This window comes from Lepus europaeus, chromosome 17 (assembly GCF_033115175.1).
Source record: "Lepus europaeus isolate LE1 chromosome 17, mLepTim1.pri, whole genome shotgun sequence".
NCBI lineage: Eukaryota > Metazoa > Chordata > Mammalia > Lagomorpha > Leporidae > Lepus > Lepus europaeus.
Window position 1 is genome coordinate 67,008,514 of NC_084843.1, and position 140,750 is coordinate 67,149,263.

General features: G+C 51.9%; 2 protein-coding genes across 4 annotated transcripts; one reads left to right on the forward strand and one right to left on the reverse strand.

Moving 5' to 3' along the window:
- Window positions 1–231: 231 nt before the first annotated feature.
- Window positions 232–53,827, reverse strand: POLR3A (RNA polymerase III subunit A). Its single transcript, XM_062213858.1, has 31 exons — window positions 53,629–53,827; window positions 51,471–51,606; window positions 51,189–51,326; window positions 49,263–49,434; window positions 48,933–49,087; window positions 45,144–45,383; window positions 44,886–45,048; window positions 44,455–44,591; window positions 41,403–41,506; window positions 39,932–40,073; window positions 38,068–38,208; window positions 34,921–34,990; window positions 34,347–34,474; window positions 34,051–34,189; window positions 31,753–31,917; window positions 30,157–30,329; window positions 28,408–28,519; window positions 27,262–27,380; window positions 26,469–26,606; window positions 24,273–24,443; window positions 22,300–22,413; window positions 14,662–14,748; window positions 14,493–14,575; window positions 13,762–13,932; window positions 12,341–12,434; window positions 12,054–12,146; window positions 10,313–10,477; window positions 9,507–9,671; window positions 9,122–9,253; window positions 7,979–8,111; window positions 232–5,432 (listed from the first exon to the last, which is right to left on the reverse strand). Exons 1-31 carry the CDS (start codon window positions 53,670–53,672, stop codon window positions 5,284–5,286), a joined length of 4,173 nt encoding a protein of 1,390 aa, XP_062069842.1. The 5' UTR covers window positions 53,673–53,827; the 3' UTR covers window positions 232–5,283.
- Window positions 53,828–55,523: 1,696 nt separating this feature from the next.
- RPS24 (ribosomal protein S24) lies at window positions 55,524–61,153 on the forward strand. 3 transcript variants are annotated; one of them, XM_062214357.1, is made up of 6 exons: window positions 56,603–56,695; window positions 57,247–57,312; window positions 57,411–57,620; window positions 58,282–58,392; window positions 60,693–60,713; window positions 61,069–61,153. In XM_062214357.1, exons 1-5 carry the CDS (start codon window positions 56,618–56,620, stop codon window positions 60,693–60,695), a joined length of 468 nt encoding a protein of 155 aa, XP_062070341.1. In that variant the 5' UTR covers window positions 56,603–56,617; the 3' UTR covers window positions 60,696–60,713; window positions 61,069–61,153. The 3 variants fall into 3 exon arrangements, with proteins under 3 accessions (XP_062070342.1, XP_062070341.1, XP_062070340.1); XM_062214358.1 differs by lacking the exons at window positions 56,603–56,695; window positions 60,693–60,713 and adding an exon at window positions 55,524–55,587; XM_062214356.1 differs by lacking the exon at window positions 60,693–60,713.
- Window positions 61,154–140,750: the final 79,597 nt, after the last annotated feature.

The window sequence follows — 140,750 nt, forward strand, 5'->3', positions numbered from 1 at the left end:
TCCAAGGTGCTGTGACTTTCTTACCACTGTCAGGGACTGAGCTAAAAAAAAAAAAAAAAAAAAAAAAAAAAAAAAAAAAAAAGACCTCAGAAGGTACAAAATCAGGTGCAACAGAGTGAAAAGTACGCCACTTCCTCTCTCTTTAAGTCACCCTGGGTCGGTCTGTCCCCAGAGGCAACCATCTTAATTGGCTTTTTTTTTTTTTAAATATTTATTTTATTTACTTGAAAGTCAGAGTTACACAGAGAGAGGAGATAAGAGAGAGACAGAGAGAGGTCTTCCATCCACTGGTTCACTCCCCAGATGGCCGCATCAGCCGGAGCTGCGCCGATCCAAAGCCAGGAGCCAGGAGCTTCAGCCGGGCCTCCCACATGGGTGCAGGGGCCCAAGGACTTGGGCCATCTTCTACTGCTTTTCCAGGCCATAGCAGAGAGCTGGATCGGAAGTGGAACAGCCGAGTCTTGAACCAGCGACCATCTGGGATGCCTGAACTGCAGGCGGCGGCTTTAACCGCTGCACCACAGCGCCAGCCCCTTAACCAGCTTCTTAAGAGAAAGTCAAGCTCCCCTTTCTGGGAAATCCTCTTACATGACAGAGCTGAACAGATGACCGAGTCAACTCCCACGTCTCCCTCTGAAAAACCTGTCTATGAATTGTCCTGGTCTTAACCACTCATGAACCAGATGCTATCCACGTCAAGTTCCCAATTCACCTATTCTAGCCTCTAGCAATTCACCTGCCAGTGTCACAGCCGTCCTCCTCCCAGTGGCAAACACTCCCAAGGATCTACCGATCGAGCAGATGGCAAGACAGGCGCCACGTCCAGGGAGGCTGGACTCCCAGGGCCACAAAGATGGCCCAGAATGGATGAATTAAAAAGGGCCAGAGCTGGAGCCCGGCCAGTGAGGGCATCTGGAGAGTGAACCAGAGCATGAGGTCACCCAACTTCTCCAATTAAAACAAGGAGAGCAGAGTACTGGTCTCCCGTTCACAGAGCATGTTCTTCAGCAGAAACACTAACATTCACTGCAACTGCAAACATTTGACACAGAGGCAGGCATCGCGGTGCACAGGTTAAAGTGCTGCCGGGGAAACCCGCATCCCATACGGGAGTGCCAGTTTGAGTCTCAGCTGCTCTGCTTCTGAACCAGCTCTCTGCTAATGCACCTGCAGGCAGCAGCAGATGACCAAGTTCATGGGCCCCTGCCACCCACGTAGGGGCTCTGGACACAGTTCCTGGCTCCTGGCTTGGGCTCACACCAGCACTGGCTGTTGTGGCCATCTGGGGAATAAACCAGCAGGTGGAAGATCTCTCTTTTCCTCTTTCAAATAAATTTTTCTTTAGACTTTTTTTTTTTTTTTTGGGGGGGGGAGGCGGAGTTACTGAGAGGAGAGAGAATCTCTTCCATCTGCTGGTTCAGTCCCCAAATGGCCACAGCAGCCAGGGCTGGGCTAGGCTGAAGCCAGGAGCTTCTTCCGGGTCTCCCACATGGGTGCAGGGGCCCAAGCACTTGGGCCATCTTGTACTGCTTTCCCAGGCTCATCAGCAGGGACCTGGATTGGAAGCGGACCACCCGGGACTCAAACAGGTGCTCATGTGGTAATCTGGCACTGCGTGTAGTGGCTTAACTTGCTAGACCACACTGGCCCCTCAAGTAAATCTTTCCATTCAAATTATCTTAAAAAACATTCAGTGTGGACAGTGTGCCAAACACTGTACTAAAACCTTGATCTGCAATATCACCATTAAACTTCACTGACCCCGACCGAGGTAGACATACTCAAGTTTTCTTAGAAACCAGCAAAGTGAGGGCAGGAGGGGTTGCCATGGGTTCCAAGTCCCCAGAGAAGGGAACTGCTTGAATCCTGGTACTTTGACAGCAGAGTCCAGGCTTTTACAGAAGACACTGACCAGATGGTGAGCTCCAGTCCCCAGGCGCCCAGCGCAGCTGGGCACAGAGCAGAAGTGATTCGCACCCCAACCCTTGCAGGAGGCTGGGGTGGGGATGGCAGGCAGCATCCTTTCCCAGTGACTGCAGGCTGTGGCCTCGGCTCAGGACACACCCTCAAGAACCCAAACCTAAGAGGAGGAGGCCAAATTAGGGGCATGAAAGCCTTGCGGGGGCAGATGGGACCAGAGGGCTGCAGCACACGGGGGCCTTTTCCTGTGTGGCGCAGCCTGAGGCTCTGACCCAAGTGTACAGGTCCTCTTCGCTCCACCCCATCTGCTGGGTCTTCGCAGCTGGATTAATACCTGAGGCACCTATTGTGTTTACTGCTGCACTCCCAACACTTGAAACGCCTTGGCTAGAGCAGGCGCTTTGTCTCTGTGGAATTAAGGGATGGTTACATGAGGTGCCTCACCCTGGTCAGGTGGCACCTCCTGCTGGAGCTGAATCCCCCACATCACAGGGGCGCCCTTGCTTCCCAGCTTCTAAGTGGTGCTGGTGGGGGGCAATGTTTCTTATCCGAGTCAGAGCTAAGTCTGTGTGGAGCCCAACTGCCTTGCTTCCTTCATAACCCACAGGGATGACTCTCCCAGTTTCATAGGCAGCAAGATTTTCCTTTTGAGTTTTGGTAGAAAAATAAAGTGGTCTGCCAAGGCACAGTAAGAATTCAAGGGAAGCAACCACTGTTCAGTGTCAAGTTCAGACACGACTCCGTGAGTCCGCATGGCGCTACCCTGAAACTGGAACCTGGCTCCATGACAACTGACAGACGCCGAGATGCCAGAACGCAACCCTGCCCACAAAGGATCGGGCAACGCGGGGGCTAGCTTAGTTCCCTTTGTACAAAAGATGTAAAAAGGGCAGAGTGCATGGATGGTTGGTCAGAAACAAGGACATTTTCGAGGGTGAGACAGAACTTAAATGTTTTTCTCTTCAGTGTTCCCAGTAAGTGAGAACAAAGCCTCAGCCCTCCACTGAGCTCTTAGGATGGCACTGCTACCTGGTCACTGTGCTCTGTGCTGGCATGGAGCCCCGTGCCCCGGCAGAGGCCTGGAGTTTCAACACCCAGCATGGGATGCAGGAGGGGCACAGAATGGGGCACTGCTCAGTGTGGCCTGTGTCAGAGGTCACAGCAGGGCTGGCAGGACCAGGGCACCTGGGAGACGTGCTCCTCTGTAACGGCCCACCCCGAGGCCAGCTGGTTCTGGAGTGCAGACATGCACCCACCAGCCACACCTGTCTCATGGGCCCAAGCAGGAGGCCGCGGTGCCGTCTTTAGAGCTCCTCCCTAAGGTGTCAGCAGAGGCCAGCAGCCTGTGCTCCTCCACACCCACTGCGTGCACCCCACTGCCTCTGGATCTCATCAGGCCCATGGCGTCTTTCCCAGGCTGGCAGCTGCGGGGGGTGGGGGCCCTCTGTGGCTCTTCCCTGGGTTGCGTGAGAGCAGCAGTGCCCTCGGCGGCCAGCTCCAGTGGAAACACCGAGTCAGCACTTGTTAACAGCTCCATCCTTTGTCATGAACCAGGCTGGCTCAGTTCCAAGATACAGAGGGCCAAACATCAGGCACCACGGATGGCGTTTTCCTATCACTGTGGGCACAGGGAGAACTCAGGGTCCAACCACCTGTCCTGATGCGAGATTTCACCTGAGCAATGGCTGAAGGTCGGGACTTCTAATTCAGAACCCCACAGCATGGGGGAAAACGCTCATTCTACCACCCGCCACGAACCTCAGCAGCGTTACCTTGAACTCAGGAACATCCAAAGAATGGGAGTCCATAGAATATTACTCAAGTTCATGCACCTCCCCTATTTTTTCTCTTATTGTACCCATCTCTTTAATCCATACCGATTGTTTCACTTCCACAATCAATTCCCGTCTCATAGGTATGGGCCGCTGTTTCTTGGCCGTGTCATTTCACAAAAGAAACTGCCCCAGTGCACGGGGCCACACAGCAGGGTCAAGTCCTTGCCAAGGGGCCATGGCTATGGAGGGGCCCCTTGGGAAGGAAGGAAGGGCCAGAAGACGTGCCAGCACTGGGAAGGGACGCTGTTCTTCCCAAGGAGGGTTCTACAGCCCTCTCCACTGCTCTCGCTGGCCCCCAGCCAACGCCACGGAGCAAGTTCAGGACAGGACAAAGAACACACTGTCTGAAGACAAGCTGCTTACGTTTCCTTCCTGTGGAGCATGAAAGCCCCTCAGCTGCCTTAACCTCCCCCAGCAACGCTGCAGTGAGCAGCAGAGCCTGAGCAGGTGGCGACCACGCGTCTTCCAGGAGTCCCTGCCTTCTGTTGTCACAGGAGGTGGACACCGCCCAAGAAGCCCACAGTGGCCAATCGGTGCATGACCTCAGCTCCAGCTGATGCCCAACCCTCCTGCCCTTCTGTCTCCATGACCCTTTTATTCCTTACAGCTGGTGTCTTCCCGGACCTAGGCTAGTCCCTCTCCCATCAGCACCTCTGGGGCACTGCATAGCCACCAGTTCTGCACCAAACGTGCAGATGGTGTGGACGCCAGCACAAGGAGGTGCAGTGGCCCAGACCAACCTTCCCCCAAAGCTCCAAGCCATCCCATGTCCACCTCGGCAGGCCCTCTGTGGTCATGAAGGATGGGTTTGTTTTGTCACAAGAGAGAGCCCTGCCCCGAAGGGGTCAGAGGTCGACGAACACAACAGGACAGTCAGAGGCGTCCATAAAGACGTTTCAGTGCAGCTCGGGCCTCCCCACAGGCTCAGCCCAGTTGTGAATCCTAGACGGTTCCATCTGCTTGACCAGTTTTTCCGTGGCACTTCTGTGCTGATTTTCTCAGTTTCTGTAGCTTCTTGGGTTCAAAAGTAAAAAGCAAAAATTCTAACTCTCTCAAATGGAACAAATAAGTAACAGGAACAGTATATTCAGGAGCATGTCACATAATGAGATTCCAGCCCGACTAAGGAAGGAGAAACCAGGAATGTGTCCCGGCCTGTGCAGGGCTCAGACCTGGCTCCCAGCCAGCTGTGAAGACACCACTGGGAGCTGACGGACAGATGTGCGGCAACATCCAACTGGGGTCTCCTCCCCAGCCTAGGGATGGGCAGGCAGTGCAGAGCCATCTGTACATTAAGTTTCGAACAAACAATAAAACCCTCAGTTCTCTCCAAGCAGCGTGGTGCAGGCAGTCACCAGCGTGGGCCGTTCCCTCGGGGAGGAGCTGCTCCTGGGGAGGCAGAGGCCTTGTCTGCCGTCTGGCCCAGGCGGGGACATCAGGGCCTCTGTCCCGGGGAGCACAAAGCTCTCCCAGTCAGTTGCAGACAGGACAAGCAGCTGAGGCTGGGAATGGTTCCTCTTCCCTGGGACTACGTAACAAGGGGGATGTGGAACTCGTTTGTGTCGAAGATCAGAGGCCTTCTGGGAGGGTTTGGGTCCCTGTTGGCCTTGTGGAGCAGCTTGAAGAGGCCGGTGCCGATGTTCATCGGGATTCCCATGATGATGCACTCGGACACCCCTGCAACAACCAGAGCGGAGATCAGAGAGCTGCTCTACACACGGGGCTGTCAGCACGGAGAGAGGTGATCAGGCGGCAGGGAATCAGGGTTTGGCCCCCAGCTCCACTCCATCAGCGGGCTCAACTTGGGCAGCTTATCTTCCTTCCTGTCTGCAAGTGGCCGTGGAACACAGCTTGGCGCTGTGCTCCTGGGCAGGTGCGAGGACTTCGGCACCTTCAGGGAAGGACAGCACCGGCTTCCAGCCCACAGCTTGGAGACTGGGTCAGCCCAGCCGGTTCTCCTCTCCCATCTGAGTCACAGGCACCCTGTGGGCCCTGCCTTTGAGAATGCTCAACTCAGATTCAAGGATACTGAATGAGGCTCACCCCACACTTCCTCAGCTTGGGCCTTAGAAGAAAAAGCAAACAATGGGGCATAGTAGTGAGCAGATGATACTGCCCTAGGAGACCACAGACAGCTGTCAGCTGTGGCCGGGGAAGGGGCCGGGCCAGCCTTCACAGCCCCCGAGCCGAGCCATGGGGACCCTCAGCCCTAATGAGAAACATTCAGAAGGCATGGTTCCTATGGAGTTACAGGAGGGGCGGTGCAGATTCTTTCTCCAAGCTCCATTTCAGCTCTAACCAGACACAAATGTTGGCCCTGCATCAGGCTTTGGCGTTTACGTGCCAGGCTTTGTGCTAACGGGGAAGCAGAGAGGCAAACAAGCAAATTAAAACCCTACGCAGAGTGAAGGTTAGCGTGGGTTACGATGTGCAGAGGGACCAGGAGGAGGAGGCCACTTCAGAGCGGGTGAGGGACTAGGCCAGGTCCCTGGAGGGTGAGCGCTGGAGAGAGGTAGCAGGGGCCTAGCCTCCTGTGTGTCAGGCAGACTTGCTCTTCATGTTGCCTTGGCCTTGCCCTCTTCTGCTGTCCAGTACACCTCCCTCTGGCCCTCCTGAACCTCTGCTTTTCTTTGTTTACCCTTAGCTTAAATAATCATGTAATTTCTCTTTCCCTCCATCTCTACTCTGCATCTTAGGGACAAAATATAATTGTATGCTCCGAATGAGGCCTCACCTGACCACTGTGTAGTTCACAAATCCACGCAACTGCTTAAGAGGTAGCAGAATATGGCTACTGGGAAGCACAACTCTGGCTTGAGAACGGAGGCCAGGCTCTAAATTCCTGCTTGGGCCTCAACGGCACATGACCCCGGCAGCTTATGGACCCTCCTGGGCCCCAACCCCTTCCCCGGCCCGTCTTCAGGGGAGGCGGCAGGCCATTCAGACGCTGAAGTGACAGTTCTTGCTCATGCTCCCTCTCGGCCAGGCCAGTACATTGCCTCCAGAAGGGGCTTTGTGGATCGGGCAGGTTGAGGGTACGCACAAGGATGTGACCCTGCCATTGGCCTGGACAACAAGTGATGAGGCCACTTGCTCTGCTCGCTTGAGACAGGACTGACCACACACGTCATAGTGGGTTGAGACTCTGCATCCATGGTGCCTGGCAGAGGGCTCAACAGATGTAAAAAGGGTGCCCGCTGCCTTTCTTGTCACCACCTGGGTGGCTGCAACATTGCCTGTCTCCTGCAACGCTGGCATCACACAGAGGGAGCTGGATCGGTGTGGCCAACTACAACTTCAGGAAAACTTTCCACCAGCCTAGGCTCGACCTTTCCTTCTTGAACCAAAAACTGCACTGCCTTGTGGAGGAGATGCAAGGTGCAAGACTGATCGGTTCCGATGCTATGACCTGTGCCTTATTCTTAAAACAATAAAACTCTGGAGGCTGGTGCTGTAGTATAGTGCGTTAAGCTGCCTGTGGCTCTGGCATCCCATATCGCTGCTGGTTTGAATCCTGGCTGCTCCACTTCCGACCCAGCTCCCTGCTAACGCACCTGGGAAAGCAGTGGGAGATAACCCAAGTGCTTGCACCCCTGTACCCATGCGGGAGACCAGGATGAAGCTCCTGAATCTTGGCTTCAGTCAGGCCCAGCCCTGGCTGTTGTGGGTATTTGAGGAGTCAACCAGCAGATGGAATCTCTCTCTCTGTCTCTCCCTCTCTATAACTCTGCCTCCCAAATACATTTATTTTTTTAATTTTTTTTTTGACAGGCAGAGTGGATAGTGAGAGAGAGAGAGAGACAGAGAGAAAGGTCTTCCTTTTTGCCGTTGGTTCACCCTCCAATGGCTGCTGCGGCCGGCGCATTGTGCTGATCCGAAGCCAGGAGCTAGGTGCTTCTCCTGGTCTCCCATGCGGGTGCAGGGCCCTAGGACTTGGGCCATCCTCCACTGCCTTCCCGGGCCATAGCAGAGAGCTGGCCTTGAAGAGGGGCAACCAGGATAGAATCCGGTGCCCCAACAGGGACTAGAACCCGGTGTGCTGGCGCCGCAAGGCGGAGGATTAGCCTGTTAAGCCACGACGCCGGTCCCCCAAATAAATTTAAAAAACCAAAAAACGAAAGCTCCGCCTTAGTTGACTCCCTGGGTATGCCTGGAATCCGGCCACGGTCCCCGCTATAAATAAGGCAGGCCTCTGACTCCACTCCTTGACACGCCAAACCTACCACAGACGGAGTCCTTCTGGCCGAAGTAGGCAGCGTCGAAGAGATGGTCAGCTGTCTTCTCGAAGGAAGCCAGCATCAGCACACTCTCCTTCATCTTGGCCAGGCCAAACCGGGTGATGCCCAGGACTTCCCCCTGCAGCAGGAGACAGAGGGTCAGAGGCACTCGGGCAAAGCACTGCGCAGCCCCTCGACAGAGCAAACCCGCATCAGCCAAGAGGCGGTTCAAGCTGCAAAAGCAGGTCTGAAAGGGACCTCAGCGGCTCTGCGTTCAGCCTCTGTGCCCATGAGGAGGTGAGCCGCTGCTGGCTCGGGGGGCCCACCCCCAACCTGGCAGGTGGCTGCAGCAGAGACCTGAGACTCTCCCTGCAGAGAGCAGGAACGCTTCTGAAGGTGTTCAGTACGGCTCAAAGAAGAATAAAAGACTCCAGTAGGAAAAGAACTCATTACGTGTGGGGCCTTTCACTCCAAGAATGAAAGTGCACGCCATCACTACAGAGGTGTTTGTAAAGGCTGTGGGACAGGGAAATATTTACAGGTTACACATCCCATGCACACCGCACACTGCGCTGACAGAGGAGCTGTGTGTCCAGAACAAGCCTGGGGAGGCGGACTGGGAGGCAGCCTTTCCCTCGTGGGGGTGAGAAACTGGCCACCTTCAGCTGGTTTCTGAACGCCCTGTAACACAGCACAGGAAAGCCCACTGCCCCACGGCGCTGCTGGAGGGGAAGCATTTATTTTGGGGAAAAAAAAAAATGAGAAAAAATTAAGTGACTATCCTTAGCACCCCACTCCTCAGCCTCCTGCTTCAGATCCTGTTAACTTAATCTCCTCCTAGAAATGCTCACAGAAGTTATGAAGAGGACCAGACAGGGAACAAACACCTCGCTCAGCATGGGCCCTCTGGGCTCTGGGAAAAGGCTAGCTGGGCACTAGCTAAAATCCAGGGGCGGACAAGAGCCATAGCCAGGCACGGCTCTGCACTTCACCAACATGGCCCGCGGGTGCCATAACGCTGCGGTTCTCCCGTTGGGAGTTCACACGACACCTGGCCCCACCAAGTTCTGGTTTCTGGTTTCCGCTCCAGGGCACTCCATGTGTCTCTCTCCTCCTGAGAGTGGATCTGCAGAGGCCCCGCCCACACACCTTGTAGGTCATCAGGTCGGAGAGCAGCATGACGTGCCTCCTGTCGATACTCATGCCGTGGTTGACCATCGTGTACTGGATTTCATTGATGATGGTGGTCCGGGCAGCCTCGATGCCCAATGTCTTCTCTACCTGTGGAGAGCTGCGGGTGAGTGCAAATGGAGATTTCTGGGAACATTACCTCCATGTCTATCCACTTCCTTCTCTGCCCTGCAGGTTCAAGGCAAGCCTGCACTGTTTCTCAGAAGTGGATTTTAAGCCTTTCCTTGTGGTAGATCCAGTGCATACAAGGCCCAGTGAGCTGTGCTAGGAGCGAGCCGGGGGCCAGCAAATGGCATGAGGGAGCCAGTAGGACCCCGAGTGGACACTGAGGGGTGGGCGATACCTCATACGTGTTGTTGGAGGTGGTTCTGGTGCCCCGCACGCCGTGGGTGGCCATGACTGCCCGCAGGTTATCGCCTTCCACCAGCAGCTTGTACTTCTCCTTCCCACTCTGCTCGTCAATGTGGATGACAGCTCTGGACACTTCTGGGATGCCCTGTACCACCACCTGGATTCAGAGACATGGCGGGCTCTGGACACTGCGATATCCATGGCCCCACCAACCTGAGAGCCTCAAAATCACAGCAGCTTAAGGGGAGGCCCTGGGGCTGGGGCTTCTCACCCCAGTGCTCGGCAGAGGTCACCAGTAACACTTTTTTTTGACAGGCAGAGTTAGACAGTAAGAGAGAGAGACAGAGAGAAAGGTCTTCCTTCCGTTGGTTCACCCCCCAAATGGCCGCTGCGGCCAGCGCGCTGGGCCGATCTGAAGCCAGGAGCCAGGTGCTTCCTCCTGGTCTCCCATGGGGTGCAGGGCCCAAGCACTTGGGCCATCCTCCCCTGCCTTCCCGGGCTACAGCAGAGAGCTGGAACCAGTAACACTTTAAACCCAACTGCCTGTGGTGTACCTTGGAGGGTCAAGGGCTGTGCCCCAATCCACAATCAGCTGCACTCTCAGAGAGCATGGCAGAGCCTGATGGCGGAGCTAATAAAAAGAACCCGACTGATCCCTTAGGGATGGGGCCAAGGAGAAACAAAGAAATGGGCACCATCCTCAGTCTGGCTCATGAACAAAGTCCCTGGGGTTCCCACTCCTGGGCGTTCAAACTACAGGTAAACACAGGCTCTCCGGCAGTGCAACTCCTGCCTCACCTTGGGGAGATCCTCCTTCAGGAACTGTAGTACGTAGTACATGGAGCTCTTGCTGTTCTCTCTGGGGGTGACACACACCACGGCCTCGCCGTGAACGGCCACGTCGCCCGGCTTCACGCGCAGCTTGGACGTGCAGATGGAATAGCGCACGGTCTCAGCGTTCACCTGCACGGCAACCCAGCAGCTGTTATGGACACAGGTCTGCAGGCTTCAACCACATGCTTTTCACCATGTATTTCATTACTGCCCCTCTAAGAACCCTTTTTAGACCCTTTTCCCTCCAAACCAGAAAAATGTTATGCACGTACCTGTTTATGTATTGTGTATCTGTGCTTTACGCATCAAACTAGCAGGTGTTTTTCACCCCAAGAACCCATATTTGCCCTGTTGAGAACTCATGCTCCACTCAGGGAGGCACGCGCTGCCTCCAGGTGGCTCGAGGGTGGCTGGAGGCCAGGACGGCATCAAGCCTCAGTGGAGCAACCCACGATCTGCCATCACCATGGCTGTCATGTGCCACATGCTCTTCTGGTAAAAGAGCCCCAGGCAGGCAGCTAGGGACATGCTGCAGCAGTCCCCACGCTGGAAAATGGGCTGTCAGACTTGAGTCATAGTCGCACGGGCAGCACATGGATTTCACACTTGAGAGAATGTGTTTTTGTGTTTTAAAGACTAATTCAGGTGTAACTCCCTACAAGGAAGGTGCCAGGACATGACTCAGTTCAGTGTGTTCCTTGCCCGAGTCTGAGAGAAAGGCTACTCATCTTTCAGCTTCACCTATTCATCCATGCCGGTGTTAACAGGTTAATCTACGCAACAAAAACTATTTACTGGGCCAAGCCGGGGGTGAAGCCACCACTGGGGACACTTGTGTCCCTATCAGAGCGCCTGGGATTGAGTTGTGGAGCCTTGGCCTCCAATTTGTCTTCCTGCTAATACATCCTGGGAGGAAGCAGGAGATTGCTCAAGCACTCGGGGCCCTGCCACCCAATGAGAGATCCAGATGGAGTTTCAGGCTCCTGGTTTTGGCCTGGCCCAGCCCTGATTATTGTGGACTTTTGGAGAGTGAACCAGCAGATGAAGATCTCTCTCTCTGTGTCATTCTTTCAGATGAGTGGGAAAAAAAAATCATCCACTGACCCAACCAAGTGTTGCACTGGGAGCCTACAGGTAAGGAAGACACAGCTGGCCCTAGGGTCCTTCCAGAAACTGGGAAGGTGGATGAGGTGACCCGTTATCACAAAACACGCCACGGGATTGCAGCTGAAGTCCCGAGTGTTATTACACAGCTTTTGTCAGGAGTGGGCTTTAAATATTTTTTTTGGTTTGTTTTATTGTTTTCTAGGATAGAATTCCCATTCTATTTTTGGTCTGGTTCATTCCCTAAATGTCCATGATGGTCCCAGGAGCCAAGAACTCCACCCCGGTCTCCCACACAGGTGTGAGGAACACAATTACTTGCGCCATCACCACTGCTCCTAGGGTCTGCAGTAGCAGGAAGGTGGAGTGAGGAGTTCAGCTGGGTACCCGGAAATTCTGATGGAGGACTTGGGGATCTTTACTGACAGGTGGAACACCCACTCCAACTCAGGTGTAGCAAGAGAGAATGTGAAGGTACAACAGAATCCAACGGCAGACACGGGACAGAGCCTCTGCAGCGCTCTCTGTCACCCTGCTTTATCAGCACCTGTCGTGGGACTAGCAGGATGACTTCCTCTACACATTTAATCACGTGACTCACTTCCAGTCTCAGCAGCCTAATCCGCTCCAGGGAGAGCTTGACGAGAATAAAGCAGTCATCAGGGAGAAACACTTCTTCAATGTACTCCGAAATCTGCAGTGGCAAAGCATCAGAACGGTCATCAGTGCTTCCCTTTCCCGAGAGCAGACGGCTTCCTGCCTTTTCAATGTCTTTTTTAGAGCTGGAATAGTGTGGCCGCGACTGATGGGTCCACGCCCGGTGGCTGCTCTTACACTTCTTACAACACTGCAGATCCAGTGTTCTGGTTTCCAAGAGGGATTTCTTACCTCCCCCAAGAGGGTTTTCTCAATTCTCCCCTTCACGAGGCGAGCGTAGTCCGCATCATCGTCCTTGTCCAGCTGTGCTGTGATAATGGGAGTGCTGTGGGAGGCAAAGGGGAAATGATTACGGCACACGGCCGGGGCCTGCTCGAGGACGACGGCTTTGTCACACCTGAAGACTGGGCAAGCGCCGCAGCTGCCCTTCCCTGAGTGCTCCCTGTGTGTCGGGCATGCCGCGAAGGGCTGTGCACACGTTCTCATTTAGACTTACTATTCTGGGAGCTCCCCAGGCAGCTCACTCCACCAGAGAAAGGAAAAGGCTTTCAGAAAACTCTCCCTTAGAGTGAGCCCTACCACTTTCTCTTTGGTCCTCAGAGCAGTTATTTAGTTCTGTTCCCTGCGTGTACCGACCTTTCAGGTACCACAGCTGTCCAGGCACACCTCTGGCTCCTCCAAGCAAAAGCCATCAGCCTCCATCCTCACTGTCCTGGACATGTACCCTGAACACATATTCCTGGGACTCACCTGACCAGGCCAGGGAGGCAGGCAGCGCGCCTAACTCCTTGGACATCCACAGTGACTGTTCTACAGTGTAGCTATCTTTGATTAAATGCCATGCATTGGGGCCTGGTGCTGTGGCACAGCAGGTAAAACTGCCACCTGCAGTGCTGGCATCCCATTTGGGTGCTGGTTTGAGTCCCGGCTCTTCTACTTCCCATCCAGCTCTCTGCTATGGCCTACAAAAACAAGTCCTTGGGCCCCTGCACCCGTGTGGAAGACCTGGAAGAAGCTCCTGGCTCCTGGCTTTGGATTGACACAGTTCTGGCCATTGCAGCCAATTGGGGAGTGAACCAGCAGATGGAAGACCTCTCTGTTACTCTGCCTTTCAGATAAAGTAAATAAATCTTAAAAAAAAAAAAAAAAAATGCCATGCATTCTCATTTTTGTACTGAGATCATGGACGAAATGATTTTTCTCATCAAAAGCACTGTAATGTATTTTGATTTCCTCTAGCTTCAGATCACCTACCAGTCCTATCATGAAACTACTGGGGGGCGTGTGTGTGTTGTGGAGTCTGACCACAGGCCAACCGACAGACATACCGGTCAGGCCTATTCAGGCTGGGACCAACGACATCAAAAAAGATGAAACCTCCACTGACACATGGCTCCAATTTTCCTAGTCACTTTCACATCTTTCTATCATCCGACTTGTATCCATAAAAAGCCATTGCTTCCATTCTGACTATATCCAGTTTCAACTTATGCTTCTGAGTGACTTTTTAAAAAACTAAAACGGGATTGGTGCAACAAGCGTGCTGTCCAGAGTGTGAGACACTGTCCCAGGAGAGCATCACAGGCATGCGTGCAACACAAGGCTGTTTCTCCAGGGATAGGACAGATGAGTGTGGGACAAAGGGAGCCAACCTGATGGCCTTGGAAGCATTGATGATCTCTTTGATGCGAGGCACGCCCAGGGTGATGTTCATGGAGGCCACGCCTGCAAAGTGGAAAGTCTTCAGGGTCATCTGGGTGCCTGGCTCCCCAATACTCTGGGCACACAGTGCACCCACTGCAGACCCCGGCTCCATCTGTGCTCTAGAGGGAAAAGGCAACACGACAAAGATGAAATCCTCAGGCTCCTGGGCAAGGCTTCTGGTGACCCCCTCTTAACAGAAAATAAGCAGACGCCACCAGGGTCAGGATGGAATTGGCAATGGGCTAGGCTGCATCTGAGATGGAGTAAGAGCCTGGCATTGACCAGGAGTAGGTGCAGATGGGGGAACTGGAAGATCAAGGCAGATGACAGTGCAGCTGAATTCTGCGTGGCTACTCGTGGCCAGCATGTGACGAACGGGCTGGACATCTGTGGCCTGGAAAAGACCCGAGGTCTCCTACCCAATGGCACAGAAGGCACAGAGTACTGGCACCTGCCACACGTGTCAGGAGTTTCTTCTGGGGAAATTTCTATGCGGTTAATTCCACATATTTTAGGGCATCTGGTCAAGCAACGCACTGGAGTCCTTAGATCTGAGGGGACAGAATCTGCTCTAGTACTGGCAGTTCCTAAGTCGTGCTGGCACAGGACTCTTTACCCTGGGAAACAGGGGAGGTGGGAAACCATGCGGATGCCCAGCAGTCCAGAAAGTAGCCCCCACCTCATGTACTTGTCCCGGCAGGTCTCCAGAAACTTTTCTATTTGGGTGGGGGTGATCCGGTCCAGCTGGTACAGCACACGGGGCTGGAAGAACAATGTCAAGTGCAGAGTTAGGGCTGGCAGCACCTGCAAACACCTTGGTGTCCTGACACAACTGGGAAGGCTCTTACCTCTGTTGTGCCGTTATCATTGATGCCGTATTTATCTCTGGTTTTCTTGATCCTCTCAGAAACACCCTTAATGAATTTTTTTATTTCCTGAAAGATTACACAGCAAACATCAGTTGTGCTTCTTAGTGATTCAGGTAACACGGCTAACTATGATAGTTATGGTAACATTCAGGTAACATGGCTAGCTATGATAGTTATGGTAACATTCAGGTAACACGGCTAACTATGATAGTTATGGTAACATTCAGGTAACATGGCTAGCTATGATAGTTATGGTAACATTCAGGTGACACAGCTGATAGTTACGGTAACATTCATTTAACATGGCTAACTATGATAGTTGTGGTAACATTACCTATTAAACTTCAGGAATACATGATGAGTTTCTCAAAGTTGTGCAGCGGTTAAATAGACATAGGCATACTGTTTTATTGCACCTTGCAGATAACTGAGCTTTTAACAAACGTAAGGTTCCGGCCGCCTTGTGGTGACAAAGTCTGTGTGATTTTTCCACCAGCAGGGGCTCACTTGTGTCAGTCACACCTGACTAATTTCTGCATCCTGTTGACGTTTTCATTAAATCTGCTATGGTGCTCTGTGATCAGTGATCTTTGATGTCCCTATGTTTTGGGTTCCACAAACCACACCCAGGTAAGATGGTGAACCCAAGTCATGGATGTTGGATGTGTTCTGACTGCACCATCAGCTGCTCCCCCATCTCTCTCCATCTCCTCATGGCCCCCGATTGCTTCAATATTGAAATCTGGCTAGTTAATAACCCTGTAAGTATTCAAGTGAAAGGAAGAGCTGCACTTCTCAGTTTTAAGCAGAAGGTGGAAATGATCAAGCTAAGTGAGGCAGGCACATCCAAGGCAGACAGGGCAAAAGTTAGGCCTCTTGTGCCAAACAGCTGAGCTGTGAATGTAGAGGAAAAGTTCTTGAAGGAACCGAAATGTGCTACTGCAGTGAGCACACATGTAAGAAAATGAAACCACGAAGCCATAATATTCCCTATAGCCAAAGCCTAATGCAGAGCAAGACCCGACCTCTCTGCAGGTCTGTGATGGTCGACAGAGGTGAGGAAGCGGCAGGAGAAAACTCCTGAATCTGGCAGGGATGGGTCCACGAGGTTCAAGGAAAGGCATCATCTAGGCAACTTCCAAGTGCAGCAAAGGCTGAGGCAGCAGCCGCTGCAAGACCCAGAAGCTCTAGTGAGGGTAACTGAGGGGGTGCCAGGCAACGTGGCCTCAGCCTAGAAGACGATGCCACCCAAGACTTTCACAGCTAGAAGTCAACACTTGGCTTCAAAGCGCCAAAGAGATGCCTAATGCAGCTGGTGACTTTGTTGAAGCCACGGCCCACATCCCATTCTGAAGAACCTAGGACCCTTAAGAATCTACCTTGCCTGTGCTTAATGAATAAAACAAGGCCTGGATGACAGCACCTGCTTACAACATGCTTTAATGTGTATCTTAAGGCCCACTCTTGAGATCTGCTAGTCAAAAAGATTCTTTTCAAAACACTACTGCCGACTGGGCTCCCGGTCACCTAAGAGCTCAGATGGAGAATCCTGACACAGGTTCTCAGTGCGTGTGCTAACACAGCATCCTTTCTGCAGCCAAGGACCAAGAAGCAGCTGTGACTTCCAAGTCTCATGACTAAAAAATACATTTTGTGGGGTTGGCATTGTGGCATAGCCAGTAAAGCCAGCACTTGCAATGCTGACATACCATTTGGGTGCCAGTTCGAGTCCTGGCTACCCCACTTCCAATCCAGCTCCCTGCTAATGGCCTGGGAAAGGCAGCGGAAGACAGCCCCAGTGCCTGGGCCCCTGCCATCCATGTGGGAGACCTGGAAGAAGCTCCTGGCTTTGGCTTGGCCCAGCCCTGACCATTGTGGCCATCTGGGAAGTGAACTAGAGGATAGAAGCTCTCTCTAACTCCGACTTCCAAATAAATAAATCAATCTTGAAAACAAAATGCATTCTGTAGGGCTATAGCTGCCATAGTCAGTGATTCTACTGATGCATCTGAGCAAAGTAAATTGAAAACTTTATAAAAAGGATTCACAACTCTAGATGCCATTAAGAACACTTCTGATTCTTGTGAAGTCAAAATATCAATATTATCAGGAGTTTGGATTTCAACTCCTATGGATAACTTTGAAGGGCTAAAGACTTCAGTGAAGGAAGAAATTGAAGATGTGGTGCAAATATCAAGAAAACTAGAATTAGAAGTGGGTCCTGGGGTAAGCATTGTGGCGCACTGAGTTAAGCTTGCCCATATCCCATCAGTGCCTCTGTACGATCCAGCTTCCTGCTCACGCACCTAGAAAGCACTCAGGAGGCAGTAAATGGTGGCCCAAGTACTTGGACTCCTCCCACCCACACAGCTTGCGTGCAGCTCCTGGTTTCAGCTTGGCCCGGACCTGCCTGTCGTGGGCATTTGGGAAGTGAACCAGTGTTAAGTGATTTCTCTTTGTTGCTCTGCTTTTCAAATGAATAATTAAAAGCAAACAAAATCGGGGGGTGGGGTGGGGGGCTGAAGAGGTGACCGAATTGCTAAAATCTAATGAAACTTTCAGAGATGAGGCGTTGTTTCTGACGGAGGAGCAAAGTGCTTTCTGGAGATGGCTCCTGCTCGTGGTGAAGATGCTGTGTTTCCAGAGATGGCAGCAGGGGGTCTGGGCTCCTGTTCTGAGAAGGTCCTACGGGAGGTGAGGTGCTAGCAAAGCGCACTGCACGCTACACAAGGGGAGAGCCAGTCTGGGTGGTGCACTTCATTGCTGCTTAGTTTAAGAAACTGCCACAGCCACCCCAGCCTTCAGCAGCCACCAAAACTGAGCCACAACCATCCACCAGCGAAAAGATTATGGCTCACTGAAGGCTCAGATGATTGTCAGCAATTTTTAGCATTTGGTTTAAGACTTTTTTTTTTTTTTTGCATTTGAAAGACAGAGCCACAGAGAGGTCTTCCATCTGTTGGTTCACTCCCCAAATGGCTTTGATGGTCAGAGCTGAGCTGATCAGAAGCCAAGAGCTTCTTTCGGGTCTTTCACATGGATGCAGGGACCCAAGGACTTGGGTCGTCCTCTGCTGCCTTCCCAGGCACATTAGCAGGAAGTTGGGTAAGTAGAGCAGCAGGGACTTGAACCAGTGTCCACATGGCATACTGGCGCTGTAGGCCGGGGCTTTAACCTGCTGCATCACAGTAGCAACCCCAGCATTTAAGTGTTTTAGAATTGAGGTACATATGTTGGTTCTTTGGACATGACATTGCTCCACATTTAACAGACCATAGTAGAGTGTAAGCCTACTTCCATACGTACTAGGAAACCAAAATACACGAGTGCCTACCTTTATTGCAACCTATGCTTCACTGCAGTGCTGGGACTGATCCTGTAGTGAGTACTGCCAGGTGCACCTGTAGCAAAGGTTACCATGGATCTGGGCTCCATTACAAAGTGGCATCCCGTCCACAATCTCTTGGTGCAAGTGCTTCTAAGGCCCATCCCCTACTGCTGCAGTGACACTGCCACCTGGGGAGCTTACATGCTGCTAGGGAATATTCTTTTGCTCTCCCAGCACCACATGGCCTAAACTCTTACAGCCCAGAACAGGTCTAAGCATACATTTACACTTTCATTTCTACACTGATTAATTCTTGAGGGCTTCTCCTAAAGCTGTGATGATCAAATTAAGTGCCATCAGCCAAACCACAGCTTTGTACACACATGCTGTGAGCTGATCTTCGTTTCCAAGAAAACTCTGCAACCCCAGCTTCTCTCTGCATCACGACCCCACCCCCAGCCCTGAGCCTCACGCTCCCTTCCCATACACAGTTACAACTTTGTAGGCATTCCTGGCCATTGCCCTCACAGCCACTGTGGCTGTCTGTGCTGTTTCAGAACAGGGAATACAACAACATGGAGCATGGAAGAAGATGTAAGGTGCGTGATAGTAGGGGCGGGGCTGACAGGCCAGGCTGAGATGACAGACCTGACACTGAGTTTTCTGGTGACCACCCAGAGGGGAAGACCTGTGGCTTCACGATCTGCTGCCGCCAGCAAATCAACCTGGCACACTCACTGCCCCTCCTAGAACTGGGGTCGCAGAGCCTTCTCTTGGGGAGGGCTCCCAGGAGCAACGCACAAGCTGCCCACGGCGGCAAACACCGAGCACCCAGGACTGGCTCTGTGAGCACTCCTGGGGCAGACTGCAGCACATGCGGTACAGGAGCACCCGTCTTTAGTGGCCCTGGGAGCTGGCAATCAGGTGCTCTGCTTTGACCCAGGCATGTGTGTTAGATATGAGAAAGAGTGGACGGACTGTGCTTCTCTCCAGCTCCTTCCCAGAAATGGGATTTCCCTCAATGACTGCGAAAAAACCACGTACACAATGAGTTTGAATGGACTGGAGCCTGCTGCAGGTGTCCAGCTGCTATGTGGCTGGCTGAGGACAGAGGCATACATAGAGGTGGACGTGTGGGCTGGCACAAGGGCAGACTGTGCCAGTCTCATGTAGCCTTGCTCCTCAATCCCAGGGTGGCCTGCAGGCCCCCAGAGAGCAGGCCAGCACACCTTGCCTGAAGCCTACTCACTCTCTTGGCTGAAAACGTGTAAGCTGGAAACAAATGTTTTAAAGTGTACCGACCCAGAAGCTTACTTTTGCAAAAATCAAATCCTGCAGGGAACCCAGAGAGTTTAACACTTCCTAGTCCTATTCAATCTTAACTTTGCAAAAATAAATCTCTTAAGGTTCCCACAGACTACCCAGCAATTTCTAGTTCCTGCCTTTTCAGAAAGCACAACACTAGAACTTTACATTCTTAGGTTTACATAGCCTGAGCACCTGTCTCCACAGTCACCTGCTCTCCCCAGCCCTTGGGATGGTCTGGCATCAGCCTTGTCACCTGGAGGACACTGAGAAGCTGGTGGGGTTTAGGGGTGGCCAAGGTGATAGTGCCTCTCCATGCAGGTGCTCTCTCCAAAGTCTTCTCTCTCAACAGTTTCTGTGGAATTCAGTCTCTCTCCCAGGAGCCTAGGTGGTACACAGGCTACCAGGGTGGGGGTGGGGGGTCCTATCACCCCTCAACTGTCCCTTTCCCATGACCATAGTTTCCTTACGACTACCCACTCTGGCCAACTCTTCCTTCCCAAAGGGAAAAAAGACACACATGAATGATTACCCTGCAGCTCAGCAATGACCCTACACAGAAAGGACTTTTATTTAACAAAGGACTTTTAATTTGTAAGAAATTGAACATTCTCAAGAGGCTCTTTTTAAAGACAAACTTGGGGTTGGTGTGTGGCACAGTGGGTTAAGCTGCCTCCAACACTAGCAACCCATATGGATGCTGGTTTGAGTCCTGGCAGCTCCACTTTTGATCCAGCTCCCTGCTAATGCACCTGGGAAAGCAGCAGAGGATGGCCCAAGTTCTTGGGACCCTACCGCCCGTAGGAGACCGGATGGAGTTCCAGGCTCCTGACTTCAGCCTGACCTGGCCAGAGCTGTTATGGACATTTGGGGAATGAACCTGTGCACGGAAAAGCTCTCTCTGTAATGTCTTTCAAATAAATAAAGTTTCTTAACAATTTTAAAAATAAGGAAAAGCTCTTCAGACTCATTCACTAGAAATCTGAGACCACCATTTCAGACAGGGGCAGTCACCACAAACCACAAGGGGAAAGCAGCTGGAGAGGGCCGTGGCACAACTGTTTCGGCATGGCTCTGCCTCCCGGAGGGGCTGTTCAAAGGCATTTCTACCTGGTGCAGAGGAGTTTTCCTCCGCGTCATTCAGGGCAGAGAGCGTCCTCCCCCAGCTACTCATCTGGCTGTGGCCGGGTCTTTACAGAATGTTCCCGCGAGCCCCCTTGGCCCCGATGTTGCTACTCCATCACTGGGTGCTCTGGGCTGCTTGAGCTGCCATACAGGGGACACAGCAGCAGACAGAAGGGCAAGCAGCCCCAGGAGGCAAGGACTCTGCACACACCAAACCTACTCCCCAGCTGAGCACTGGAAATGAACACACGTTCAGTGGCTTTGCCTAGGGGAGTGCTTTCCTTACAAGGGTTAAGGGCAGACGCTCTGGAAGTTAGGTTAAAAACCGATGCTCCCCTGGTGGAACAGAAAACAGAAACAAACCGAGAACTCGGATCAAACAGCCCATGCACACTAGAGGGAACTCACACCACGGCAATCAGCAGGCAATTAATTACATGAGTAACCAGCCATTAGATTGTCACACACACTCAACAGAGTGCGAGCAGGGGCATCGGCCTTGGGCAGGGGCCAGGCTCTGAGCCACTCAAGAGTGGCCTTTGTTGCTTCAGCTCTGGGACGGGCTAGGACTGAAGAACATCTCATGAGCTCAGACAAAGCTGTTCTGGCCAGTGGATTTCAGACTCCTCCGGCAAATCTGAGCTCATCAGATTGTGAGCATCTTGGGGGCTAGGGCACAGCTGGTCATCTTCGCGATCTCGGCATCTGCAGTGTGCATGACGTACGGTGAAGGCCGAACCAGTGCACACTGGACAAACAAATACAGCCAGTCAAGGGGTCACGTGCCACACTGCGTCAAAGGCAAGAAACAAGAGAAGCTGCGTTTGCCAGGCTTGGAGTGCCGGCAAACCGCTGGGCTGCTGCCAGAGCTCGCCCTGCTCCACTCAGCACTCACGGCATTCTAAGCACATTACCTCGTTGTACTTCCCATAACCTGTCTCAGTGAAGGTCTTTGAGGATAAACAGAAAAATAAACATGTGAACGTAAGCTTGCAGAAAAACCAAACTGCAATTCTAACTTGTTTGTTCCAGAAGAGGAAGTAAAGTAAACCTCTGGGGAGAAAACAATAAAGGCGCTCTCAGCCTCACCAAGCCCTTGGTTTTAAAACTTTAAAACCCAGAAGAGCGCGCTCTATTCCACACCTCCGCATGCAAACGGAAGGAGCGAAGAATCTCCTTGAGCAAGCCAGTCTATATACGGTCAGCAGGCTCTAGCGAGTAATCCAAGGGAGAACATTCTTCCCTGGCCTGCTGAGCTCGTGCTGCGTGTGAACCGCCAGCCAGGACGGCAAGGACACCAGTTACGCACCCCTGTGTTCCTCACTTTCCCTCCAGCCGTGCCTGCAAGCACGAGGAAGCTGCTGGAGCACGTCAGCATGATTGAAAACCAGAAGCCAAGTCAGTCCCAACAACAACATCCCAACAGCACACCAGGGAACGGCTCCCTGGAATAAAGAGGCTGACCCAGTGGATTTCCGGTTCCTGATACATAAGAGGAGGAGCTCCTGCTGCTGCTGCTGCTCCTGCGAACAAGCACTGGGATGCAGAATGACCGAGAAGAGTTGGTCCACAGGGTGAGAATGCAGGTGAGAGGGACAGGGCTCCAAAAAAAAGAGGTCAGTTTTCTAACTAAAGCATTTTGCTTCTAATAAGGTGCTGCCTGTGTGTCAGACATACATTAAGAAGAGATGTGTGATTCATTCTACCTGTTGTCTGGTGAGAGTCTTCCCAGGCCATTTTAAACGTTTTCTAACAGAGCAACGAGCACTTGTTAAAAAGAAGAAAAGCAGACCCAGACAGAGCCAGCAGGCGGTGCTCGGCAGCCGTGTCCCGTGACTGACACGGCCGGTACAGCTCACCTGCAGGAAGCTGTCCTGGCAGCACAGGAACTCGTTCTTCTTCATGATGGCCTCGCTCGTCAGGATCAACTCGTTCTTGCTGAGCGCAGGCTCGTTCTGGCACGGGAAGACTGCCTCGAGTATTAAAAGGAAGTCATGTTATCTGGAGTGGGGGCAGACGGAGAGGGGGTGCTACTAGGTACAAGCGGTAAACTGATCTTACCCAGAGTGTGTTTTCAGTAATCAGCAATTTTCCCTTCAGAACAATGGTAACCAGACCCTGACAATGCATCCTACCACAGACTTCTAGGCTCTTCAGGAGGTGCTCCACTACTTCCAACCTTCACAGCACCCCAAATGTGCATCTAAACAATCGTTTAAAAAAACCCCAAAGGCGCCGGATTCTGTCCCGGTTGCACCTCTTCCAGGCCAGCTCTCTGCTATGGCCCGGGTAGGCAGTGGAGGATGGCCCAAGTCCTTGGGCCCTGCACCCGCATGGGAGACCAGGAGAAGCACCTGGCTCCTGGCTTCGGATCAGCGCGATGCGCCGGCCGCAGCGACCATTGGAGGGTAAACCAACGGCAAAAAGGAAGACCTTTCTCTCTCTCTCACTATCCACTCTGCCTGTCAAACAAAACAAAACAAAACAAAACAAAAACAAAAACAAAAACACCCCAAACATTTCAAGGGTGAAAATAATCTATCTCTCAAGCTCATGGGACCTCCCTGATACATTAAAATTTCAATTAATGGTTATTCCTATTTCTTTGAAAGGCAGAGCAAGAGAGAAAGAGAGAGATCTCCCATCCACTGATTTGCTCCCCAAATGCCACGAAAGCTGGGGCTGGGCCAGGTGGAAGCCAGGAGCCTAGAATTCCACCTGGGTCACCCACAGGGGAGGCAGGGACCCAAGTAACTGAGCCATCATCTGCTGCCTCCCAGGATGCACGTTAGCAGGAAGCTGGATCGGAGGTGGAACAGATGGGACGTGAACCAGGCACTACAATATGGGATGTGGGCGCCCCAAGTGAGGGCTTAACACAGTGTGCTACAACACTGGTTTCTTTGATTTTCATTTACTTGAGAGACAAGAGTTTTCATGTCCAGGAGTTCACTCCCCCAGAACTCAACCCAGGTCCCGTTTGTGGGTGGCAGGAATCTAACTCCCTGAGCCATCAGTGCCGCCTCCCAGGATCTGCAATGGCAGGAAGATGGAGTCAGCAGCCAGAACCAGAACCAAGCCCAGGTACTTCACTGTAGGATGCAGATGTCTTTCCAAAATCTTAATGGCTGCACATTATTCCGTTGTAAGGATGGACCACTGTGTGTTCGACCTGCCCTTCTGATGGTTTGCCTCTCTTGCTAACAACTTGGAAAATATATCCTAGGAACATCTGGTCCATTTCTGTACGGCAGGGGTGGGGAACCTTTTTTCTGCCAGGGACCATTTGTGCATTTATAACATTATTAGCATGACTGCTACTGGGGTTAGCATTGTGGCACAAAGAGTTAAGCCGCTGCCTGAAATTCCCCTATCTCGTATGAGTGCCACTTCAAGTCTCAGAGGCTCCAATTCTGATCCAGTTCCCTGTTAATATACCTGGGAAAGCAGCAGAAGATGGCCCAAGTGCTTGGGTCTCTGGCACCTATATGGAGATCCAGGTGGAGTTTCAGGCTCCTGCCTTTGGCCTGGCCCTGGCTGTTGCAGCCACTTAAGGAGTCAACCAGTGCATGGAAGAGCTTTCTCTCTGAAACTGCCTTTCAAATAAATTTTTTTTTTTAAATTAACTTGCTATACATTTATTGAAAATCAAGTCCCACCTGTGGTTGCCTTGGTAGGGCCAGAACAGATGGTTTCCTGGGCCTGAATGTAGCCCGTGGGCTGGACACCCCCCTCCCCACCAGGGCCAACTCTTAAGTGGAACTGTTGGGTCAAAGGGCATATATATTAAAATCAGAAGCACTCTTTCCCCAGATATACTGCTAAATCTTACTCTGATGTTGTCCAGGACCCTTTTAAACTCCAAAGGTTCATCTTTTCCCTCCATGGCTGCAGGGTCTAAGCCATCTCCCCCGTAAATGAACTGGATGATATCGCCGGTAGAGCTTCGGACCGTCAGATCATACTGCGAGCATAGGTCTTCAAGAGACTTCACAAGCCTTCTCTAGAGGAAGGGAGGAGAAAGCTCAGCTGCTTTGAGAAGACCAGTCACATGTGCAGAGGATGAGATTTGCGATCCTAAGCTTCAAGGTCACACGCACTTTAATCACATAAAAATATTCCATTTGAAATCCCTTGAAAAGAGTCCCCTCACCCCAAGAACAGAAAGACCAAGCATGCCTCACCAGCCTGTGCAGTGGGATTTAGAACATGCTCCAACCTCTAGCACATGCGTGGTTTTTAGAACACATGCAATTTAAACCCCATCACCCACAAGGACTCTGCAAACAAACACTGTTTTCCTAGGCTGTTCTGCCTTCCCTTTCTTTCTCCCCAAGGTATAAATTAATGCAAGAGCTTTGCATTTCCAAACACAGCTTGAGCCAGGACCCCTGTAGAGTTCAGTATGAATTACAGCAGATCAGGTGGGGGCCCTCTTCTGGGTTAGCGGGAAGCAGGGAACAGGGACTGCTCTGTGTCTGACCCAGCAGGCAGCAGCCAGCCCTCGGATCTGCTGCTCGGGGCGCCTTGCACCAGCACAGTGCCCCAGCCAGTAATGTCGCGGCGGCTTGGTGGATTAAAGACAGAGGAAATCTTCCTCCAGGCAATTTAAAAAAACAAAAATCCCTCATGCCAAAACTAATTTGTTCTAGGTTAACACACTGCTCTGGGAAAGTCACACTGTCTACTTAAAAAAGGTACAGACGAAAAACAAAGTCAAAACACATCACGGCAAGAGCAGTAAAAGCATTTCACAGCATGTCACGCTTCTGACAAAAGCAGCGCGCTCCAGAACTGAAGGGCAATTTCCCATCAAGACATGATGAAACGCATCCGATACCGACGCGCGAGGCACAGAAGGGGCTATGGGAGCAGGAGCCCACTGACGGCGCCATGCCCCGGCCTTCGCTCGCATCTCTGCTGCACTCATCCCCGTTTCCCAGGGTGCATGACGGGGAGAGGACACACGGCCACAGCAGGCTCCTGGCCCAGCAACTCCGAGTGTTGATTCTACCTGGCGTCGTAAGCAGTTTAAAATATTTTTTTCACAGTTTTTTCCCAACAAATAATAAAGTTAAGGAGGACGGAGTAGAAAGATCATTGTGGGGGCTGGTGCTGTGGCAAAGTGGGTAAATCTGCCACCTGCAGTGCCAGCATCCCTATGGGCGCCGGTTCCATCCCAGCTGCTCCACTTCCAATCCAGCTTTCTACTATGGCCTAGGAAAGCAGTAGAGATGGCCCAAGTCCTTGGGCTCCTGTTCCCACCTGGGAAGACCTGGAAGAAGCTCTAAGCTTCGGATCTGCGCAGCTACAACCGCTGAAGCCAACTGAGAAGTGAACCAGTGGATGGAAGACCTCTCTCTCCATCTCCCTCTGCCTCTCTCTTTCTAACTCTTTCAAATAAATAAATTAAAAAAAAAAAAAATCATTGGAGATTGAAAAGAAATCCCCCGGTGTGGTCTGTGAGTACAATAAGGTCACACTTGCAGTCCTCTGCAACTAGGGGTAGATGTGGGAAGTGTGAAAGGCAAAGTGCAGCCCTGTACCAAGGAGCAAACCATGCTGGAGTCACACTCACGGCTGACACAGCTTTGCTCTGTGTCCCAGCCCTCTGATGGGCGCTGGCCTAGGTTAGTGGAGCCAGCGAGCATGATAGAGGAAAGAGTAACATACACAGCCACAAAGTGGGAGGCAGGATCCCGTCGGTTACCACTCCCACTGTATGTGCTGGAACATACGGGCTCAGTGAGGTTTCACGACATGCAGCCCACGGTCTCCTCCAGGGGAGCTTTGCAATGTGTGGCTTGGGCTCGGCCTCGATAAGGCCAGGTACACAGCATGATTTGGAACATATCACCTCCCCCTGGTCATTATTTCCATGGCATCTGTTTCTAAGTTTTTCCCTTTAAATAACAAGATAAGTAAATTATAGATCATGCACAAAACATGCAAACACTCAACTCAACAGTAAAAACTGGTAGAGCCCTGTCCTGCTCGCTCGCCAACAGCCCACATTTCTTCTCATTACCTGCATATATCCCGTTTCTGCTGTCTTTACAGCTGTGTCGACTAGACCTTCCCGACCGGCCATTGTGTGGAAGAAAAACTCGGTGGGAGTTAAACCGGAATAAAAGCTATTAGCCACAAAGCCCTTGGCAGCTGGGAGCTACAGAGAGGTAGGAAAAAAAAAGAAAAAAAATCAAACAGAAAGAGTTCAAGGTCCATAATTCTAAAACTCATTCAAACCAGAGAAAGCCCCACCTCTGGACTTTAAATAGCTGGCCCACGTACACTCACAAAGCAGCAGCAGGCTATATATGCCTTTGGCAGGAGAAATAACCTGGACAATCCTCCCCAGACATGAGCTGAGCTCCAAGCCAGAGCTGGCGCTGGTGCCAAGGGTGGACAGCTGGCTCAGGAGAGGGAAAAGCCAACTTTGGGCTGCATTGTCTAAGGCAGCAGCTGAGCGACCAAGGACCTCAGGGGACAATCTGTCCATTTCCAGGGGAACGACTCACCTCAAGACATCCCTCCCAGGGGCCAGGGCTGCCCACCCTCAGATTTTAAGCTGCATTGCTAAGGGTCACAGGGCTCATGGTGGGGCAGGGATGGCTGCACACCTTTGAATGTAGTCACTGAACTCCGTATTTTATAAACAGTGAATATTATGATATTAAGTACATTTCAATAAGATGGTGAAAACACACATACAAAACAGCACATGAAATGGCCAATGTCCTTTGATCTACACAAGTCTGTCTTCCATAGAGGGCAACTTATGAACAAGCCTTCAAGGGTCTACCTGATTCACCACTGCTTACCTTTGAGTGTTTTTCAAAGTGAGGCAAGGACCTGTTTTCAAAGCCATCTGGCACTCGGGAGCCGCTGATGGCTTGCTGCCCTACACAAGCGATCATCTGTGATATGTTAATGAAGGAACCTGGGGAAACAGGTCAGCAACAGAACATTCACTTATCGAAACAGCACTAACTGAAGTACGAGCAGCAGGGAGGCATAAACCAGGCCCAGGACGCAGCACAGGCTTATTCTCAACAAGCTGAGTCCAGGGATAGAGAAAGAGAGCCAGGAAGAAGGCAGGGTGGAGCTGTCAGTAAGGGCACAGCTGAGTGAGGACTCTGCGGCATGTCTGAGCTGCAGGGAAGGCTGGGGGAGAGCCAGGTGAGCATTCAAGGCACCAGCAGTGACTGCACCGGAGGACACAGTAATCTGCACACCAAGCGGGTTGGGGGAATTCCAAAGTGGACAGAAGAGCAGAAGCAAAGGCAGAAACTGGAAAGCCTGGGGTATGTGCCAGGAACAGGAAGTAGGAAACAAGACTGAAGAGACTAGATTTCATTCCATTAAAAAATGTACAGAAGCAGCAGCAAAGAGACTAAATGTGAATGCAGTACCGTGAAACCCAACACTTTAAGGGCCTGGGTAACTGAAATTAGAGTTTTGTTACAACGCTAAGATGTTATTCAAAAAGTCTTGGATTTCACTTTATAAACATGTTTAAACTGTTTTTGAGGCAGAGATGGGGGGAGAGTACTACTGTGTTAGGCACAGTAGTGGGATGCCGCTTGGGATACCCACAACCCACACTGGAGTGACTGGGTTTGAGGCCCGGCTGCTTCCGATTCCAGCTTCCCACTAACGCACACCCTGGCAGGCAGTAGGTGAGGGCCCAAGAACCTGGGTCCCTGCACTCACATGGGAGACCTGGGCTGAGTTCCCTGTTCATGTATTTAGCCTGGCCCAGTCCCAGCTGTTGCAGACATTTGGGGAGGGAACCAGCAGATGGGAGCTCTATATGCCTGTTTCTCTCTGCCTTTCAAATAAATAAAAATGAAAGAAAAGAGGTAAATAAGAAATAAAGTGCCTGTTTGAAGTTGTGACTGTCACATTTTCTGAACCAAACCAGCTGGCCTGCGTGCAGCACACTGCCAGCAGACGGAAGGGCACACCTTTGGAACCGCAGAGAGCCATGGTGAGGGGGCTGTTGCTCTTGTCCAGCTCCCGGAGGCAGGCACTGCCGGCGTGGTCACGGATCACAGACAGCTCCTTCAGGATCAGCGCCTGGTGGGAGAAAAGGTAATCGGGGGTGGGTGGTCCTCCTGCACTCTGCAGATGACATCTTCCGTGCGACATTTAGAGACATCTCAAAACTGGAAGCAAGTGGTCCGATTGCCCATCAGTGAAGGTTTCAGAGCATTCGAGGACCACCATGACCAGCTGTACAGCTGTATCCTCCAAACGTTCTACCATCAATGTGTAACAAAAACCTGAAAATTCCTTTAAGTGGTCTACAATGCAGAATGCACTCTGTTTACAGTACTGTATGCAGCAACGTATGTGCATATATACAGCTACGTGTACATACACCTCCATCGCTGTGTAAATACATGTAAGACAATATGGAGAGGCCGACCTGTGGTGTAATGGGCACAGCCGCCACCTAAAATGCTAGCATCCCATAAGGGCGCCGATTCAAGTCTTGGTTGCTCCACTTTCAATCTAGCTCTCTGCTATGGCCTGGGAAAGTAGTGGAAGATGGCCCAAGTCCTTGGGCCCCTGCACCCATGTGGGAGACCCAAAGAGGCTCCAGGCTCCTAGCTTTGGATTGGCACAGCTTGGGCTGTTGTGGCCATCTGAGGAATGAGCCAGCGGATGAAAGACCTCTCTCTCTGCCTCTGCCTCTTTGTAACTCTGCCTTTCAAATAAATACATAAATCTTTAAAAACACAAAATAGACAATATGGAGTACGTAACAGAGAACTGCCTGTGCTACCTGTAACTTGTCTGCCTTTTCTGGTTAAGCATACATGTGAATTGCCACAGGCTGAACAGTGGTGAGGCAACTCTTCTGGAACATCCTGGCCCATGTGTCACTCAACTCACAACACGAGACATTCCATCGGTCAGTCACAGGCTCTTCAAACCCCGGCCCTGCCAAGGCCTCAGGCTATCTGCTAGGTAGGTATGAGTGAGAAACATCTATTTCTCTCTCCTTAGGACACGGTGAGATCAATAACTGAGTTAACAGTGAAAACCTCACACAATCCTGCCCCTTCCCTGCTTCTAACATCGATTTCCTCAGAACACTTCTTCATGCATTCAAGAGCTTTCTTTCACACTTCGGGGAGTTACCACTCAGAGTACAGGCTGTGGGGGACACACACAAGAGCAGGCAAAACCTTGGCGAGTTCCTACTGCTGATGGCTGCCTGAGACCTGGAGACTCTCGGCAGCTGGTGGTGGTTCCCATGCTGACCCACAAGGGTCGAGCTCACTTAAGTGGGCTTCCAACGTGAGGGAGCAGTGGTTGGATATGTGAGTATCTGACATGAATTCCCCCTCTTCTCTAGCCAAGCAAAGCCAATCTATTCCAAGACTGTGGTACCAATTTCTATTTGAAGGATGCTAAAAATGGGAAGGGCAGGAGCATTAGCAGCAGTTACACGAGGGGCCTGAGTGTGACGTCGGCACAAGAGCAGCCCCATGTGGCCGATGAGCGGATGGAACAGGAAAGCTGGGAAGGGACTACAGCGCTAGCCAGAGGCCCTGCCCTCAGTGACCAGCCAAGCACACACACGACCCAGGGCGGAGCTCGAGGAGCACCGCTGCCTTTTCTTCGCTCTCCTTTGCCACCTGCTCTTTGCGGTTACGGTACGACCCAGTGGGCACCGCTCAGTCACTGAGAGCAGGGCCACTCACCTCCAGAGTCTCCTCGGCTGTGCAGCCAGGCTGCTGCTGCAGCTTGCCGGTGTTCAGGGCTTCGATGTACTCATCACATTTCTTGTAGCCAGCATTCAACAACTCATACTTGGCCTTCAGCAGTCCCTGGCCAGGTGTGACGTCACCAATCCCAATGGAGAAGCCGCGGTTCGCTGTTCAACAGTAGGCAGGTAGCACAAGAGGAGAGCGCCACATATGTTAACTCAGTAAACCTATCAGATACGGTCTGTGATGCGGTCTTCAAAGAATTCATGGAAATTGTGTATAATAAAAAAATTTAAAAAAAAAAAAATGCAGGGGCCAGCATTGTGGCGTAGCGGGTAAAGCCACCGCCTGCAGTGCAGACATCTCATATGGGCGCTGGTTCAAGACTTGGCTGCTCCACTTCAGATCTAGCTCTCTGCTATGGCCTGGGAAAGCAGTGGAAGATGGCCCAAGTCCTTGGGCCCCTGCACCCGTGTGTGAGACCTGGAGGAAGCTCCTGGCTCCTGGCTTTGGATTGGTCCAGCTCTGGTGGTTGCGGCCATTTGGGGAGTGAACCAGCAGACAGAAGACATTCTCTCTCTCTCTCTCTCTGCCTCTCCTTCTCTGTGTAATTCTGACTTTCAAATAAATAAAATAAATCTTTAAAATATTTTTTGCACCGCCGGCGCCGTGGCTCAACAGGCTAATCCTCCGCCTTGTGGTGCCGGCACACCGGGTTCTAGTCCCGGTCGGGCGCCGGATTCTGTCCCGGTTGCCCCTCTTCCAGGCCAGCTCTCTGCTGTGGCCCAGGAAGGCAGTGGAGGATGGCCCGCCCAAGTGCTTGGGCCCTGCACCCCATGGGAGACCTGGCTCCTGCTTTCAGATCGGCGCGGTGTGCCGGCCACAGCGCGCCGGCCACGGCGGCCATTGGAGGGTGAACAAACGGCAAAGGAAGACCTTTCTCTCTGTCTCTCTCTCTCACTGTCCACTCTGCCTGTCAAAAAAAAAAAAAAAAAATTTTTTTTTGCACGAAAATAAACTCATCTTTCAATTGCTTTTTTTTTTTTTTTATTAAAGATTTATTTATTTGAAAGGCAGAGAGCCACAGAGAAGCAGAGGCAAAGAGACAGAGAGAGATCTTCCATCTGCTGATTCATTCCCCAAATGGCTGCAATGGCTGGAGCTGGGCTCATCCAAAGCGAGGAGCTTCTTCCCGGTCTCCACGAGAGTGCAGGGGCCCAAGGAATTGGGCCATCCTCTTCTGCTTTCCAGGCCATAGCAGAGAGCTAGATCAGAAGCAGAGCAGCCAGGACTTAAGCAGCACCCGTATGTGATGCCAGCACTGCAGGTGGCAGCTTTACCCTCTATGTCACAGTGCGGGCCCTCAATTTTGTTTTCCATGAACTCTGTGAAGCACTCTCATGAACCTACTATAATGCATACTAAATAGCAGTGTCCCTCATCTGATGAGAGATGTGTTTAAGACCCCTAGTGGATGCTGTAACCATGGATAGCACCCAATACCTATGACAGGGTTTAATTGATAATTTAGGCACAATACAAGATTACACCCACCATACAGCAGTGACACAAGGATTCTAGGACACTCACACAGGTAGACAGGAGCCAGCCTGGCCAGCCGAGACATCGCATCCGCAGCTTCATTCTGTCCCCAGTCTCGCAGCAAGATGTAGAAAATGTTGTTCTTGGATCCAGAACCCAAAGTGCCTTTGTCCATGCTCCCACTCATCAATTCGCTGTTTTGGATGGTGACATCTGGAGGACAGCAACGATTACTGTTTAGACAGACATATATCCCTTTGCCACATTCTAAAATGAACTTGAGGCAGCTGAGAAACAGAAAAACATCTTGAAAGATTTATTTTCTTATTTGAAAGCAAGAGTTACAGAGACACACAGAGAGAGATTTTCCATCCACTGTCCACTTTTAAAATAGTAGCAATGGCTAGGAGTGGGCCAAGCTGAAGCAAGGAGCTTGGAGCCTCATCTGGGTCGCTCACATGGATAGTAGGGGCCCAAGAACTTGGGCCATCTTTCACTTTTTCCCAGGCACATCAGCAGGGAGCTGGCTCTGAAGTGGAGCAGCTGGGACTTAAGCTGGAGCCCATATGGAAGACCAGCCTTGCAGGCAGAGGCTCAACCTGCTATGCCAAGAAGCTGGCCCCCAGAAATTCTCCTCAAAGAGCTTTCTTAATTGAGGGAATAAAGATAAACTGAAGAACAGGTGAGCCTCATTTAATTATAGTTCTAATCCTGAAAACTACTTGACCTCCACCCTCTTATCTGGGACTGTGGATGACAACGTCAAGCACTTGTCATCCTTACATCATACTTACAGGTATTTTGAGTATCAGATGAAATTTTGTAAGTGCTTTGTAAGAATGTAAAGCCATTTGCTATTTACCTAAGATACTCAAAAACAGTGGCACCCCATTAAAAGCCTCTAAGAAAACCGAATAATGGCAGTTGTTTGGAACAGCTGTTAAGATGCTGCCTGGATGCTCCCATGTCTTAACAGGAGTGCTTGGGTTCAACTCCTGGTTCCACTTCCTATTCTAGCTTTCCACTAATGTGCACCCCGGGAGGCAACAAATGATGGCTCAAGTACTTTGGTCTCAGCCACCCACATGGGAGTTCTGAACTGAGTTCCTGACTTCTGGTTTCAACTGGCCCAGCCTTGGCTGTTGCAGGCAGTTGATGAATGAATCAGAAGATGGAAGATCTCTCTCATTTTTTCCTGCCTTTCAAATAAATAAGAAAAATAAACACTTAAAAATGAAATTCATATCTAGAAAAATAACCTAAAAGAATCTCAAATATCCTAAATAGGAACCTAAAGTACACAAATGCATTTTATTTTCTAAAAATATTTATTTTTATTTACTTGAAAGGTAGAATGGCAAAAAGAGACAGAACTTCTTTTACCCACCAGTTCACTCCCCAGTGCCTGCAGCAGCCGAGGCTAAGCCAGGAGCCAGGAACTCCATTCGACTCTCCCATTTTGGGGGAGCAGAGACATAAGTGCTTGAGCCATTACTTGCTGTCTTCCAAAGTGTGCATTAGCAGGAAGCAGGATCCAAGGCAAAGGCTTGGCCTTGATCCCAGGCACTTTGGTACAGGATGTGGGTGTCCCCAGCAGCAGCTTAACTTACTGTGTCACATTGCCCACCCTTGAATAGTGAATTTGCAAAGAAATAAACCTGAGGAGACGAGTGTCCTTTAAAACATTAACTCATCACTGGGAGACAGCAGAAAGCCTGACCTTCGTCCTTCAGTCCGAATCCTGCAGTCCATTCTAGTCTCCAAGCTGTGCCGGCCAAGTCTGTGTTAGGGCAGTGCCGCCCAGAGTGGCCTGCTGGGAATACTGGCTTGTGGTGTGCTGGGTGCTTGGCAGTGTGCACGCCGAGTACATCAGAGTGCTCTGCTGGACACCACGGTGCTGAGGACCACCCTGGGGTTGCCCTGGCTCACACTGGCTCAGCTGACGGGACACTGAAATACTCTCCCTGATATTCTAGTAATCAAAACCCAGCAGACCAGCTGAGACAGGCAAACATACTCTAAGACCACAGACACATTTCTCGACACAAAAAGTAAGTGATACCCTTAAGTAATGAGACCCTGTTCAGGGGAAAAAAATAAAAATAAAAAAAGGAAAAATAAAAGACAAATTGCATTGACAAAAAACTAGTCCCTTATGACAAAACACATTTGGAGAAGAACATTCCAATCACTGTTCCACGTGTCCAGAGGAACTCAGAGGTGAGAAACACCAGTTAAGACTCTGAAGAACAAACTCCCTGCCTAAGGCCCCAGAAAAGTGGATCTGGTGGGTGAGCGAAGTCCCCAGGGCCACACTGTCCTCCCCGCCCAGGCGCCCTCACTCACAGGAGTCATTGACACACAGGTCTTCTCCTTTGCCACAGTACTGCTTGCCCTTGGTCCGCAGATTGGCCCTCACCGGGCTGTCATCACTGGGCCTCAGGATAACACTGAAGATCTGCTTGCCAGTCCACAGGGTGACAGGCTGCAGGAGGACAGAAAACCAGACAATCAATTACATATGGCCACATAATTAAGAGCAGATGGCCCAGGCATGGTGCACAAGACTCCAGCCTGGCACCAACCCCGCAGCACGCACGCACTCACTCCAAACACAAATGGACCCCTGGGCACACACATACCTTTAATATTGTAGGGGGTGGGAGGCGGACTTTGATTTTCTCATCTTTGCCGACCAGTATGGAGGCAATGATCTGGCAAGCCTTGGCTCGATCGAAGAAAGTGTCTTTGAGAGTAAGGAGGTAGGCACCTGCAAACGTTAAGAACACCACCAAACTAAGGAAATGAATGAGAACATGAGAATACCCCAAGGTTTCTGTTCTGAAACGAAGGTGGACCACTAACAGGTGAACTACAACACACAGCTGCTCATGGCGCTCCCCTCCGAGAGCCCAGGCTCCACAGCACAGCCTCTTTGTTTGACTCACTGCTATATCCCCAAACCAATGGACACATTCGAGGTGAAATACTAGGCCTGCAAACGGCCAGTCCCTGGGAAGAGCTCAACAGAAACTTGCTGAGTCAATGAATAACCAGCCAATACAAGAGATCAAATAGCTCATGCTCAAACTTAGTAAGCAAAAAGAATTAAGCACAGGCAATTAAACACCTTTTCAAGCCATCCCATGAATCACTGAATAAGAACCCCTGTGTTCCAGTCAGAAGCCTCCTTTTAAGTGAATTTCACAGACCCACCTGTTAGGAAATCCTGAATAGCAGCTATCAGGGGCTCACCATTCCTTGGGGTTACAAGATTTGCTTTAGTCTGAAGGAAAAATAATCACAATAAGTTAGCTATTCTGAGATGCAGGGTGCAGTCCTACAACCTGCATCACAGTTTTTGAATTGTCATGAACAAAGAATAAGCAGCAGGAAGATGAAGCTGAGAAATGGGAGCCGGGGTCTGGAATCCCAGCTGTGTCACCACCTACTAGTTCCTTCATTGTCAAGGTGAGGGAAAAAAAAAAACACCAGCAAGACTGACCTCAGAGGTTCCTACCAACACAGAAATGAAACATCTCATGTTGCTGTTTAAGAGGGACCAGCACTGTGGTGTAGCGGGTAAAGCTGCCACCTACAGTGCTGGCATCCCATTGGGCGCCGGTTTGAGTCCCGGCTGCTCCTCTTCCGATCCAGCTCTGTTATGGCCTGGGAAAGCAGAAGATGACCCAAGTGCATGGGCCCCTGCACCCACGTGGGTGCTCGAACCCCTACCACTTATCTAGGAGACCCATATGGAGTTCATAGCTCCTAGCTTTGGCCTGGCCCAGTCCCAGCCACTGTGGCTATTTGAGGAGTGAGCCAGTGGTTGAAGGTCTGTCACTGGGTTTTTCAGAAAATAAATAAATAAATATAATAAAACAAAGATGTCACTCAGGATACATGTCTCCCTCATGAGAGTGCTTCTGTTCAAGTTCTGGCTCAATTTCTGATTTCAGCTTCTTGATGGGCACCCTGGGAGGCAGAAGTTAATGGTCCAAGTACGTGGGTCCCAGCCAACCACATGGGAGATGTGGACTGGGTTCTCAGCTCCTGGCAGTGGTTTTGCCCAGCCTTGGCTATTGTGAGCATTTGAGGAGTGAACCAACAGAGAGGTTTCTCTCTTTCAAAATAGGAGAGGCAGGGCCGTCACTGTGATATAGTTGGTTAGGATGGGGCCTACAGTGCCGGCATCCCGGGTAGGTGCTGGTTGGAGTCCCAGCTGTTCCACTTCTTCCAGCTCCCTGCTAATGTGCCTGGGAAAGCAGCGGAGGATGGCCCAAATCCCTGGGCCCATCCTAGCTCCGGTCTGGCCCAGCCCATCCATTGCGGCCATTTGAGGAGTGATCTAGCGGATGGAAGACCTCTTTCTCCCCCTCTCTGTAACCCTGCCTTCTAAATAAATAAATCTTAAAAAGAAAGGGGGGGGGGGCAGACACTGTGGTACAGTAGGTTGGGCCACCTGCATTCTATGTTGTAGTGCCTGGGATCAAGTCCTGCCTCAGCTTGATTCAGCTTCCTTCTAATGTAATGGGGAGGCAGCAGATGATGGCCCAAGTGCTTGCTTTTCTGCCACCCATGTGGGAGACCTGGGTGGAGTTCCTGGCTCCTGGCTTTGGCCTAACCCCTCCTATTGTGGGCATCGGGGGAATGCCCAATGGACGGGAAATCTCTAAGATAAATAATTCACTTCTCTGAATGTGAGGACTGTGGTTTTATCTCTGATGTCACAATGATGGCAGAACTGCTAATTCTCAAGACATTGCATGCTATCAACAGTCAACAACCAAGTTTTTACATTTAGAATGCACCACTGGGCAAAGTCAAAAGGCTCTGTGTCTCAGAGTGCATTTGCTCTAATCTTGGCTTGGAGGTGCTCATGGCCACCTTCAGGTCTGCTGGGCTCTGATCCTCAGAAGCAAATATGATACTGCCCACCTCTGAACACCACCCAGAGCAGTGATCCTGTAGCCAGGGTGGAGACAGCCGCTGAGCCAAAGGTGCCTCTCTATTTCACACTTGCAGGGCTACTCCCTTCTCTCCTGAGCTAGAGTGGCATGTGATCTAGAGATGGGAGCAGAGATCCTATCCCCTGCATGAGGCTGAGATCTGTGTACTCTGGGAAAGTTTCCTGGGTAATCCAGGACTAAACCCAAGCACGAACTGCTGGTTCAGAGAGAAACTTCCCTAAACTATGCGACATGCACGTTCAAAATGTTCAGAAGGCAGCTGTCCAGGTGGCAACTAAGGGACCGTCCACCTCACTGTCCTCAGAGACCGTCTTTTACTGTTGTCATTTTCAACCCATGAAATATGATGTTCTAACAAAATGTCCATGGCATGGCTGGTAGCACTGGTTGACTGTAAACTCATAGCTAGATCCTCAACATTGCTTTTTGTTATAAAAATGTTAATTATAGGAAAAAAACAACAACTAACAGCATAGATTAAGTTAAAGATTAAGTTAAAACTCCAAAACTATGCAGAGAATACAAAAAGCCTGAACCACTAGATTAGCAACATCACACCTGAAATGGTAAGGAGTGGTTTTGGAGGTGGGAACAATTACAACTGGATGACGACCAGTTCACGAGGGAGGAAGCTGAGATACTGAGGAAAATAAAACTTAACTGAAGGTGTAAAAACTCAACAGCTGGGGCCCTTAAGTTGAGGAAAGCGGAGCCCTACCTGGCAAGTACCGCCCACAACTGGGCTCTGGCTGGTTCAGGGCAGAAGAGCACAATCCCACAGCTGGAGCTCACTAGAAGCTCCCCAAGGGCAGGCACCTGAACTCCGTGGCCTATCATGGGCACTCCCTGACTGCTTGCAATGAAATGGTGGTACAATGAGCATGTCTGGCGTGTCCTTAAGACAACTGGGAAGGCACGTTAGGGAGGTTTCTATTCAGAATGCTCAGTGAAACGCACTGATGCTGAAACAATCTTCGGCTGATGGAAAATCTACTTATGTAGCACATTCTTCTTTCCCTGCGACACCCAATGCTGATACTGCCACACACTTGCCTTTTCATAGCCAGTCCTCATACCCTATTACGTATTTCCTCCCAGGAATCCGTATCATAGATTAGAAAACACCCTCCCCCCATAGTAAGCACCGTGACAGACACCACGTCACCTCTATGCCGTAACTCCCAAGGGAGGCTATTCAAAGGCTCCACAGCAATCAATGGAAACAGAGATGAAATAACACAGGCAGTTAGTGGCATACGGCTGGGAATCGAGACTGGCTTCCTGGCTCTGTTAGCTGGGGGGGGGGAGGGGGGTGTTTTCTGATAGCACCTGCTCCCCTTCCCCTCCTTCCAGGAGCTGTGACCTAACAGCGGGGCCGCAGCGCTCTACGCACCCCCATGAGAACGAGGGCCTCTGCTTTGGCCTCCTCCGTCTGAGGCAAGTGGAGATTCATCTCGTCGCCATCGAAGTCCGCATTGTAGGGCGTGCAGACACACTCGTTGAACCTGAACGTCCGGTGGGGCTTGACCCTGGCCTGTGGAGAGCAGAGCAAAGCAAGGCAGGAAAAGGATTCAGGCATTTATCCGAAGGGCTCTCTGTGAAACCAGCAGAAGATGGCCTGGAGAACAGGACACTTCACATTAAGGAAGCAAATGTCTGGTGTATTCTGTCAAGTGACAGAGATCTTTTGTGGAATCATTCATGACACTTTATCCCATCACACAAAGCGTTGGGTTTAACACCATCAGGCAAACACCAGCATGAGCCACCTTGAAGAGATCCTACTGCTCTTTTCCCTGCTCATCACAGTTTTGAGTATTAAGACGATTAACAGCAGCGACTGAATAAAAAATGCTAAGGGGCCGTTGCTGTGGCGTAGCAGGTAAAGCCACCACCTGCAGTGCCAGCATCCCATATGGGATGCTGAGGGGCTGGTGTTGTGGTTCAGTGGGTTAAGCCACCATCTGCAACACTGGCATCCCATATAGGTACCAGTTCAAGTCCTAGCTGTTCCACTGCCAATCCCTTCTAAGCTCCCTTCTAATGAGCCTGGGAGAGTAGTGGAAGATGGCATAAGTGCTTGGGCCCCTGAATCCAAGACCCAGATGAAGCTCCTGGCTTCTGGCTCCAAATGGCCACAGTGGCCATCTGGGAAGTGAATGAGTAGATAGAAGTTCTCTCTCTCTCTCTCTCTCTCTCTCTCTCCCCCTCTGTAATTTTCTCTTTCAACTAAATAAATAAATCTTAAGGAAAAAAAAAAAAAAAAAGACACCCTGGGAAATCTGAGTATGGACTGGTTACTACGAAACACCAAGAAGTGGCTATCTTTTCTGGTGTGATTATGGCAGTGGTGTTAGCTAAGTTTTTCAAATGGCTACAAACTGAAGATACATGGAAAAACGACATTACTGAAAAGGGGAGAAAAAGCTTGAAACTTCACTGCGTTTAGACAACGGGAAAATATACGTTCATACCATTCTTTCTACTTTTGTGTGCATTTGAGAATTTCCAAAAAGCAATTTCTATGGTAAAATGTCCCAAAGTCAAGAAAGTTTCCAGAAAGGGAATGCTTTTGTCACGCTCTAGATTCCCATAACCACAACCCCATAATCCTTAGTGATTTCTGCAATTTCTCTTGTTAACAGACCAATGTGAACGACCCAAAAACTGAATCCAGAAAACAAGGACCATAAAGTGCCTGCTCACACACTACTCGCAAAGGCTGGCAGATTTAACAACTTTGCACAGAAGAGCATTTATGAATATTTAGCAAACTAAAATTGCCATCTCATTTCCATTTTCAATCTCTCGAAAAAGGAACCACTGCTGTTAGAAAGCTAAATCACCAAAAAATATGGCTGAAGGTCTTGGAGGACTACTGCGAAGAAAAGCCTTTAAAGCATTTCAGTTTCTTAGTTAACATGCAACTTTAAATCACAAGTCAATTTTCTGCCGGACCTATTTTTAACATAAATTTGTGCACACACATCCGTATTACACATTTTTGTTTGCAAGTGAAATCAGCCTAGCTGCTTTCACACTGATTTTTAATTTGATCCTTTACGGTTGTGTATGAGTGTGACATTATAAATATTAGAATTCCTAGAGGGAAGTTTGAAATTAAAAAGTTTGAATCAAACTAAGTGAGAGGAGAAGACCAAAAGCAGGGGCAACTTTAACCAGAGGAGTCCAGAAACAAGCACGAAGGCGCCCAGCAATTGCCGCTACACGGAAGAGGGGCAGCAGGCCGTGCTCACCAGGTGTGCCATGATGCTCAGTTTGTGCAGGGAGGGCTGCCGGTTGAAGAGCACCACATCCCCGTCTATCAGGTGTCTCTCCACGACGTCCCCGTACTTGAGCTCCTGAGCCATCTTTTCGCGATTCCCGTACTTCAGAAACCTGAATGTGCAACAGCAAACACCATCACTGAGAACAAGGTCTCCTTAGCAGGCCCTCCCCTTCAGACCAGGGTCCCATCTCTAAAACGGCTGTATCTTACAGATGCCGTTGTCTCTAAGACACTTCCACTTTTATTTTTAAATATATTTATTTGAAAAGCAGAGTTAGAGAGAGAGAGAGAGAGAAAGAGACAGAGAGAGAGAAGGAGATCTTCTATTCACTGGTTCACTTCCCAGATGGCCGCCAATGGCCAGGGTTGGGCTGGGCCAAAGCCAGGAGCCAAGAGCTTCACCTAGGTCTTCCACGTGGGTGGCAGGGGCCCAAACACTTGAGCAATCTTCTGCTGTTTTTCCCAGGCCGCTAACAGGGTGCTGGATTGGAAGTAGAGCAGCCAGGACATGAACCAGTGCCCATATGGGATGCTGACTCCCAAGCAGTTTTACCTGCTACATATCATCAGCTCTAGAGGCTTCCAATTTTTAAAAAAGAATTTTAAATTTAATTCATTTATTTGAGAGGTAGAGAGACAGAGTGCCCCCATCCACTGGTTCATTCCCCAAATGCCTGTAATGGCTGGGGTTGGGTTGGGACCAAATCACGGAGCCAGAACTCAATCCAGGTGTGCCATGGGTGTCTATCAAGTTTCCAAGAGGGAAGGCTTCTGTGACCCTCTAAATTCCCATGACTAGACTGCATCTCCTTGAGCTGCCTCCCGGGGTGTGCATTAGCAGGAAGGTGGAGCTGAAGTGGTTCTGGGACTGGAACCCAGGCATTCTGATTTGAGGTGCGGGCATCTGAACTGCTAGGGTAAATGCCCTCCTTTGTTTCTACTTTTAAATCATATCATTACTGTACACGCCACCAAGCAAACTATTTGCCCACTCATGACAGATCGATTGCAAGATGTATCCCAATTTGAGAACTGCTGAGCTACAGAAAACTCTCTCAGAAGCAGAAATACAACAATAAACCAGCTCCACACAGGGCCCTGGTGGTCAGTCAGTTCAGCTCGCTACAAAACCCAGAGTAGGTAAAATGTGCACCTCTGGGTTATGAGTACACTCACTGGAGGACACCTGGGAGCCCAGTGGCGCAGAAAATGACCCATTGTTGTCTCAAGGTGTTCTGACCATCTGGATGCAAAATAGTTCAAGCCCGGGTACAGAGGAGCACAGCGCAGGCACACGTCTTGGCTCACTGTCATTTACACGTCTCTTCCCCTAGCCAAAATGCCACATGGCGCTCTGCACTGCGCTCTGTGGCAGAGTTGGCAATGGTGAGCCCCAGCACGGGAAGAGGGTAAGAGGTGGCTGACGGGGGAGCTGTTACCTTTTCATGTGCATGTGCCTCTGCTGAATGAAGTTAGCTCCCGGGTGCACTTCAGGGCCATTTTGAACCAGTTTCCTCAAGAAATTGATGTTTGCTTTATTCACCTGCAGGACCAGAAGCAAAGAATGGTGAGATACTCAGGCTGGCAAGCCACACTGGGCTGCGTCTTAGTCTCGACTCCCTAGGTGTGGAGTCACAGAGGAGCAACACCCTGGGGAGCCTGCTGCCCACAGTCTGGAGTGTGAGAACAGGAATGTGGGATCAGCCTCAACTGTCATTCACTTGCTGGGGGCTATGGCTAGGTTCCTTTCTTTTTTCTGCATGTAAGATTTTATTTATTTAATTGAAAGGCAGAGTTACAGAGGGGCAGAAGCAGAGACAGAGTGAAGTCTTCCATCCACTAGTTCACTCCACAAATGACTGCAACAGCCAGAGCGGGGCCAATCTGAAGCCAGAAGCCAAGAGCTTCCTCAGGGTCTCCCACGTGGACAGCATGGGCCCAGGGACTTGGGCCATCTTCCGCTGCTTTCTCAGGCCATTAGCAGGGAGCTGGATTGGAAGTGGAGCAGCCAGGACTTGAACCGGTGCCCATATGGGATGCCGGCACTGCAGGTGGCAACTTTATCTACTACACCACAGGGTCGGCCCATAAGTCCTTTTCTTTTCTTGCCTTTGTTTGTCCCCAGCCATATCAGAGTAGGATGGACTGATTTACATGGATGTTCTAGAATATTCTGTGGTCCTAGAAACAGGTAGCAACTTCATCTGAAATTACTTGCCAGGGCCTGCTAAGGTCTTACAGTTTAACAGCAGCACACAGCCCCTGACCTGCGCTGGCTGTGTGCTGCCATCTCTTGGGACAACAGTCTCAGGGAACGACAATTCAGAGACAGAAACCTCTGGGTCACTAGGCAGTAAACTGAGGCTGCCTGACAACCTCTACCAGATCCAGGCTAACTGTCAATCTCGGGGGAGAGTTGGTATTACCAGGCCCTGCAGTTTTCAAGGCCTCAATGTAAAGCCCTTCTGGGTATGCAGTAATAGCTTTTAAAAGCCTCAAACTCCTCAACTCAGTGACCCTAAGGTTTTAAGAACCTAATGCAGGAAAATTAATTGGGAGTGGTATTTATTATTTAGTTACTTTACAGTTTGAGATAGGAACCACTGAAAAAAGGTATTCTAAGGGACCAGCGCTGTGCAGGTAAAAAGCCACTGCCTGCAGTGCCAGCATCTCATATGGGTGCCGGTTGGAGTCCCAGCTGCTCTTCTTCTGATCCAGCTCTCTGCTGTGGCCTGGGAAATCAGTAGAGGATGACCCAAGTCCTTGGGCCCCTGCACCCGCATGGGAGACCTGGAACAAGCTCCTGGCTCCTGGCTTCAGATTGGCCCAGCCATCTGGGGAGTGAACCATCGGATGGAAGACCTCTCTCTGCCTCTCTATAACTCTGCATTTCAAACAACAAATAATCTTTAAAAAACAATAAAAAGTATTCTAGATCCTAACTGTAAAGAAATAAAAAATACAAAAAAGTTGCAGGGCCAGGCATTGCAGCACAGTGAGTTAAGCTGCCACCTGCAATGCCAACGTTCCATATGAGCACTGGTTCAAGTCCTGGCTGCTCCATTTCAGCTTCTTGACTTTGGCCTAGCCCTGGCCACTGCAGCCATTTGGGGAAGTGACTGTGTATGGAAGATCTCTTTCTCTCTGTAACTCTGCCTGCCAAATAAATATTAAGCAAAAAAAAGGCCAGCATTGTGGTGTAGCTGGTAAAGCCACCGCCTACCATGCAGGCATCCCAGGTGCCAATTCAAGTCTTGGCTGCTGCACTTCAGATCCAGCTGCTTGCTAATGCACCAGAGAAAGCAGAAGATGGCCCAAGTGCTTGGGCCCCTGAGCCCATGTGGGAGACCAGAAAAAAGCTCCTGACGTCTGGCTCAGCCATTGTAGCCATTTGGATAGTGAACCTGTAGACTGAACATATCTCTCTCTATAATTCTGACTTTCAGATAAAGAAAATAAATATTTAGGGGCTGGCATTGTAACATAAAGCTACTGCCTGCAACACTGGCCAGTTTGAGCCTCGGCTGCTCCACTTCTGATCTAGCTCCTTACTAATGTGCCTAGGAAAGCAGTGGAGAACAGTTCAAACTTGGGCCCCTGCCACCCATGTGGGAGACCAGAAAAAGCTACTGGCTTCAGAACAGCCCAGCTCTGGTTGTCCCAGCCATCTGGGGAGTGGACGGATCTGTCTCTGTTTCTCCCTCTCTCTGTTAACTCTTTCAAATAAATAAATATTAAAAAAAAAAAAGTTACACATTGCTGCTTGGGATACCTGCATCTTGTGTCAGTGAGTGCCGGGTTGGAGTCCTATCCCCACTTCCAATCCAGTTTCCTGCTAGCTTGCACCCTAGGAGGCAGCAGATGATGGCTCATGCGAGAACCAGATGGAGTTCCTGGCTCCTGGCTTTGGCCTGGTCCAACCCCAGCTGTCAGCTGTTGGGGGCATTTGGGGAGTAAACCAGTGGATGGAAGATTTCTCTCTCCCCCCCCACTCTGTAACTCTTTCAAATAAATCTTTAAAATAAACAAACATCAAACTGTGGGTTGGGTGGGATACCGTGGCCCTTCCCCTGCACGCTATATGGAACATCAAAACAGAACATGAAAGATTGTATTTAGGGGCCGGTGCTGTGGCACAGCTGGTTAAAGCCCTGGCCTGAAGCTCCGGCATCCCATATGGGCGCCGGTTCTAGTCCCAGCTGCTCCTCTTCTGATCCAGCTCTCTGCTGTGGCCTGGGAAAGCAGTAGAGGATGGCCCAAGTCCTTGGGCCCCTGCACCCACGTGGGAGACCCGGAAGAGGCTCCTGGCTTCGGATCAGCGCAGCTCCAGCTGTTGCAACCATCTGGGGAGTGAACCAGCGGATGGAAGACCTCTCTCTGTGTCTCTACCTCTCTCTGTAACTCTTTCAAAGAAATAAACTAAATCTTAAAAAAAAGAAAAAAAAAAAAAAAGACTGTATTTAAACAGAGAATCAGCCAAATGGTCCTTACCTTCTCAGGAAAAGTTAGAATTTTGGCCACATGAACTGGGACAGCTACTTCATCAATCCGGAGGTTGGGGTCAGGTGAGATGACAGTTCTGCCAGAAAAATCCACTCTCTTTCCCGACAGATTGCCTCTAAACCGACCTAAATAGAGAGAGTATGTCGTCGTCAGTGCCCGGGGCACGCTGTGTGCAGCTGGGAGCGCCGTAAGCGGCAACACTGCGGGAGGCCCGTGACCTTTGACTGAACTAGACATGTGTGGGGTCTTCACAAAGTCCACAGCATGTGCATATGCGTGGATTTCAGAGTGTTTTGTCCCCAAGTGACCTTATCTTTTAACTGCATTTTCCACATACTTTCTGATGTGCCCTCAGCACACATTACACAGGGCACCAAGGGCAGCGGGCTTATCTTCCAGACGCTTCGTCAGAAACCTGCCTTGTTTGCCCTTAAGGCGCTGCACGAAGCCTCTGGTCCACTTCTTGGGCGCCATGTTGAGGGGGATGCCCGAGAGCTCGCTGTTGATGTAGAGCGCGCACTGCAGCTGCAGGAAGTCCCAGTCCTCCATGATCATCTGCGTCTTGGCGCCTGAGATCCGGTGCTAATATGGGCAGAGGGAGAACACAAACAGGCCTGTCACTCTCATCTTCCAGGACAGATTTACTGAAAACCTACAAGCAAACGCGATGCACTGACCTTTTTAATGACGTCATTTAGAAAAATTATTTCTGTCAATTTCATCGTCAGATCATCTTCGTTGGTGCCAGATTTCAAGTCACTCACGACAGAGGGTCTGATACACAGGGGAGGTACCAAGAGCCGGGTGAGGATCAAATCAGAGGGCTTTCCAGCTTCTGGGTTCATCAGGAGGAGAGGGACATCTTCAGCCGGGATCCGTTTAAATAAGTTCAGAACTATTAAGGGATTCAAGTTTTCCTGTGCAAAGGGAGAAGGCAGGGATGGAGGCAGTATGTTGGCTTTGCACAGGGCGGCCAAGGTGTCACTTCACACTCTCTCACCTCCCCACCACTTAAACTCAGCCTCGTATGTGATGCCAGATTTCTATGACGACATGCTAGGCTGCAAGAGCCTGAAAAATGTGCAGGCCTTTTATTGAAGTGTTCAACCCAGTGACTCCCTTGTCATATTTATTCCAAAGGGTACAATTTCAGAAATGAACACAACAGCAGTGGGCGTCTGGACAAGCAGCTAAGTCACTGCTTGGGACCCTCACATGCCTTATGAATGCCTGGTTCGTGCCCCAGGTACTCTGCTTCTGATCCATCTGCAATACACATCCTAGGAAGCAGCAGGTGATGGATCGAGTACCTGGGTCCCTGCCACCCAGCCGTGGGAGACTGAGATGGACCTTCAAGTTCCTGGTTTCCACCTGGTCCAGTCCTGGCTGCTGCAGGCATTTGGGGAGCCAGCTAAAGCATCATTTTTTTTTTTTTTTTTTAAATGTGACAGGCAGAGTTAGACAGTGAGAGAGAGAGACCGAGAGAAAGGTCTTCCTTTTGTTGGTTCACCCCCCAAATGGCCACCATGGCCAGAGCTACGCCAATCCGAAGCCAGGAGCCAGGTGCTCCCTCCTAGTCTCCCATGTGGGTGCAGGGGCCCAAGCACTTGGGCCATCCTCCACTGCCCTCCCAGGCCACAGCAGAGAGCTGGACTGGAAGAGGAGCAACCAGGACTAGAACCCGGTGCCCATATGTGATGCTGGCGCCGCAGGCAAAGGATTACCAAGTGAGCCACGGCGCCGGCCTCAAGCAGCTCTCAAATACAATGAAAATTTAAAAAAGAAGAAGAATGAATACAAAGATTAAGCTATGTTCAGGAAAGCTGTTCTTAATAGTGAACAGCTGGAAACAGCCAGATGGGTTACGGACTAGATAAAATTTCACATGTGGAAAACCATGCAGACATCCAAAAAGACACACCAGAGAGATGTCACAACCGACATGGGAAGAGTTCATAAAATACTGCCAAATGAAACAGACATGTGAACAGTCTCCCTTCAGGGGAAACCCAGTGCTCTGCAGAGGAGAGGCAATGTTGACCATGGTGTTAAGAGCTGTCTGGAGGTGAGCAGAATTATCTTTCTCCTTTTCCACCCTTAAATTTATGTTAATCAACTTACATTGGCTTGGCGCAACATGTGCCATGCAGTTAGCAACTTACTCATAATATGGGAACTATGCTAATTATTCTAGACCCACAGATCAACGGTAAGTGACTCAGCCTGAGTCTTACTGCTCTCATTACATTTTCTGGGAACCTAAGATCAGATGCCTGAGTGTATGTTGCAGGTAGGAGCTGCTTTGCACAATTTCCCAAGAACAAAGCTAAAAAGAAACGTGAGTAGCTACTGCATGTAGGGCACTGCAATGAGAGCAAAGTAACAGAGGGCTGGCTCTGGGGGACTCCGGAGGCGGCAGGGCAGCAGGGGAGGAGGAAGGAACCCAGCCAGAGAAGTGCCTATCCAGGTTTTCAGCTGGGGCGGAATTCCCTGCCTCCACTTTGCTGCCTCCCAGCCATGGGCACCTCACCACCACCTGCAGCGAGCTGGCAGGAACTGCTCACGTGTAGGAACAGAACTGCAGGAGTGTGACAAAAGCCAGACCTCACCTGGAATAGTGCAGTGAGCACCAGGCACGAGCTAGGAACGTCGGGGAACTGAACGGGCTCAGAACACACGGCGGGCAGGAGTCTGGAAACCGCTTCTTAATAAGAACTGAGGTGGGTCCCTCCAGGACCAAGCCCCTCAGGACTTGCAGACAAAACGCCTGGCAGACCCACGGAGAGTCAGCGCTCCTCTCGGGAGCAGGGGCAGGGAAGGTTCTCACGGCAAGGACAGTGCCGCAGGGTCCTGGGCAGACAACTACAGGTGGAAGGTGGAGGTGGGAGTGGAGTGAGTGCGCGAGGAGCCTGCAGGTAAAGCCACAGCCGACAGCGTGCATCGTTCCTCACGCTCACTGACCAGGCTGCCAGCGGCTCCCCAACCTTGCCCACAGCTTAGCTGCAGCTGCATCAGAGAGCTCCACTTCAATCAGGTCCATCAGGAGTCCATGCTTTTTCCAGACTACATGTGTGGGCACCCACTCACCTCAGCCCTCCCTGCCTAGCCCCCTCCGCGGGAGCTGCTCATCGAGTTACCCTCCCCCCATTCTTCCTGTGTGCCATTTCCTGTCCCTCACTATCCACGTGAGGAGCAGGACCTCTCTCAGTTTATGCCCTGACAGCTGTGATTTTAAAATCATTTATAATGGGGCCAGAGCTGTGGCGTAGATTAAGCCTCTGCCTGCAGCACCAGCATCCCATATGAGCACTGGTGTTCAAGTCCCAGCTGCTCCACTTCTGATCCAGCTCTCTGCTGATGGCCTGGGAAAGCAGCAGAAGACGGTGCAGGTGCTTGGGCCCCTGCACCCATGTGGGAGACCTGGAACATGCTCGTGGCTCCTAGCTTCAGATTGGCTCAGCTCTGGCCATTGCAGCCATTTGGGAAGTGAAACAGTGGATGGGAGACCAACCTCTCTCTTTCTAACTCTGCCTCTCAAATAAATAAACCTTTAGAAAAATCATTTATAATAAAACCTAACACATTATCTCATAAAAATGTGAGTAGGGACAAGCAGTTGGCCTAGTGGTTAGGACACCAGCTGAGACGCCTTACCGGAGTAGCTGGCTTCAGATCCTGGCACCATCCCAAATTCCAGCTTCCTGCTGGGGAGCACCCTGGGGGACAGCAGGTGATGCTTCCAGTCATAGGTGCCTGCTACCCGTCTGGGAGACCTGGATAGCGGTCCCAACTCTTGGCTTCAGTCAGGCCCAACCCTGACTGTTGTGGATATTTGGGGAGTAAATCAGGGGGTGGGAGCTCTTTTTCATTCTTAAATAAACTTTATAAAACTTAAAACGGGGGGCTGGCACCGTGGCTCATTTGGTTAATCCTCTGCCTGTGGCACCGGCATCCCATATGGGCACTGGGTTCTAGTCCCGGTTGCTCCTCTTCCAGGTCAGCTCTCTGCTGTGGCCCGGGGAGGCAGTGGAGGATGGCCCAAGTGCTTGGGCCCTGCACCTGCATGGGAGACCAGCAGGAAGCACCTGGCTCCTGGCTTTGGATCAGTGCAGGGCTAGCTGTAACGGCCATTTAGGGGGTGAACCAACGGAAGGAAGACCTTTCTCTCTATTTCTCTCTCTGACTAACTCTACCTGTCAAATAAATAAATAAATAAATAAAAATTTAAAAAAAAAAAAAAAAAAAGGAGAGGGTATTAAAAAAGGAGAGGGTAAAAACAAAAACAAGAAGAAGTCCCAGGCCGGGCCACTTTGTAGCTGGAGCCAAATGCCTAGGGCAGTCACATGCAGTATTCCCGGAGCGCTGTCTTAGTCTTTGGAAGAAGTCAGGCATAGCAGGGTAGGAGAGGGCGGGAAAGTCCGTGAGTCTGCACTGTGTACGGGACGGCTATGTGTTCGCAGGCTCACCTGTGCCCTTCCCAGGAGCGGCTCCACTTCTTTGTTATGTTCGATGGCTGTTTCAAAAGACTGAAGGAAAGTGGAGACGATGGGATCCACCACCTTCTTGTTGGTCTTGTATTTCTCGTGAATTATCTTCAGTAATCCACATTTCTTTACAGTACCTGGAAAAGTCCATTTGTCAGGTTCCCAGGGTGGCCTGAGTGAGAGTCTGGTTACTGATACGACAGAAGCTGCTGGAGCCCTGGAACACCCACAAGAGCTGCCCGTCCCGACAGGGCACGCGGCGGGCAGGGCAGCAGAAGGCGGCGCGGGGCGGGAGGGAGCGCCTGGCCTCACCGTTGACGGCGCCGCAGTGATGGCAGGCGTTCTTCTTGCGGCACTTCTCCGAGATCTTCTTCTTCAGCCCTCGCTTCTGCAGGTAGGTGAGGCCGGGCCTCTTGAGGTAGTCCAGGAACTGCTTCTTCTCCTCCGGGGACAGCAGGATGTGGCAGCAGGTCTTGCAGATCATCTGAACAGGGAGCAGAGCAAGGGTGAGACAGGAAAGGTCTTCCCTTTGCAAGACGCCCTTCTCCGTGCTGCCCGGCGCCCTGAGCGGCCGCAGACAGGCACGGGGGAAGCCCCTGTGAAAACGTCGGCAGTGCTCCTAGCCAGCTGACACGGTCCGTGTTTTTCTCTTTAAGATTTACTTATTGGCCGGCGCCGCGGCTCACTAGGCTAATCCTCCACCTGCGGTGCCGGCGCACAGAGTTCTAGTCCCGGTCGGGGTGCCGGATTCTGTCCTGGTTGCCCCTCTTCCAGTCCAGCTCTCTGCTGTGGCCCGGGAAGGCAGTGGAGGATGGCCCAAGTGCTTCGGCCCTGCACCCACATGGGAGACCTGGTGGAAGCACCTGGCTCCTGCCTTCGGATTGGCACAGCGCACTGGCCACGGCAGCCTTTTGGGGGGTGAACCAACAGAAGGAAGACCTTTCTCTCTGTCTCTCTCTCTCACTGTCTAACTCTGCCTGTCAAAAAAAAAAAAAAAAAAAAAAAAGATTTACTTATTTGTTTGAAAGGCAGAATGATGGGGGTAGGGGATACCTCCCTTCTGCCAGTTCACTCCACAAATGCCTGCAACAGCCAGAGCCAGGCCAGGCTGAAGCCAGGAACTCCATCCAGTTCATGCACATGGGTGGCTAGAACGCAAGTACTTGGACCATCACCTGCCACCCAGGTATATCAGCAGAAGCTGGACTAGAAATACGGAGTAGCTGGGACTTAACGCAGACACTCTGATACGGGATGTGAGTGCTCCAAGTGGCAGCTTAACCTGCTGCACCATAGTACTCCAGTAGGATTTTTTTTAACTTTTTCATGCTACTCTGCATTATTTGAATTACTAGCGCCATTATTATTATTATTATTATTATTTTTTGAAAGACAGAGTGGATAGTGAGAGAGAGAGAGACAGAGAGAAAGGTCTTCCATTTTGCCGTTGGTTCACCCTCCAATGGCCGCTGCGGCTGGTTCATCGCGCTGATCTGAAGCCAGGAGCCAGGAGCTTCTCCTGGTCTCCCATGCGGGTGCAGGGCCCAAGGACTTGGGCCATCCTCCACTGCCTTCCTGGGCCATAGCAGAGAGCTGGCCTGGAAGAGGGGCAATCGGGACAGAATCCGGTGCCCCAACCGGGACTAGAACCCGGTGTGCCGGCGCCGCAAGGTGGAGGATTAGCCTGTTAAGCCACAGCGCCGACCACCATTATTATTTTTAAGGTATACAGGTACCACTTTCTCAAAGGAAAGAAGAATTCTTAAGTAGTATACCATAGTTCTAGATGGAAACATTACATATTTAGTATAAAATTTTACCTGGATGTATTCTGCCCCACTCACAATTTCTAATCTTAACGTCCTTGACCACTCTTGAATTTGTTTTTTAATTTTTTTTTAAAGATTTACTTATTTATTTCAAAGAGTTATAGAGAGGCAGAGACACAGGCTGGTTCACTCCCCAGATGGCCACTACGGCCAGAGCTGTGCCAATCCAAGGCCAGGAGCCAGGAGCTTCTTCTGGCCCACATGGGTGCAGGGGCCTAAGGGCTTGGGCATCTTCTACCGCTTTCCCAGGCCATAACAGACAGCTGGATTCGAAGTGGAGCAGCCAGGAATTCAACCGGTACCCACATGGGATGCTGACACTGCAGGCGGCAGCTTTACTTGCTACACCACAGCACTGGGCTGGTTAATCTAGAACGCATGCCTTGGAGAGCAACACCTGTATGCTTACCTGTAAGATGCCTATGACGGCTCTGAAGTACCCCACGTGGAAACACGGCAACTCCAGGTCAATGTAGCCATAATGGCCCAGACAGTCGGCCAAGTTCTTCCCACAGGTTTCACAAGGACGGTCCTTCTCACTTGTACCCTTTGGAGAAAAGCACACCCAGTGACTAACAGAGACCACTGTGGGGCAGGGGACTCGGGCTTGGCCTGAGATGTGCAGGGGACAGGGAGATGGAGAGCAGGCCTCGCCCTCCCACCTGGCCCTCATCGGGGTCCAGGGCCTCACCATCCTGTGGTCCAGCACGCCATACAGTAGCGGGGCGTGGTTGTTGTCCTGGCTGTACAGGTTCTTGCTCACAACCTGGATGTGCGCCTGCTGTCGCATCTCCTCGGGGGACTTCATTCCAAAACAGATGTGGCTTCTGGGACAGGAAGACACAGGGGAGCGCTAACGCCTGACCACGGCCCACCTGCCGGTGCTGCCCTCCCCCACAGGCTGAACGGTTCAAACTGGCCCCGCTCCTCTCTCACAGCACCCCTTCCCTCCAGTGGAATCCAGTGTCTCCTGCCCCTGAAATTAGCAAGACCCTACCCAGGGTTACAGTCCCCATTCCCTTTGCATCCCACACTGCGTCCTGAGTGACTGTCACTCATGTAGATACGCTGAGGCCTGTCAAATCTCTGTCTGCAGGTCAGCTGCTGCTGCTCTGCGGCACTCGGAGACAGGACGTCTCTTTCTGGACATCTCACATGCACTTCGGATCGGACGTATCTGAAACATACTTTCTCTCCTCTATCTGTCCATTCACCCTTCTAACAAAACTTCGTCTCTGCTACATGGCAGGCTCGGGGCTGAGGACACAGATCAAACAAGACAGACAACAGGGAGCTCCCAGTGCAGGGCGGGAAAAACAGACGACGAACACACAGATACATAACCGCAAGCAGGTGCAGAGAATCAGGCTTATGTGACAGGGTGGAGGGATGTGGAGGCCACTACGCCATGATGCATGGTCAGAAAGCCTCTCTGGTCACTTGCTTCTTCTCTGAGCTGCCCACCTGCACTGCCAGGTGTGTTCTCTCGGTTAAACCTCGCGAGCAGGGCCGGTGCTGTGGTGCACCGTATGGTGCATCCCGTATGGGCACTGGCTCGTGCCCAGCTCAATGTTGATGGCCTGGACAAGCTGCAGAAGTGCTTGGGCCCCTGCCACCCAGGTGGGAGACCCAGAAGAAGCTCCTGGCTTTGGTCTGGCCCAGTCTCAGTTGTTGCTGTCATTTGGGGAGTGAACCAGTGAGTGTAAGATATATTTCTCTCTCTGTTTCTCGCTGGAACTCTTTCAAATAATTAAAAAACCTTTAAAAAAAACCCCAAAACGGCAAAACCCTGCTAGCAAAATAAAAATAAAAGGCTAGTGTGGTGCAGCAGGTTAAGCCGCCGCTTGCAATGCAAGCACCCTATAGGGCCGGTCTGAGTCCTGACTGGCCATTCCGCTTCCCACCGATGTGCACAGTAGGCAGCAGAGGATGGCCCAAGGGCCTGGGCCCCCGCTTCTCATCTGGGAGACCTGGATGGAGTTCCCGGCTCCTGGCTTCAGTCTGGCGCAGACCCAGCTGTTGCCACCACCTGGGCAATGAACCAGCGGATGGAAGATCTCCCTCCCTCCCTCTCTCTTCCCTCCTGCTGTTTTCAAATGAGTAAATAAATAAAAACTAATAACAAAGCCTCTGTAAAAGCGACTTCTGGCGGCCTTACGACCAAGAGAAGACGACGCGGTGGACAAGCAACGTGGAGCCGAGGGAATGACTAGGGCCTGGCTCCACGCCGTGGCCTCCAAGGCTTCCCTAACCCTTCCAGGAGAATGCTGATCAAGACCTCTTGGCTTCCAAATGACTCCCCCGGTCAGCTCCAAGTTTCCTGTTTCCTTCTCGCCCCAGCCCCTGGGCTGCCCCCTGCCTGGGCCTGTGCTTGGGGCTGCACTGGCCGCAGCCAACGCTGGCTTGTCCACTTCCTCCGGCGAGGCCAGGCAGCGCGGGGCCCAGCGCACGCTCGGCTCTGCGGTGAGGACGTTTGTCTACCAGCAGCCTCTCCTCTGAGGCTGTCGTGCCTCTGCCTGGGGGGCCGCTTTCGCCCTGGCAACCCCACCCCGGCCGCTCGGCAGACCCTATCCCGGGCACTGCCCTCGCGGCGGCTGCGCGAGGCCTCGCTGGAGACAGAACGGGGCCGCCGCAAGCCTCGGGAGAGCGGGCGCTTGGCCCCGGCCACTCTGCCCTCTCCGCCCCAGTCCAGCGGCCTGAGCGGCCGAGACCCTCCGGCCGCTGCTCTCGCCCTCGGACTCGCGGGCTTTGCTCCAGGCCCTCCCCTTCCCACTGCGCCTCACCTTGGAGACCCCCGACCTCTCTGCCCCTCACTTTTACGCCCTTTACCCGCTCTTGCTCCATCTTACATTTTCTTGGCCACGTCCGTCTCCCGGAACTGCTCCTTCACCATGGCGGAGGCTGCCGGGGAGCCCTCGCGGGGTCTCGGGTTAGAGAAACGACGGCCCGAGGTCCCCCGCACCTCCCCGAGGTGCTTCTCGATTCGGAGCTACAGCATCCGCGGAACCCTGCCGGCCTCCGTAGAGCGTCCCACGCGCCTCTTCCTCTTCCGCTACTCGCTGGCACGGCTGTCTGTCAAGAGAGGCTTCCGACTCGCCGCGTTGTGTCTTCTCTCTGCAGCGCCACCCGGCGGCGCCTCCTGAGATTGCACCTGCTATGCCGGTATCCGGAAGATGCGCTAACTCGTTCAGGCTGCTCCACTTCCAGCGGCCTGAGTGCTTAGGATGGAGTTCCTGGCTCCTGGCTACTGCCTGGCTTCGCCATGGCTGATGCGGTCATCTGGGGGTGTGAGCCAGCGGGTGGAAGGTTCTCTGTGGCCCTGTCTTTGTGTGTCAGTGCTTTTTCAAATAAATAAGTTAAAAGCCTAAAACAAAATTTGATTTGTTTGGGAAGAGAGAGAGAGAGAGATCCTCCATCCACGGTTTTTCACTCCCCAAATGGCTGCAACATCCAGGGTTGGCCTAGGCTGAAGCCAGGAGCCAGGAGCTCCATCCAGGTCTCCCATGTGGTTACAGCAGCCAAGTCCTTCGGCTGTGCTGCGCTGCTTTCCCAGGTGCATTAACAGGGAGCTGGATCGGAAGTGGAGCAGCCGGGACTCCAACCGGCGCCCATATGGGATGCTGGCACTGCAGGCGGTGGCTTTACCCACCACACCACAGCCCCAGCCCGTTACTCTCCCATGTTCATATGCCATGGAGCCCCAGTAGTAAAACAACATCCCTGCCAATGGCCTGGGAAAGCAGTGGAAGATGGCCCAAGTCCTCCCGCCTGGGAGACCCGGAGGAAGCTCCTGGCTTCTGGGGGCCTTTGACCTGGCACAGTCCCGGCCATTGTGGCCGTCTGGGGGAAACAGCGTATGGAAGATCTCTCTCTCTAACTGCCTTTCAAATAAAATAGAGAATTAAAAAAATTTTAAGTACTAGTATAGAGCACAGTCCTGGAGTCACGGAGCCCACGGGAATCTAGAATCCCTACTTAAAAGTCGTGTGACCCTGGGCGAGTTAACAACTTCCTTGTGTCCTAGCAAACTGGGCTAGGGAGCTAGTTGGTGAGCAAAGGAGCAGAGACTTGCTGCCGTCTCTGTGCCTTAGCCATGGCCCTGCTAGAACCCCTACGCCAGGAGCCTGGAACTCCATCGGGGTCTCCCGCGCGGACGGGAGAGATCCAGGCGCTGGAGCCGGCACGCTGCTGCCGTCCACGGTGCGCAGCAGCGGGGAGCTGGCGTCGGAAGTGGCGCTGGGAACCCGGGCACGGGGACGTGGGCTGCAGGAGCCCCAGCTGGCGGCTCGGCCCGCTGCGCCACCACGCCTGCACCAGGGCCTGGGTCTTCCCGGTCTACACTGCGGGCTCCCGGTCCACACCAGGTCCTCGGAGCTTCTCCTGAAACGCGCCCGCTTGCATTCTTGGTATGTCTGCTTCAGGTTAAGCAGCACGGATATTTGGGCCTAGCAAGCAAAGACAGGCAGCTGCAGAGTGAGGGGCTGGCGCTGGAAGACCTCCCAGGATGCCCTCCAGGCTTGCTGTGCTCTTGTGCAACCCCACGCGTCGACAATTCGGCCCGCTGTGGTGGAAGCCGCTGAAACTCAGCCCTTGCACTGGCCAGTCTGCAAACCTAGGGTGTGGCCACAGCTCGGTGACGCGGGACCCCAGGCACTTTCAATCAGGCACTGGCGCGGCCAGCCCCGCGGCCCAGGCCACGCCCCCACGCCGACGTCGCCCGGGGGCCTTCCGTGCGCGCTGATATGATTGGTCGGCAAAGAGTGGCTCTCTTTTCCTCCCTGGCTGCGTGAGGGTCTGCCGCCATCATGGTGAGTTTCTCCAGCCTGACCCCTCTCATCCGTCTCGTATCCGAGCCATCCTTCGTCCCTCGGCCCTTATGTGTGACATGCAGCTGCGGGAAGCCCGGCTGGTTTTTTTCTGGCCGTGTCTGACGGGGGCCGGTTGCCGAGGGCCTCGGAGCGACTGGCGAAGAGTCGGTGCTGTCGGGCTTCGCTGCTGACCCCGGCATGCCGGGCTCCCGGCCTTGGAGACTGCGGGCGCGGTGGAGGGCGCCTGACGGCCTGGCGGAGCACAGTGGGTTGGGTGGAGTATAGACCCTCGGAGGCACGTCCCGCCCGGAGCGCCTAGCTGGGGTAGGCGCCGTGCAGGGGACGGCAGCCCGGGGGGCGAGGCAGGGGCTGGCGGCGCCCGAGCGAGACCGTGCCCGCGTGGAAGTTAGAAAACCCGTCGGGCGACTGGGTGCTCTTATCGGGGAAAATTAGCCCCGGGAAGGGATGGCTCACGAGGTGGGCTTGCGTGCGTCCCGACGGGTCGGCGCGGGCATCGAAGGCTTAGCACCTGTCTGTGACCGCACCTGCAAGCTGTTTGCTCCCTGGCCCTTTGCTTTCAATAAATGAGTGCCGTTGCCCTGTTACCTTTGTGGTTCGAGGTGTTGTGGCTGTCAAGCCGGTCTCTACTAGAACAAATGTAAGTAAAACAGAAAGGTTTGCCAAAACAGCTAGGGTTTCGTTTTGTAGGGTCTTTTTTTTTTTTTTTTTTCTTTCTTAAACTTCCCTTGTTACCGAACCCGTGTGTACCCACTGGCGAGTTGTCCAAAGAAAGCTTGTTGAAGGGGACAGAACTATAGATCTCCCTAGGTGTGCTGTCACGTCGAAAAGTTAACTCCGCGAGGTTTGGAAACGGAAATGCAGTACCCAAGTCTTACTGCGTTAACACATACCAATGCGTGGAAAGTTAAAACGAGTGCCATGGAGAGGAATTTAATTTGGCCCGGGTCTCACTTGCTGCTTTTAAGCCCGGCCTCCACCTCCAACTTTTTGGTAAAATTCCTTGTTAGTCATGGTAAGCTTACCGGAAGCCAGCATTCCTTGCCAAGAACTTAGGGGAAGAACAGTTCCGAAGCGACTGCCCAGTTTCGTGAGTTCTTGACCCTTCGGGAAGTGCAGATTCCGTGCAGGTGGTGAGTGCAGTGCTCGCCTCGGGTTTGTGTAGAGGTAGACCCTGGGTAGGTGAGGGTACCGTGAGCCAGGATGGTTTTCAGTAGGCAGAATGGAGACGTGATGGGTTGTCTCCAGTCGGGGAGGGGGTGGTGGGATGATGCTCCCGGTGTCTTGGCTGAGGCCAAGAAATCTTACAAGTAATGTTAAACACAAGGCACAGCCCCCACCACGAGGCCATAGCCACTGCTGAGGTAGAGGAGCCCTGCTCTGGAGCGAGCCCCTTGACAGGGCTTGTGGGTTCACACAACTGTGGCCTGCCCTTTCCTGGGGCGCTTGCTTGTCGGGAGTGGGAAGTCACCTTTCCCTTTTGCTTCTTATGGACGCTTTCCAGCGGTTGGTTCACGTGCGGCGAGCACTTGAAATGGGGCACTGCAGTGGAGGAAGTAGTCACATAGCCAGTGTGTATGCAGTTGGTAGTACTAGCTCTCGGGAATGGAGTCTTCTAACGACTGGTGTGGTCTGTTTCAGAACGACACAGTAACCATCCGGACCCGGAAGTTCATGACTAACCGACTGCTTCAGAGGAAGCAGATGGTAAGCGAGGGCACGCGGGTCCGGTTGTGCGGGGGACTGCGGTTCCGGTGAAGGTGAAGTTCCCTGGGGCGGACAGTACACTGGGTGTCTCCTTCCAGGTCATTGACGTGCTCCACCCTGGCAAGGCGACTGTGCCGAAGACAGAGATTCGGGAAAAACTGGCCAAAATGTACAAGACGACTCCCGACGTCATCTTTGTGTTCGGATTCAGAACTCATTTTGGTGGTGGCAAGACAACGGGCTTTGGCATGATTTACGATTCCTTGGATTATGCTAAGAAAAATGAACCCAAACACAGACTTGCAAGAGTATGTGTCTTTTAAATTTGTTCAGCATTGTGTTGTGGGTGTACAGGAGGGACAAGGCCGTGCAGATGTTATAGGACCCTAAAGGGGCTAAGAAGGTTCTTTGGTTTGTGTTATAGATAGGACATGAGGATTCAGAATATTGTCTTGGGTTTGGAAGGGCGGGTACAATAGTGCTCACATAGCAGGCCAAGGGTAAGGGTCATTTTCCAGAGAAATACATAGTTTGGAAAAATGGCACCAAGTTGAGTGAGGTCCTTTGAGTTTGGGCTTATATCTTGCAACCATGGCAGGCTCTCTTGATATCTGCTTGGTGTCAGACACTACAGAGGGGACTGGGCAGGAGTCCTGGCTCCTAACAGCACACTGCCTTTTCTCTTGTGGTTGCTGTGGCACTTTGTGATGTGCTCTGGGGAGGTCTGCTGAGGGATGATGTTGAGGCTGTGGAAAAGTCTCTTGGCAACAGGAGCAGCAAAGGCAGAGGGAGGGTAGCTGCTTCTCTGGACAGGCAAGGGGAGGAGTTGGCAGACAGCCTAAAGCAAGCCCTCTGGGAGGTGGCAGGTTTGGTAGTGGGCTTCTTAGCTCTGACCTGGTCGCTTTGCTCCCAGGGGAGTGGGTGCTGATGAGTTAATGTTTGCTAGCCTGTGCATTCTTGTTCCTTCAGCATGGCCTGTATGAGAAGAAAAAGACCTCAAGAAAGCAGCGAAAGGAGCGTAAGAACAGGATGAAGAAGGTCAGGGGAACTGCCAAGGCCAACGTTGGTGCAGGCAAAAAGGTACAGTTTCTCCAGGAAAACTGCCATTTGTGGGTCTTCAGTGTTGAGAAAGGAGCAACTTTGTTAATGACTTTTCTTAATGTTTCTTCCCCTCCCCTTCTTCTGGATGACAGAAGGTAACGTGTTCTGCGAAGCTGTGTGGCATCGTAGTGTGTCTACACACCAGTAGAGTAGCTTGGCCCTCCCCACCAGCTCTGATTAGTGCAGCATGGGGGCCACATTGGTGCAGTGATCCTGGTGGGCGCTTGGCAGGCCCTGTCGAGGAGAGTCTCCCTTTCACTGCTCATTGGCATGGACTGTTAGAGGGGAGCAGCTCTTGGTCCCTGGGATTAAACTCCCCGGATCCTGGCCTAAGGAACAGTTGGATCAATGTGGCCCATGCTTGCCTGGCACGCTGTAGAGGCGTCGAGATCCTAGCATTGCTTTCCTCCAATTAGTCCAGACCTAGATGATTTGAATGATAAGCAGCTTTGTACCAGCTTTGCTAGCTAGTTGTAATAGTTGAATTAAGGTGGTGGGTTGTTAAATTATCAAATAATCAAGTGTTCTGTGAATTCTTTTGCCTTCTCCCTCTACTTTCTTGGATTTGTTGTTCATCAGAAATGAAGTGTCTAGCAGGTACTGAGATTGTAAGCACGGTGTGGGGATGCATCACCTTCACTGAGTTTGCTTTGCATGTGAGCTCTTGGATAACGATTTTATAGTGTGATCCAGCTTAATGTCAATGCCATTTTAAATTAGTGTATTATGAGCAAAGGAGAACGACTTTGGGATCATGTTCACTTTGGAGACTCAGAAGCGCATGTTAAGTGGAGAAATGACTCACGGAAGGAAGATAGGTGCCACCTTTGCAACTTGCACTTGGGAAATGCTCTGTCTCGGATAACAACACGCTTGGGGAGACTGCGGTAGTTAACGCTGGGCTTGGAGAGGGCCATGTCGCCTGTGAGCCGTCTTCCCCCAGGAACCACGAGACCAGTGGATTCCTGGGCAGCTCCGGTGAAAGCTGCTCAGTGACACCTGGCACAGCCTCCGTCCTGGTAGTCTCCCCTCAGCCACCTCCCAGCGTTTTCTTCTTTCTTTAGTTTTCTGTGTGGTGTACCCTTTTTATAGGAAGGTTTTTGAGATAATTATAAATTTACATCAGAGCCTTTGGTAGGTAAGTCCTCCTGTGAACATTTGGTCAGGATGGACCACCACCCCATTTTAAACATACTTGAACAGCCTAAATTTGTGACACTATAGTGGGCTGGGGGCAGGGCAGTGGGCTTCTGAAGGAACAGTGGTTTCTGCTGCTCCTGGCTTTCTTTTATGACTCCTTACTTAGGCCGGGCAGTCAGCGTGGCATCCCTGCCCAGGGCTGTAATCACACTGACTGCCCAGCACCGTGGAGTGGCTGGTGGTTGATGAGCTGCCAGCGAGACTACCCCCCAGTGGCTTCTGGGTGGGAACCATTAGACCTGTAGACAGTGTCAGAGAGGGGCCAGAGGTTGTCCTCTGACCTAGGTTTGAACGACATTTAGTACTGAGTCTTCATTTGACCTTTGAGTTTCACGGATGGAGTGGTCGCCTTGTGGGGCTCCTGAGCTGTTGCCAGTCCTTCCAGTTGTGCTGGTGCAGTTCCCTGGTGCTGCTCTGAAAAGCCACCTGGCAGATGAGGTCACACAGGAGCACATGTACCCTGGCACCGACGCCATAATCCAGTCTGCTTCCGGTGCTGCAGAAGGTGTACGTGCTTCCTTTCGGGTGCAGCGCAGCGGTCTTTAGTGGTCTCCTATTTGAAGAGCGATTATTGTAACATTTCTGCTAAAGTTAAATTCTTTACTTACTTGCACTGCTTTTGTGGCTGTGAATGATGTCTTTTAAAGTGTGGAACCGAGCTACCTTTTTAAGACATGGTACCTTTCAGCATTTCCATTGAGGTTGAGTTAGACTTAGGACTGATTCTTGGGTCAGTGTCCGTGAGCCTGGCAGGACACTGCTGGGCAGAGCAGAGGGCCAGGGCTCAGGTGTGCACATTTCATCCACACGCAGGCGCTGGCCCACCTGGACATGGTAGCACGTTGGCATCATGATTGTGAAGTCATCATGCCATCTTCGCACAGGCAGGAGTCCACAGAATTGGGAGGATTAATCAGCCAGTGTGTCTGGGGCAGGCTGTGTACACGGTCCTCAGGACCCACACGGCCGTTTCTGAGGTGTCTGATTGCATGCACTGAGACGGTTCTGGAGTTTGAAAAGGGACTATTAATGAAATGTTTTTTTCCCCTTTCTTCCTCCCTTCCCCGCCACTGATTCAGTGAGCTGGAGATGGATAACAGGTATAATTCAAGCTTTTCCTGTAGATTGTTCACCTACTTGGTTTACCAATGTGATAAGTTTAAAGAGCATGTAAATCATTTAGAGATGGATTTACCAGAGAGTTATAACCTTGTAAATTACTAATAGCATGGTTTTGTTTTTAAAATGTAGTTAATATTTAACCCATTTTTGTTTTCTAACTTGAACGGTTGTTTTATTTCTTAATGTTACATTGTGTTAATGACTTTACATAATTTGATTCTAGGTTATCAATTGTTCTGCATGAATGTCATTAATTTTAGGATTTGTTGAAGACTTTGAACTTTTAAAAGAATTTTAAAGATAGTTGCTAACTTCATCTTTTTCTCTTCACAGCCGAAGGAGTAAAGATTTTGCAGTGAATCTTATCTACAGTGATTGTGCGAATTTTTCATGGGAATTAATAAACTGTAAAACTTTCTCACATGTCTCTTGTTTGAGCTATATTTGAAATTCAGCAGCGGTTTTATAGTTTGCTGTTACTGCAGATTTCAGTGGCTTCCGAGTTTACGTGTTCCATTAAAGCATTCAGTGGAAACTTGGTATAATAGAATGTAGTTTGTCCTTTTAAAAAACAAATTTTTAATTCCACTTTTCCAAGAACTTCATACACTTCACTTGAAAATTTATTTTCATTTTATTTGAAAGGTAGACAGATGGAGGGATTTTCCACCTTGGCTGGTTCACTGCCCACATGTCTGCCAGCCAGGGCTGGGCCACACTGAATCCAGGAGCTTGGAACTCCACACCTCCCACCTGGGAGGCAGGGGCGCACATACTTGAGCCATCAACCTACTTCTTTCTCCCGGGGCTCACGTAAGCAGGAAGCGAGATTGGAAGTAGAGTAGCTGGGACTTGAGCCCGGCACAGGAAGGGATGCAGGTATCCCAAGTGGTGGCCTAACTACTGTGCCTCGTGCATGCCATACCCCAATTTTTTTTTTTTCCCCAAACTCAAGCCATTTAATTGGAAATCCAGAGACAAATCTTCATCTACTTGTCCACCCTTCAAAGCCAGGAGCCTGGAACTTGAGCTTGGGTTTCCTGTGTGGGTTGCTGTGTCGAATGTGTATTCGCAAGTTGGGGTCTGAGGTGGAGCCAGTGCTTGAACCAGGCAGTCTGGTGTCTGCTGAGCCCTGCGCACGCTGCCTTTCACTGTAACAGCGAGGCTGTCAGGTGTGGAGTATCTGCAGCGTGCTTGCATTTAGGTGTAGTTGGATTGGCTCGTGTTGCTCTTGGCCATCTGTGTGGTTGGATGGACTGTTAGCTGAATCTTCTGTCTTCCTAGACTGCCAGCTTCAGTAGGAATGAAAATGATTGGGTCACATTGTCATTTCCCCTGGAGTAAACAGGATCTGTTGATGGGTTAACTGTTGCTGGCTTTTTCCAAATTTTTTTTTATTTGAAAAATCTCTGGTTCATCTCTGAAATGTCCACAGTGGCTAGGGCTGGGCTTGGCTGAAGCTAGGGCCTGGGGTCTCCCATGTGGGTGGCAGGGACCCAGGGACTTGGGCTGTCACTGCTGCCTCCCAGCGTCTGCCTTAGTAGGAAGTTGGAGTCAGAATCCTTACCCTGGTATGGAATCCAGATGCTTGGATATGGACTGTGGACATCTTAACCTCTGGGCCAAGCTCCTGACCTGGCAGTAGTGCATGGAGGCCAAAGGTGGCAATAGGAGCTGTAGTTCTGTGGGACAAGGCAGGGGAGGGTCGTGGAGTGCTGGGAGGGGAGCTTAAGGTGAGGCCAGGGGTGGGGCTAGCGGGAGCAGTGGGTGGTCTGCTGCAGATGTGATGGGAAGATTAAGGGCGTGGCTGCAGGGAACCTGAGCAGGGCGGAAGGTCGGTTCTGCTGCTGGGCGTGTCTCTGCAAGGGCAGAATGCAGTCATTCAGCCAGTAGCCTCTCTAGAGAAGGGAATTGGGATTAACGTGGGATGTCACAGAAGGCAAACTGGCAGTCTCTGTGAGCTTGGAGTAGTTTAGAACTTGGTAAGTTTTATGTAAAGGCCCAGATATCCAGTTGTGAGCCAGCAGCTGCAGCCCAGCCTTCTGTGGGGTGATGGCTGGGACCCTCGGGATGGGGGTGTCTCCAGGCCACTGTCACCTGCCTGTCCCCTCTGCCTGCTTCTCTGCCATGGAGTCCGTCTGAGGGAGTGCTCACTTGGCCCTTGAGTGGGTGAACTTCAGCTGCGGCTTTCACGGTGACCTGCTATCCTTCCCAGACCTGAGGCTGTCTTGAGGCTCAAGGGGTGCCCTCGCTGTGAGATGAGTATGTGGTAGGCAGCTGTGTGACAAGAAGCGAGAACTTGTAGGCCCTCACTCTGAATGTGGACATTTGTGCTGTTGAGCTTGAGGATTCCTGGGGAAGGAGCATCTCACAGGCCCTGACGGTAGCCAGACAGCGCTGTGCTGTCAGCAGACATGGGAAGAGCTTTCGCAGAAACGCAAAGTGATGCCTCCTCCCCGCTCCCCGCTTGGCACTGTGGGAGATTAGCTTACTGAGAGGTAGCAGGCATCTTTGAAGAGTGGCGAGGAGAGAAGCTAGAGGCAGTCCTGGGAGAGGGGCTGCTATAAAGTGTAGTGAATTCTTGGGGTGCTGCATAGCTTGCCCTGCACCCTGGAGTCATTTGTTGCTGTATCCTGCTTGTGTGGTCAGGCAGCTTTGGACTAGCCCTTCCTAGCAGGATGGTGGTTTGGGCGTGCCCATGAAGACAGCACCTTACACCATACTGTCATGGAGCTAAGGCAGGCCTCTAGTCTGAACAATTCCTTCAACCTGCACGATGCCAGGTGTGGTCTCCCAGCCAGCCGGTTGTGGGGCTGCGATTGGAACGCACTTGTCTGACAAGCACTGTGCATTTGCTCAGTCTCAAATACTGACTCCGCAGCTCTTCTCTGAGCTTACAGGGGTATGTCCGAGACTTAGGTTTGTTTACCAACGATGTGCCCAGCGACGTGCCACTTACCGTGGCGTTGTTGAACAAGTGTTAGAGGCCAACCAGACTCCCCATCTGAGCTCTTGCTGTGTGCATCTGTCCCTGTTGTAGGTCCTGGGGAGATGCGGTAGTGTCTGCCCTCAAAGCTCAGAGGAGGTTGAGTAGCTTACCCCGGACCTCACAGCCTGGCTTGTGTTCTTAGCATGAGATAGCAGATAGTGCCTGAGTGTCAAAGGAACCAGGACCAAGAAGGCCAGTGCAGGGAGCCTGGGCCTGGTGGGCTTCCAGGAGGAGTAGCACCAACTGGGGCAAGGGCACTGCATGGTTGCTGGATACATGGGAGCAGAGGTCTCGTCCAAGGCCTTGAAAGAGGAGGAGAGAAGCAGGGAGAGAGGAGCACGCAGGCAGCTGTGGGATGGTTATCAGGGGAAAGTGAGGGCCAGCCTGGGGAGGGGGCAGCAGATGCAGACTTCCCGAGGCCCTGTGTGACTGGTGGCCTCCAGCAGGGTCTTGCATGATGCGAGTCCGGTAGGAGACATGCCAATCCAAAATCAGACTTCAGATGGGCTGCAAGAGCGCAGGCGTCCGGCGTGAGGGCTGTGCTAGCGCAGTGGAGGCTGCTCTGTAGGTGTGTGTGTGGGGGTCCAGGGAGTGAATTCACCCCCACTCATTAGTTCACCTGTCCTCTGTCCCTTCTCTGTCCACTCGCCCTTGAGCCTCCTGCATGCCAGACGTGCGGAGTCAGCAGTGAGAGCCCCATCATGGTGTCCGCAGCCTCAGGGACTGGGTGCAAGTGGGACTGGAGAGGTCAGGGAGGATGTGGCATGCTGCGCTAGGGAGTTCTTAGCCTTCGACATTTTTGGTTGAATAAAAACAGTGGTGAGTTAGATCATTAGGTATTCACAGAACAAATGTGCTTGTCACGTGCTGATTTCTTCCACACAGGACATGCATGCAACTGCCCATTGTGTGTGTCAGGGAGGGGGTTTATGTATGAGGTCAGAGGTCAAGAGATGGCATGCAAGCAATGTGGCTTGGTGGGGGAGCACCTTAGCCAGCTGGGGTGGGGGGTGCGCATCCATTTCCCTGTCTCCATATTGGCCACAGGGATTCGTGAGTGGTTTCCAAGCTGGGCACCCGGGGGCTGGTTGAAAATGGATACCCAGCCTCTTGCCCTAGATGTCCAAGGTCCAGGGTCTGGGTGGCATCCAAACTCCCAGAGTCTTAACAGCTTCAAGGGGATGCTGCCCAGCAGGCAGGTTTGGGAAGCCTTGAACTGAAGATTCCTGAGGTCCCTTCTGCCTCCAAGAATTCTCTCTCCACCCGGACACAGTGTCTGTCCTCAGTGAGTTGCTCAGTGAACAGTAATGCTGTTAGGGCTGTTAGTAAGAGCGGCGCTGAGGGTAGCATGAGTGCCTGCCCAGGGACTGACACTCTGAGGGAAGGATGTGCCCCCCCCCCCCCAATTTCAAGGCTCATGGAGGTTCAGGCACGTGGTCAAAGTTGTATGGCTGTGACATTGTAGGATGTCGGGGGACGTTTGTGGAACATCTCACTGCGGGGCCTGGGGGTTGTGTGAGCTTGCGTCAGTGCACAGTGACCGGCTAAGACGGTGGACAGCATCCTTATCACCTGAGAACTTGTTAGAAATGCAGGTTGCTGGCCATGCTCAGAACCTGGGCAGTCGGCGGTTTTCCTTTTTAAAGATTTATATGTTTATTTGAAAGGCAGAGGCAGAGAGAGTTCTATCTTCCATCCGCTGGTTCACTCCCCAGATGGCTGCAATGGTGGAGCTGGACCGATCCGGAGCCAGGCTGGAGCTTCTTCCAGGTCTCCCACGTGAGTGCAGGGGCCCAAGCTCTATCTTCTGCTTTCCCAGGCAATAGTGGAGAGTTGGATCGAAAATGGAGCAGCTGGGACTTGAACTGGCACTCCTATGGGATGCCGTATGAGCTTTACCCACTACTGCACAGTGCCAGTCCCAGGCGGTCTGTGTTCTAACAACTGCTCCAGGTGACTGATACAGGCAGAGCCACGGTGGGGGGTGACATTCCAGAGAGGGAGAGCTGTGGAGATCAGGAAAGACAGCACTTTGTGTGGTCCTGTTGCTGGAAGCGATCTGATGCGCCACGCGGCCTCCCACAAGGGGGCGCTGTGGGCACAGGCTTGGAAGGCGCCTGCTTTGTTGTCCAGGCCACTACCCTCGTGGAATCCTGAAAAAAGCCTGATGCCAGATCAACTGGAGAGGTCACTCTTTCTTCTCAGAGAAGGTCTAATGGGGGTGGTAATCTTGTTTATAGGATGCGGCCCTGGTAGGGAAGCTGAACCTGGAGGGCTTTGTGCTGTTCACATGTGCGTGGCCATGTCTACCCATCCGTGCCGCGAGGCCTCTGCAGATCCTGTGCAAACAGCTCTCCCCCGGCTGCAGCTGCCCAGCCAGGCGGCTTTGCGGCTTCTGTGGGAGGCAGAGCGCTGGAGCCGGCAGCCAGATGCCGGTGCGGTGTTGTACTCCAGAGCCGGGCTTCTTCCTGCTCTTTTAACAAGCGTAAGGGGGGCGGGGGGGCAGGGTGCTGGGCCACAAGCCCTGTCGGCAAGCCTTCACTCGGCCCCCCACTCTGTTCCTCCGCTCTGGGCGAGCCCCCTTTCTCCTCTGGGCCTGGGTTTCCTGCACTGTGGGATGGAGGAGAGGTGCTGAGTAGGCAGCTCTTGGCGTCCGTCTTTCTCCCCAGATTGCAAACCCTGCCCAGGGAGTCGAGGAAGAAACCAGTTGGGCTACTGCAGGACCTGGGTGTGCAGGGCTGTGAGCCCCGCTGTGTGCCATCCATGTCCTGTCTCCGTTTTGGGAGGCGTTGCCAGGGGCTTGCTGCGGGCAGCAAGGTGGAACCTGTCAAAATGGATTATTTAGAAGTCCAGATCTTCAGACACGCAGGGTTTGTCTCCGTGGATGTCTATCCTGCACTGCGGGAAGGAGGGAAGACAAACATCACGCCCTCCTGCTCTCGCTGCAGTCTGTATTTCCTCTGCAAACACACGGCCTCTGAGGGACTTCGCGGTCCCTTCATTCATCCCAGAACTGGCATCTGATCCTCGCCAGGGCACTGAATTGCCTTTCCAGACTGCTGGAAGCCCACACATCCCAGAACTGCGTGGCCCCCAAGACCGCATCTGGTCCAGCCTCCTGCTGCTCTCACCATCTTTGGTGATGTTCAGAGTCTGGTTAGAAATTGCCCGAGCTGTGACTGGTGTTGTGGTGCAGTGGGTTCAGCTGTGGCTTGCGACGCTGGGTGTCCCCTATCAGGGCACTCCATCAAGTCCTGGCCGCTGTCCCACTTCCCAAACAGTTCCCTACTAATTTGCTTGGGAAAGCAGCAGAAGATGGCCCAAGTACTTGGGTCCCTGACAGCCACATGGGAGACTCAGATGGAGCTCCTGGCTCCTGGCTTTGGGTATCCCATGTGAGTAGCAGAGAGCTGGATCAGGAGTGGAACAGCCAGGACTTGAACCGGTGCCCATACGGGATGCTGGCACTGAAGGTGGCGGCTTTACCCACTACACCACCGTACCAGCCCCTAATGCCGGCACTACAGGTAGTGGCTTTACCTGCTACACTACGGCGCCAGCCCTTGTCACTCTGCCTTTAAAAAATAAACAAATTGGGCTGGCACTGTGGCATAGTGGGTAAAGCTGCCACCTGCAGTGTCAGCATCAGGGTTGGCACTGTGGCATAGCCACTGCCTGCATTGCTAGCATCCCATACGGATGCTGGTTTGAGTCCTGGCTGCTCCACTTCCTATCCAGCTCTCTGCTATGGCCTGAGAAAGCCATAGAAGGCCCAAATCCTTGGGCCCCTGCATCTGCATGGGAGACCTGGGAGAGGCTCCTGGCTACAGATTGGCACAGCTCTGGTGTTGTGGCCATTTGGGAGAGTGAACCAGCAGATGGAAGATCTCTCTCTCTCTCTCTCTCTCTCTCTCTCTCTCTGCCTCTGCCTCTGCCTCTGCCTCTGCCTCTCTGTAACTCTACCTTTCAAATAAATAAATGTATCTTAAATAAAAAAAAGCGATCGCTCAAGCCATAGGCTCTACCTTTGGTGGAGGAAACGTGCGGAAGGAGAGGCCCTGGCCCATCAGGCCGTCTTGGAGAAGGCTGGGAAGGCTCCTCTGCTCTGTGACACGCCCGTGCAGCACGCAGGCAGTGCTGGTTCCTCCTCTGTTTGTGGTGAGGCCACAGAGGCACAGAGAGGGAGGTGACTTGCCCAAGTCCCTCAGCTCACTGCTGGTGGGGAGGGTCTTCAGTCCCCCACTGACAGCAGCTGTGCCCTCTGCTACCCGGGGGCCATTCCCTCCTGTCTTTAAGGGCACAGAGCCCTGTAGTGGTGTCGGGGGCACCTTCGTCACGCTGTTCTGTCTGGCAGCGTCTGTCACTGGTACGGAAGTGTTCTCTGGGAGGCCGAGGATTGACACGTCTGTCACTGCTGTCCCTGAGCTGGCTTTGTCATCGCTTGAATGGGAGTTGCAGGCCTTCGGCTGCCAGTCACTGACAGCAGCTTCAGCTGCCTGGAATGGTGATGCTGGCTAGGAAGCAGGGCCAGGGCGTGAACCAGGGGCTCTGAGAAGGGGATGCGCTCGTCCCAAGTGGTGTCGTAACTGCCGTGCCAAAGCCTGCCCAGTGGTGTCCTTTAAGAGGCAAGCATTTTACATTTTAAGGAATTACAAATCAATTATTTTTACTTTTGGCACTTTTGTTTTTGATACCATACATAAGAAACCACTGCCTAACCCAAGATCACTTGCTGAGCAGACCCTCTTCCCCCATGGAAAGTTAGCGCCACCTTGTTGGAAAGCAGTGAGCGATGTTGCCACTTGCTTCAGAGCAGCTGCCAGGGTCCCCACAAGGCTATGGATGTGACAACAGTACCTTTATGTTTTTAAAGATTTATTTTTATTTATTTGAAAGACACAGTTACGAAGATACAGGCAGAGATCTTCCCGTCCACTGGTTCACTCTCCAAATGGCTGCAACCGCGGGAGCTGGGCTGGGCCAAAGCCAGGAGCCAGGAGCTTCTTCTGGGTCTCCCACATGGGTGCAGGGGCCCAAGCACTTGGACCATCTTCTACTGCTTTCCCAGGCCATGGCAGAAAGCAAGATTGGAAGTGGAGCAGCCAGGACTCGAACCAGTGCCCTTGTGGGATGGTGGCACTGCAAGTGGAGGCTTAACCTGCTATGCCACAATGCTGGCCCCAATACCTTAATTTTTTTTTTTTTATTTTATAAAATGTTTATTTTAATGTACTTGAAAAGACAGATATCTTTCATCCATCTATTCACTCTCCTATAGCCAGGGCTGGGCCAGGCCTACCTGGGAGCCCATCTGGATCTCCCATATGGGTGGCAGAGGCCAAGGCACTTGGGCCATCTTCTGCTGCCTTGCAGGGCATACAAGCAGGAAGCTGGTTCGGAAGCAGAGGTGCCAGGACTTGAACCAGGCATGTGGATGTGGGATGTGGCTGTCCCCTGGTAGCTTGTCACACTGTGCCACAGCACCCAGTGCCCTTCCTTTTACTGCGCACCACCTGTCTTTGTGCCAGGCGTGCTCCCTGGATTATTTTTTGCCCTCAAAACAGTTTTTCAAGGTGGGGGTTACTACCCGCATTTGAGAGATCTAAAACTCGAGATTTACACCGCTGACCGAGAGTGGCTAAGTGGGCCTCAGACGTGGCTGCAGGGCTGGGCCATTCCCAGCGCTTGGGATCTGCTTGCAGCAGGTCCCCTCGCCCCCCAGCTTGGCTGCTGTTCCCACAGGGGCACGGTGACCAGCCGGATGCTAGCTGCAGCCAGGATCATGAGCTGCAGACTGCTTTCATAGGGTGCTGGAGGCACTCGAACAATAAGCACACTGCTTCCACAGCAGGTGGGCACCTGGAGTGAAGGGACCACTGTCCTTCCGAGCCTTCCCGGGCTCTCTGAGAAAGGGACCAAGGGGACGGCCTGGGAGGCGAGGCCTGTTAGGAGGGGTGGAGCCCCTGCTGGAGGGAGGCACTGTGGATGGAGGGCTCCTGGGTGGGCAGGGTGAGGTTCGTCCTAGAGTGTGCAAGCCATGGGAAGCGGGTAAGGCAGGAGCTGGCGGAAGAGAGCAGGCACCTGAGCTTCCTGTCGTTTCCTGGTGGGACTGCCACGGGGGCTCTTTGGGCCTTGGGCCAGGAGTAGGCCTGGGGGATTTTAGGGGTTTCTGGCACCCCCTAAAGGCTTCTGATGCTACAGGGACTTTCTGTCCATGCCGCTGGGGTTGCCCCCAGCCCAGATCTGTCATGTCTCGCCAATCCCGAGGGCTAAATTTGGAGTTTGATAACAACACTTTGGATTTATGTAGCCCGTTTCCTTGGAGGCACTTCATCTGTTATCCCATTAATTCTCATAACGTCCCTGGGCGGAAGGTGAGGGAGAGTGAGGGAAGAAGGAAGTCCCCTCCAGCTCCTTTGTGTCTTGAAGGTGAGAGGAGGTGGTGGGAGTAGGCACCCGCCGGGGCTGGGAGCAGCCTGCTTTGTAGCCCTCAGCAAGAACAGGCTGCCCTCTGGACATGGGCGCGTCTCCCAGGAGGATCTGATGCCACAGAGCGGTGACGCTGCACCTGCTGCGCAGAAGTCTTCCGGGCGAGACTGTCAGAGGTGAGGGGGTGGGTGTGAAGTCGAGCAAGGTGAAACCAGGGTCTCAGGTGTGTCAGGGGTGACCAGGGTGACCTCTGCTAAGCAGGCTGCAGAGGCGGCAGGATGGCTTCTTGGGGTGCTGGCTCAGGGCAGGATTGGAGAGGACCCCAGTCTGTAGCAGTCTGGCACCAACAGTGCGACTCTCATCTTCCTCCTGGTCCCATGGCGGGGGACAGGCCCTTGCCCTCCTGGCTCACTTTCCCCAGGAGGAGTTGTCCAGGGTGTGCTTTGTGGTTCCAAGCCTCCAACTGGAGTGTTGATGGATGGAGAGTGCGAGCGTGTGGAGGAGGACGAGCTCCTGGGTGGGGCGGCAGGAGCTGGCTCTGAGGTTGCAGCACCAGCAGAGGGGAGGGCCAGCCCATGCGCAGGGCGCTTCCGGGGCAGCGTCAGCCTACAGTGCTGTGGCATAGTAGGTAAAGCCTCCTCCTGCAGTGCCAGCATCCCATATGGGCGCCGGCTGAAGTCCCAGCTGCTCTGCTTCCAATCCACTTTCCTGGAAATGCACCTGGGAAAGCGGTAGAGGATGGCCCACATCCTTGGGCCCCTGCACCTGTGTGGGAGATCTGGAATAAGTTCCTGGCTCCTGGCTTGGATCGGCTCACCTCTGGCCGTTGTGACCATTTGGGGGGTGAACTAGCAGATGGAAGACCTCTCTTTCTACCTTTGCCTCTCTGCCTTTCAAATAAATAAATAAATCTTAAAAAAGTACACAAAAATTTTTTTGATACCAGCTTTTAGTTTATTCTAGTATACATATAATACACTTTTATGAGAAGTAATAGCTGAAGTTGAAAAAACAGACATGCATAAAAAACTGATACCAAAATGTATTTGGAAAAGAAAATATGAAACATAAAGGTTAATTCTACAGCTTTTTCTTCCTTTTTAAAACTTTTATTTAATAAATAAAGATTTCCAAAGTACAACTTTTGGATTATAGTGGCTTCCCCCCCCCCCCCATAACCTCCCTCCCACCCGCAACCATCCCATCTCCCACTCCCTCTCCCATCCCATTTTTCATCGATTCATTTTTAATTATTTTTATATACAGAAGATCAACTTAGTATATACTAAGTAAAGATTTCAACAGACTGCACCCACACAAACACACAAAGTATAGAGTACTGTTTGAGTAGTAATTTCACCATTAATTCTCATAGTACAACCCATTAAGGGCAGAGGTCCTACATAGGGAGTAAGTGCACAGTGACTCTTGTTGTTGATTTAACAATTGACACTCTTATTTATGACATCAGTAATCACCTGAATCTCTGTCATGAGCTGCCAAGGCTATGGAATCCTCTTGAGTTCACAGACTCCGATCTTATTTAGACAAGGTCATAGTCAAAGTGGAAGTTCTCTCCTCCCTTCAGAGAAAGGTACCTCCTTCTTTGATGGCCTGTTCTTTCTGCTGGGATCTCACTCACAGAGATCTTTCATTTAGGTCATTTTTTTGCCACAGTGTCTTGGCTTTCCATGCCTGAGAAACTCTCTTGGGCTTTTTAGCCAGATCCAAATGCCTTAAGGGCTGATTCTGAGGCCAGAGTGCTGTTTAGGACATCTGCCAGTCTATGAGTCTGTGTATGTGCATCTGCTTCCCATGTTGGATTGTTCTCTCCTTTTTAATTCTATCTGTTACTATTAGCAGACACTAGTCTTGTTTATGTGATCCCTTTGACACTTAATCCTATCTTTATGATCAATTATGAACTGACACTGATCACTGTGACTAGTGAGATGGCATCCACCTTGATGGGATTGAATTGGAATCCCCTGGCACATTTCTAACTTTACCATTAGGGGTAAGTCTGAGTGAGCATGTGCCGAACTGTACATCTCCTCCCTCTCTTATTCCCACTCTTATATTTAACAAGGATCATTTTCAGTTAAATTTAAACGCATAAGAATAATTGTGTGTTAATTAAAGAGTTCAACCAATGGTATTAAATAGAACAAAAAATACTAAAAGGAATAAAATAGTAAGTTGTTCCTTGACAGTCAGGACAAGGGCTGATCAAGTCATTGTTTCTCATAGTGTCCATTTCACTTCAACATGTTTCCTTTTAGGTGCTCAGTTAATTGTCACCTATCAGAGAGAACATATGATATTTGTCCCTTTGGACAAAAAAAAAAAAAAAAAAAGAAAAGAAAAGCCTGGCTTGCAACTTCCTGTCCATCCAAGACCACGCTGTTAACTGGGCTCTGGCCAATCTTCCCCAGCCCCAGGCAGGTATGTGCATGCAGAAAACCAGGAGCAGAGTGTGTAGAAGGAGGTATCTGGAAAGTTCTCTGGCATGTGCTCTCCCTCCCCTTCCGCAGGTGAGCGTGTTAGGGTTTACAATCGCAAGCACAAAAAAATTGTGCAGGAGCAAGAGTCTGAGCAGGTGCTAGAGACCCGAGAGTCAGAGAAAACCAGTGGCTTCGGGCAGCAGCAGTGCCAGGACTAGGGAGTGTGGGCAGACGGGCCGCCAGGGTGTGGAGCCTGGATTGTGCAGGGGGCTATTTTTGAAAGCAGAGATGTGGCTCCATCAGCTGTGCCTTCTACAGAGGCACTGGCCTGGCATGGAGTCCCTGGCTTCCCCTCTTCTCCTGGCTCCTTACTCTGATCTCCCACTGGGTGGGCGGCTTCTTGTAAGATGTCTAGGGTTCTAGGCCGGCACTGTGGTGCAGCGGGTTAGCACCCTGGCCTGAAGCGCCGGCATCCCACATGGGCGCCAGTTCCAGACCCGGTTGCTCCACTTCCGATCTACCTCTCTGCTATGGCCTGGGAAAGCAGTAGAAGATGGCCCAGGTCCCTGGGCCCCTGCACCCACGTGGGAGACCTGGAAGAAGCTCCTGGCTCCTAGCTTCGGATTGGCGCAGCTCCAGCCATTGCGGCCATCTGGGGAGTGAACCATTAGATGGAAGACCTCTCTCTTTCTCTCTCTCGCTCTGCCTCTGCCTCTCTGTAACTCTGCCTTTCTAAATAATAAATAAATAAATCTTTAAAATGAAAATGTCTAGGGGTCCATTTTCTTTTCTTTCTTTCTATCTTTCTAAGAAATATTTATCTGAAAGGTACAGAGAGAGAGAGAGAGATAACTTCAACTGTTGCTCCCCCCCACCCCCAAATGGCTGCAATGGCCAATACTGGGCCAGACCGAACACAGGAGCTTCATCTGGGTCTCCCACATGGGTGCAGGGGCCCAAGTACTTCCGCTGTCTTCTTCCACTGCTTTCCCAGGCACATTAGCAGGGAGCTGGATTGGAAGTGGAGCAGCCAGGTCTCAAACTGGGCCCACATGGGGTGCTACAGGTGGCGGCGTTACCCTCTACACCACAGTGCCAGGCTCTGGGGGTCCATTTTCAGAAAACAGAGAATGGAAAATTACTCATAGTTGACTTGCAGGTGTAGCAAGTCACTAGGAAAACAGGATGTAATGGAGTAACCAACTCACAAGGAGAAATTAAAGTGCAGAAGGGGAGGAGGAGGGCAACTGTAACTTAGGGAAGATGGTGCACCCTATAGTACTCAGCCAGTGAGGAATCGGGGAGGGGCCTGCAAGCCAGGATACAAGTTTACAAGTTGCTGGCTGTATCTGTCGGGGGCGGGCGTGCCTGCTGCTCATCAGGCACCTGGTCTTCAAGGCAGATAATAAAGTCTCGCTTCCACTGTGCTTCCTAAGTCCAAGGCCATCTCTTGAGTGGACAGGTGAGGATACTTCCCACACACCCTCACTCTCTACCGGCTCGGCCTGAAAGCCCTGCTGCGCGCTTAGACTCTCCCAGCCCCCAGATCCAGTCCATCAGCTCATCTTGGTGCTTTATTCCTTTTAAATCTGCAGCCTCACCGTCCCCACAGCTCTCTGTCGGAGCCTCTGCCCCTCTCGCCAGTGTCCTCTGTGGCTGCCTCTCTGGCCTCCTGATCACACCTCTGCGTTCAGTTTCTTTTTTTTTTTTTTTTCTTTTTCTTTTTTGACAGGCAGAGTGGACAGTGAGAGAGAGAGAGACAGAGAGAAAGGTCTTCCTTTGTTGTTGGTTCACCCTCCAATGGCTGCCGCGGCTGGCGCGCCGCGGCCGGCGCACCGCGCTGATCCGATGGCAGGAGCCAGGTGCTTCTCCTGTCTCCCATGAGGTGCAGGGCCCAAGCACTTGGGCAATCCTCCACTGCACTCCCTGGCCAGAGCAGAGAGCTGGCCTGGAAGAGGGGCAACCGGGACAGAATCCGGTGCCCCGACCGGGACTAGAACCTAGTGTGCTGGCGCCACAAGGTGGAGGATTAGCCTAGTGAGCCGCGGCGCCGGCTTGCGTTCAGTTTCTTAGCCAGGCAGCAGCCAGCGTGACACTGGGACTGTGTGAGAGCTTGTTCTGCCACGCAGGTCCCTGCAGAGCATCACATCCCGCCCAGCGGAGGCTGAAGCATCGCCCTGACCCTCAAGGCCCCGTGCCCTGGACTCTGCCCCCTTCTCCTGGCCCTCACTCGGCTTTCCTGCCTGCCTCGCTTCTCCTCAGCGGTCACTCTGAATATTTTCTTGCCTATTGGCCCCCCCTTGAAAGAAAGTTTGGTGGAAGCAGGTTTTTTTGTTTGTTTTTAAGAAAGAAAGTAATTATTTACAAAGGCAGAGAGACATTGTGCCCTCTCTCATACGCTGGTTCTCTCCCCAGATGCCCACAACAGTCAGGAGCTGGGCTGCAGCCAGGACCCAGGAAGCCAATCCAAGTCTCCAGTGTGGGTGGCAGGAACCCAGCTACTTGGCCATCACCTGCTGCCTCCTGAGGTGCCCATTGACAGGGGGCTGGAATCAGGAGTGGAGCTGGGCCTTGAACCCGGGGACTCTGATGTGGGACGCAGGTATCCCAGGTGGCAGCTTGACCTCTGGGCCAAACACCTGCCACCAGAGATATGTATGTGTGTCCGACTTTTCAGTGCTGTGTCTCCAGCCCTAGAAGGATGCCTGGTACCCAGTCGAACAAGCAAGTCCTGTTGAGTGACTGACTGGTACAGGCAGCAGTTAGGCTGAGAACCAGAGCAGGAGACCATCCCAGAGGCTGTGGCAGAATCTGACAGGAGGGCTTGGCGGTCCGGTGCCTGCACAGTGCCAAGGTTTAGACACATTCAGTTGAGAAGAGCCTGTAGCTGTAGTTGGTCCACGTGGGGAGACCGTGGCTCACCTGGGCATTCCTACCTCTCACAGTGAACTCCAGGCTGAGGGCCCTTCATGGTGACAGAGGACACACACGAAGCACTTTCTCAGCTGTCGCTGTAGGGGATCATAAGGTTGCTCCTGTCCCAGGGCGCTGTCTGTGAGATGCGCAGGTTGCAGTTCATGGAAACAGATCTTGGAGGAGCTTCTGGTTGCCTTATGGAGAATCCATTCTCTCCCCATCCTGGGCATGGAGGAGAAGGCTGCCGTCAATGGCTGGGCACTCTGAGGAGGGTGTGCACCTGCCACGGACAGCTTGTTACCATGACAAGGGAGCCTAAGCACCAGAGCCTGGATCAAACCCACTCCGGGACGCTAGATGTGGGAGCTAATGAATGTAGTTAAGGGGAATAACTGCTTTTTTAAAAAAAAATTTATTTGACAGAGTTATACAGTGAGAGAGAGAGAGAGAGAGAGAGAGAGAGAGAAAGGTCTTCCTTCCGTTGGTTCACCCCCCCAATGGCCTCTACAGCTGAAACTATGCCAATCTGAAGCCAGGAGCCAAGTGCTTCCTCCTGGTCTCTCATGCGGGTACAGGAGCCCAAGTACTTGGGCCATCCTCCACTGCCTTCCCGGGCCACAGCAGAGAGCTGGATTGGAAGAGGAGCAACTGGGACTAGAACCCGGCACCCATATGGGATGCCAGTGCTGCAGGTGGAGGATTACCGTAGTGAGCCACGGTGCCGGCCCAACTGCTTTTTTCTTAAAAATAATTATTTCGTTAATTCATTTGAGAGCCAGACAGAGACCCACAGAGTGAGAGAGCTCTTATCCACTGCTTCACTCCTCAAATACAATTGTCTGGGCCAGGCCAGGGCCAAAGTCAGGAGCTGGGAACACAGTGCAGGTCTCACACACGGGTGGCAGAAGCCCATCACTTGAGCTGTCACGGCTGCCTCCTAGGGTCTGCGGTAGCAGGAAGTAGGAGTTAGGAGTCGGAGCTGGGAATTGAACCCGGGTACCCTGATACAGGATGTGGCCTCTTAATTGCCAAGCTAAACACTTGCTCCTAAATAATTGTTAAATAAATTGTTTTGTTCTGTGATATAATAAAAGGATAAGATAAATGCCACTCTTGCCGCTGGGAACACACAGTCTCGAAGCCGTGGAAGGGGAAGCAGAAACGTCACAGAGCCACGTGGGCTGGAAACTAAAGCTGAGTGGTCCCTAGAGCAGCTCGCCAATCAGATAAAGGTCGTTTATTTGGCCTCTGCCTTAATTGTTGGGTTTCCTGGAGTTGGTTTTCCCTGGCACTCACAAATTCCACTTTTTTTGTGAGCAGGTATCCCACCTCGAGTGTCAGCAGGACGGTGTGCAGACACAGGGCCCCTATGATAGGGAGCCAGCAGTCCCTGGGTGTCCTTGTGGAACCCTAGCCTTGCTAAGGCTGGGTGGCTGGCGGGGCTGGGGGAGGGGTGGATGCAGCTTTCTCTTGCCCCATTGCCTCGAAGCACTGCCCACTTCCAAGCTCCACCAGGCCTGGAAGGTGAGTGCTAAGAAACGCCCTGGGCTCCCGGTCACTGGCTCACTGCCCAGGTGCCCTCCTTGGCCAGCGCTGTGTCTTCCTGACTGGGAGCTCACTTGGGCTTTCAGCATGGGTCCCAGCTCTGTTGGGACCACGGAGAAACCTGTTTGCCTGCAGAGTCACTGACTTCCTCCTTCTTCTCCCGCTGTGGACGTGGCTTTTGGGAGGGTCTCACTCAGAGGGGACGACACCTGTCACCCCGCAGCCGGAGGTCCCTGCACATGTCCACAGGGCACCTGTGAGTGATGCTTGATGGAGCCACCAGTGCTCCATGCCACCTGTTAATAGGGTTCTTGCCCTTGGTGAGCTCCTTCCTGGAGTATTTATAAATGAATAAAAAGCATCTACTAACAGAGAAAACGGATTCTCGTCAAATACACTTAGCAAAATATTGAAACATTTATAATGAAGTAACAGTGCTTTTTTTTTTTTTAATTAATGCAGTGATAACAGTATCTTGTGGCAGGTCTGAGAGCTACTATAATTCCAAGTCGTCACACGGGGCTGAGTGACGTTCTGAGACATCTGAGACATGTGATGTCATGTGAACATATGTGGGACTTCCGTCGGCCATGAAGTCACCGGGACTGCTCACGCTTTGAGGACTTGTTGTCTGTGCTCACCATGTCTTAGAGGTCTTAGAGGAAATAAAGGTGCCATTCTCTACCCAAGTCCATGGGTCCCTGCATTCTATCCCTAGACCCCATGGGAGGTGTCCTCGGGCCCCAAATTACAAACCCTAAAGTGACAGGTACTTAACAAGTTTCTGTGCGTGTGTGTTTGTGTGTGTCCGTGGTATGCCCTGGCTCTTGTGGGCATTTCATGAAGACACTTGAAAAATTTCATGGATGTGGCTGGCATTGTGGTATAGCAGGTTAAGCCGCCACCCATGATGCCACCATTCCACATGGGCAGAGGTTCAAGTCCTGGCTGCTCCACTTCTGATCCAGCTCCCAGCTAATGTACCTGGGAAAGCAGTGGAGGATGGCTCAAATCCTTGAGCCCCTGCACCCACGTGGGAGACATGGAATGAGTTCTAAGCTCCTGCCTCCAGCCTGGTCATTGCTGTCATTTGAGGAATGATCCAGTAGATAGAAGATCTCTCTCTGTCTCTGCCTCTCTCTCTCTCTCTCTGTAACTTTGCCTTTCAAGTAAATAAATAATTTTTTTTTAAAGAAAAAGTTCATGGATGTGAGTGGAATGCCTTTGGTGCAGTGGATAAAGACACCACGTGGGTTTCCCCCATCCTCTCTCTGAGCTCCTGAGTTGGGGATCTCCACTTCTCTTCTGCTTCCTGCTTCCTGCTAATATGCACTCTAGGAAGTAGCAGGTGATGGCTCAAGTACTTGGGTCATTACCACCCACGTGAGAGATCCAAACTGGGGTCCAGGCTAACGACCTCAGCCTGGCCCAGCCCTGGCTCTTGTGGGCATCTGGGGAGTGAACCAGTGGACGGAAGACCTCTGTCTGTGTCTGTCTCTGTGTCTCTCTGCCTATTAAAAACAAACATAAAAATCTAGAAAATTTATTTATTATTTTTTAAAAAAATGTATTTATTTATTTGAAAGTCAGAGTTACACAGAAAGAGGAGAGGCAGAGAGAGAGAGAGTCTTCACTCCCCAATTGGCCGTAATGGCTGGAGCTGTGTCGATCCGAAGCCGGAAGCCAGGAGCCTCTTCCAGGTCTCCCATGAGGGTGCAGGGGCCCAAGGACCTGGGCCATCCTCCACTGCTTTCCCAGGCCATAGCAGAGAGCTGGATCAGAAGTGACACAGCTGGGTCTCAAACTGACGCCCATATGGGATGCTGGCACTGCAGGCCAGGGCATTAACCTGCTGCACCACAGTGCTGGCCCCGGAAAATTTTTTAAATGGTGAAAAAGTTCATGGGAAAGTGGAATTAAAAGATAAGTTTATTAAATAATTAAATTAAAAATAAGTTATTCCGTGATTCAAGTGCAATACTTTTTAAAACAATGACTTTTTAAATAAAATATTTATTAATTTGTTTGAAAGTCAGAGTTAGAGGAAGACCCAGGGGAAAGAAGGGAGGGAGGAAGAGAGAGAGAAAGTGAAAGGGATATTCTATCTGCTGGTTCACCCCCCAAATTGCTACAACTGCTGAGGCTGGGCCAGGCTCAAGTTAGGAGCCTGGAACCTCATCCAGGTCTCCCACATGGATGCAGGGGCCCAAGCACTTGGGCCATCTTCTGCTGCTTTCCCAGGTGCATTAGCAGGGAGCTGGACTAGAAGAGGAGCAGCCAGGACTCGAACTGGTGCCCGTATGGGATGCCGGTGTCTCAGGTGGCAGCTCAACCAGTTGCGTCACAGTGCACTGGCCCCCATGCACAGTTTTATAATTGTACACGTTTTTGTGAACTCTTTGAAGGTCCTTCATATGCATGGATTTCAAAATATTTTCCATCTTATAATGCCCGAACTTTTTGAAGTACTGTGTATATGTGTGTGTGTGTGTGAGAGAGAGAGAGAGAGAGAGAGAGCGAGCAATTCTACAGTTACGTGCTCCTACACACGTACTTAGGTCCTCTTGCCCACACACACAGCTACAGAGGATACTTTTGCCTCCCCAGTGGACCTGCTATGTATGCACACACAGACCTCAGGCATATCCAGTGGACCTGTTATGTATGTACACACAGAACCACAGGCATGCCCAGAGAGACGCTGTCAGCAGGGCACCTGCACATACCTACCTCTCGTGCATGGGGCCTTGCAACCACATGCTCCCATAGAAGCACCTGCACCACTTAGGCCTGCCCATGGGGCTACAGGGACACGTGCTTGAGCACAGAAGCACGTAGACACATACACCTGGCTTTACCCCGTGCTGGCTGTGCACGTGCACAAGCCCTGACTCCCAGGCCCCACCTGGCTGCCAGCCTGGGTGAGCAGGCCATACTCATACCATCTGGACCCAGCCCCAGGTGCCCAGGAGGCCCCAGGATGAGGATTCTTCCCACTGTTCTCGGACACAAACCAAGGGGCCAACAACGTCTAATCCACCCCCTGATGGGTGACGGGGATTTGGCTGATGTCACCGAGCCACCACGAGTGGGCCTCCAGGGAGCCTTGGCCTGGGCTTGTCTGACCCCATGGGGGCAGTGGGGCCCGGCGCAGGGTGGGGCACCCTCTGAGGAAGGCATTCTTCATTGGTAATGAACATGTTGTCTGTAGAAACTAATGGCCCAGCCTCCTATTCAGTTTATGTAAAATAAAACAGGCCATATGCTGCTGCTTTCAGAGTTTGGGTGTTTAAATTAAATGTTGTTTAATGAATATTCAAACCCATTTGCTCCAAAGTTGTACTCAATGTGGTGGCGGCTTTCATGCCCCCTCCCCGAAGCCCCCTCCTCGCTCCAGTACTCAGGGTATTAAGCCATTAGAACGGGTGTGAACATCCAGGCATCTGTCTTCCAACGGCAAGTTGGATATTAAAATGCTGGAGCAGATGACAGTATAAATAAAGACATACAGTGAGCGGCTCGTCTGGTTATTTTTTTGTTTGGTAATTAAGACTGAGGAGGTTCTAACTTAAGTTCTGTCTTACTGAGAAACAGAGGTGGGGCTGAGACCAAGCCACCCCTCCCTCGTGGCTTTGCTCGCTGGCCCAGAGGGGCTTCCGCCTAGGGTCTCGATGCATGAGTCTGCGTGGTGGCGCAGACACGAAGTGGCTTTTTCTCCCTGCTGAACTCTGCCAGGTTACCCCTGACGCCGGCTGGAGCGGTGTTAGCCGCAGCTCTGCAGCCACTGAAGCCCAGCGTGGTTCACAGCCATGGGCTTGTCTCTGATGGAGGCGCTTCCCTGCCCACAATGGAACCAGGGAGGGAGCAGGGTGGCTTCTCCCCCTCCCCCATCCAGCCAGAGACTTGGGTCTTGGGTCTTACCTCTCTGAGGTTGGTGGCAGGGTTTCCCGTGGGGGTGGGTGGAGAAGTGGTCCCTGTGGGTGGTGGAAAGACTTCGTACTCGGGTCCTTCTGCCCTGCAGCTTGCTGCCTTGGCTGACGAGGTGGTCTCGCTGAAGATGGCGGGGCTGGTGTACTAGGGGTGGAGTCCAGCTCACGCCAGCACCATCCATCACAGAATCCCTCAGAGAGACAGCGGCTCTCCTTGCAACAGTAAAAACCTAAACGGAGATCCTGTTGCATGTGCTTGGAGTGAGGGTGTGTCTATGACGGAGATGGTTTTAGGAACACCACCAGGATCCTCATTCTTTCTCCTGCTCTCCTGTCCCCCGAAATCACCTCCCAATTCAAAGAATTCAAATTGTTTCCACGTCTCCCACAATCACTTCCATGTGGGAGACCCCTAGGCCTCCTTCCCCGGCCCTTGGCTCTCTATGCAGCTCTGTCTCCACTAGGACACGCGACCAAATGTCAATCTACTGTACCCAACCTCCTCACCTCACCTTCCCACTTCCACAAGCCAAGCCACCGAGTTCTGTAGCGTGAGCACGGAATCGGGCAGGTACTGCACACGCCATGCACATAGGCCCGCGGTGGGTGCTGAGCAGCCAAGGGCACCCAGCCACTGCCCTCAAGAAGGTCTTGGCCCAGCGGGAGCCAGAGACCCGAGGCAAGAGCGTCAGTGTGAAGTGAGAAGCACAAAGGTGGACACAGGATGAATAGTCTTTTCTGGGCAGGCAGGGAGGGCTTCCTGGAGGATGAGCTCATTTGTGAATAACTGATAAGAGGTATTGTTGTTTAAATCAGTAGAGGCCCCTGGACTGGCTTTCTGAGATTTACAGATTCAGGGTTCCTGAATGTGGACTCATTCCAGGGGTTTGTTTCATCACCCAGCAATGAAAGGAGGTGGGTCCAAAACTTTGGACCTCCCTAACACCCTGAAGTCAATGAAGAGCAGGTGCTCAGGACAGGCCAACTGGTCTACCTGAGTCTGCTTTGCTTCCTCCTGGAGTCTCTCACAGAGAACTGGATCACCCTGGGGAGGGATGGAGACATGATCTGGAGTCAGATGCCTCATCTGAGGGTTGTGCTTCTGCCTCCCTGAGAGTGAGCGTGATGAGCACAGGAGACGTTAGTATTTGTGAAAGTGTTGAGAGAAGAGCAGCTCCTATGAAAAGCCAGACATTACCCACACTTCTCCCTCACTCTCATTTTGTTGGATTTCCACCTCCATCATTCATGAGTTTCTTAGAAGCTTAATCCACCTAACCAGCCAGCCAGCCAGCCAATCAGCCGCCTCACCACCCCCTCCCTCATCACAACACATTTATTTAGTATCTACTTTTTTTTTTTCCTAAGATTTATTTATTTATTTATGTTGAAAGTCAGAGTTACAAGGGGCGGGGGGAGATCTTCCATCTGCTGGTTCACTTTCCCAGTGGCTGCAATGACCAGGGCTGGACCAGACCAAAGATAGGAACCAGGAGCTTCTTCCAGGTCTCCCACATGGGTACAGGAGCCCAAGCACTTGGGCCATATTCCTCTGCTTTTCTAGGCCATTAGCAGGGAGCTGGATCAGAAGTGAAGCAGCCAGGACACAAACCGGTGCCCATATGGGATGCTGGCATCACATCATAGGTGGTAGCTTTACCGAGGGCACCACGATACTGTTCCTAGTACCTACTTTTTGCTGGTCACTTATAATTAAAGAAAAGCAAGCAGCTGGATGACCTTTGCCACTATTTTACATTAGAGGCTTTATTTTGCTGATAGTTTCCAAGCCACACTAGTCAGTTCCTATCTCTACGGGAGATGAGAAATTGGAGCAACAGCAAGTTCAGGCATTTTCCTCCGGCCACAGAGCAGAGCCACAATTTAAACTCGGGCCTTACAACTACAAAGGGCCTGGTTGCCATTGACACAGGGCCTGCAAGACTTAGATTTTAATTTGAAGAGACTCCAGGCACCCAAACGAGCCGTCCGTTGTGCCATGGCTGCCCTGAAGCTTCCTCCGAGAAGGGCTGTAGCTCCAGGAATAGTTTACAGATCTCTGCTCTCATCTCCAAAGACAGCACAGCCACGATGTCCTGAGCTCTGCGGCAGCCTGACCTGCTGACTCGGCCACGCCTCGGTGGCTCCTTTGTTTCCTGAAGGGCTGGTGGGGGCTGGGATTGTTTTGTTCTATTTGTGTTTAATTTTGTCTATTTGGAAGGTTGGGGTGGGGGATGGGTGGGTGGTGCTTGGCATTAGGGATTTTACAATGTGGCTATCCTCTGTCACTCTGCTTTCAACTAAACAAATAAATACATAAAAACTGGGGCCAGTACTGTGGCTCAACAGGTTAACACCCTGGCCCGAAGCGCCGGCATCCCATATGGGCACTGGTTCGAGACCTGGCTGCTCCTCTTCTGATCCAGCTCTCTGCTGTGGCCTGGAAAAGCAGTGGAAGGTGGCCAAGTGCTTGGGCCCCTGCACCCACATGGGAGACCTGGAAGAAGCTCCTGGCTCCTGGCTTTGGATTGGTGCAGCTCTGGCCATTGCGGCCAATTGGGGAGTGAACCAGTGAATGGAAGACCTCTCTCTCTCTCTTTCTCACTGCCTCTCCTCCTCTGTGTAACTCTGACTTTCAAATAAATAAATAAATCTTTTTAAAAAAATTAAAAATTTGCAGATCCGCCCTTTGGAACACTGTTACAGGCAACTCAAGCAAGATTTTTTTTTTTTTTTTTTTTTTACAGGCAGAGTTAGACAGTGAGAGAGAGAGAGACAGAGAGAAAGGTCTTCCTTCCTTTGGTTCACCCCCCAAATGGCTGCTACGGCGGGCGCACTGCGCTGATCCGAAGCCAGGAGCCAGGTGCTTCCTCTTGGTCTCCCATGCAGGCGCAGGGCCCAAGCACTTGGGCCATCCTCCACTGCCTTCCCGGGCCACAGCAGAGAGCTGGACTGGAAGAGGAGCAACCGGGACAAAATCTGGTGCCCCAACCGGAATTAGAACCCAGGGTGCCGGCGCCGCAGGTGGAGGGAGATCTTCCATCCACTGGTTCACTCCCCTAATAGCCATAACGGCCAGAACTGGGCCAGGTTGAAGCCAGTGGCCAAGAGTTTCATCTGGATCTCCCATCTGGGTGCAGGGGCCCAAAGACTTGGGCCATTCTCTGCTGCTTTCCCAGGTGCGTTAGCAGGAAGCTGGATGGGAAGTGGAGCAGCTGGAACTCAAACTGGCACCCACGTGGAATGCCAGAGCTGCAGGCGGTGGCTTTACCTGCTACTCCACAGCCCCAGCTCCGGGAACATCTTTATATAGGCCAGAGCACTTTCTCTTCCATTATTCAGTTGTTGGTCTGCTGGAGATAATTCCTGAGCCAACAGTTCCTGACTGGCCAGGCACTGCAACCTCAGACAGCCCGGGTTTAAAACCACCACTTACTACTAAATGTGGCCTTGAGTTAGTCATGCATTTGTTGAAGCCCCAGTTTCTGCTTTGTAAATTGGGGTAACAATGTCTAAATCACAGGGCACTTAGTAGGGTGGAACGACTCATTCCTTGGACAGCACTTTAAAAATTACTTATTTTATTCATAAGGCTGAGACAGAGAGAGAGAGGAAGAGAGGGAGAGAGAGAGAGAGAATATTCCACCCATTGGTTTACTCTCCAAATGCCCACAACAGCTGGAGCTGAGACAAGCTGAAGCCAGGATCTGGGAACTCCATCCAGGTCTCCCATGTGGTGGCAGGGACCCAAGCACTTGAACCTTTATCACTTCCTGCCTCCCAGGTGCACGTTAGCAGCAAGGTGGAGCGGGAGAGGAGCTGGGACTCAGGCCCAAGCACTCCAGTATGGGATGCAGGCATCCTAAGTGCTGACTTAACTGCAGCACTGACCCCCACCCTGGAAGGCGCTCCTTATACAAAGTGTGTAAAATGGCAGCCCCCAATTAGTATTGCGATTGACAAGAAGTCCCAATCTTTGAAGCTGAGCCTTATCCTACATTTCCTGAATTTATTGTGCTCAAAGCACAGGGGCCGGCGCTGTGGAGTAGTAGGCTAAGCCTCCACCTGTGGCACCAGCATCCTCTATGGGTGCAGGTTCAGGTCCTGGCTGCCCCACTTCTGATCCAACTCCCTGCCAATATGCCTGGGAAAGCAGTGGAAAATAGCCCAACTCCCTGGGCCCCTGCATCCACGTGGGAAACTGGGAAGAAGCTCCTGATTCCTGGCTTTGGATTGGCACAGTCCTGGCCATTGTAGCTATTTGGGGAGTGAACCAGCAGATGGAAGATTTCTCTCTCTCTCTCTCTCTCTCTCTCTCTCTCTGCCTCTGCCCCTCTGTAACTCTGCCTTTCAAATAAATAAATACATCTTTACAAAAAATTATATACTATAGTTTTGGCTAATTCCTAAAGAAGGCATGGCTATTCCGGTCTTATTTGTTAAGGTCTGTGGTTGAATAACGTCCTGGTGCTAATTCTGGATCCCGTGTCCATGTTTCCTTCAGTGCAAATGGGATATTTCAGCTGTGACTTACTCAAGGCTCTTGGGATGGAGAGAGTGTCCTGCACCATCTGGGGAGACCCCAGTAAGAACAAGGGTCTTTCTAAGAAGAAAGTGGTAAGGGCAGCATTGTGGTCCTGCTGGTTAAGGCACCGCATGCAATGCTGGCATCCCATATTAGCACATCAGTTCAAGTCCCGGCTTCAGATCTAGCTCCCTGCTAATATGTATGGGGAGGCAGTGGATGATGCCCAAGCAATTAGGCCCCTGCTACTCATATGGGAGCCCAGGATGGAGTTCTTGGTTCCTGGCTTTGGCCTGGATCAACCCTAGCTGTTGCAACCATTTGGGGAGTGAACTAGCCATGGAAGATCTCTGTCTCTCCCCACGACCCGCTCCGTCCCCCCTTACTCTGCCTTTCAAATAAAATAAAAATAAATCTTTTTAAAAAAATTGAAAAAAAGAAGGAAGCAGGAGGAGGAACAGAGTCAGAAAGATAATGATGGAAGCAAATTTCAGGGAGAGAGAGAGAGTTGAAGATGGTTTGTTGTTGCCTTCAAAGTTGGAAGGGGCCACAGTCAGGGATCCCAGCAGCCTTTAGGAGCTGGGACAGGCCAGGGAACAGTGTCCCCAGGAGCTGCCATGAGGAACACAGCCCTGCCAGCCCCTTTTGGATGTCTCACCACCAGAGCTCTGAACTAACACCTGTGCATTGGTTCACGGCCACTAAGTGTGTGGCTATCTGTTGCTGCAACAATAGGAGATAAGTACGAGATCCTGATTTCATACAGGGGTGCTTCAAAAAGTTAGTGGAAAATTCACATCATGTTTAAATTCCATTCTCCCATGAATTTTCTGAAACGCCCTTGGCATTTTCGATGCAAACGCTAAAGGAGTTAGGAGTCCCTCCACCAGGCCACCTGTGCTCGGCACGTCTGCCTGCGTGTGCTTCTGGAAGCACCCTGATGAGTGTGTTAACAAAAGGGGCTTGGGTGCAAAGATCTGAGCGGGAATCCCAGCCGCGTGCTCCTGGGCCACTCACCTGATCTCCCCGAGCCTCCCTTTCCTGATCTGCGAAGTTTGAACCCATGAAAAGTGCTTGACCCAGGCCTGGCATTCAGCGGGTTCTAATCCAATCTGTCCCCCCGCCCCCTACCCGCCTCATGTCTCCCTGGCTTAGAGACACTCACCACTCTTCCTGGGGGAGCATTTGTGTCCGCAGAAGTGGACTCTAAGGGTCACGTCACTGCCTCCTGTCTCGGGGGCTCTCCTGGGTGCAGCCAGCCTGTCCTGCAGCCCCAAGTGATGTGGGAGGGCTTAGACAGATAATTTTAAATTCATGAGCTTGAAGCCGTGTCTCCTTCGCCCTGTGTTGCCACATTCATCTACCTGCCAATCAGGGGGCCCTCCCCAGGAAGTACCTCCTCTTACCCGGGACTTTGGGGTGGTACCACGTAAACACTTCCGCTTTTCTTTTTTCTTTCTTTCTTTTTTTTTTTTTAAGATTTTATTTATTTATTTGAGAGCGAGAGTTACAGATAGGGAAACGTAGAGACAGATAGAGAGGTCTTCCATCCGCTGGTGCACTCCCCAAGAGTGATGGAGCTGAGCCGGCCAGAAGCCAGGAGCCAGGAGCTTCCTCCGGGTCCCCCACACGGGTGCGGGGCCCAAGGACTTGGGCCATCTTCTACTGCTTTCCCAGGCCACAGCAGAGAGCTGGGTCAGAAGAGGAGCAGCTGGGACTAGAGCCGGCGCCCACTTGGGATGCTGGCGGCGCAGGGGGAGGATTAACTCGCTGTGCCACAGTGCTGGTCCAACACTTTTGTTTTTCTATGAGCATAAGAAGCTCGGAAGAATGGACGCGCTCTCTCCTTCTTGTGGACTCGGGACAAGCAGAGCAGGGTATGATAATTTGCTTTCTTTGGCCCCCTTTCCTGAAAAAAAGCCCTAATGGGCCTGTGTATTTTTCTCACTTTGTAAAGTTTATCATACTACATGCCATGTTTGGACCTGTATTTAGAATTCTTCGGCTGGTGCCGTGGCTCACTAGGCTAATCCTTTGCCTGCGGCGCCGGCACACCAGGTTCTAGTCCGGGTCGGGGCGCCAGATTCTGTGCCAGTTGCCCCTCTTCCAGGCCAGCTCTCTGCTGTGGCCCGGAGTGCCATGGAGGATGGCCCAAGTGTTTGGGCCCTGCGCCCGCATGGGAGACCAGGAGAAGCACCTGGCTCCTGGCTTTGGATCAGCGTGGTGCGCCAGCTGAAGCGGCCATTGTGGGGTGAACCAATGGAAAAAGAAGACCTTTCTCTCTCTCTCTCTCTCTCACTGTCCACTCTGCCTGTCCAAAAAAAAAATTAGAATTCTTCTAGGAGTAAAAAACAAGAACCTGGGAAATTAGTGTGGTCCCTAACACAAGGACAGACTCAGGGGCAGACAGACAGCGGGGGAAGACTCTGCTCGCAGCCAGGGTTTTCTTGAGATGGAACCAGCGTTGTGGGCCCTTCCTCATTCAGGGAGACCCCGGTGCTGTGACTGTCCTCACCTAGCGCACGGCTGGAGTGTCAGGCTCAGACCTCACACTGCAAAGGGCTTCAGGCATACACCCCTGGTGTTGTCACCCTGTGAGGTCACACTTGCAGTCCCCAGTGGGACTGAAAGAAGCAGGTGTGCATCTGTGGGATTTGAAGTTGTGCCTCACCCCATGTTGTGGCCTTAAAAGCATACATTTTAGGAATCTAGAACTTACGACTGGCACAACCACAATACCCTGCAGTTTGTTTTGGGCAGAGGGTTAAAACAACAGTGTGGTAAATGTGCATGTTCAAAATCCCCACTTTTTTTTTTAAAGATTTATTTTATCTATTTGAAAGGCAGAGTTACACACACACACACACACGCACACACAGGTATCTATCTTCTATCTACTGGTTCTTTCCCCAAATGGCCACAGTGGGTGGGACTGTGCCAGGCCAAAAACAGGAGCCTAGAACTCCATCCGGGTCCCCCATGTGGGTGCAGGGGCCCCAGCACTTGGGCCATCCTCCACTGCTTTCCCAGGTGCATTAGCAGGGAGTTGGATAGGAAGTGGAGCAGCCGAGACTCACATGGGCTGCTGGCATTGCTGGCGGCAGGCTAACTCACTGCACTACGGTGCTGGCCTCTCCACTTCTTTTTTGTTTGTTTGCATTCTAGCTTTGGCAGTTCTTCACTTGTCACTCCACTCAGGGCTTCTAGAAGGAGAGGGAGACTTGGCCCCCAGCCTCCGTTCTCTTGCCCATATCCTGTGTTTGAATAGAGGCTGTGACTTTTGAAGCCTGGTCCCATTTAGTCTGTGTTCCAGCATGTTCTACCAGGTGCACAGGCAGGTCCTGTCTCTCAGTGGCCATTCTGATTGGTCAGGGAGCCTTGTTTGTGTAGTACCCCTGCTCTTCCCCATTTTATAGATGCGCAAACTCAGACAGGAAAGGCTGTGTGCAAGGCCACACCGCTGCCTGGGCTGCCCCCGCTTTATGGCAGGTTAAATCACTTTGGCTTTAAAGACCCCATTATAATACCATGGTTTCTTTTCTTTTTACCACCTCGGAAGCGGCTGTAAAAATATTAAAACCAATTGCCACCATCTCTTAGCCCGCTGCGTTTATGAGCTGCAGCGTTCGAGTGAATGGAGATGGTCGGAAACTCCCTCCCCGTTCCATTCCGCGGGGGCATTGCAGCTGCTTAGAATAGGGCGTATGCACCCGGGGCATTAATGAAGTCCGCTCAGGGCTGGCTGGTCTCTTTCATGGAGCTAATTGTTAAGTGTTTTGCATACTTACAATTGAACTAAATTATCCCAAGCTAGCTGGTTGCAGGGAGTGTTAATTATATTTCAGTAAAGGAAAATCAAGGCTCAAAAATCATCCACTTAGAGCTTATCTATTTATGAACATCTCATTCTGCAGATCTCAAACATATATTTTAATGCCGCGTGAAGATTGAGATTAATATTTCCTCACCAAAGAGACCTCGCTTCCTTGCTCAGCTAGGCCCCCCGCGCCAGCCCACTCTGTCCGTGGTGTTCAGCAGCCCCCTCTGCAAGTGGAGAGAAGCCTTCCTTTGTATTTCTGGCGCCTTGAATCTTGAAGCTGGATGCCAAGAACGGCACTCGCTCCATTCATCTCCAGCCCAGCCAGCCTTCTGTAAATGATGTTAACTCATTAATTTATGGGGCCTGCCAGGCCATCCAGGACCATGCGCTCCTGGGTTTGCAGCAAGTCATCTGGACAAGAGTTTTCACCTGGGACTTGGCGTGGCTGAGTGCCCAAGGGCTGTCACTCAGGTCGCAGTACAAGGGTGGGGTGGGGGATGGGAAGCCCGGTCTGGTTGGGGGAGGAGTGCCTGCAGCACCCGCATTAGCCTTTCACTGCCTGCCCATTGGGTCAGATCTAAATGAGCGCCTAACAAGAAGTTCTTTGCGTTTCTTTGGGATCTGATGCTCAATTTCGCTCCTATTTGTTTTTCACTTTCTCTCCATTCACTGGTGCGTGTGTTCATTCGCTCACTCACTGCACATGTATTGAGCTGTGGGAGGCCCATTGCCTGAGAGCCCTGGGCCAGGGGCTGAGTGCAGAGAGTTGGGAACAGCAGGGTGTGTCCCTGCAGGAACTCTCACGACACAGAAACAGTTGTCCAGTGTCTGTGTCCACGCCAAAGTCCATGACACTTAGGGCCTTTGTGGTAAATAGCATCGCATTTAGAGAGAATCTATGTACATCCTTCTGTATACTGTAAATCATTTCTAGGTTCCTTTTTTTTTAAGATTTTGTTTATTTACTTGAGAGGTAGAGTTATAGACAGAGAGAGGGAGAGAGAGATAGAGAGGTCTTCCATCCGTTGGTTCACTCCCAAATAGCTATAACAGTTGGAGCTGGGCTAATCTGAAGCCAGGAGCTTCCTCCGGGTATCCTACATGGGTCAAGGGGCCCAAGGACTTGGGCCATCTTTCACTGCTTTCCCAGGCCATAGCAGAGAGCTGGATCGGAAGAGGAGCGACCAGGACACACACCGCCCATATGGGATGCAGGCGCTGCAAGTGGAGTCCTAGTCCACTAGGCAACGGCACCGGCCCCTCTAGGTTACTTCTTGTCCCCAGTGCAATGTAAATGCTATGCAAATAGTTGTTACACTGTGTTGTTCAGTAAAGAATGAAACAGGAATGTAAATGCTATGCAAATAGTTGTTACACTGTGTTGTTCAGTAAAGAACGAAACAGGAAGAAAAGTTTTACATGCTCAGTACTTCTATGTAATTTCTATTTTTTTTAAAGGTTTTTTTCTTTTATTTCTTGGAAAGGCAGAATTAGAGAAAGATAGATCTTCCATCTGTTGGTTCACTCCCGTAAATGGCCACAATGGCTGGCACTGGGCAGGCTGAAGCCAGGAGCCAAGACCTTCCAGTCTCCCATGTGAGTGGCAGGTGTCCAAGCACTTGGGCATCTTCTGCTGCTATTCCCAGGGCAATAACAGGGAGCTGGACCGGAAGTGGAGCAGCCGGGACTTGAATCCCTCATATGGGATGCTGGCATTGCCGGTGGTGGCTTAACCTGCTTTGCCACAGTGCTAACCCCTAGAGGCAATGTAAAAAATATATTTTTAAGGGGGACCTGGATAGAGATCCAGGCTTCTGGCTTACGGACATTTGGGGCATGAACCAGTAGATGGGAGATCTCCCTGTTTCTCTCTTTGTCTTTCTGTAACTCTGCCTTTCAAATAAGTAAATAAATCTTTGAAAAATATTTCAATCTGTGGAAGTGGAAGCCTTGGCCCCAAGGATGACGGTAGCCTGGGGCATCAGTACTGCCTGGGGGCTCTGATACAACACAGGGTCCTCGGCCCCACCCCAGGGGTTCTGGCTAAAGTGGGGGGAGCTCTGAAAATTGCCTTATCTGGTTTCAGGACCCCCCTCTGAGAACCACTGCAGGCAATGCATGGGATTTAGGAGGTTATCCCCAAGCCATTTTGATTTGGGCCAGCACCTGGGATACGGTGCCCTGTTCCCTCTAGAAGCCATGTGTGTGTGTGTGCTGGCACCATTTCTGCCGTCTTCTTTCACATCAACCCCCTCGTGCATCCATTCCCGTGGCAAGTTAGAGCCAATTAAAATCTGTAAGCCACAGGTAGTGAGCGAAATCCCAAGGACTCATTTGCTCAGTGGAGTATTCATCTGCGTAATGTCATGCAGCCAGGAGGCATAGCCCCCCTCCCCATGTTTTGTTGTAAATGCTCTAATTGGTCCCACTGGGCTGGGGGTGGGCATAGCTCTACCTGTTTTGAGCAAGGGGGTTGGCGTAGCTCCACCTCTTTTGAGCACTGTGAAAGGGCAGAGTCAAATATCTGGGCCCTCGCCTGAGCTGCCCGAACCCTAATGATCTCTTTGTTGCTGCGTGGGGCTGTAACCCCCTCCCCTGACTGGCAGAGTTGGGCCCCCCACTCCAGCTAGCCCTCCTTGGCTCTGCCTCCCCACCTGGGGTGGGGAAGGGAAGGAGAAGCAAAGTCCACACGGCGCCCAGCACTTGCTCCCCAGGGCTTTGTAAGCAGAATCCTCCCCCCCTCCCCCCCATTAGGAGGTGGAGGGAGTCAGCATTGGGTTAACAGCATGGCAGTGCCAACCTGTCCAGCCAGCCACCCTGTCTGTAAGACAGCCTGAAGAGCAGGAGACAGGACGTGATGAGGCTGCAAAACCAGGGCCCTGTGTCTGCCTGGGTGTGAGCCTCTCCAGCCAGCCTTGGTGCTAGGATTTGGGGCAGCTGTGTTCTAACTGAATTCCTTCCCCTGGCAGAGTTTGGCTCAAGATACTCTTGTCTCCGGGGAACTTGGTTTCCACCTGGAGAATTTAAACCTGGGGGTTGGTCTTGTTGTCATCATGTCTACTTTGCAGCTGGAGCGCAGAGGGGTTCACGTGGCTTGTCCAGAGAGCCAGGCTTTAGCTAGGCTAATATAACAGCTGAACATTCTGGCTTTGGAGCCAGACAGAGTCCTTCCTCTGTCCTTAGCCGCTGGATGCCCTTGGGTAACGGTTTCTAACCTCCCTGAGTTTGTTTCCTTACTGAGAGATTGGGCATCGAAAGAGCCACAGTGCAGGGTAGCAGGATGTACCGAAGCCTTTAGCACAATACTTGCAAAAGGCAACAGTAGCAATAACAACAATACCCTTGAGGTAGGCACAGCGGGTTAAGCCATTGCTTGGGACACCTGCTTCCATATCAGAGTGTCTGGGATCCAGGCCTCCCTCTGCTTCTGACTCAGTGCACTACTGATGCACCTGGGAAGTAGAGGGTGCTGGCCTAAGTACCAGGGTTCCTGCGATCCGCAGGAGAGACCCTGATGGAGCTCCTGACCCCTAGATTCTGCCGGGCCCAGCCCTGACTGTTGTGGGCATTTGGGGAGTGAGCCAGCTGCTGGGAGATTCTCTCTCTCTCTCTCTCTCTCTCTCTCTCTCACCTTGTTGCTCTGCATTTCCAATAAATAAGTAAATCTAAAAGAGGAATTCTCTCCAGTGTCCCGAGTCCCCGTCTTCATGTTTTCTTCTTCCTTGGCCTCTGTCAGCCTCACTTCCAGTGGACAGACCTGTCCTGTCTCCCTCACAATGAAGTGGAATAGTGGGTGGGAGAGCTTTGGAAAGGCTGGGATGGAGTGGGTGCTTTTGCATAAGGGATTATTGTAACCAGCAGGCTAAACAGAAGGACCCACAGTCTCCCAGGGATGGTGTTTTACTTGGTCCTGTTTCTGTTGCTGCAACAGAATAACATGGTTCTGGGTATTAGAAAGGTACTGACACCCACTTGGGTTCTGGTGAGGGCCATGTGCCGTTCTGTGCATAGTAGAAAAGCAGAAGGTGGGACCAGGTGCACATGGATGTGAGAGAGGGGAAAAAGGAGCTGACCTGCTTTGTAACCTCCCATGCTCACAACAGTCAACCCATTCCTTCACGAGGGCCGAGACCCGCACCACCTCTCAACACCATCCCGCTGGGGACCAAGCCTCAGCCCGAGCTTTGGTGGGCTGAGCCCGTAGCACAGGCTCCTCACTCTGACCGTTCGGGGCAGGAAGCTTAGGACAAAGATTCTTCTTGCCTTCAGAGGACTCTGTTCTCTACTGCAGGTGAGCAATAGTTCAAGTTCACTGCTGCCAGCCACAGAAATGGACCCCGGCTGATGTTAGGCAGTAAAGGAGTTTACGTAAGGAGATGACAGCAGCAGTAGGAAAGCTGGGGAGATGCAGTGAGAAGGCTGGGCCCAGGACCATCTGAGCTGTGCCACAGACAAGGGTCAGCGTGGAGCGTGAGGGACCTGCAGCCTTAGGGGTATGGGCTGTGACTGCACCCCGGGAACACGGCTGCATTCTCTCCTGCCTCCGCCTCTCCACTTACAGGTCTTGCAGGTCTGACTGGCTCTCCCTTGGTCTCATGCTGGACTCTGGCCACTAAGAGGAGCAGGTTTTTTTTTTTTAAGATTTTTTTTTTTTTTTTTTTTTTTGACAGGCAGAGTGGATAGTGAGAGAGACAGAGAGAAAGGTCTTCCTTTTTGCCGTTGGTTCACTCTCCAATGGCTGCTGCGGCCGGCGCATCTCGCTGATCCAAAGCCAGGAGCCAGGTGCTTCTCCTGGTCTCCCATGTGGGTGCAGGGCCCAAGGACTTGGACCATCCTCCACTGCCTTCCTGGGCCATAGCAGAGAGCTGGCCTGGAAGAGGAGCAACCGGAATAGAGTCCGGCGCCCCAACCGGGACTAGAACCTGGTGTGCCGGTGCCGCAAGGTGGAGGATTAGCCTGTTAAGCCACGGCGCCGGCCGAGAAGCAGGGGTTTTTAAACAAGTATGGGGGGTGGCGAGGAGAGCTCTTCCAGCTGCTTGTTCACGCCCCAAATGGCAGCAACAGCCAGAGCTGGGCCAGGCTGGAACCAGGAACCAGGAACCAGGAACTCCATCCTGGTCTCCCATATGGGTGGCAGGGGCCCATGTACTTGGGCCATGATCCACTGTCGCAGGCACATTAGCAGGAAGCTGGATTGGAAATGGAGTAACTGGGACTCGAACTGGCACTCTAAGTGGAGGCTTAACCTGCGGCACCACAACGCCGGCAGGCCTGTACTGTTTTCTGCACTAGACAGAAGGCTCTGGCCCCTGGCGGTAGGACAGTGTAAGGAGAAGACTCAGAATGGGGAGGCCGAGCTCGATGTGTGACAATGACAAACCAGAGAAACCACCAGGCACCTCCACTGGTGGCTCGTGATGATGCTGAAATCTGAGCTTGTTAATTCTGGCTTATTTCTGAGTTCATGTCTGAATCCTGTTGTGTTGAGAAAGAGACTTGAGCTCCTGAGAGTTGAGGTCCTGATCTTGCACTGGGGCCATGACAGGCTATTGGGAGCCCAGAGCATCGACACCTTGAAATGTGTGAAAAATGCAAATTCTTGCCCCCCCCCCCGCCCCCACTGAGCCAGAAACTCCAGGTGGGCTGGAGCGCTCTGCAGGTAACACTGCCGCTGGCTCACGTCTGAAGCCACTACCTGAAGGTTTGGAGGAGCCCTTGTCATCTTAAGTAGGAGAGGGAGAGTGGCAGTGGCTCTCGGCACTACACGCTATGGCACCCACACAAATGGCCCAACTCGCCCCAGCCTCTCTCTCTGCTCCTTGCAGAGGAAGGGGAGACTCGGGTGCAGTGGGCACCCCTCTCGCTCTGTGCACGGGGCCGAGGGAAGGGGCCCAGGAGGACAGAGCAGTGCTTGCCTGGCCATGAGGCTTGGCCTCCCTGTGGGCTGCAGCCGGGCACTGCCCAGAGGTGCCAGGGCAGGAGCCGAGGGCCAATGCTGAGCGCAGTGTTGTCTTCACAGGTGGGGCTCCCTCTGCTCAGCCCCCTCCCTACACGGCCTCCTGCATGCCTAAGACGGGAGTCACGTCACCCCGCTTCTGCACTCGAAGAAAGGGGGCGCGCATCTTCCAGGAACACCCCATGAGCCCCTCGCATCCAGGTGAGTGGCTGAGCCAGGATTGTTCGCTGTTACCTGTTGCTGCGCGATCCGAATGGTGGAAAGAGGTGGTTTGGTTGCCGACTGCCTGCGCGGGGAATGGGTGCCACCCTTTGGGATTCAGAGAGCTTTCCTTGCAAGGCCAGGGCTGGGGTGCAGATGAGAGGGGGCGACTCTCACAAATTCCTCCGGCTGGGGCGGCTGCTTGTGGAGGCTCCGCCATGGCCCAGATCCACTTCCCTCTTGTCATTCCTTGGGACGATCAGGTGGAACAAGTGACTGAGACCCTCTCTGCCTGCTGAAGTCCTGCTCTCTGCTCAGGCCCAGCTCGAGTGCGCCCCTCCATGCAGGGTCCCTGGCCAGCCTGGGGGTGGGGTTGGGGCTTAGAGCTCTTCATTTAGAACCACAGGCCGAGGGAGATACCATCCCCTCCTCTGAGCTGGGGGCCGGGATTTGGGTTCATCGACGTCCCCCACCCCATGGCAAATCTGAGGTGCACAGAGATGTTTTGTGAAGGCTCAAAGGCCTGCCTCGGTTTCTCCTTAGCGCAGATGCGAGCTGTTTACAGTGAGAATTGCGTGGCTGTGGCCAGGAAGTGGGCCGAGACTGGACCAGGCTCTTTGTCCTCCAGGCTGTGGGACTTTTCCCTGGAGGCAGTGGGAGCAGGTGGAGGTGCTGGGTCCCCCTGAGTTGTGAAGTGTGTCTGGCAGGGTAAGGCTACAGGGTGAGCCTGCATGGGGACACCCAGAGGACTCAGCAGGTTTAGGGACACTTGGTAGGACTGGATTAGTCCTGGTGTGGGGGAGGCCAGAGCTGAAATTAGCAGTCAAGAGGAGGAGGAGGAGACGACAAAGTGGGGGGGACTTAGCATTGACGGGAGGCTGTGATGGCCGGAAGTGATACAGAATCTCAGGCAAAGAGCTTAAAAGAAGCCCCAAAGCCTCCGGGAGGGGGGCACAAGAGGAGGAGTGGTGGCCCCTTCACTGCAGAGAGGGCTGGGCGAGGTGGCTGGAGGGGCCACGGGAAGCCTTTGGCATCCTGGTGTGATGCGGGTGAAGCTGGGCTGCAGTGGGAGGCAGGGGGCAGGCATCCTCAGCTCCCGGATGGGCGCCCAGCGCGGGCTCCCCACATCATGGATTCTGCTGCATGAACAACCCCAGTAGCTGGAAATGCAAACACTGGCAGATCCAGCACAACACCCTTGGCGTTGCTCATCAGCCTTGAGACGGCTCCCCGTGAGCAGCAACTCCATCACACCTGAGTTACGGCTGCACCACCTGCTCCGGGAGACGCGTGGGGTCCGTGGCTGGCCATTGGTGCTTCGCCCAGTTCTCCTTTACAAATGTCCCCAACAATGCGCTAGCCCCTGCCCCCTGGTCCTACCTTTCCCAGGTGACGTGGCTTAGATCTTATTAGTCAAGAGACGGACTAATTTGTGTAATGGAAAAGTCACGGCGAGGGAATGCGATGTAAATGTTAATGGTTTTTTTTAACTTCACATTATGTGATCCGTTAACATTAATATTTAATTTAATGCAGTCAAAAGATTAATGCTTGTGTTTATTTCTAAAAAAGGCAAGGATGCTTCAGGCTGCTTTTCAGCTTGGTTGAGCTTTGGGAGGAAAAAAAAATACCCCGCAACAATCCACCCAGCACAGAAGAAATGTATTCATGCTGTAATAATACAAATATCCTCTCCCCCACCACCCCGGCTCTCCCTCCTCCATCCCTAAAAATAAGCCACAGGGTTCTAATGGGGACACTGATTAAATATTCGGCTCTGTAATTTATGCCCAAGTGAATCCCAACAGGAACCAGAGGCTCTGGAAATCTGTTGTGAAATAATTATCCTGTGTGACATTGTGGGGTTGGCCTGCAAGGGTGCCGTCAATAACGCATTAGCCCAAATCTGTTTGAAATACGGCAAGGAAATTACCCGATCTTCATGGGAACCTGAAAGAATTATCAGTAAACAAATTTAATCAACTTGATGTTATGCATACCACTCAACCTCTTATTATCTGATCATCTAGGTTTAGAACACGCAGGGGAATTGAATGACGTGGGATGGGAGGCTGTGTGTGTGTGTGTGTGTGTTTGCTGGAATCAGCCTCTGGTCTCTGCTTTTCTCCTCCTTAACTGCATTTCATTTGGTTTTTTTCTGGGCCTGAGTGTTGCCTGTCTCAGCCCAGCTGGCCTTTGGGATCCCGTCCCGCCTCGCCCGGCAGCCCGTGCAGAAGTGTGATGAACAGGAAGTGAGTGCTCTTACCTGGCATAGGGCACCAGGCCAATGTCAAAAGCCTGGCTTCTCAGTGAGGCTCTGCCACTAGTTTTCCAGGTGAACATTCTCAATTCCCCAGACGTCTCTGACCTTCGCTTTGCCATCTGAAAAATGGGATCGTGTGACTATGAAATCTGGGTAGCAGCTCAGCAGCATCGCATGTGTGTGGATGACTTGTCCTTAGACCCTGTGGGGACCCTAAGCGGGAAGGGGCTTTCTCAGGAGCCTCTGGGAAGTTGGAGGCAGAGTCCAGATGAGAGCTTCGGACCTGCTTCTCACAGCTCTCCTGCCCCTCGAGGCAGTACAGTGGAACAAAGGCCTGGAAGCACTTCCTGTGACTTTTAGTGCATTGGAAAAGCACTGAGCCCTTGGTTTGGGACCAGGAGACAGGGGTCACCCTTCCTGGGTCTGCGTGTCCCTTTCTATATCCAGACCCTGGCCTCTAAGTCCATCAGACAAAGGGGGCGGGATGAGGTGGCCTCTTACCCCAGCCTAGAAGCTCCACACTCTCATCTGTTGCCTCTTCTGAAAAAAGATTCATTTGTTTGAAAGGCCGAGTGACAGAGAGGAAGAGGGACATCTATCGTCCATCCTCTGGTCCACTCTCCAAATGGCTGCAACAGCCAGGACTGGGCCAGGCCAAAGCTCTGAACTCCATCCTCCTCTCCCACATGGGTGGCAGGGGCCCAAGTACTGGGGCCGGTGTCCACTGCTTTCCCACGATGCACGAGCAGGGAGCTAGTTCAGAAGCGGAGCAGCCGAGACTCAAACCGGCCCTCAGATATGGGATGTGGGGTGTGGCAAGTGGCAGCTTAGCCCCCTGCCATCTGTTTTCTGAGCTCCTCAACTGGCTGCAGCTTTGTGCCTGGAAGTCCTATTGAGTTATGCCAGCACCAAGCCCTTGGGGACCAAGCAGAAGCCAATTCATTTAGCTCTTTTTGGGCACCTACTATGTGACTGTCCCTGTATGTGGCGTTAGGTAGCGTAATAGCATTTTTTTCAGTAGAGACTGGGTTATGCACTGACCTAGTGCTCTGCACGTTGGGAGCAAGGTGACTGAGACTTTCCCAGGGCCAGGAGGTAGAGGTGGGGACGGCAGAGCACATGTGTTATAAGCAACACCAAAGCCAAAGAGCAACAGACACCTTTCCAGAAGCCGTTGGCTGGGCCGTTGTGCCTGCAGCCCTCACGGAAGCACAGACCTTCCCCACACAGTCTCAGCCTGGTAAATGGACGTCTAGATCAGGTGCTGTCCAACCTGGTAGCCACCGGCCCCATGGCTGTTGAACATTTGGAAGGTGGCTAGTTCAGAATGAGAGGTAATGTAAATGTAAGACACGCACTAGATCACAAAGATTTAGCAAAAAAAAAAAAAAAAAAAAAAAAAAAAAAGAATGTGAAGGGGGCAGGCATTTGACCCAGCAGTTAAGATGCTAGGTAGGACACCTGCATCCAGTTCCCAGCTCTGACTCCTGCTTCCTGCGCATGCAGACCCTGGGAGGCAGCAGGGGTGGCTTAAGCAGTTGGGTCCCTGCCACCCATGTGGGGACCTAGACCGAATTCCCGTTCCCAGCTTCAGCCAAACCCAACCTTGGCCTTTGCATGCATTTGGGAATGAAGTGGTGAATGGGAGCTCTCTCTCTCTCTCCATGCCTGTCTTTTTTACTGTCTTCCTGCCTCTCACATAAGTAAATAAATAAATAAAAGTAAATCTAAAAGCAGAGAGTGTGAATTATCTCATTAATAATTTAAAATGGATTATGTATTGAAATAATACATTTTTTTACAATTGCATTATCCCGTGTAACTCCCAGGACAGCTGTGTCAGGTAAGCAGTCCCATCCCATGAGCTAAATGGAGGCACCAGGAGTTGGTGCGACTTATCCAATGTTAAGCAACTAGTAGGCAAGCTTTCAACCCAGCTCTGTTTTCCAACCTGGAGTAACTGCTCAATGGCTGTGTTTGGAGGAGCGAGGCAGGAGAGACATTTTCAGGAGAGACGCCCTTGAGGAAGGCCTCCAGGGAGAGGGCGTGTGCTGTAGGCATGGTGCTGAGCTGAGGGCGCACACACTGGGCTTGGGGACACGGAGTGCGTAGCGGTGCAACCCTGTGTGAGGGCAGCAGGGCAGGTGGAGCCAGACTGAGGACTTTGGCTTTGCTCTCCCAGGGCCTGGGAGACCATTTGGAGGGAGGTCTGGGTGTGGAGGCCCTGGGGAAAGCTTCCAGAGACATCGGAGGGTGCTGATGGGGGGTGGGGGTGAGGCAAAGCCAGCAGGAGGAGTGCATTTTTGGCGGAGGCACGTCTTGTTGGGGCCTCAGCTGAATTTTCCCCCCATGTAGTGTGACCCTGGCCATACAGTTTTACTTGGCACCACCACCCCTATAAGATCTGTGACACAGAACCTGCAAACTCCTTCGCACTGTCTTTTTACTTATTTATTTTTTGACAGGCAGAGTTAGACAGTGAGAGAGAAAGACAGAGAGAAAGGTCTTCCTTCCATTGGTTCACCCCCCAAATGGCCGCTATGGCTGCCGCGCTGTGCTGATCCGAAGCCAGGAGCCAGGTGCTTCTCCTGGTCTCCCATGTGGGTGCAGGGCCCAAGCACTTGGGCCATCCTCCACTGCCTTCTTGGGCCACAGCAGAGAGCTGTCCTGGAAGAGGGGCAACCGGGACAGAACTGGCGCCCCAAGCGGGACTAGAACCCGGGATTCTGGCGCCGCAGGCGGAGGATTAGCCTAATGAGCCGCAGCTGCGGCCCACACTGTCTTCTGATGTCCAAAATGTGACCCCTTCCCGCAGGGGACTAGGGCAAGAGCATGCTGACTCACAGTGTCTCTGGCCTGTCTGGTCCCTTCCAGGTGAAATGCTCCCCTCCTCCTCGGGATCTCCCCATCAGGGCTGCTGTAAGCGACCCCTGTGCGACTGCTCGGCGACTCCCGTGGTCGGTGCATAGGCTCTCCAGGCTGACGGCGCCTGGGGATTTGTGGGGTTACTGCGTTCTCAAGACAGCAGGGAGAGGGGGCCTCAGAGCCCCCTTGTGTCCTCCATGCCCCCTGCAGCTAGTCTGGTCTGCTCCTTGGACTGGCGGCCCCTGCAGTGGCGCCTGGCCTTGTGGGCGATGAGCTGCCAGGACAGCCTGTGGTTTGGCCCTTTGTCCCCATCTGAGGTGGCCTCTTTCTCTTCACTTCAGCTGTTTGCTTTTTGGTAGCTTTGTGTGCTCTCTTTGGGTCGCCTCCTTGAGGAAGAGGTGGGGGTCACCTGGCCATTTCCTGCAGTCCCGGATGTGCTGCCCTCTCTCTGCTGTGTCGGAAATGCTTGGGGGGCCAGCACTGTAGTGCAGCAGGTTAATGCCCTGGCCTGAAGTGCTGGCATCCCATATGGGCGCCGGTTCTAGTCCCAGCTGCTCCACTTCCGATCTAGCTCTCTGCTGTGGCCTGGGAAAGCAGTAGAAGATGGCCCAAGTCCTTGGGTCCCTGCACCCACGTGGGAGACCCAGAGGAAGCTTCTGGCTCCTGGCTTACAGCTCCAGCCGTTGTGGCCAACTGAAGAGTGAACCAGTGGATGGAAGACCTCTCTCTCTGTCTCTCTCTCTCTCTGCCTCTCCTCTTTCTGTGTAACTCTGACTTTCAAGTAAAATAAATAAATCTTAAAAAAAAAAAAAAGGAAATGCTTGCATGAGTGGCTTTTCCCAGAGACTTAGATTCCGGCTAGGAGACATGGGAAGTGACTAGGTTTTTGTATGTCCCCGGCTTCTTCCCAACCTGCCTTGCAGTGAGACTGCAGTTGAGAGAGGAAAGGTAGAACAGGTTGCCTCACCTGGGCTTTCCTTCCCTCCACCCATCTTTCCTTCCCCCAATCCCTTGAACAGGAAGGGCTTTGGAGAAATAGCCCACTGCAAGCCACGTGCTTCAGGGGTGCTGGTTTTCTGTTAGCGTTCCCGGCCAGGTCACTAGCAGATTATCTCATTCCCTTGGCCAGTGATTGGTTCAGGGATGGACATGTGACCCACATCTGTGCAATGACAGACAGTCCTGAGAACTTACCAGAACTTGGTGACAGACAAGTTATCTCTTTCTTCTGAATTGCAATGCAATTTGCGTAGGGTGAAAAGGTGTAGCTTCTTAGGGTGGGGTTTGAAGAGTTTTGACAAATGCATGCACGTTTATCTAAAGCTATGATTTCAAATGAAGAGGTAGGTCATTTCTGTCACCTTAAGAAATTCCCCCAGCTTTCCTAGTCAACCGCACAGCTCCCTCCCGTCTCTTTCCGGGCACCCTCTCCCTAACACAAACACCAGAGGCAACCACTGTTCTGACTTTCACCACCATGGATTATTTTTCCTGTTATAGAAGTTTCATTCTGGACTTTGCACTCTGTTCCTTGCATCTATTTGTCTGCTCCAATATCACACTACCTAATTGCTGCAGTTTTATAGTAAATTTTTTTTTTTTTAAAGATTTATTGGCCAGCGCCGCGGCTCTCCTGGCTAATCCTCCGCCTAGCGGCGCCGGCACACCCAGTTCTAGTCCCGGTCGGGGCGCCGGATTCTGTCCCGGTTGCTCCTCTTCCAGTCCAGCTCTCTGCTGTGGCCAGGGAGTGCAGTGGAGGATGGCCTAAGTGCTTGGGCCCTGCACCCCACGGGAGACCAGGAGAAGCAGATGGCTCCTGCCATCGGATCAGCGTGGTGCGCCGGTCACAGAGCACCAGCCGCGGCGGCCATTGGAGGGTGAGCCAACGGCAAAGGAAGACCTTTCTCTCTGTCTCTCTCTCTCTCACTATCCACTCTGCCTGTCAAAAAATTAAAAAAAATTATTTATTTATTTTAAAAATAGAGTTACAGAGAGAGATGGAGAGATCATCCATCCACTGGTTCACTTCCCGAATGGGCACAAGTGCCGGAGCTGGGCCAGGCTGAAGCCAGGAGCCTGGAGCTTCATCTGTGTCTCCTATGTGGGTGCAGGGACCCAAGTACTTGGCCCAAGGACTTGGACCATCCTTTGCTGCTTTCTCAGGTGCATTAGCAGGGAGCTAAATTGGAAGTAGAGCAGTCAGGACCCAACTGGCACCCTTATGGGATGCTGGTACTGCAGGCTGGGGCTTTAACCTGCTGTGCCACAGTGGTGGCTGTTCATATAAATTTTAGAATCACTTTTTGATTTCTCAAAATGCCTGCTGATGTTTTTATTGGGATCTCATTGACTCTATAGATCAATTTGGAGGAAATTGACCTCTCATCCATGTTGAATTTTCCAACCTATGAATATGGTAGATCTTGCCATTTGTTTAGTTCTTCTTTAATTCCTTTCAGCAGTGATTTACTGTTTCCAGTCTGGAGGCTGTTGACTATGTTCATTTCTATGTATTTGATATTTTTTGATGTTATTATGGAAAGTACTTTTTAAAAATGTTATCTTCCAATTGTTCTGCTGCTAATGTAGAAGTTTATTTTTAGAGTTTATTAAGCTGGTGGGAGGTGAGCCAGGCAAGGACCACCACCAACTTGAAACAGAAGGGAGAGGGGCTATCACCGTGGTGTAGTAGGTTAAGCCTGCACCTGCCGCATTGGTAATCCAATATGGGAACTGGTTCGAGCCTTGGCTCCTTCTCTTCTGATCCAGCTCCCTGCTGATGGCCTGGGAAAGCAGTGGAAGATGGCATAAGTCCTTGAGCTGCTGTTCCCACATGGAGAACTTGAAGAAGCTCCTGGCTCCTGGCTTGGATCAGCTCAGCTCTACCTGTTGCGGCCACTTGGGAAGCAAACAAGTGGATGGAAGACCTCTCTCTGTCTCTCCCTCTCTCTATTTGTAACTCTGCCTCTCAAATAAATAAATAAATCTTAAAAAAAAAAACCAGAATGGAGGAAAGAGAGAGAGAATATGAGAGCCAAAGAAAGAATTTGAGATCCTCTATTCAATTTCGATGGAAGCCAAGTATACCCTGGACTTCCCTGGAGACAATGAATTCATTTTCTGAAGCCACTGTGAGCTGGCTTCCTGTCCCCTTCCTCGCTGGCAGCTGAAAGAACCCTGGTACTCCTCTGTCTGACATGGCCCAGTCTTGAAGGCTAGTGTTGGGTGTATGGGAGTAAGCCCCTTGTCAACGAGGAAAAGAAAGAAAAATGAACCACCAGTTCTTATTCATGTTCCTGGGAGTGAAAGCTATGGACTGGCTGGTGCCTTGTTAGGTGACTGCTGGGGGCTGAAGGATTATGTCCTCCCCAATTTCTACTTTTATGCCCTAACCCCTTTGCAAGACGGTGTTTGCAAATGGGGTCCTTGGGAGGTACTAGCCAGCTTTGCATTAGTATAATGAAGTGCCCAAGGCAGTCTAGCTTGGCTCATGGTTCTGGAGGTGCAAGTTCTGGGGTCCCATCTGGCAGTAGCCTTCTCGCTGGCAGAGTCCTCAACTGGCAGAGAGCATCGCACCACAAGAGACAGGGAGTGCATGGGTCACCTGTATCTATGTGGCTTCTTGTAGGATGCCATCCCAAGGTTCTGATCCAATCCAATCACTTCCCAAGGCCCTACCTCCAAACGCTGTAACTACTTTAAGTTTCCACCCTCTCAGCACCGCTGACTTACAACGTTGATGACCAAACTGAGTCCAGGGGGACGAAGATTCACACCATAGCAGGAGGCCATGAGGATAGGGCCCTTGGGATGACATCAGCGCCCTTCTAAGAACAGGTGCCAGAGAGCGTGTTCTCTGTGCGCAAGCACAAGGAAAGGCCACGGGAAGGTACAAAGAGAAGGCAGCTGTCTGCAAGCCAGGAAGGGGGGCCTCAGCAGGACCTCTGACTTCCAGCCTGCAGCACTTGCTGTTGATTGAGCCATCCAGTCTATGTTATCTTGTTATGGGAGCCTGTGGTGACCTGCTAAGTGAGTCCATTGGGGAAAGCACACCCCTCCTGCCTCTCTCTCCCTCCCTACTTTCCTCCCCCTCTGCTTTTCTTCTCTTTTCCTCCCCCCTCCCTTCTTTTTTCCCCTTCTTCCTCTTTTTTAAAAAATATTTAATTATTTATTTGAAAGGAAGAGAGATACTCTAATGGCCACATGCCAGGGCTGAAGCCAGGAGCCAAGAACAACACCTGGGTCTCCTGGGTGGGTGGCAGGGGCCTGGGTACTTAGACCATCTTCCACTGCCTTCCCAGGAGCATCAGCAGTGAGCTGGGTCCGAAGCTGAGCAGCTGCGCCTCGAACCATCGCTCCAGTATGGGGTGCTGGCTGCTAACAGTGCGCCACGATGCTGGCCCCTTCCTTCATTGTCTAGAGAACTCAGGCTGAGCCCATACTTACGGAAGGCGTGCGGCGCTGCCCTATGGGGTACAATAGGTCCGGGCAATTTTGTTGAGGAACATGGGGTTGGGTTTGGTTTCTCCTGGGGCCTAGGGCATTACAAAAACACACAGGCATTTTTCTTTGCTTTTTTGAGAAATGCTGGCATTAAACACTGAAGCAACACACACCCTAGCTTTGCACGGTTGCTGTCTGTGCAACTCAGGGACTTCACTGCTTCTCCTTGAACTCTTGGATTCTGTCCCTCTGGCAGGGGAAGGCTTTGGGGTAGGAGTGGGGAGTGTGAGAGTGGGAAGCACTCGCCATCGCCTCTGATACAGTTTACCCACTTACGTCCAGCATCTGTCCAGTTCCTGCTGAACTTTTAGTGGGGAGAAAGGTGAAGTGTGCACTGGGCGTAATTCATGTGCATTAGCTCACTTGGTTTCCATTACAACCCTTTGAGCTGGAAATCATTATCAGCCCATTTTACAGATGAGGGAGCTGAGGCCGAGAGAGTGTAAAGCACTTGTAAGTCCAGCCAATGAGAAAGTGACAAAGCTGACATTCCGTTTCCGATGCCCATGTGCTCTCTGCTTCGAGACCGTCTTTCTGTGTGCAAGGTCTGTGCTGAGCAGTGCAGGGGTGAGGTCAGAGAGAGGGTAGGCAGTGACCGAGTGTGAGTCTTGTTGGTTAACTCAGCAGCCTGTCAAAGGAGCCGAGACGATGAGTGAGTAACTCTAATACAGAACGGAAAACAAGGGGCGTGCATTTGTCCTAGCAGTTAAGCTACCCGCGTCCCACATTGAAGTACCTGGCTCTTTTTTTTTTTTTTAAAGATTTATTTATTTATTTGAAAGTCAGAGTTGCACACACACACACACACAGAGGTGTTCCATCTGATGGTTCACTCCCTAGTTGGCTGCAACAGCCAGAGCTGCGCTGATCTGGAGCCAGGAGCCTGGAGCTTTCTCCAGGTCTCCCACGTGGGTTCAGGGGCCCCAAGGACTTGGGCCATCTTCTGCTTTCCCAGGCCATAACAGAGCGCTGGATTGAAAGTGGAGCAGCCGAGTCTCGAACCAGCGCCCATATGGGATGCTGGCACTTTAAGCTAGGGCATTAACCTGCTGCGCCACAGTGCCGGCCCCGAAGTACCTGGGAGCTCCAGCTCCTGACTCCGGCTTCCTGCTAATGCAGACCCCGGGAGGTGGTGGTGACGACTCCAGTAACTGATCTCCCACCCTTTCGGAAGACCTGGATTGAGTTCCCAGCTGCCAGCGTCAGCCTGATCCAGACCTGGATGTTGTGGGCATTTGGGGAAGGAAGCAGTAGATAGAAACACCCTCTCTTCCTCCCTCCCTCTCTTCTCTCGAGTAAAAAAAATAAAAAGTTTAAAAACTGGAAAGCAGGAATATCTTAATGTAGTGATGCTCTTCTTTGGCATTCAGGGACAAAAGTATCAGGATACAGGGGTTTCTTGGGAAATCTCAAAATCGTGTTATTTTTAAGATTGTGATGTTCCTCATTCTCTTGACTCATTATGTATAGATACATTTTTTTGTTAATAATAGATACAGGCCGGCGCCGTGGCTCACTAGGCTAATCCTCCGCCTAGCGGTGCCGGCACACTGGGTTCTAGTCCTGGTCGGGGCGGCGGATTCTGTCCCGGTTGCCCCTCTTCCAGGCCAGCTCTCTGCTGTGGCCCGGGAGGGCAGTGGAGGATGGCCCAAGTGCTTGGGCCCTGCACCCGCACAGGAGACCAGGAGAAGTACCTGGCTCCTGGCTTCAGATCAGTGCGGTGCGCAGGCCATGGCGGCCATTGGAGGGTGAACCAACGGCAAAGGAAGACCTTTCTTTCTGTCTCTCTCTCTCACTGTCCACTCTGCCTGTCAAAAAAAAAATTAATAAATACAAAGTTAGGAGAGTAGAACTATAGCCTGTAGTGGCTATTAAAACCTGGGAAAATGCTAGCAAGTTTTGCTGGGCAATATTAGATAGATTTGACATTGAGGTCTCCTAGTAGAGTTAGCGGCACCACACAGAATCGTGTGTCAGAGTGATCAATGTAAGAATTCTTTTTCTTCTAGAACTTATTATTATATCTTGGAAACCATTCATAGCATTTGTGTAAAGGGTCCTATGCATATGGATACACTAATGTTTATTTTACTTGCAAGAATCACAAAGGGACTGCTGCCACACACTGCTGACATGAGGACGGCCATGAGTGACATTGGCTGGCGCCAGGCTGCACGTTCCACTCAGCGTCAGCGTCGCCTGCTCTTGACTTTCGCTTGATGGTGATGTATTCCCTTGTGCCAGTAATGTCTATATTGATGCGCTTTCATTCTCACAGGGGAATTTTGATACTTTCAGTTGTTTTCTTGATGGCTTTTTCTTGGGAATTGAGATTTGGAAAAGCATTTAGACTTTGTGAGAAGTTTAAGTGTAGAAAGTTTAAACTTGGCAGGGATTTCTGAGTGGCTACACTAGTCTGGAAGGGGGTTCAGATGTACACGAGGGAATTTGGGGAAGGTAAACAGAATGCGCAGCTGTAGGAGCTGGCGTTTGAGCCGGGCTGTGAAGGGCAGGCAGGATTTAGAGACTAGAGGTGTGGGGGAAGGTAGGGAGACGAGTGTTCAGCATCCCAAGTGGAAGGCACGGCTTGCGCTGCGGAAGATGGAGCTGTGGAAGTGTGGGGATGCCCCAGGGAGCCAGACTGGTCACGAGCAGAGTGTGTGTGAACGCGGGTGACTGGTGAAAAGGTGGACTCGCCTACCATTGCACCACCCAGCTGGGGAGGGAGGCACTGCGGGCCTGTTTCCACGTTGCGATGCAGCAAACCGAGGCTCACAAGTTAAGGCATTGCCTAAGGCCGCATGGGGGACACATGGAATAACTTGGGGAGCATGACTCCCCAAGAGCCAATGTGATATCTTGCCCATCACAAGCGCACACTGGAAGTCAGTGGATTAAAGGAGTCCCTGGGGCTTTCTTCCTTGTCTATTGAGTTGAATTGATGTGGATGGACTATAGGGGAGATAGATTTTGGTTCAGTATGAGAAAATGCCTTTAGGAAAAATAGGCTCAGTGTCAAGTTAAGCTAACGTTTGTTGTTGGTGGTGGTTATCCATGTATTTCTTTATGTACCTATAAGGATACCTCAAGAAGTTTGTGGGGGTGGACTTTTGGCATGGTAGTTAAGAATCAAATTAAGGCGGCTCACTTGGCTAATCCTCTGCCTGCGGCACAGGCACCCTGGGTTCTAGTCCCGGTTGGGGCGCCAGATTCTGTCCCGGTTGCTCCTCTTCCAGTCCAGCTCTCTGCTATGGCCCGGGAGTGCAGTGGAGGATGGCCCAAGTGCTTGGGCCCTGCACCCACATGGGAGACCAGGAGAAGCACCTGGCTCCTGGCTTCAGATCGGCACAGTTCTGACCCTAGCGGCCATTTGGGGAGTAAACCAACGGAAGGAAGACCTTTCTCTCTGTCTCTCTCTCTTACTGTCTATCTCTGCCTGTCAAAAAAAAAAAAAAAAAAAAAAAAAAGAACCAAGTTAAGATGCCTGTGTCCCACGTTAGAAGGTCTGCTCTGGCTCCTGACTCCAGCTGCCTATGCTGATGTGCACCCTGGGAGGCAGTGGTGATGGCTCCAGGAGTTAGGTCCCTGCCACCCAGGTGGGAGGCCTGGATTGAGCTCCTGGCTCCTGACTTCAGCCTTGGCCAAGCTCTGGCTGTTGTGGGCATTTGGGAAGTGAACCAGTGGATGGGCGCTCTCTCTGCTCTGTCTCGTCTCTGCCTCTCAAAGAAATACATACAAATTTTTTAAAAAGTCAATGGAAAATGAAATAAAATGATATTGATTTTGAGGCAATCTTTTTGAATCCATGTCTTCAAAAAGTTCATGAAAAATGTATATTACCAAAAATTAGTATGAATTAAAAAATTTTGGTACCAAAATAAGCTTACCTTTTAAATCCATTTCCTGGAACTTTTTGAAATCCCCTCCTATGTGTGTGTGTGAATGCATCTATGTATTTACGTATCCACATATCTACTGTGTCTCTCTGGAGCTACATGTACATATGTGTCTGTATACCTAATGACCTACCTAGCTTCCATTTATATATATATATATATATATATATATATATATATATTTTTTTTTTTTTTTGGACAGGCAGAGTGGGTAGTGTGAGAGAGAGACAGAGAGAGAAAGGTCTTCCTTTTTGCCGTTGGTTCACCTTCCAATGGCCGCTGTGGCCAGCGCATCTCGCTGATCCGAAGCCAGGAGCCAGATGCTTCTCCTGGTCTCCCATGCGGGTGCAGGGCCCAAGCACTTGGGCCATCCTCCACTGCCTTCCCGGGCCATAGCAGAGAGCTGGCCTGGAAGAGGGGTAACCGGGATAGAATCCGGCGCCCCAACCGGGACTAGAACCTGGTGTGCCGGCGCCGCAAGGTGGAGGATTAGCCTGTTAAGCCACGGCGCCAGCCCCATTTATATATTTCTTACTGATGCTGTGAATTTGTAGCTGATCATGGCTCCTGCTTCCTTTGTCCGTCAGGAGTTTAATGTCAAATGTGTAGCTTTATAGAAAGAATAGTCCGTCTTTCGGCACGCTAATATTATACCCTTCGCTTTGTTTTCTCCTGCCCTTTTGTCCTTTGCTGTCTATTTGCATTGGACATATTCATTCAAGCTGCCTCACGTTTGCAGATAATTAACTAATTAATTGGGCACAGACTGCAAAATGCTAACAGTCGGATGTGCAAAGCACTACACTGTGTGTCGTGTGAGGTCATGAGCTCGCTGTCACCAGAGGTGCCTAAGAAGAGGTTTGGGGAGCATTTGGCTCAACAACCCCTTCTACTCAGCAACTTTTCTGATTCTAAGAACTGGGAAAAGGTCACTTTTCCTCCGTGCCCACAGCCAGCGGTCCCCATGCTGCAGCCGGTGCTTGTCATAAAAGCCCGTCTTGTCACAGGCCTGAGGTCCTCTGGCGGCCCTGGCTAATGACTCGGGGATGCAGGCTGCCGGGCAGTGGGGCGACAGGGCGGATGACACTAATCGCCTGTGACTGGTGGTGGATGGATCGAGTAAGCCGATGCTAAGATTCGGGCTGAGAATGATTCACGACTGTTTGGGAAAAACCTGATAGGGATGCTCTCACTTCTAGAATTAATTAGTTTATGCTCCATCAGTCGTATTGAGCAGAGTGTAAATGGCCCTTCTGAGTCCCAGGCTCCCTGGTTGAGGCATTAACATTCCTCCGCCCAGCAAGGCACAGGTGCAGGGAGCTTCCCTCGTGGAACAGCAGGCCGAGGGGGCAGGCACCCCTGCCTTCCCAGCACCCTCCCTCCTTCTCTGCTTGTCACTTGGAGATGCTGCCTTCGCCATTCTCAGTGCATGCCGGAGAGGGCTTGCTAGCTCAAGTGCATGGGGGGAAACCATGTGACCCAAGCTGGGCCAATCGGTGCAGTGCAATGCCTGGGCCGCAGTGGTTGGCTCAGGGAACGATATGCATGGTCCAACCAGGTACGCAATGAGACTTTTGTTGGGAACTTAGGGAGAGCCCTTCTCTCACTTTTCCTGATGGGATTGTGACAGGGGAGCTGCAGCAGCCATGTTGCGACTCCAGCCCTAAGCCATTGGGTCACTCCCAGCCTTTGAAATTGCCCTGCTGGGGGGGCCGGCGCTGTGGCCTAGCAGGTAAAGCTGCTGCCTGCAGGGCCAGCATCCCATATGAGCACCAGTTCTAGTCCCGGCTGCTCCATCTCTGATCCTGCTCTCTGCTATGGCCTGGGAAAGCAGTAGAAGATGGCCCAAGTCCTTGGGCCCCTGCACCCATGTCGGAGACCTGGAAGAAGCTCCTGGCTCCTGGCTTTGGATCAGAGTAGCTCCAGCCATTGTGGCCAACTGGGGAGTGAACCAGTGGATGGAAGACCTCTCTCTCTGCCTCTCCTTCTCTCTCTGTGTAACTCTGACTTTCAAGTAAATAAATAAATCTTAAAAAAAAAAGAAAGAAATTGCCCTGCTGGTGTCATAGGAAGCAGAGACAGCTGTCCCCACTGAGACTGTCCACATTGCAGATTTGCAAGCAAACATGAGCCTGCTGTTGTTTTAAGCAGTAGGTGTGCGGTGATTTGTTAAATAGCAGCTGATGCCTACAACAGTTCATCTCCCATCTTTTGGACTCTAGACCGTTCTTTCCGTGTTGCCACCTGATCCTCTTAGTACCCCTCTGTTTTAAAGAGCCTCACAAGTCGGGGGCGTTGTGGCACGGTGGGTTAAGCCACCCCTGTGACACCAGCGTCCCACACTAGAGGGATCCAATCCCAGCTGCTCTGCTTCCATCCGGATTTCTGCTCACGCGTGCAGCAGATGGTGGCTCAAGTACTTAGGTCCCTGCCATCCACCTGGGAGACTGGGCTGTTGTGCCAGCGTTCTGGCTTTGGCCTAGCCCAGCCCCAGTTGTTGTGGGAATTTGGGAAATGAACGTTTAAGGTCTCTTTTTCTCTGCCTTCAAAAAATATCAATCAATCAATTAATCAATCAATGAATCTTAAAAAAAAAAAAAAAAGAGAGAGAGCCTCACTAGCTGGCAGGCTAAAGGTCAAACACTGGGGTGTGGTCTTCAAGACCTTTCTGGTTCTGGCTCTGAGCTCTCCTCTCCCTGCCCTTCCTCCCAGGGAGCCTGTCTTCTGCCACACAGAACTGCTGGCTCTTCTCAAACAGCTACGTGCTCTCTTGGCCACATCGTTTAAAAAATGTTTAAGTTTATTTGCAAGGGAGAGAGAGAGCATGAGAGAGCGAGAGAGTGAGCTCTCTGGTGTCTTCTTAGAAGGACATTAATCCCATAATGAATACCCCACCTTCATATGAACCTAATCTCCCCTCAAAGTCCACAATTCCAAATACCATCAAATTGGGGGGTAGGGCTGCAATACATGAATTTGGCCGGGAAGAGACCCAGTTCAGGCAATAGCACTGAGCACTGTTATTGTTACCAGGTGACAATATCTCACTTGTACAGACTGGCACACAGCTGAAAGAGAATTTCCCCTTGGTTCTGAGAAACTGCGACTGGATTGTTTTCCCTCAAAGCACGCTGGCCCCTGCCCTCCCAGGTGTCAGTAAAGCCCATGCAAGCAAGGATTCGTTCCCCTGTCCCCTTGGGTGCTGCTCGGAGGAAGAGGAGGAGCCCATCCTCGGGAGAGTAAAAGATTACCCCGTGATTCAGATATTTTGGACGTTGAACGTCCCCCAAAGTTCCATGTGTTGCAGGTTGGGTGCCCAAAGTCTGATGTTCATGGTGCTAAGAGGGTAGAAACCTAATTTGATGATGGTGTTTGAAAGTGGGGCCTTTGGGGAGTGATTGTCCTGGAATGGGTTGTTAGGGACAAGCCCCGTGATTGACCCCTGGCTTGATGGGGCCACAAGGACGCAGGTTGAGGCACACTCCCTCTTGCCACGTGATGCTCGGTGTCAGCTTGGGACGCTGCTAGCGGCAACCACTAAAGGCTGAACTTACTGGGCCCACCCATCTTGCAGTGTGAGCCTTCAACACTGGGGACCAAAGTGAAGCTCCCCTCTTTTGTTCCTAAGTAGTTTGTCTCGAGTGCTTCATTGTAGTATCAAAAAGCTGACACATGCTGGTTACAAGGCCCCGTTGCCCAGATGCTGATGGTAGGGACCCAGATGCTGTCGTCTGGGAACTGTGAAGGGCTGTGTCCACTGTGTGTGTTCAGGAGCAGAAGGGAGGTCCCAACAGGGGTGTAATGGTGGCTCCCCAAAGTGTACTGTGTGCTGCCCGTCAGGCTGCCCTGCAGAGGGCTCTGGAGGGTGAGCTCTCATGGGGCTACCTGGGAGTGGCTATGTTCTTTTGGGCAAAGCCAGGTCTTCACAAGCCAGAGCACCCAGGAGCCAAGCCACTACAACCTTTCAAATTAGGTCTTACGACGTCATGGCAGCTTTTGTACGGGAGTTGACCACTGCTCCTGAGACCGGTGTGTGCCCTTCCTTATGACTTGAGGCTAGAGGCTTTGATCTGTGCAGGGGACAGGCTGGTGACCAAAAGGGAAAACCCTCACGTGAGGGGACATTTGCTGGGAAGGCCAGCCCCCGCAGAAAGGGACCCACATCATCGCACAACCTCCGGTGCTGTTGCGACGGCCTAAGCACCCGTCCTTTGGGACAATCTAACAGGCCTCTGTGCGCCGGGCACCAGCTTTTCTGACAGTTATATTTGCTGCCCCTCTTGGTCTTCGTGGACATTAGTTTACAATGGAAGGGATCGGGGTTCAGAGAGGTAGGATGGCTTTCCCGAGGTTACACAGCTAGGAAGTAGCGGAGCTGGGATTCCCGTGTAGATGTGTCTGACTCCATGATCACATGCAGATAACAGAAGTGCTCAGCAAATGTGGAAAGGTGTTGATGGCCTCATGATGCACCCAGAGGCTGCATTAGGAGGAGTCATCCCTGCTATTGTCCCCCCCACCCCCCCTTTTTGACAGGCAGAGTGGACAGTGAGAGAGAGAGACAGAGAGAAAGGTCTTCCTTTTCCATTGGTTTACTCCCCAACAGCCGCTGCGGCCGGCGCACTGCGCTGATCCGAAGCCCGGAGCCAGGTGCTTCTCCTGGTATCCCGGTGCAGGGCCCAAGCACTTGGGCCATCCTCCACTGCACTCCCAGGCCACAGCAGAGAGTTGGCCTGGAAGAGGAGCAACCAGGACAGAATCCGGCGCCCCGACCGGGACTAGAACCGGGGTGCCAGTGCCGCAGGTGGAGGATTAGCCAAGTGAGCTGTGGCGCTGGCCCTGTTGTTACCCTTAAAGATGGAGCTGGGAGCTCCATCAGACTCCTGTTGGCTTCTGCTGGGGAACAGGGGGCAGTGCTCTGGCCATGCCAAGTGCAGACTCACTGTCCTTGCTGTCCATGGAGGCAGGTGGTAAAGTGCAAGAATGTTCTGTGCCTTGGTACCTTGGCTCTGAGCCCCAGTGGACACAGCTGCCATGAAATGCCCCCCAAAGCTGGCCCCCCATCCTCTCGTTTCTATGTTTGATGGGGTTCCTGGTAACCAGCACTGTTTGCTAAGTACTCCCTGGTGCCCCTCTTTCAAAGACTTTTGCTGAAAGGGAAAAGAAAGAAGTAGGGGGTGATAACTGGGCAGGGGGTGAGTGGAACTAGGAGAAGCTGGAGCGGGGAAACGTGAAGACGTGGGGGCCAGGAGAGAGGACTGAGGGCACGTCCTCACGCAGTGGCGGGGTGCATGCGGAAGCATGGCTGTGACTGGGGGGCATCTGGCACTGGGCGGCATCTGGCTATCGCACACCAACTCGTGTAGGTGTGACCCTCTCACTGCCCAGGGCGAGACTCGCTCTCCAGTGACCCTGTGCTTCTGAGGAGGAGCCCAGGACAAGTTGAGAACCTCTCTGAGGCCCAGAGCTGGTTTCTTCTGTGGCGTGCTGATAATCTCGCCTCTGCCGTGGTGGTGTAGCAGGTACTAAACAAGATAATGCAAGCAGAACCTGGGCAGGGAAAAGCAAAGTGGTTTTTCTACCTGGAGATAACCATGTTTACCATGCAATGTATTTTTGTGTCAGCTTTCCCCCCACACGTACAAATACACTTTAAAGATTAGTGTCATTCTCTGTGCACTGCTCTGTGACATGCTTTTAGCACTTTAGTATATTCTGGATAATTTTCCATGCCATTAATATTTTTCTGTAACATCATTAAAAAACGTATGCCAGTCATTCCAGCAGGTGGACTTCTAGTCTGTCTTGACCAAATCCTGTTGTAGACATCCTGGGTGTTGTTCCTTATTATTTTCTTTTATAAATGGCATTGTGATGAATGGCCTTGTGGCTGCGATTTTACCTCTGTCCACAGTTATTTCCCAGGGCATTTTTCTGGCCATGGGGCTGCAGCTGGGCTATGGAGGAGCTCATTCACCTTCCTGCAGGTAGAGGACGAGGAGATGTGGGTGATGGCTCAGACAGGCGGAGTGAACACCGGTCCCCAAAGGGTGCTGATAGCGGGGCTGCTGTCATCCCGGAAGCAGGACTCTGGGGCCCTGTGATAAGACTCGAGATGTGGCTGATCCCTTCAGCAATTTAATTGCTGCCTGAGTTGAAGACATGAAGGCAAGCTTATCAAATATGAGGAGGCTGTGAGGTTGAGAGGGATGTGTTGAGTGACAGAACCAAGAAGCAAGGAGCCCCTGACTGGCAAGGAGGATGGGCTGAAACAAAGAGGATAAGTGAAGAGGGAAGACAGTAATGGATTATTTATAACAGTGTTTTAAAGATCTCAACTATGCACGTGGAGGGCGTGGGAGACCTCGTGATACGTTAGGCCATCAGAAAACATACAAGGATGGATGTGATGTGTTTTTTTTTCCCCTTTGCTATGGTTTGAGTATTTCTCCCCCCGGCCTCAGGGTTTGGTCCCCAAAGTCTTGTGTTAATGGTACTAAGAGGATGGAAGCATAATCCTACTGTGGTGTTTGGAAGTGGAGCCCCCATGATGAAATCCTGGTTGTTTAAAACTTTAAGAGAAAAGATTCATGTATTTGAAAACAGAGTTACATGAGTGTGTGTGTGGGGGGGGGGACGGAGAGAGAGAGAAAGAGAGAGAGAGAGAGAGAGAGAGAGAGACATTGATCTTCCATCTGCTGGATCACTCCCCATAAATGCCAGGCTGGGATATCCCATGTGTGTGGCAGGGGCCAAGCACTTGGGGACATCTTCTATTGCATTTCCAGGCACACTAGCAGAGAGCTGGATTGGAACTGGGGCAGCTAGGATATGAATCGGTTCCCATATGTGATACTGGCATTGCAGATGGTGGCTTTACCTGCTACGCCACAACACTGGCCCTCCCTGGGGGTCAATTTAACCTTCAGCTCCTCTCCCCTCCCTAGAAATTAGGGGTGTGGTGGGGCTGAATGTTGCAACCCTCCAAGTCTGCCTCTGTGTTTCTGGGGACCAGCCCCATCCTGAAGCTACCAAGGACTTCCAGCTGACAGTCAGCCAAGAGCACGTGGAAGACACTGTTCTAGATATTCCAAGGATTTTATGAGATGAAGACCAAATACATATTCCTCAAAATCACGATGCCTACAATTATAATTTAAAATTTACTAGTAGCCAATGATACTCTTTAGAGTATCCAAAACATTATCATTTCAGCATGTAATTAAAATAAACACACTATTAATGCTGTATCCTGTTTTTTCCCTTTATGTACTAAGTCTTTTCAAAATGGAGATGCAATGTTTGCACCTATGCATGGGGTCCAGTGTGATCATTTGATACAGGTATATAACATGTAATAATCTAATCCAGATACTTAACATTTCCACGTTTTTGAACATTTATCATTTCTTTGTGATGGAAAACTTCAAACTCCCCTCTTCTAGTTTTTTACAAAATATAGAGTAAATTGTTGTGAACTGTAGTCACCTACTGTGCCATAGAACATTAGAACTCTTCTTCCTATGTAATTCCATTTGGTACCTGTTACTCAGTGTCTCTCTAAGCCCTCTCCCTCCACCCTTCCCAACCCCTGGTGACCACGACTCTGACTTCCAGTGTGTGTTTTACACTAGTTTTGTGAACACCCCCAAAACTAGGTGTGGCAAGCCAACCCCTGGCCTCAGGGTAGTGGGAGAAAGGAGGACTTTATTTGCAATGCTTGGAGCAGGGAGTCAGGCAGACCTGGCTCAATCCCTGAACCTGCCGAGGGATTGAAGGCTGTGAATCTTACGGACTTGAGGCTGAGTAGCGCACGGCCAGCTTGCCTGTGGGTCTCTGGTCCACAGTGCTTGTGGCCTTTCTTTGATTGGCCAGTGTGTTTATTTTGTAAAGTGAAGGTGGGTTCTTGTCTTGTCCAGGGGTAGACCGGGTGTTACTTTGGTCAGATCCTGGAGTTCTGCTCAGCTCTCAGCAGCAAGGCCAGCATTGAGATGTCCACGTCAGGGGGCTCCTGAGTCCAGGACAGTGCTGTAAGTGGCGCCCTGCCCTAGTGTCACCTGCTTAGTTTAGTGAGTCCATCTTTAGTAAGGACCTGTAGACTGAGACAGACATAGGGGCCTGAATAAGCCGACATCACAGGCACGGAGTGGGGGCTCAGCTTCAGCATCTCTATCCAGTACTAGAGTTACAGTGGTTAAAATGAACTGTAGCCCCACTGCCGTGGGGCTGGGGGCCCCAGCTGTGTTTATTCTAAGTTCTTGTCTCTGTGCAAGAGAGGAATTCAAAAGCTGGGACATAGAAGAAGTGCAAGCATGGGGAGCAGGATTTGTTGAATGAGCTTAAGGACATAGCGCACCTTCAGCAGTCAATGCAAGCAGCCCCATAAGCAGAATCCCGCCCACCTTTCTAACCGCCCCTCTTCATTGGGCAAGGGGTGGTGCCCTAATTGAATACACAAACAAGGTGGAGTTTGGGGAGAGGGATGATCAAGGTTTTATGGTGTCTCATCCTGGCATCTTCATGGAGGAGGAGGATCGGTGCAGTTCCGGCTGTTGCGGCCAATTGGGGAGTGACCCATCGGATGGAAGACCTCTCTCTCTCTGCCTTCTCCTCTCTATGTGTAACTCTGACTCTCAAGTAAAAAATAAATAAATCTTAAAAAAAAAAAAAAAACAAACAACTCAAAGACGGCTGGAATCTCTCGTTTCTTTTGTTTGCTGACTCCCTGCCTGGCTCATGTCACTATCAAAACAATCAGTTGAGTTTAATGGGAAAATACTTCATACAACTCTTAATTTTTTAATTCAAATTTTAAAGACCTTCAATTGATAAAAATGAAAGCTGTAGCAAGCACACTTCTGGTGCTCAGTGGCCAGTGGCTACCACATCGGATGGTGTAGGTGTGTGCTTTTCCACTCAGACGTGGGGTAAAGACCAGCAGCATCCGTGTCCGCTGATGTGCAGAATTTCAGGCCCTCCCCAGATTGCCTGAGTCGAAACTTCAGCAAATTCCCCAGATGATTCCTGTGGTTTGAGAGTCCCTGGCCTGAATTTCAAGCCATGATTTGGGATGTCTGAAGAAACAGAGCGTATTTTGTATGCACAAGAGAGGCCTCCGGGAAGCTATGATAACAGTCTTGACATATTTAAAGCCTGTCATTTGGCAGGTGGGGAAGATGGAGTCAAAAATGGAAGAGGCTGGGCCACAGGCAGAGGCAGGCTTGGCATGGGAGGGAGGGAGCAGAACCTTACGCAGCTTCCATAGTCAATCACTGCTCTTGATCCTTGCAACAAAAGAATTGGATTTGCAGGCAAATCCCATCATCTGAGTTCAAATCTCACTTTTGCTAATTAGTCTGTATCCTGCAGGAAGAATCCTTAGCCACTCCGAGCTTTATTTTATCACCTGTGAAACAGGAAAAATAGTAACCCGCCTCCCAGGGCCAGCATACCGACCACGTAGGAATGGACCACGTACATCTGTGGTCTTTGTCTCAGCATCTCTGTGCTTGGCACAGACCTGGCAGGGGCCCCGCCCTCCGTCGTCATCGCTTTGGAAGCTGGGCAAAGCTCTGGCTTGGGGAGGATGGCGCGGGCGGCTTTTAGCAAGCGTGCGGTTGGAGGTGACAGGTGTGTTCCTCAGTCCACACAAACGAACCCAGCCCTGAGCTCCTCCTTCGTTCCACTGAAAGCCCATTTGTTATTTACAGCTTCAAATTGATCTGCATCGATCCGTCCTTTTCATCAGGGGAGTGAGAATGGGAAAGCAGGGAGGGGTGACGGGGGCTCCTCCACCTTCCCTCCCCAGGAGACTGGGCTGGATCGCTGGCTACTTTCCTGCCCTTGGGACAAATGGGACGAGCGTCCTGGGTCACTCGAAAGCAGGGGAGGGTGGGGAGACAGACACACTGGCTCAGAGAACCTTTTTGCCTTTCTCTGCAAAAAGACAGCATCCCAGGCTCGCCCAGCCACATCTGTGCTTCTGTCAAGTAAACAAAGAATATCTACTGCTCTCAGGCAGCCACTAACATTAGCCGAGTAAGGGCTCTTTAGGGACCAGGGAAAGGAGGCCTGCATTTGAAAATGAACCACTGTACGTGGATTTATAGCATTGCTTTTCCGATGGAGAGAGGGAAAGATTTTTCTCTGGGAGATTAGAATTTACTAGTGGATTCAAGTGTAACTTTGGAGAGTGGTGCAGGTATTAGATGTGGCAGTATCACAGTATTGTTTTATTGGCAATTAGATTTCAAACTGGCACGCATGTATGAAAATAAGTCTCAATTATGGGCCTCTGAAGTTTCCCTACCATCTGTCAACAGTTTGCTCCTTATGCCACAACATGTGTACCTTTGCAGGGAAAATGATTTAACAGCCCAAGTGAAGAGGTACAGCTCACCAAATTGTAGTGGAGTTTATAGCCAGTGTCTGCCTTTATGATTTCTGATGCAGAGAGAGCAAATTTAAACTTACACACACATGCACTCACACCTTACAGGGTCTCACAGACTCACAATTGTCCGAGACAAAATAGAAACTCAGCAGCAGGGAGCCCAGCTTTCCCACTTGGTAGCTGCACACAGTCCAGTGCAGGGAAGGCAGGGACCTGTGCAATGACACCGTGACTTGGGGCAGAGCTGGAGCTGCAGCCCACAGGATGGTGGGGGTCAGGGCTCTGATGTGCAGGTGGCTGTGTGACAACCTTCCCTGGGATCCATTGAGCCCTGATATATAGTGCGTGCCTACGTCCATGGTGCACACACTCCCACGATGGCTGATTTTATGCTACCAGTGTGAGGTTGTTTTTCCTGTTTATAGATGGTAAACTGAGGTTCAGAGAGGTTAAGGAATTCTTCCTGAAGAAGAGACGTGTCTCCTCACCTCCCAGGAGACGGCTCCTCACCTCCCAGAAGATGCGCCTCATCACCTCCCAGGAGATGTCTCATCTCCTCCCAGGAGACGCATCTCATCACCTCCTAGGAGACGTCCATCACCTCCCAGGAGACGCATCTCATCACCTCCCAGAAGACACATCTCCTCACTTCCTGGGAGACGTCTCATCACTTCCTGGGAGCCAGTGTGAGCTGGCTACAGTGCATTGTGGGTAAGGGGAGTGAGGTGACTGTGTGGAAATGCGCGATTTGCTTACCCAGCACTTTTTTCCTGAAGGCACTGGGTAGAGCTGCAGGGATGGTACCTGACCCAGGCCTGGGCCAATCCGTGGATCCCATCTCCCTGGATGTTGACTGGCACAGGCGTGGGCTCCTGACCCCGTGTGGCTCTGGGAGCCGGGGCTAGGGCTTTGGTTGGAGTTGGTCTTAGGCCCGTGAAGGAGCAGCTTGGATTTGCTGGTGGCTGTTTTGCCACCCAGAGGAGTGGCTGTCAGAATGGAGATGCACAGAGGAACAGAGCCCGAGATGGGCAGAACAGGCCTGGCTAATGTGGTGTGCTGCAGGATCTATGCCGCTTCATGCTGCGTTCCTGGAGTTTGTTTATGAGAATCAATGAACTCTTTGTTTCCTTATCAGAAGGGGTTCTAATGAATGACTGCTCTGGAGGACGCCCGTGGCTCCTGCCATTTGTCCAGAGTGTGAACTCCCTCAGACCGTGAACCTTGTCCTGGCATGCTTCCTTTTGGGTCCTCACGCAGTGCCTGGTGTGTGGGAGATGCTCGCTGAGAGTTACCAGAACGCCTTCCACGGGGCAGCTTCTGCTGCAAGATGCAGGAACAAACGACTCCCCAGCTTCGTGATTTAGGGGTGGGCCTTGCAGGGCAGTGGGTTAAGCTGATGCTGCCATGCTGGCATCGCACGTCAGAGCACCAGTTGAGTTCCAGCTGCTCCACTTCCAATCCAGCTCCCTGCGAATGCATCTGGGAAACAACAGGAGATAGTCTAAGTGGTTGGGCCCCTGCCACCCATGTAGAAGAACTGTATGGAATTTCTGGCTCCTGGCTTTGGCCTGGTCCAGACCAGGTTATTGTAGCCATCTGGGGAGTGACCCAGTGGATGGAAGATCTCTTTCCCTCTCTCTGTTGCTCTGCCTTTTACATAAATAAATAAATCTGAAAAAGAAACTTAATGGCTATAACTAGAGATTTATTTGTCACCTGTGGATTTTGTCATCTATGCTGTGTTGGCCATGACTCTGCTCCGTGTGCCTTTTCCAAGGACCCAGCCTCGTGGAGCGGCTTACTTCTGAGAAAGCCTATTCTCATGGCCGAGGGCAAAGGGCAAAGGTGGAACCTGGTGTTAGCTTCCAAAGATTTGGCTTGAGGTAAGACACCTGCCACCTCTGCTCATGTTGCACTGACCAACACCAGTCACCTGGCAGGAGGTGTTCACTACAGCAGGGACTGCAGGCCACAGGCATGGGGAGCGATAGGGGATCAGTGCTCTCAGAGGCTGGGGAGTGACAACGGGAACAACAGGCAGACAGCTACACACTACACAGGGAGTGTGGGGACACAGCTGTACCACACCCTGTGACCGTGAGCATTTGCATGTCCACTGAGCTGGCCATGGCTGGTCCTGGGTGCAGAGCCCGGAGGGACTCTGAGACATGCAGAGACAGGGCTACAGCAGCACAGCACAGAGACCTAATCCGCTCAGATATCTGTAGGTGGCTGAGTCTTAGGTAAATTAGGACACATTCACACAACAGAATATTATACAGCAGCTAGAATGAACCAATCTGAGCTGTCTGGAGCAATGTGGTTACATCTTTTTATTTATTAAAGATTTATTTATTTGAAAGGCAGAATTACAGAGAATAGAGAGAGATCTGCTGGTTCACTCCCCAAATGGCTGCAACAGCTAGGGCTAGGCCAGACTGTAGCCAGGAGCCAGGGGCTTCTTCCAGGTCTCCCACATGGGTACAGAGGCCCAAGTACTTGGGCCATCTTCCAGTGCTTTCCAAGATGCATTAGCAGTGAGCTGGATTGGAAGTGGAGCATCCGGGACTTGAACCAGTGCCCAAATGGGATGCTGTAGGTCCTGGTGCTGTAGGTCCTGGCTTAACCTGCTGTGCCACAGTGCCAGGACTCCAAGCGGTGCCCATATGGGATGCCAGAGTTGCAGGTGGCGGCTTAACCCTCAACACCGCAGTGCCAGCCCCTGTGGTTACATTTTATACAGGGAATACTGACCGAAATAGGGAAATCAACAGATGACATAGAACAATTTCTTTTCTTTTTTTTAATTTTTTTTAAAATTTATTTTATTTTATTTTTTTGACAGGCAGAGTGGATAGTGTGAGAGAGAGACAGAGAGAGAAAGGTCTTCCTTTTTGCCGTTGGTTCACCCTCCAATGGCCACTGCGGCCGGCGCATCTCGCTGATCCGAAGCCAGGAGCCAGGTGCTTCTCCTGGTCTCCCATGTGGGTGCAGGGCCCAAGCACCTGGGCCATCCTCCACTGCACTCCCGGGCCATAGCAGAGAGCTAGACTGGAAGAGGGGCAACCGGGATAGAATCCGGCACCCCGACCGGGACTAGAACCCGGTGTGCCGGCGCCGCAAGGCGGAGGATTAGCCTGTTAAGCCACGGCGCCGGCCTAGAACAATTTCAAGTTGATTATTCCTCTGTGAAGACACGGTGCACAAAAAAATAGAGGAATAAAACACACAAAGCTCAAGATCTGGCTCCTTTGAGTGGGGGACGGAATGGGTGGGTTGGGTGGATTCGTGCCACTAGAGACACTGTGGCTTTTGAGCTGGGTGGGGAGCCGAGGGGCCACATTACTACTACACAGTGTCCCTTAGATCAGGCCCACTCATCCTCCTGTCTCTTACACGTGCTGTCTAAAACATAATTAGAGAGTGCGAAACAGCAAGTAGGAATGGAAATAACTGAAAAAAGACAAAAGTGATCGTGGAAAAGGGTTGTCTTAGAAAAGTGAGGTTCCTGGAAGCAAATTAGGTAAAATTCGGCTTTGGTCAGAGTGTGGGAACCTGGAATCACAAAAGGGGGTGTTGAGTGTTCTGGTCCCCCAAGATGAGCCCTCCCTCTGCAACAGGCAGCTGGGATTGCCAGGCACCCCCGGGGGCCCCAACATCACACCTGCTAGACCGGCTCAGCAGCCGAGATGTCTCCCAGGTGTCTCACTGCCTTCCTGGGGAAAGAGAGGCAAGTCAGGCCTGCTGTCGGCACTCCAGGGGCCCGAATGGTGTCTGGGCTTATTCCCTCAGAGTGAAGCAGGGAGGGAGAGGCGACTGTGGGAGCCAGAGCACAGGGGAGGGCCGTCCGGCCTCGGAGCAAGGGAAAGAAGCTGGTACCTGGACTCCCTGAGTCTCAGCGCCCACCTGTGGGGCTTGTGCCAGCTCAGTCCTCTGGCCCCTGCTTGGCCACGCCTGCCCATTCAGGCTCATTTAATCTAGAGAGTTTGGATGCAAGGAACAGGGACACAGGAAAAAGGACTGTGTTGTCAATTCATTTAGACAGGCGAGGGCTAGCTTTAAGGAGAACTTAATGTAGGGCTGAATAAATGACTCCAAGCTTCTTTTCTCTCTCACTTCTTGGTTCCGTTGGCCTTATTCTCAGGGACCTCTCCCCTCTCCTGAGGCTTTTATGTTACAAAAGTCCAGCAGGGAAGAAAGGACTTTTTGTCCCTGAAGCTGTGACCACTCTGAGATTCATTGTTTGGACTGCTTGGTCCCGTGGCGCCTTCGAAGCCAATCACAGTGGCTGGAGGAATGGGATGCATGGATTGGTAGAGCCAGGTCACGTGATCATCCAGGGCTGGAAGTAGCATTCCCCAGAAGCTTCCATAGAAGTAAAAGACTATGAGCAGCAGGGGAGGGGCTGGATGCTGAGGGTCACTTCCTGCTGACAGGTGCTTTCGTGGTGTCACTCACTCTGTTTATGCCTTAAAAATAATCACAGCTCATATGCTATGTTGACAGTTGGAGTATGTTCCCTTTTGGCTGTTCACCTTTTACCTTTGTTTTTTTAAGAAAACTTTAGTTATTTTTATCATGAATATTTTCAAAGACACACGAAAGCAAGGAGGATACAACAAAGCTCTCGACTTCAACTCTTGTCGTCTGTTCGTTTTTGACTTTCACAAGTTTCAGATCAGTGCATCCTTTAGACTCGAGTTTCTCCTTTGTGGTTCTTCCCCCTGTTTGTGTTTGGAGAGAACCCAGATAAACACTCAGCTGTGATTCCTCCTCGTTCTGTTTTTTGATGCAATGCCATGAGGTGAGGCACTTGTAGGATTTTTTTTTCCCCAGGAAGCCCATTTTCCCAGCTCGGTTCGTTGGATCCCCCTTCCCGTGCCTGGGTCCTGCCCTTAGCAAGGCCGTCCATCAGCGCTCGTGGCCTCCCCTGGCCTTCACTTTCAGCGCTCCCAGGAGGAGGGCTGAGATCCCCCACTTCCTCCTCTTACCCATCCAGTGACTGCCACCCTTCGCCCTCCTGGCAAGAGCCGGTCTGGCATGGCCGTGGGGGCCTGTGGGTGGTGGAGGAGGCACAGGCTAGGAAGAGGGCACAGAGAATGGAGGCAGAGGACTCGAGCCTGATCAACAGCAGTGGGGAGAGGGCTCTGGGCCTGAGCCAGAGGTGCTCACTGCTTAATAACTATGTGACTTGTTGCAAATCGCGTCAACTCTGGTACTTCTTTTTTTTCTTTAAGAGTTATTTATTTATTTGAAAATCAGAGTTACACAGAGAGAGAAGGAGAGGCAGAGAGAGAGAGAGAGAGAGAGAGAGAGTCTTCCATCTGCTGGTTTACTCCCCAGATGGCTGCAATGGCTGGAGCCAGGAGCCAGGAGCTGCTTCTGGGTCTCCCACACAGGTGCAGGGGCCCAAGGACTTGGGCCATCTTCTACTGCTTTCCCAGGCCATAGCATAGAGCTGGATTGGAAGTGGAGCAGCTGGTACCTGAACCAGTGGCCATATGGGATGCCGGCACTGCAGGAGACAGCTTTACCTGCTACACCACAGTGCCAGCCTCAACTATGGTACTTCTGTCAGCACAGAAATGGTGATCATATATCCCTGATGGGGATATATATTTTACCACCTGAAGGGTGGTAAAATTGGACGGGGGTTGCCTGGTCTGGACTACAGCCTGGGGCGTGTGTGGTGTGGTATATTGGTATTTGCATTAAAATGATAGAAGGAAAGAAAATCAGGAAGAAGATTCCTAACCCCTTGAGCCTACTGCTGGATGGTGGTACTGTGGGGATCAGGAGCAGGAGTGGTGCTTGGTACAGGGCCGGACTGACTGTGCTGGGGAGGCAGGCTTGCAGGCCGCTGGACCTGACATCTCCCTGCGGGGCGGCACGTCCAAGTGGTGGTTGCCCGGGATGGTGCATGTGAGTCTGTGTTGGGGTGTGCAGGGTGGGACAGCTGTTCTTGTTCCTGCAGAGGTAGCGCTAAGATCCCCCTGGAGGCTCCGGGGGGTTGGAGCCAGATGACCGCGGTGCCTTTTCTTGAAGGGGAATAAAGGTGGTCAGCAGGCTGTGTGTGTGGATGGGTGTGTGTGTGTGTGGGCTGGGGGAGACAGAATGGGTATGCAAATGTGTGCCTGCACCCTGTTCTGTATTTTTATGCCCATGTGTGTGGTCTTCTGTTCTCATATACATGTATGTATGGATGCACATGTGTGTGTGAGAAACGTGCCTGTGTCTGTGGTGGGATTTCAGGAGTACGTTTGCAGGACTGTGTGTGTGCAGCTGTGAGCACACCTGTGCACCTGTATGTATTTGTGCCTGTGTGTATGGGTGTGAGTGTGAATGCGTGGGGAGGGGGTTGTGTGAGTGTGTGTATGTGCGTGTGTTTTTCACTGTAACATATATGTGCGTTAGCATGAGCAGGTGTATTCACACGGTGGTGTACATGTGGCAGTGTGTGTGACCCTTTATAGGTGTGCGTTTCAGACTGCACAGAATTGTGTGTTTGTGTGGGTATGCACATGGGCCGTTGTGTGTGTGTATAAACCTGTGTAGGGAGAGTGTATTTGTGTATACAGGGACATCTATCATATGTATGTGGTGGTGTGGAGAGGCGTAGAGCTGTGTGTATATGAGCGTGTGCATTTGGGCAAGCATATATGCACGTGTGCTGTGTTTGTAAACATGAGTATGTGCACACTTGCTTGTGTGTATATGTGTGGATACATGTGAGAGGGATGTATGTGTGTGAGGCCATGTGATTCTGTGTCTAAGTAGGGGCATGTAAGCTTGACTAAAAACATGAGCACGTGTACTTGTGCATGTCTGTATTCCCGGGTCTGAGTGTGTGTGGGCACGCATGTCCATGTGTATGCACATGTGAGAACGGATGAGTGTATCTGCATGTGTGGGATTGTGTGTGTGTGTGCTTGTGTGTGGGTATGTGTGAGGGTGGGTGTGTATGTGCAGGAGGAGGGTCTGTGCTGGGAGCTGGGGGCTCGTCTTGGCTGCTGACTGACGGTTCTAGGAATGCAGCCCCTCTGCCACCCTCCTGCTCGCCCTCCCCAGGGCCTCGCTTCCTCCCTGTGGTCTGGCAAGCACCGCCTCCCCCACTCCACGCTGCTACTTCCTGTCTCCCTCCTTCCCCCTGACATTTGACCCCCTTGGCTAATGTGTGAGGAGGGTGGGATTGAGAAAGCAAGCATAGGAGGGTAGGCTGGGCTGAGCTCGCTGTGGCTGGGCCGGAAGGCAGGCGGGATCTGAGAGCTGTCCTGTGTGTATGCATGTATGTGCAAGCACATGTGTGTGTGTGCGTGTGCGTGTGCATGGATGCGTATGTGAGGGACGCAAACCCAGGCAGCCCCTTAGCACTCGACTGCATGTACGGGGTAGGCAGGCAGCCCAGGTTCTCAGGGCCTGTGCTTTGCAGACTCGCGTGCCAGATGGTGGGGTTGGGGCGGCCTGAAGGCCAGGGGCAAGGAGGGTTCTGGGGACCTGGAGAACGGCTGTGGAGCTGCACACATGTGCTGTCGGGGGAGGTGTGTGGCATGTTTTTTGTGAATTTCATGACATAGTTCCCTTTTGGATTTTCGTCAGCTTGTTAAAAAATCTGATCATAAAGCTTCAGATATTCTGATATAAGGAACCGAATGGTTTCTTTTAAAAGCAGGAAATATTTATAGACAAGATACGAATGCAGCTCCAAAGAAGGCACACATTTCAATGTGTTCAGATTGTGGGTGAGCCTTGGGCCGAGGGGTCCTTTTCGCTGGTTGCTTTTCTGAGCTTGGATTCTCCCACGATGTCCCATGGTAGGGAGTTCTCCAGAGCCCGGCCAGGGCCCACCTGGCAGACCCTCTGCTATGTGTTGCTGTCGGCTGCCAGGCTTGCCCAGGCACTGCCGGGCAGGTGTCAGGCCCTGGGCTGCCCCTCTAACCTGAGCAGCGGGCCACCTCCTCCACATGCCTTTGTGCCCGCAGCCACAACAGCGTGGCCAGAGGCCGTGGGCACGAGGCTTTTCTTAGTGGCAAGGGGAGACGATGAGGAGGAGAAGGACAATTTGATGAGCGCAAAGAGCTTCCTGGCTGTCTCCCCAGTCCAAAGCTAGCGTCTGTATAGGAGGGTGCAGGGCCTGAGCAGGAGCCTTGGCGACAATGGGAGGAAACGAGACTGCCCTGGAAAGAGGTGGGACTCTGCAGTCAGCTCCCCGCCCCTGGTCGCCTTGTGCCGTGATGTGGCTGTAGCTCAGGCCCCCCGCCCCCACCTCGGGCTTCCATGGAATGGAGGCCAAATCCCTTCACAGGGCAGTCCAGGCCAAGAGCGTCACCCACCTCCCTGCGGTGCACCCTGGGTGTCTCATCCATCACCGTGAACTTTCCAGCTTGCCGCAGGCTCCAAATGCCTTTTTTTTTTGTAAGCAGAGAATATTGACAAGCTATAAAAGCAGCAGCAGTTACAGCAGAACATTCGAGGGCCTGTCACTCACGTCTTCCACCTCGGAGGTCCTTCTTGCTCCTCTTCCTGCCCAGGTCCTGCTTCTCCTTGTGGCTCAGCTGAAGCCCCGTTGCCTCTCTTCTTTCTCCATGCTCCTCTGATGTGTTCTGGACTTCAGAACTCCTGTAGGATTTCCATGATGTCAGAGGGATAGTCCTGGACCCACCTTGCTCACCCTGGCTCCAGCACAGGTCCTGGCACATGAGAGGTGCTTGGTTTGTTGAATGAATGAATGAAAGCACTGTGCTAGATTCCTTTTGGAGTTTGTACCATGGGCACAGATATGATGATGCTCAGTGGGAAACAAATGCTGATCTGCTTGGATGCTCCTGCTCCTCCCCTGGTGTGTGTGTGTGTGTGTGTGTGTCTGAACATGAGCTAGCACTGACCCCGTTCAGTGCATGAGCAGTCTATGTGTAAAGAGCATGGACCAGTTCCACTTGGGAAATAAGAGCTATTGGGCCGGAGACTTTGGCCTTGCACGCCTCTCCCAAGTTTCATCTTCTATCTTGGACATGACCTTCATCAACCCCATCTTGTATGTGACCTCTTCCCCTTTTTCTTCTATCATCAGCCTGTCTTTCCAGCACCATTCCGGATGGATACGTTTCCATGCCAGTGGAAATGACAGAGGGGCCAATGATTCTGGACCACACATGGGTTGGGTGCAGAGGATAGAGAGGTGAGAAGGGGTGGCTCCTTCCCACCAGAAGCTCACATCTGAAAGGGAGACAGGCCAGAGAGACACTGACAACACTTTGCTGATGCTCCAATAGCAAGAGGAGCAGACTGGCTATTGCAGCACCACAGAGAGGGGCTGTCTTCCTCATCCTTTAAGAGTCAGCTCACATGAGGCCAGCGCCGTGGCTCACTTGGTTAATCCTCTGCCTGCAGTGCCGGCATCCCATATAGGCACCAGTTCTAGTCCAGGCTGCTCCTCTTCCAGTCCAGCTCTCTGCTGTGGCCCGGAAGGGCAGGAGGATGGCCCAAGTGCTTGGGCCCCTGCATCTGCATGGGAGACCAGGAAGAAACACCTGGCTCCTGGCTTCGGATCGGCGCAGCTCTGGCCATAGAGGCCATTTAGGGGGTGAACCAATGGAAGGAAGACCTTTCTCTCTGTCTCTCTCTCTCACTGTCTATAACTCTACCTGTCAAATAAGTTAAAAAAAAAAGAGTTAGCTCACAGACCCCTACTCACTGTGAACCCTTCTGTGAGTCCTCCAAGAACAGTAGTGGGAAGGAATGTTAGGCAGAGCGAGCAGCACATGGCAAGTCATGGAGCCCAGGAGAGCCTGATGGGCCAGGCTCTGGGCGGTGGCCCATGTGGCTGATGTGTGTGTTTGGGGCTAGAGTGTGTGTGTGCAGGGGGAGGGAGTTACAGGAGATGAGGCTTGAAGGCAGGTGGGCCCATACCATGAAGCAGCTTGAATACCACCCTGAGAACCTGGGATGTGATCCCCGCCCCATGAAGCCTGGGAGCCACTGCAGGGCTTCCCATAGATTTGCATCTTGGAAAAGACTCCTGTGGCATTGGCATGGAGGACTGGGCCAGCAGGTGCTCCCTGGGAGACACGTTCAGGAGCTGGAGTCAGGGCAGGTGAGAAGGGATTGTTTGCGAGGTGTTCAGGTGCAAGACACAGAAGACCTGATGTGCCTTTTACTTGTAGGCTTCATTTTCTCAATGTAACAGTACATCTGATGACAGGTGTTGTGGGCAGTGGGTCAGCTGCTGTGTACCATCAGAGCCCACATTGAGAATGGTCTTTCGGTCTTTTGTCAAAACAAAATTGCTGCTAGGGCTCCATTCATCCCGCTTACCTCCCAGGAAACGAGAAGAGCAAGGTGATACTAGTGTCGCGAGAGTCAAATGAGTGCCCAGAATCAGCCCAGCTGAGCCCTGCTTGGGCCTTGCTGGTCAGGCCTGGGTCACACGGCCTCTGGGCTTCAGGGGACACAGGGGAGTGAGGGGTCGTGGTGGGCTCAGACCAATTGTAGTCTACTTCCTGGGGCTGGGGCACATTTCCACCCAAAAGCAACTCTGGCCTCTGCTGCCTGGGAGGAAGTGGGAAAGGGGTGTCGCTGCAGGCGCTGGGTCTCAGAAGGGCCCCTGCCAGTGCTGGCCACCTGCAGCCAGAGCACAGGGTCAGCAACGACCCCAGATGTGGGCCCCGTGAGGCCGGGAGGGGGCATTCAGCAGCCTGGAGGGGGCGCTGTAGGGGTGACTTCCACCCCGGGTAACCCAGGGCATCACTCTACATCTTACAATTCAGATATCATTTATTTTGAGCCCAAGATTCCTCGAAATTTGAATGGATTTGTTAAAAACAAATCGGACCCCAAGAATTAAAACAATTCCTGGGTGCTTGTGGTTGTCTCTGGCTCCGAGCTTCTGCCCGGTTAGTTCAGGCTGGTGATGGCTTAGGGGTCCCCTGGGTCCCTTTTCTTTCAAGGAGAAGAGGAGGTACAGTTTGACCCCAGGTACCTCTCTTGGACTAAGTTTTATTCTAGTGATCCAACATCAGGCTTCAGGCCTCCCTGAGCATCGGCAGGAGGGGGTGAGTAGAGGGAGCGCTTCAGGGTCATCTGCTGGCCTTCAGCCAACCTAAGCCACCCAGGGGGAGATGGTGCACCACGGGAAGCAGCAGCCATACTCCACGCCTGCCTTCCCAGTCGTCGGCTCTATGGGTGTGAGGTCAGGCTGCAGTGGGTTAGGCTGAGACTGGGGGCCGGGTCTCGGGGTCAGGTTCCAAAAGATGAACACGGCGATGCAAATTTGTCTCACATCTGTGAGCATCCGTCTAGCCAGCGTTTGGAGTGTGGTGAGCAGGAGTACCTCCTTGGCCGTTGTAAAGTGATTGCCTCAGGCTTGTAGCGTTGTGCAGCCCTTGGAGAGCTCCTGGCCTGCTGTGCCACGGACTCTTCAGTGTCCAACAGGTGCCCTGGGAGTTGCTCTCCTCCAGAGACTTTAGTGACCAGAAGCTGCAACTCTGCTGTCACCCCTTGTCTCCCAGGCCCTGCCGCGCTGCTGTGCTGGGCCCAGTTCCCGATTGCCTGTGTCTGCATCTCTGCCTGACAGCTCTTGGCTCCTGTTTGGGAAGCGAGGAGAAGTGTTAGACAACTAATGACAACCTCCCCACCTCGGCAAAGAGCAGCCCTCAACCCCTGGGTGGCAGGCAGTGGTGTATAAACACCCCAGCTCCCTCCCTCCTTGGGGAGGGGGCACACATCCTCCCAGTGCTCACAGAGACTGCCTGCTGGTCACTCTTTATCCACGGCTTCAGTCTCTTCCCTGTCTGTGTTCATCTCTACTGGAGTTTCTGGGGGATGCCTCCTTGCATGCAAATCCTTATCTCGTAGCCTCTCTCGGAGGGTGGGGGAATCACAGCCCAGATCGCTGCTCTTGGGGATTCCTGTAACACATGAAAGTAGTACAGGCTTCGGGGAGCCTTGTCGTGAGGCTGTCTCGGTCAGCTTGGGCTGCTGTAACAGAAGCCCCTGGACCGACTGGCTTATACATAGACATTCATTTCTCATAGTTCTGGCGGCTGGGAGGTCCGAGCCCAGGACGCCAGCACGGGCAGGCAGGTGTGGTGAGGGCCCTCTTCCTGGCTCCCAGGTGGCTGTCTCGTTGCTGAGCCTGCACCTGGCAGAGAGCAGAGGCAGGAGGCAGCTTCCCTCCTGCCTCTTGTTACAAAGGCTTACCTTCTGCCGCCTACTACCTACCCCTCTCCGAATACGATGATGTTAGGGATCAGGCGTTCAACGTCTGCATTTTGGGGGACACCAACATTCAGCCCATAGGAAGGGGAGACTTGACAGTGCTTCCCACACTTGTGATAATAGCAGAGAATTCCTTTCTGACCAAACACATAGTAGCCGCCCGAGGAACATCAGTGAGTGGTGCATGCGGTGGGAAATCGGGGTCCAACCCTCTCTTGTGGGTTGTAGCGGATTCTCCGAGGCCCAGAGAGGCAGCGAGCAGCTGAGCCCATTCTTGGCCAGGTGGGGATTGCGGCTCACGGCCAATGCACTCCTGTTAAAGCTGGAATTTCCAGCCAGCCTGCTCCTCCCCCTCCTCATCTGTGATGTGCGGAAAATGACATTTGCTCCATACGAGCAGCTGCAACATGTAGGAGAAGCCTGCGTGGGCTCCAGAGTGCTGTACAAACACGAGGGATGGCATCTTCTGCCGTGGAGGTGACAAGGGCATCGGCCACCGAGGCCAGGGCGCTCGCTCTCTTGTGGGTCTGAGCGCTTTCTGGAGGGGAGGTGGGGCTGCATTTTTCCCAATCCCCCCCGAGTTTCCCTAAAGCACATTCCCCCTCTGCACTCCACCCCCCCCCCCCCATCAGACTCGCTGTTGATCTGAAATATTAGCTGAGAGGGGAGTTGGAAAACGGCTCGCGGAGGGCCAGCATCCATCTCAGAATGTACTTATCTCATTTTCATAGTCACCGGAGACAGCCGGGGAAGATAACCAGATGTTCAAGCATCTCTTTGTCGCGCTCGCTCACTTCTCGCTCGCTCGATCTTTTTTTGTAAATTCAATTTAAAGGGCTCGTTTCTTAGCAACAGAGGCAGTCAGTGGTTGCCGCGTCCTCCTCGGCCATTTCCGTGCCCAGGTTTTTCGGAAGTGGATGAACCTCTGAGTATTGGCTAGGGGTTGGGACGGAGAGCAGAGGCACAGCGGAAGCCGGCCATCTGGTGCTGTGCTTGGGGGAAGGGCTCCCAGAGGACCCTGGAGAAAGGCAGGAAGGCAGGTGGTATCCCCCTCAGTGCCCAGGCGCACGTGGTGTGTGCTGTCGGATGGGGGCTGGGAGCAGCTGCCCCCGCTCTGTCCTGCAGAAGCCGTCACCTCGGATGGTGTGGTTTTGGGGGAAGACTCCCAGGTGGAATCTCGGGAAACTCAGGTCTGGCTGCAGCCATGGTGCCTGGTTGCCTTTGACGGCCCATTGAACTTACTGGGAGCTCAGCTTCTGCACTTCACCTTGCCAAGGTCAGGACCAAGAGAGCTCAGTGCACGTGGAGGTTCAGCCACGATGACAGTGTCAGCGGTTAGGAGACTTTCTCTGGCACACCCTGGGAGCTCGAGGCTCATCTGTCCCCACACCTTATGCCTGGAGCAGGTTCCGGCTTGTGGACAAAAATGATGGGAGTGATGTGAAGAAGAAAAGGGGGTCATAGCGGAGGCACTTTGGTGCCAAAGAACGGGAGAATATTGGGTGTATAGGATCCTGCAGACCTTTTATTCTAATATCTCCTGGTCCTGAACCGTTGGCCATGGAGGTTGAAAACCGATGCCCCACTGGTCAGCTGGAGTCCTCTCTGTCTTGCGGCTTGCTGAGTTCATTGCTCACAGGTGCCTATTAGAGGGCTTCCTATAAACGTCACGCTTTCTGGCTCCTTCGGATAAGCCGATGGAATGATTTGCACAGGGCTGTTCCAGACTGAAAGAGGCTCCAGCCCGATGGGGCAGGCACTCTGCTTTGTCATGGTCCCTACCACTTCCAGCTGCCTTCTAACTGAATGCCAAACACAGTTCTCTGTACTCCTATGATGTGGCAGCGAGCCACACTTCCTGTGTGTTCAGGGCCCAAGACCCTTGACAATAAGGTAACTTGTCCTCTGAAAGTCAGAGTTACAGAGAGGGAGAGGCAGGGGAGGAGAGAGATCTTTCATCTGTTGATTCACTCCCTAAATGGCTATAATGATCTGGACTGGGCCAGGGTGAAGTCAGGAGCTTCATCAGGCTTTTCCACATGGGGTCAGGGGCCCAGGGACTTGGGGGCATCTACGGCTGCTTTTCCAGGCACATTAGCAGGGAGCTGGATTGGAAGTAGAGCAGCCAGGACTCGAACCTGTACCTACACGGGATGTTGGTACTGCAAGGGGTGACTTTACCCCTATGTTGCCACAGTGCAGGCCCTGCCTGCTGACCTATGAACCCCAGAAGCAGTAGCAGTAGCCAGATCGACCTTGGTGAGAAGTCTAACTCTTGAGTTCCCCTCCATCTTCGTTACCCTGTTTATAGGCAATTTTTTCCTGTTGGTGCTCATGTTTCTGTTGTCATATGTAGGACCCCTTGCCTAATTCCAAGGGATGAAGATTTACTGCTATGTTTTAAGATATTTAAAGGTTTTAGTCTTTATAATTAAGTTGTTGCTCCATTGGAGTTATTTTTTGCATATTGCATGAGGTAGGGATCCAAGTTCATTCTTTTGCATGTGCATGAAAGTAATTAAGAAATCTGTGAAAACAGGGACTTGGAAGACAAGTTTATGGGGCCAGGGCTGTGGGGCAGTGGTTTACAGCCGCCGCCTGCAGTGCCGGGACCCCACGTGGGCGCTGGTTTGAGTCCCAGCTGCTCCACTTCCAATCCAGCTCCCTGCTAATGGCCTGGAAGGGCAGCAGAGGATGGCCCAAGTCCTTGGGCCCCTGCACCCATGTGGGAGACCTGGAAGAAGCTCCTGGCTCCTGGCTTTGGCCTGGCCCAGCCTTGGTCATTGCAGCCATTCTGGGAGTGAACCAGCAGTTGAAGATCTCTCTCTCCCTCTGTGTCTCCTTCCTTCTCTGTAGCTCTGCCATTCAAATACATAAATAAACCTTTAAATTAAAAAGATAAGTTTATTTTGGTGCAAACAATTTATGAAATCCATGCATTATCTTTCCATAATATATATTTTCCATGAACTTTCTGAAGACCATATATGTGCACTGATTTCATTTTTCACCGAAATAAGTTTATCTTTTGGTTCTATTTTCCATAAGCTTTTTGAAGCACTCTCCTTTATCCAGTCGTCCCAGCAACACTTGTTGAAGTGACTGTTCTTGCCCCATTGAATGGTCTTGACATCTTATTGACAATCATTTGGTGATGGCTACATGACTTTATTTTTGAACTCAATTCTCTTCAGTCGTCTGACTTTATGATGGTACTGCACTGTTTTCATTACTGTAGCTTCATGGTACATTTCAAGATTGGGAAGTGTGAAACCTCCAACTTTGTTTCTCTTTTTCAAGTTTATTTTGACTGCTTGGAACCCCTTGGAATTCCATATGGATCTGAGGATAGGCTTTTCCGTTTCTGCAAAAATGGAAATTTTGGGATTGTGGTAAGGATTGCGTTGAATCTCCATCTCTTCTGAGTCTGTGTATTAATCAATACTCTTGTACGCTCTTGGTAACATCAAGCTCTCTTATTTTTTAAAGATGTATTTGTTGTATTTATTTGAAAGGCAGAGTGACAGAGAGAGAGAGAAATAGAGATAGAGGTGTAGATAATCTCTAACCACTGGTTTACTCCCGAATTCCTGCAGAGTTGGGGCTGGACCAGGTCAAAGCTAGGAGCCAGAAACTCAATTCCAGTCTTTGAAGTGGGAGGTAGGGACCTAACACTTGGGCCATTGTCTGCTGCCTCCCTGGGCACAGTGGCAGGAAACTGAATTGAAAGGCAGAGGTGGGACTCTCTCCCAGATGGGGATATACCAGCATCCCCAGTGGCAGGTTAACTCCCTGTGCGACAACACTCGCCCCCTTAGGCGACTTGGTGCTCTGACCTCCTCCGTGATCCAGCCCCTTCCGGATAGACTCATCTGGTTTATGCCTGCTCTAGGAGCGCGGCCCTACCGTTCCTTTGCTCTCTGTAATCCGTCTTCTCCCTTGTTGGTGCAGCACTTGTCCAGGGGAGCCACACTGCCCTTTGGTCCTGCTGATGGCTCTGGTGGCTAGGAGAGGAGCTGGGGTGTGTCCTCAGGAGGGCCAGCATTGCAGGCTGAGCCACTTGGCTTGTGGAGTCTCCCATGCAGACTTAAGTCAGGGGACGGGGGTGATGGCTGGAGGCTGCCTGTGTCCCACATGTAGTGGGCACTTTCAGCAGGCCCAGGAGGATCCGAGGAATCGGGGGCTCACATCCATCTACTTAGATTTCTCTGTCCCAGGTCCCAGGGACCCCAGCACGGTGTAGGAAGCCTGCTGGGGCTGGGAGGCGCGTTTGCCTGAAGCTCTGCAGCTCTCACCCTCGCGTGCTGTGTCTGCTCTCAGCTCTGTCGGCTGTGCAATGGCAGAAGGCGAGTCTCCCTAACGCCGCCGAAGCTGCTCTCTGCCTCTCACAGTCGCTTCAGATTGGTGATTGATTGTCCAGAGCTCGTCATTTTCTCTCTTCACAGCATCAAGTGTGCAGCAGCTACCCGATCTGATAGTCCTTGTGCTTCCTCTCTCCCCTGAGCCTCCCCAGCTCCCTGCAGGGTCTGCGTCTCCTCTCCCAGTCCCACAGGCCGGGGCTCAGCAATCGCACCGCTGCTGCACGCTCTGCTCTGCACGGCTCGGGTCCCCACCTGCCTCCAGGCTCACGCATGGTCCTCCCTGGTTCCCAGCCTCAGACCTGCCACCTAGGACCATCCTGGCCCTGATGGCTATAGGCTGGGTTCCCTGAACCTGAGAGGGTTCCTGTGGTTGTTGAGGGAGTGCTCTTCTGGCCGAACCTATAGGGGAGGGAGTACATTAGGACAGCAAAGCAGAGGGCAAGATAAAGTCTAGGCTTGGCGTGGTCCCTGGTGGTGGAGCCTGGGAATAAAACACACTCAGAAGCCATTTGCTCCTGATGCCAGCGGCTAGCATGGTGCACCTCTGTGGCCATCAGCTGTGGCGTTTGAGTATCCCTGGGATGGGGTGTGACCTCCCTCTCAGCGTGTCTCTTGTCAACCTTGGAGAGGGGGCAGCTGGGGATTTAGCAGCCATGGGCAGAGCAGCTGGGAGTGAACAAGGAGCCCTGGCATCCCCTGCAGGGTTGGCACGCAGATAGAGGCATCCAGGTGAGGGCCGTCCTTGGACCAGGGTGGCGAGCAGAGCAGCTGCTGAGAAATGGTTGGGTTTTACTTTTTTTTTTTTTTTTTTTTTTTAAAGCAGGTTTATTGAAGTCTGACTCACAGCACGCTGCACACAGACTGTCCAGTCCGGTGTTTTCACATGTGTGTACATCCATGAAGACATCACAGTACTCAAGATAGTAGCGATTTCCCTTGTGTCCCCTTGTCCCCCTCCCTCCTGCTCCGCCTCACCACGTCTCACCCCCTCCACCCTCTCCAGGCACCAGGCAACCTCTGGTCTTTAGCTGTGTGCAGGTGGCTGTGTGTTCTAGAATGTTCTATGGATGCAGTGGGACAAGACACATTCTCCCTCTTTTTTACTCAGTGTAATCCTTTTGTGAGTTCTTCGGGGGCTTGCCTTTGTCGGTGGATCACACTTTCCCGTTACTGAGCAGGACTCCATTGCTGGTATCTCTCTCGCCTGTTCCTAGCACTTGGGCTCTGTCCAGTGTTTGGCAATGGCAAGTAAGTCTGCTGTGAAGGTTTGTGAGCAAGTCTTTGTGTGAACATGGACTTTCTCATGCTTTTTTATTTTTTAAAAGATGTATTTATTTACTTGAAAGGTAGAGTTATGGCCGGCGCCGCGGCTCACTAGGCTAATCCTCCGCCTTGTGGCGCCGGCACACCAGGTTCTAGTCCCGGTCAGGGCGCCGGATTCTGTCCCGGTTGCCCCTCTTCCAGGCCAGCTCTCTGCTGTGGCCAGGGAGTGCAGTGGAGGATGGCCCAAGTGCTTGGGCCCTGCACCCCATGGGAGACCAGGAGAAGCACCTGGCTCCTGCCATCGGATCAGCGCGGTGCGCTGGCCACAGCACGCCAACCGCGGCGGCCACTGGAGGGTGAACCAACAGCAAAAAGGAAGACCTTTCTCTCTGTCTCTCTCTCTCTGTCCACTCTGCCTGTCAAAAAAAAAAAAAAAATAGAAAGGTAGAGTTACAGAGAGACAAAGGCAGAGATAAAGAGAGAGAGAGGGGTCTTCCATCTGCTGACTCACTCCCCAAATGGCCGCAATGGCTGAAGCTGGGCTGTTCTGAAGCCAGGAGCCAGGAGCTTTCTCTGGGTCTCCCATGCAGGTGCAGGGGCTCAAGGTCTTGGGTCATCTTTCACTGTTTTCCCAGGCCATAACAGAGAGCTGGATCAGAAGTGGAGCAGCTGGGACTTGAACCAGTGCCCATATGGAATACCAGCACTGCAAATGGCAGCTTTACCCCCTACGCCACAATGCTGCCCCCTCTATCATGTTTTTTTTTAAACATTAAATTTATTTATTTGAAAAGCAGGGTGACAGGGGAGAGAGGAGGAGAGGAAGAGGATCTTCCATCTGTTGATTTACTCCCCAATTGGCCATAACACATGCAGCTGGGCCAGGCTGAAGCCAGGAGTCCAGAGCTCCATATGAGTCTCCCACCTGGGACCATCATTGCTGCTTTACACATTAGCGGAGAATTGAATAGAAGCAGAAGAGCTAGAATTTGAAATGGCACTCTAATATGGGATACCAGCTTGGCAGGTGGTGGCTTAACCTGCTGCCTGCAATGTCTGCCCTTCTTTTTCTTTTTCTTTTTTTCTTTTTTTGACAGGCAGAGTGGACAGTGAGAGAGAGAGACAGAGAGAAAGGTCTTCCTTTGCCGTTGGTTCACCCCCAAAGTGGCCGCCATGGCCTGCGCACCGTGCTGATCCAAAGCCAGGAGCCAGGTGCTTCTCCTGGTCTCCCATGCGGGTACAGGGCCCAAGCACTTGGGCCATCCTCCACTGCCTTCCCAGGCCACAGCAGAGAGCTGGACTGGAAGAGGTGCAACCAGGACAGAACCGGTGCCCCAACTGGGACTAGAACCTGGTGTGCCGGCACCGCAGGCAGAGGATTAGCCTAGTGAGCCGCAGCGCCGGCAATGCCTGCCCTTCTTTTCTCTTGTTTTAAAAATGTATTTGGGCGCTGGCGCTGTGGTGTAGCAGGTAAAGCCACTGCCTGCAGTGCTGGCATCCCATATGGGCGCTGGTCGGATCGGCGCAGCTCCGGTCGTTGAAGTCAATTGGGGAGGGAACCAGTGGATGGAAGACCTCTCTCTCTCTCTCTCTCTCTCTCTCTCTCTCTGTGTGTGTGTGTGTATGTGTAACTCTGACTTTCAAATAAATAAAATAAATCAATAAATCTTTAAAAAAATGTATTTGAGGGGCTGGTGCTGTGGCACAGTGGGTACAGCCTCCACATGCAGTGCTGGCATCCCATATGAGTATCAGTTCGAGTCCCAGCAGCTCCACTTCCGATCCAGCTCTCTGCTATGAACTGGAAAAGCAGTAGAAGATGGCCCAGACACTTGGGCCCCTGCAGCTGCTTGGGAGACCTGGAAGAAGCTCCTGGCCCCTGCCTTTGGGTTGGTGCAGCTCTGGCCGTTGCAGCCATCTCAGGAGTAAACCAGTGGATGCCTCTCTGTAACTCTGCCTTTCAAACAAATGAATAAATCTTTAAAAATGTATTTTAAAGGGAGAAAGAGAGAAATAGAGATATAGATAGATAGAAAAAATAGGCAGACTGACTGAACTGCCATCCACTGGTTCACTCCCCAATGTTTTCTTCTCTTCCTTCTTTCCTTTCTTTTTTTAAAAGATTTATTTATTTATTTGAAAGGCATAATTACAGAGAGGCAGAGAGAGACAGAGAGAGAGATGTCTTCCATCTGCTGGTTCACTCCCAAGAAGGCCACAATGGCTGGAGCTGCACTGATCTGCAGCCAGGAGCCTTGTGCTTCCTCTAGGTCTCCCACGCAGGTTCAGGGGCCCAACACCTTGGGCCATCTTCTACTGCTTTCCCAGGCCATAGCAGAGAGCTGGATCAGAAGTGGAGCAGCTGGAACTTTAACTGGCACCCATATGGGACACCAGAACTGCAGGTGGTGGCTTCACCCACTATGCCACAGTGCTGGTCCCCCTAGTGTTTTCAAGAGCTGGGGTTGGGGGGCCAGTGCCGTGGCTCACTTGGGTTAATCCTCCACCTGCGGCACTGGCATCCCATATGGATGCTGGTTCTAATCCCGGTTGCTCCTCTTCCAGTCCAACTCTCTGCTGTGGCCTGGGAGGGCAGTGGAGGATGGCCCAAGTCCTTGGGCCCTGTACCCGCATGGGTGACCAGGAGGAAGCTCCTGGCTCCTGGCTTTGGATTGGCGCAGCTCCGGCCATTGCAGCCACTTGGGGAGTGAACCAACAGAAGGAAGACGTTTCTCTCTGTCTCTCTCTCTAACTGTCTGTAACTCTACCTGTCAAATACATTTAAAAAAAAAAAGGAAAAGAGCTGAGGCTGGGCCTGGGGCTGGGCCAGGCCAAAGGCAGGAGCCCAGAACTCCATCTGTCACTTGCTGCCACCCAGGGTTCACATTGGCAGGTGTCAGATTGGAAGCTGAGCAGGGACTTGGAACCAGGGACTCTGCTATTGAGATGTGGGCAACCAAGAGGCACCAAACAACCACCTCGTTTTGTTTAAATAGCTAACTGTAGACTGACTGGATCCCACGCTAGGCACACATTTAACTTGGTGGTAAACTTTTGCAGAGGGCGTGTACCATTTTGCCTTCCTGCTAGCAGCATTTGAGAGTTTCAGTTCCCCAGAACCTCACCAACACTTGGAATAGTGAGTCTCTGACAGTTAGCCTTTTTGGTAAGTGTTCTGCGTGTGCTTTGAAGGCAGAGCCTGTGGAATTGTATGCACTGCATCTGAGATGGAAGGGAAGAGAGGAGTTCGTCGACTCACGTGGAGCACCCACTCTGTCTTGGCAGGGCCCTAGGGGCTGAGGGGATGAGAAAGGCTAAGATGGAGAGGAGTGCTTCCCGGGGGAGCTTGTACCTCCTAGCTCGTTCTTGCCTGTTTGGGGGAGACTGAGGTGATGCAGGGCTCCTGTAGGGGGTGAGCTAAGGAAGGAGCAAGAGCAACTGATGGAGGTGGTGAACAGTTAGACAGAAGGTGACGCAGAGTGTACGGTGTGGCAGCAGTGGGCC

Coding starts and splice junctions, on each gene's coding strand:
- POLR3A (XM_062213858.1), bottom strand. CDS start 53,672: ATGGTGAAGGAGCAGTTCCGGGAGACGGACGTGGCCAAGAAAAT. Junction 30,330..31,752: donor GCTGGCTCCTGTCTACCTGT/GTGAGTGTCCTA, acceptor ACTGTTGAACAG/CGAACCGCGGCTTCTCCATT. Junction 26,607..27,261: donor ACTTTGAAAAACACTCAAAG/GTAAGCAGTGGT, acceptor ACCTCTCTGTAG/CTCCCAGCTGCCAAGGGCTT.
- RPS24 (XM_062214356.1), top strand. CDS start 56,618: ATGGTAAGCTTACCGGAAGCCAGCATTCCTTGCCAAGAACTTAGGGGA. Junction 56,696..57,246: donor CGAAGCGACTGCCCAGTTTC/GTGAGTTCTTGA, acceptor GGTCTGTTTCAG/AACGACACAGTAACCATCCG. Junction 57,313..57,410: donor TGCTTCAGAGGAAGCAGATG/GTAAGCGAGGGC, acceptor GTCTCCTTCCAG/GTCATTGACGTGCTCCACCC.